Here is a 144,179-nt window from a genome sequence, read left to right on the forward strand (position 1 = left end):
TGGGGTCTGATTCTGGGGTCTGTATTATGGTGGAGTCTGATTCTGGGGTCTGTATTATGGTGGAGTATGATTCTTTGGTCTATATTGTGGTGGGGTCTGATTCTGGGGTCTCTATTATGGTCGGTGATGATTCTGGGGTCTGTATTATGGTGGGTGATGATTCTGGGGTCTGTATTATGGTGGGTGGTGATTCTGGGGTCTGTATTATGGTGGGGATTGATTCTGGGGTCTGTATTATGGTGGGGACTGATTCTGGGGTCTGTATTGTTTTGGGGTCTGATTCTGGGGTCTGTATTATGGTGGGTGATGATTCTGGGGTCTGTATTATGGTGGGGTCTGATTCTGGGGTCTGTATTATGGTGGAGACTGATTCTGGGGGTCTGTATTATGGTGAGTCTGATTCGAGGGTCTGTATTATGGTGAATGGTGATTCTGGGGTCTGTATTATGGTGGGGTCTGACTCTGGGGTCTTTATTATAGGGAGACTGATTCTGGGGTCTGTATTATGGTGGGGTCTGATTCTGGGTTCTGTATTATGGTGGGGACGGACTCAGGGGTCTGTGTTATGGTGGGTGGTGATTCTGGGGTCTGTATTATGGTGGGTGGGGATTCAGGAGTCTGTATTGTGGTGGGGACTGATTCTGGGGTCTGTATTATGGTGGGTGATAATTATGGGGTATGTATTATGGTGGGTGATGATTCTGGGGTCTGTATTATGGTGGGTGGGGATTCTGGGGTCTGTATTATGGTGGGTGATGATTCTGGGGTCTGTATTATGGTGGGTGATGATTATGTGGTCTGTATTATTGTGGGTGGTGATTCTGGGGTCTGTATTATGGTGGGGATTGATTCTGGGGTCTGTATTATGGTGGGGACTGATTCTGGGGTCTGTATTGTGGTGGGGTCTGATTCTGGTGTCTGTATTATGGTAGGTGATGATTTTGGGGTCTGTATTATGGTGGGGTCTGATTCTGGGGTCTGTATTATGGTGGAGACTGATTCTGGGGTCTGTATTATGGTGGGTGATAATTATGGGGTATGTATTATGGTGGGTGATGATTCTGGGGTCTGTATTATGGTGGGTGGGGATTCTGGGGTCTGTATTATGGTGGTGATGATTCTGGGGTCTGTATTATGGTGGGTGATGATTCTGGGGTCTGTATTATTGTGGGTGGTGATTCTGGGGTCTGCATTATGGTGGGGATTGATTCTGGGGTCTGTATTATGGTGGGGACTGATTCTGGGGTCTGTATTGTGGTGGGGTCTGATTCTGGGGTCTGTATTATGGTGGGTGATGATTCTGGGGTCTGTATTATGGTGGGGTCTGATTCTGGGGTCTGTATTATGGTGGAGACTGATTCTGGGGTCTGTATTATGGTGAATGGTGATTCTGGGGTCTGTATTATGGTGGGGTCTGACTCTGGAGTCTGTATTATGGGGAGACTGATTCTGGGGTCTGTATTATGGTGGGGTCGAATTCTGGGGTCTGTATTATGGTGGGGACTGACTCAGGGGTCTGTGTTATGGTGGCTGGTGATTCTGGGGTCTGTATTATGGTGGGTGGTGATTCAGGAGTCTGTATTGTGGTGGGTGGTGATTCAGGAGCCTGTATTGTGGTGGGGACTGATTCTGGGGTCTGTATTATGGTGGGTGATAATTATGGGGTCTGTATTATGGTGGGTGATGATTCTGGGGTCTGCATTATGGTGGGTGGTGATTCTGGGGTCTCTATTATAGTGGGCGGTGATTCTGGGGTCTGTTTTATAGTGGGGTGTGATTCTGGGGTCTGTATTATGGTGGAGTCTGAATCTGGAGTCTGTATTATGGCAGAGTCTGATTCTGGGGTCTGTATTGTGGTGGGGTCTGATTCTGGGGTCTGTATTATAGTGGGTGATGATTCTGGGGTCTGTATTGTGGTGGGGTCTGATTCTGGGGTCTGTATTATTGTGGGGTCTAATCCTGGGGTCTGTATTATGGCGCTGACTGATTTTGGGGTCTGTATTATGGTGGGTGGTAATTCTGGGGTCGGTATTATGGTGGGGACTGATTCTGGGGTCTGTGTTATGGTGGGTGGTTATTCTCGGGTCGGTATTATGGTGAGGACTGATTCTGGGGTCTGTATTATGGTGGGTGGTGATTCTGGGGTCTGTATTATGGTAGGGACTGATTCTGGGGTCTGTATTATGGTGGGGTCTTATTCTGGGGTCTGTACTATGGTGGGGTCTGATTCTGGGGTCTGTATTATGGTGGAGTCTGATTCTGGGGTCTGTATTGTGGTGGTGTCTGATTCTGGGGTCTGTATTATGGTGGTTGATGATTCTGGGGTTGGTATTATGGTGTGGACTGATTCTGGGGTATGTATTATGGTGGGTGGTGATTCTGGGGTCTGCATATGGTGGGGACTGTTTCTGGGGTCTGTATTATGGTGGGGACTGATTCTGGGGTCTGTATTATGGTGGGTGGTGATTCTGGGGTCTGCATCATGGCGGAGTCTGATTCTGGGGTCTGTATTGTGGTGGGGTCTTATTCTGGGGTCTGTATTATGGTGGGTGAGGATTTTGGGGCTCTGTATTATGGTGTGGACTGATTCTGGGGTCTGTATTATGGTGGGGACTGATTCTGGGGTCTGTATTATGGTGGGTGGTGATTCTGGGGTCTGTATTATGGTGGGGCCTGATTCTGGGGTCTGTATTATGGCGCGGACTGATTCTGGGGTCTGTATTATGGTGGGGGGTGGTGATTCTGGGGTCTGTATTATGGTGGGTGATTCTGGCATTTGTATTATGGTGGGGACTGATTCTGGGGTCTGTATTATGGTGGGTGGTGATTCTGGGGTAGGCATTATGGTGGGTGGTGATTCTGGGGTCTGTATTGGGATGTGGACTGAATCTGAGGTCTGTATTATACAGGTCTGAGTTAAAATGGTTGTTCTCACTGTAAGGTCCTTACAGTGAGAACAATATATAGGGACAATTCTGTGAAAAACCCACCCTGTGACAAGCCACCCCCCCAAACCCCACCCACAACAAGCCACACCCACGTTGCCGACACACCAAGCGACTTCCAAAAAAATTTGGGCACAGCACTACCAAAAGATTGCCTACCCCTGGATCAGACACTTTTGCAAAATGTTTCATGTTGGTAGAACTAATGTTGGCTATTTCTAAACCAGGTGACAATGGATATCGGCTTAGTCGCTAGCTACTAACACCTTATTTAAATCCACAATCTAGAGCAGAAGAACACTTTAATCGGTCACATAAAAGAACAAGAGCGGACAATTGGGCTACTGAAAAGAAGATTTCGATGTCTGGACATCACAGGGGGTGCATTATTGTATAAACCGCAAAGAGTGTGCAAAATTATAACTGCATGCAGTATTCTCCATAATATTGCCCAAAACATAATCTGCCTGATGATGTTGCCGATGATTTAAGAGAAAAAATTGTTGCAACCACAGTAAACGAAGAGGTTGACCAAGCTTCTCAAGCTGTGCGACAACAAGTAACACAAACTTTTTTTTGAGATTAGAGACCATTTGAGAAAAATGTCCCCCCCCCCCCCCCATGTGAATGTACATTCACAAGGGCAGGGGTTTACAGTTAGTTTCTCGCTGCAAGTTTGAGATGCAGCAAATTTTCTGTGGCAGCTCAAACTCCCATCAGGAAACTTGCTGTAAACCCCTGCCCGTGTGAGTGTACCCTAAAAACACTACACTACATCTACACAAAATAAAGGGTAAAACAATACATATACACATACCTCCCTACACAGTTACCCGATATCTCAATCCCCCCCCCCCCCCCCCAATAAAAATGAAAAACTTCTCATACGGCAGTGTTTCCAAAACGGAGCCTCCAACTGTTGCAAAACAAGAACTCCCAGTATTGCCGGACAACCATTGACTGTCCAGGCATGCTGGCAGTTTTGCACGGCTGGGAACACTGGGAAACACTGCTGTAGGGTAATTTTGGTATCGGAGGCAAGTGTAACTCTTGCATCCAGGTCCGTCCCATGCAAATCCCTAATTTAGGCCTTTAATGCGCATGGCACTCTCTCACTTCAGAGCCCTGTCGTATTTCAAGGCAACAGTTTAGGGCCACATGTGGGGTATTTCCGTACTCGGGAGAAATTGCTTAACAAATTTTGGTATGCTTTTTCTCCTTTTACCCATATGAAAAGGTAAAGTTGGAGTCTACTCCAGCATGTTATTGTAAAAAAAATATTTTTTTTTACACTAACATGCTTTTAATTTTCACAAGAGGTAAAAAGACCCCCAAAATTTGTAATGCAATTTCTCCTGAGTACGGAAATACCTAATATGTGGATGTAAAATGCTCTGCGGGTGCACAACAAGGCTCAGGAGTGAGAGCACCATAAATTTGAGGGGATTTGCACGGTGGTGGCCGATCGTTACAGCGGTTCTGACATAAATGCAAAAAAAAACCACCCACATGTGACCCCATTTTGGAAAATACACCCCTCACAGCACGTAACAAGGGGTATAGTGAGCCTTAACACCCCACAGGTGTTTGAAGAATTTTTGTTAAAGTTGGACGTGAAAATGAAAAATTTGTATTTTTTCACAAAAATGCTTTGTTACCCCAAATTGTTCATTTTCACAAGGGGTTATAGGAAAAAAGCCCCTCAAAATTTGTATATTAATACCCCATATGTGGACCTAAAGTGCTCTGTTGGCGCACTACCTGCCTGAATGGCAAGCAAGGAAGCAAAAGCTTTTCACTTCCTGCTGTACTCTGAGGCAAGACCTACAGGGATGTCTGGAACTGTATCATAATGTCATGTTCCAGCTCTCGGCATCCCCACTGAACGAGTGAGGGAGAGAAGCAGGTAGTAAAAAGATGAAGAACTGTGAACTGTGCAGAGGTAGCACCAGGGCCCTAGTGCCTAAGGGGGCCCCAAAGCATATCTGTCTATAAGAGACCAGAATTAGGGTCTATTCACACAGGCGGAATTTCCGCACCAATTCTGCTTCCGCTTCCTTGGGTGGTTTCTGGCTTGTGCAGATTTTGTATGGAATTGGTGCGGAAATTCTGCATGCGGAAATTCAGAAGTGTGGAATCCAATAGAAGTCTATTGGACTTCCATTTGAGGCGGAATTCCGCAAGTTGAATTCCGCTAGCGGAAATTCCGCCCGTGTGAATAGACCCTTATAATTGGCATATGGGGACCTGTTGCAGATTTTGTATCAGGGCCCAAAAGCTACAAGTTACGCCTCTGTTTGTCAGTATAGGTTTGCCAGTGTGTTTTTTTTAATCTGTCTATGTGGCAAATGAAATGCCAGGCTTTTCTAGACCCCCCTTTTTTTTTTTTGGGGGGGGGGGGAGCACTTATACATGACACCTCGCCAGGGGAGCAGGGCGATAGGTAATCCTCTGCCTGTGCTTGAAATGTATTGCATAATGGGCACTGTGGCTGTAACTCTCATGGGGACTTACAACTGTGACTGAGGGGGGGGGGGGGGGGAGCAGTGTGGCACTCTGTAGGGGAATTGTGGCTGACACAAGAGGCACTTGGCTAAGATTTAGGAAGGGGTATTGTTGCTGTCTCTCATGAAGGTCAAATAGATTATACTCATGAGGCAGTGTTACTGGTTCTTATCATGGGTTACAGTGGATATATTTTTAGCTAATACAGTGAGTATTATTGAACATAACGCAAGTAAAGAACATTTATGTTGGAAAAGGTTCAGGCTTTTTCTCTCTCTGCTGCATTGCAAACCTGCTATTGGCTACTTACAGTAGAAGACACTGTACATGTATGGCATTCAAGTTAGTCATATATGGGTATTTTATGATACAGTTATATGTGTGTATATCTTCCTCTTTCCTGGCTGAATGTAAAGTTTGACCCTCTGATGGTGTCGGGGGGGACCACATTTGAAACTTCGATGGAACATGGACTACACATATGGATATGTCCTTTATCTCTCTCTCTGCTTCAACAAGTGCTCTCTCCTATGAATCCATATCCACTGCAGTTTACAATACCTGGGCTATATGGATGTACTTATATTAAATAGAATTGTTTTGAATTAATGTTGCATTTATCTATAATAAAATATCTCTATATTACAATGTAGATTGCCTATTCTGTACCTCAATAGCGCACATATTACTATCATCATACATTGGATTAAGTGGCATCTTAAGTTGATATCCTCTCCTGATCTTTGGAATAAAGCAGCTATGTTTCTATGGTAACATATTCTGCTATGTATAAATGTGTGTGTGTGTGCACACGTATTTGTATTTAAACTCTTTGCACAAGTCGGCACTTTGTATATATTCTATTATATTGGCTGCTATGTTTAGTTTAAGGATGTTAGTGCCCGGTTTTACACGGTACCCAATGTGCACCCTAAAAATAGGAGTGCATGTTCTTAGCAACAAATAAATGCACTTTATAGGTTCACATCCAAATGTCCAGGTTATTATTTAATAGCGAGAATGTGTGGGAACGCTTAGTACGTCAATACAACAAAGTGATACAAGGAAAGTGCAGAGGTGGCAGCTCTGGAGTAACACTGGGTTATTCTGACTCCAGGATATGGTTCTACAGCAAATGCATTGAAAGACTGAGAATATTAATGAGTGCTAATAGGATCATTAGGGTCCCCTGGGCCCCTCTATTAAATGTTCTTGGCTGTTTATATTATCTGTAAGATCTATTTAGAATTCATGCACATTAAAGGGGTACTCCGGTGAAAACCTTTTTTCTTTTAAATCAACTGGTCCCAGAAACTTAAACAGATTTGTAAATTACTTCTATTAAAAAAATCTTAATCCTTCCTGTACTTATTAGCTGCTGAATACTACAGAGGAAATACTTTTATTTTTGGAACACTGTTCTCTCTGCTGACATCACGACCACAGTGCTCTCTGCTGACATTATTATAATAATAACTCTTTATTTATATAGCGCTCACACCTATTTGTAGTTGAACCCACAACCCCAGTGCTGCAAGGTAACAGTGCTAACCACTGAGCCACTGTGCTGCCCTAACCATATATTTGCTAAAATGGACAGAGATGTCAGCAGAGAGCACTGTGGTCATGATGTCATCAGAATCTCCTCTGTAGTATTCAGCAGCTAATAAGTACAGGAAGGATTAACATTTTTAAATAGAAGTAATTTACAAATCTGTTTAACTTTATGGCACCAGTTGATTTAAAAGAAAAAAGGTTTTCACCGGAGTACCCCTTTAATGGTGGAAATTCTCAATCGGTGTCTAAGAGATAACACGAGGTCCAGAGATGGGATGATGGTGGCAGAGATTTACATATCACTGGTACAGTGAATTTTCTCTGTAATCTCACATCCTTTCTGACTGTGTAATGGAATAAAGATGTACTGAGTGCAGGTTGGGAAATAAGCAATAGAAATAAAATTTGTAGAGGTTATCCCCAGAATAAGCCATGGATAGTAGATCTGTAAGGGGTCTGACTTTTGACACCCCCTGCCAAATGAGACCCCCACTGATCTTATATTAATGGCATGTCCTTAGGATAGTCCATCCATATTAAAATCCTGGTTAACTCCTCTAAATGTTCAATGACAGTTAAGAAAGGAAAATATTTAAAAAGTGCACAGGCTGACACCTAGTGGAGAGAAAAACAATGATCTACTTCTCCATTTGCTAAGAGGCAGCAATAAAGTAATAGAAATCAGAATGGTCATTTTACCTGCGTAGCAGGGACAGAGCTCGGTGTTAGCTGGCGGAGCATGTGACCTGGGTGCTTAGTGCCAGGGAAATGCCAACAAGTTAGTAGGATATTCGGACACTTTACTTCAACTATTATTATTATTATTATTACTATCATTATGATTCTGTTGTATTGTTGTGAGCCAGGGGAGTTGTATGAGTGGGTTGGTATGATGAGGGTAGTAGTCTCTGATATGTAATGTGGATAAGTTGTGCCACACAGTGTCCCTTTGTGAACCCCACAATGTCCTATTCAAGTGAAGCTGTTCCCCTTACACAAAGCCCAGGAAAAAGAGCTATGACAGGCAGAGTATGGGTGAACAACTTTAAACTTTACTTAACTCCTGATGCCCTTCAGTACAATGCATATACTTTTAGCTTCATCCAGCTTGAATTTGTGAACACCTTGATAGTACAGCTTTAGTTTCAGGAAAATCAGAATTTGAGTCACTGTCTCTTTAAGATGGTGTGTTGACTATACTTTTAGCAGATATTGTACTCTGTTTCTGGTGCTTTCCTGCACTTGTACTTGAATATGTCCAATACAGATGTAGACTGATGTAGGAAACTCACTGATGCACTAGCATGGGGTCCCAATTTTTTAAGCTGCCTGTACAAGGATTGTCATGGGGGTTAACCATGGCAAAAAGGACTGCAAAACTTCACTCCACCTACTTCTATAGGGGAAACAAACTGTGTACAGACAACAGAATCCTTGTGCATCTTAAAGGGATATTCTGGTGGAAAACACATATGTTCAAATCAACTGGTGCCAGAAAGTTAAACAGAGAAAGTTATGTAGTTCTTTCCAGTCTGACCACAATGTTCTCTGCTGAAACCTCTGTCTGTGTCCGTAGGAGCAAATCCCCATAGTAAGCCTCTTCTGCTCTGAAAAGTTCCTGACACGGACAGAGCTGTCAGCAGAGAGCACTTTGGTCATACTGGAAAGAACTACTCAACTTCCTGTAGAGCATATGTGGTGAGGATGTTGGAAGGGCAGATGTTAACCCTTAGGGCAGATGTTATTAACCCTTCGTGTTCTTGACGCCAGGGCATGGTTATCCTCTACACCACCCGAAGTATGGCCGCTTGTTCCTGGGCCAGGCGCGGGGCAAATAATCACTCCAATGCTAGGTTATGGAACAACGGCACTTTACTGAGGGAGACAGATGTTAAAGTTTTTACAGCTCAGTTCAGGCCCAAGGAGATGCTCAGTGGACTTTAGGAGACTTGTTGGCTCCCTGGGACTTGTAGTGGATTTAGACTGAATGATGCAACCTACGCTGACTTTAGAGACTTGCCAGACTTGACTATGCTGACTATACTTCTCCCCTGTATTTGTGCTTACCAGGCTTTGACTTTCACCTGTAGGGGTTACGTGGCTGCGTGGTTAGGCCTTGGTCACCCTCAGGAACACAAGACACTTTCAGGTCTTCACTTGACTGTACCTCAGCCTACACTAAGACTGCTCTCTGAGCAGGCTAGCTCCTCCCAGCTATATTTGGGAACAATTTGGAGGGGTCCCATAGGTCACCAACAAGTCACCTGGTCACTTACACTTTCCTTGGTTACATAGGGCTTAACAACAGGATTTAAAGATACATTAACACATAAATGCAATACATTAACTCTGCATGGTCAATGAGAGTTCTGATGAGTGTGGGGGCAAGGGGGCTGGAACTGAGTCCACCTGATAGGACCAAGAGTGTACAGAAAGGCCACTTCTGTACTGGGCCACCACACATACAGCAGCCGATACGTACTGGAAGGATTAAGATTTTTCAATAGAAGTAATTCACAAATCTGAATAACTTTCTAGCACCAGTTGATTTAAAACATTTTTTATTACCAGAGTGCCCCTTTAACTCTGCTATACCCCATGAAAAGAACGCTAAAAAGTCTATTAATCTTTGCAGCGGGAATCACTAAGCAATAGGCTTGACTTTGATTGTAGACCGGACAAGTGAAAATGTTGCCAGTTTGTTGGAAGTAAGTCTGACTCTAGCTATTCTTTAGGCTCACTTCAATCAGTCTTCTCAGAAATATGGGATATGAGAGGAGCTAGCATGTTCCTGACCAAAGGCCAGGTTAGGACTAACTCACTACTGCAGTCTCCTCAGGTATGTGACAGGAGCTGCAGATCAACATGTGCTCCCATATCCAAAGATAGGACTAAACTAGCTAAAAAGAGAAAACTGGAACCATTTCTTCCCAGCAGGGCTGGTTTTAGGCTTAGCGTGGCCCTGGGCAAAATCAAAAGTGGGGCCCCAAAAGTCGTAATAGTGCACTAACCAGATTTCCCCATTTTTGGTCACATCAAATACCATAAAAAATATCTAAAAAGCAATTGAAAAGTCCCATCAAATCAAAAATGGTACCAATAAAAACTACAAATCACATCGCAAAAAACGACCCTCATACATCCCCATATACAGAAAAATAACAGAGTTATAGGGATCAGAATAGTACAATTTTAAGCATACTCATTTTTGTACAAAAACTAAAGTAGTAAAAAAAAGATAACATTTATAAATTGAGTATTGTTGTAACCGTATGGACCTACAAATTAGAGATAATGTCTCTCTCTCTCTCTCTCTCTCTATATCTATCTATCTATCTATCTATCTATCTATCTATCTATCTATCTCTCCAGCCATATACAGTGTATGGCTGAAGGCTGTATGTCTGTGTACTGCCCCACTTCAGTGCTCCGTCCACCGCTTCTCCGGTCAAGGGTCACAATCTAATGCAATGTCTTATAGGCCAAAGCAGTAGGTCCTGGGACTTGAGGAGCGGTGGTCTGATTGGTTGCTATGGGCAACTCAGCAACTTATCCTCTGGACAGGTTTTTATAAATCTCCCCCAGTATATGCATGTTGGGGGAGATTTATCAAAACCTGTCCAGAGGAAAACTTGCCCAGTTGCCCATAGCAACCAATCAGATTGTGTCTTTCATTTTTAGGAAGGCCTGTGAAAAATGAAAGAAGTGATCTGATTGGTTGCTATGGGCTACTGGACAACTTTTCCTCTGCACAGGTTTTGATAAATCACCCCTGTTATGACAGGAAAATACACCCTTTACTTAGAACTTAGTAGAGGAACCTTTGGCACAATCTGGTCTCCTCGAGTACGATGCAACAAGATCATGGGTGTGTGTGTGGTGACCCAGTACAGATTAAAATGTTCTTCTGTATTTCTGCCCATGTGGCAGATGATTCAATGTCCATCTTGGGCCCCCACTAATCAGGACTCTATATAATATAAAGCTATGCAATGGTTAAGTTATTGGTATTTTCTATGTACTTGTCTCTTTAAACCTTAAACCTGTTGTCATGGACCTTGTTGTTAGGGGAGTATGCAGAGGTGAACCATGTGACTTATCTCCCCAATGGGACCCTTCTAAATTGCTCCCATATACAGTGTAACCAGAGTTCAGAGTTCAGTTCTGTAGTTCTGCAGTGTTGTAACTGAGGTACAATTGTGAGTAGTCTGAGGAGTCTGTAAGGTGATTCTAAAGGAGGCCTAGTCCAGCATCCCCTGCACCTCAGTGAAAGTCAAAGTCTGGCGGTAAGCACTAAAGTCCGGGGATCAATTCAGATCAAGTTAGTCAAGTCCAAGTAACTAAAGTCTAGAGTGGGTTGCATACAAGTCAAGTCAGTCATATACAGTACAATCAACTATAAGTCCCAGCAAGCTGATAAGCTTCCCAAAGTTCACCCTGCATCTCCTTCATGCTAATCTGAGCTGTAACGGATTGTACCATCTTTCAAACCTCAAGAAAGCCAGTTATCTGTAACCTTGTGTCGGAGTAATTATTTTCCACATGCCTGGCACAGGAGAAGCTGGTCTACCTTGGGTGGTGCATAGGTCAACCATGCCCTGGCATCAAGAAAAGGTTAATTCACACATTACCCTCACCCGACACCACAACTTTTGGCATCACGAACAGGATACAGGTGTGTACCTTTTGCAAGAAAACCCCTCCAGTCTGAACTGTGTCCATATTGCAGAAAAACGCACGTCCGTGCGACAAAAAATTGTGCCAGTTTTGTACGGGACTTTGTCTGTGAAAGCATTTAGGCAAAGACATCAGAAATATATAGAAAAAGACAGAGGAGACACAATGCGCATCTAAGCGTAGTAAAAAAAAAATATATATATATAGATAATCTGAGTGTAAAAGAAAATAATTAAATTAAATTAAAAATGGATGTCGGCTCCAAGGAAGGGGGGGAGCAGCCGTTTCCAGATTCATGTTTTCAGTTGTTATGTTAGGTTTGCTCACCTTTCTGTGTTGTACCGTGGGCACAACACCAGTAGACGCTTGTTTCCCACTATTCTGGGGGACACAGATTGGAGGAGTGCAGCCGGCACTAGACCCGTTCTCACCGGCGGAGGACGGTCACTGGAATGGAAGAATATCGGTCCCGTGGTCCCGAGAAAAAAGAGAAGTGCTTCTGTGGGCGCTCACCTCCGTCACAGATGTAGTCCGTCACAGGTATGTGGAAGTTTCCGAGAACTTGGTAAAATAAAACCGCTTGGACACGGATGTATTTTGGAAAATAAAAAGAAGATTTATTCCTTCAGCATACAATACAGCAACGCGTTTCGAGAGGCGGGGACCCCCTCTTCATCAGGCTATCTGATTGGGCAGTGTGGATGTCCTTTATTTATACCTCATTTGCCCGCGAAAATCACATGTGTGTGTTACATAACATGAAAATAAAACAATAAAGAAAAAAAAAAATCAAAATAAATAAATAAAATCCATAGAAAAGAAGACATTTACATTAAAAATGGAAGTGAGCATTCTGTAAAATAACCCACAGATGGTCAGTTTGACTACCATTATATTATGCACCTTATCTTGTATTGCATATGTGATATGTAATAATTCTGCAGACGTCGGGCCATTTCAAACGCTCTCCCTTCGGAGATCTACAGTGGCTGGGTGAGAGGTCTGAGGCACCGACCGCCGGTCTGTCCAAACATCCGTCCTCCTGGCCGCTTATTGGATGGGGGACCGGCGTCAAACCCATTTCCCCACACAGGGATGATTACATTTATTTAATGCATATGTGTATGTGTATGTACATACACACACATCCATACGCATGGTGGATGGATGTGTACTTATCAGCTGTTTGTTTTGTTTTAATTCAGTTTGTTTGTTGTGGTTGTTGTGTCAGTTGTTAACTATCTCATCTTTTTAAGATATTAATTCCACCGCTTCATTCAGGCCATGTGGTTGTAATGTCTGGAGGCTGTAAATCCAGAACATTTCTTTGCGTGACAGGATTTCAATCCTATTTTTCTTTCCCGGTGGAATGTGCTCAATTGGGGTTATGGATATGGCTGTCATGTTTCCCTCATGCATCAGGCTCAGATGTCTAGATAGGCTATGGTGCATGAATCTCTTCATGTTGGAACAATGCTGATTCAATCTCAAATGTAATGGTTGTGTTGTTCTTCCAACATATTGTTTACCACATTGGCACTCTATGAGGTAGATGACATATTCCGTTTGGCATGTCATCAGATGTTTGATGGGGAAGGTTTCACCCGAATGGGTACTGGAAAAACATTTTTGGTTATGGCGTATGGTAAAGCAACATAGGCATCTAGGTTTTCTGCATTTGTATGTTCCCACGTTTCCAGTTTTGTTGTTTTTCTGGGAGGATTTGTTGTGGCATTTGAGATTGCTTGGGGCTATCATACCCTTTATGGTTGGTGCCCGCCTGAAAGTCAATCCCGGATTTTTTGGGAGAATTTTTCCTAGATGTGGATCACTTAGTAGTATTCCCCAATATTTCTTCATGATGTTTCTGATTTTTGTTTGACCCGCTGAATATGTGGTGATGAAATTGCATCTGGTTTTTTCCTCATTCTCCTTTTCTTTTTCTTTCTTTTGTAGGTGGAAGGCTCCCGGGTCCGTTGCCTCAAGACATTCCTCTTGGGTAAGTGCACAGGTTTTTTCATATGCATTTTCAATTAATTCTTTCGGATATCCTTTTGCTATGAATCTGTACTTTAAGATTTTGGACTGTTTGGAAAAGGTGGCAATATCTGTAGAATTTTTTCTTACTCTCTTGAATTGTCCAAAGGGGATGTTTTGTTTCCACTTCTTATAGTGGCCACTGGTAAAGGATATATAATTATTGGAATCAACTTTCTTGAAAAAGGTGGATGTGATGAATCTATCCCCTTTATGGGTGATGTGGAGGTCCAAAAACTCAATTGAAGTGGAGGAAAAAACGGGGGTGAATGTCAAACCCCAGTGGTTGGTATTAATATCCGTGACAAAAGATTTGATGTTCTCTGGGTGGCCACGCCATAATAAAAACAAATCATCTATATACCTTTTGTATATAGTAACATGTTTTTTATACAGGGGATGTTTTTTTATCACCTGTTCTTCAAAGCAACCCATAAAGAGGTTCGCATATGATGGTGCCACTCTGGTCCCCATGGCCGTCCCCCTTATTTGATGGTATAGGGTGCCATTGTATGAGAAAAAATTGTATTCCAGAATGAATTTCAGACAATTGGTAAGGAAAATTACCTGTTCGTTTGGGATGTTTTTGTCTTTTTCCAGAAAGGAAATGGTGGATCGAATTCCCAGATCATGTTGGATATTCGTGTATAAAGACGTTACATCCATGGTGAGTAAAACCATGTCATCTTCCCAGGGTGTATCATTTAAGATGGTGATCAGCTGATCTGAATTCTTCAGGTAACTTGGTAGATCTGCCACATATTCCTGCAATATCCTATCTAGATATTGGGACATGTTACATGTGGGGCTATGTATCCCAGAAATGATGGGTCTGCCCGGGGGGTTTTGAGTGTCCTTGTGTACTTTTGGTAGATGGTAATAATATGGTGTCCCAGGGTTAGGATTAAAAAGAAATTTCTTTTCATTCTTTGATATGATTTTATCCTCCAGAGCTTTGTTTAAAAGACTTAGAATGTCTTTCTGTAATTTTGGAAAAGGATCTGTGCTGATCGTTTTATAGTAGTTATTGTCTCCAAGAATCCGGTTGGCTTCTTTGTTGTAATCTGTGTAATTTTGGATTACTATGCTTCCTCCTTTGTCGGCCGCATGAATGACAATGTCTTCATTCTTTTTCAGATTTCTCAGGGCATTTTGCTCACCTTTGCTCAATCTTCCTTCGCTTTGTTTTCTTGGGAAAGCTTCTGGTAGGCTTTTGAATTCATCTGCCACCATTTCATGGAATGTTTTTATAAAATTGCCCTGACTCTCAGTGGGATAAAATTTAGTTTTTTTTTTTTTTTTTTCTTTATTGTTTTATTTTCATGTTATGCAACACACACATGTGATATGAGGTATGAGGTATAAATAAAGGACATCCACACTGCCCAATCAGATAGCCTGATGAAGAGGGGGTCCCCGCCCCTCGAAACGCGTTGCTGTATTGCATGCTGAAGGAATAAACCTTCTTTTTATTTTCCAAAATACATCCGTGTCCAAGCGATTTTATTTTACCAAGTTCTCGGAAACTTCCACATACCTGTGACGGACTACATCTGTGACGGAGGTGAGCGCCCACAGAAGCACTTCTCTTTTTTTCTCGGGACCACGGGACCGATATTCTTCCATTTAGGCAAAGAGGCGCTTGTGAAATAGAGGGGAGGAGAACAGTTTATTGTCTGCCATTGTGAAAGTCCAAAGTCTGTGCCCGTCATGTGCAAAGTGCGAACAGAAGCCATGTTGTGTTATACAAAATGTCCAGTACCTGCAAGGGTTAATGGAGTCAGAGAAAAGCGTGCAAAGAATGCCTGTGAAAGTCTACATCCCAGAGTCTTCTATAAAAGGCAGTGCACAGACCCTTCAGACCACCGGAAGTGAGTGAGCGAAGCAGCATGGCGGAACCACGAGTACCTACGAGACCCAAGATGGCGTGCAGCACAGTTTTCCAAGCACTAGCGAATCGCCTTGAGAAGCTGTCGCTGGACAAGTGGTGTCTCCAAGTTCCGCTCCCCGAGGACGACAGCAGCTAGCCAGTAACCCCAGTTGGTAGAGGGAGCAGAGGAGGCGAGAGTACGGTCTGAAAGATCTTCCATATGAGGTGCGACAGGCCCAGCAAGGAGATACAAAGCACCTGGAGCACCAGTATATCTGGATGTGAGAGAAACTCAGAGCAGGAGAGCCACCCCTAGTTTGTTGAAGAGCCACGGTGATCAAATTTTACAGAGTCAGGGGGTTTGGCATGTTGATAGACTGCCATCATGGTGGCACTATCCTGGTCTGTAGAAGAGCAGTTAAGGCTGCTTTCACACAAATTCATCCGTTGTAAAGATCCGTTTGATGTTCCGTTAAGAAAACCCTGAAAATCGGCCATTAAACGTCCGTTAGAAAATCCCATTATAGTCCATGGGATTTTTACATTTTCCGTTTTAATCCGTTATAGTCCGTTATTAATAACGGACGTTATTTTGTGACGGGAGAATGAATGGAAGAAATAGTGCATGCACTATTTCTTCCATTACTATCTTCCATCACAAAATAACGCGTCTGTTATTATCACCAATATCACCAAATAATACTGCGATACTATGACCACCTTCATTACCACCATATAATGATGGGATAATATTACCATACTGATGCTAAATAAAATCACTATACAGAGACCATTATCACCATTATACAAGGGACAAATAATTGCACCACACCATGACCACTATCATTACCACCATATAGAGACGAGATAATACTACCATACTGATATTAAATATAACCACTGTACACAGACCAGAATCACCAATAAACCCACTATACACAGACCAATAACACCACTATACAAGGGACAAATAATACCACTAGAGATGAGCGAATTTACAGTAAATTCGATTTGTCACGAACTTCTCGGCTCGGCAGTTGATGACTTATCCTGCATAAATGAGTTCAGCTTTCAGGTGCTCCCGTGGCTGGAAAAGGTGGATACAGTCCTAGGAGACTCTTTCCTAGGAATTTATCCACCTTTTCCAGTCCACCGTAGCACCTGAAAGCTGAACTAATTTATGCAGGATAAGTCAACAACTGCCGAGCCGAGAAGTTCGTGACAAATTGAATTTACTGTAAATTCGCTCATCTCTAAATACCACAACAATATGACCACTACACTGCTAATCTGAGCTGTAACGGATTGTACCACCTTTCCAACCTCTGTATAGCCATTTATACGTAACCTTGCGTCAGAGTAATTATTTGCCCCGTGCCTGGCACAGGAGAAGCTGGTAACCTCGGGTGGTGTATACTAGGTCAACCCAACACCACATGTGTGCATGGGGTCATTGGAGGGGATTTATCATTAGTTTTACCTTGTTTTTGTGTTTAGTCTGCTGTTAAAAGACTTTATTGCGATTTTTGCTTGTGAAACTTTTTCTCAAGTTGTGTTGTTTTGCCATAGTCTGGTTAACTTTTTCCAGTGGTATAGTAATTTTTTGCACAGTTTGTCGCAAAGCCCCTACCTGGATTACTAAACTGGCTGTGAATAGCATTTTTTTAAAGTTGCACATTTTGGTGCATGGCTTAAAAAGTTGCTGAAAAGGTGCAGAGGAGGCACCATACAAAGCTGTACAAAGAGTACTGATGTAAAAATGTGTACCAGCACCATATTTATCACATGCAATGCACCATATAATAAATTTGGCGCACGTACAGAGTTTCTACACCACTACACCTACACCACTCTTGATAACTTCACCCATTGTTTTGTTGGAAGGTGAAACTTTGACTCAGTCTGGTTTTCTTTAAATGGGTTTTCCAGTAATAGAAAAAAAGGCATTTTCTTCCAAAAACAGCGCCACCCCTGTCCTCAGGTTATGTGGGGTATTACAACTTGGCTCCATTCACTTCTATTGAATGGCGCAGAAATACCATAGACAACCTGAGGATAGTTGTGGTGGACAAATGTTGCAGTTTTTGGAAGGAATTAGCTTTGTTTTTCCATCCCTGGATAACCCCTTTTAAGAAAATCTCAGCACTTTGCTCCATTCAACTTTTTTCAACCCTCTGTCCCAGCCACTGAAAACCCTCCCACAGCATGATGCTGCCGCCATGTTTCACTGTAGGGATGGTATTTGGCAGGTGATTAGCAGTGCCTGGTTTTCTTCAGATGGGATGCTAAAATTTAGGCCAAAAAGTTCAATCTTTGGAGAAAAACTTGATTTGTTTCTTTATTTTTATTTTAGCACAATGATTTAAAGGGCGAAAAAAGTGAAAGGATTTGAAGACTTTTTGAATGCATTGTACCTACGGGGAGGGGAGGGTGGGTATTTAGGTGCAAGATTCACATACTGTACGTTCTGCTTCAAAATACACGTGAAACACTGACTCTAGCAGTAATGCATTATTCCACTAATACTAAGAATAATTATCACTTGCATGTAATTAAAGTGTTCTTCAGTCTTAAGATGAATTGTCTCTAAAGTAACATTGATTTTAGATTGATTTCCCATTTCTTCCAATTATTACGGAGGCAGTATTGGTTAGGAAGGAAATTAAATCATATAGGAGGGTCAGAAAATAAAATTAGATTTATATGCCTTATATCACATGATATCAGCAGGAAGAGAAACAAAAACAACCCGAACATGTGCTGCAGATGCTGCAGAGAGTGTAAGGCTATGTTTACATGACAGAATGTCTGCACGGAGAATCTCCGTGCGGACATTCTGCAAACTGCGGGGTGCACCATCTCATAGACAGCTATGCATTCCTCAGACTCCGCACAAAGAATGAACGTGTTCATTCTTTTTTCAAGCACAGAAAATGGAATTTCCGTGCTGGAAACATCTGGCACGGAAATTCCGCTGTGTGCACAAAGCAACAGAATCGTGTTGAATTCAACGGGACTCTGCTGCAGCAGAATAACCATGCTAGATTCCAATGTGGAATCCAGCATGGAAACTCTGCCGTGTGAACATGGCCTTACAGGCAGGGCCACATTTTAAACCTACTCTGCCCTAGGTATTAGCTGAAATATGTACATTATGCACAAGATTTGAAGCTGTAGATTGTATGCTGCAGATGTCAATGTAAGCGAAATGACTGCCTAAATTCTGCACATCAAATATGCACTGGATACTGTATGTGTGAATAGACCCTAAAGAAACATTTATACTCCCCAATTATAGTTATGAGTCACTCATTTATGACTATGGTAATGACAATGGGTGACATTTATCAAAACCTGTGGAGAGGCAAAGTTGGCCTGGTCCTTCAGGCCAAAATGGGCCATGTCTTAACTCCTTGGGGACGGAGCCCATTATAACCCTAAGGACGGGAGCATTTTTTGCAATTCTGACCACTGTCACTTTAAGCATTAATAACTCTGGAATGCTCTTACTTTTCATTCTGATTCCGAGATTGTTTTTTTGTGACATATTCTACTTTATGTTAGTGGTAAATTTGTGTCGATACTTGCATCCTTTCTTGGTGAAAAATTCCAAAATTTGATGAAAAAATTTAAAATTTTGCATTTTTCTAACTTTGAAGCTCTCTGCTTGTACGGAAAATAGACATTCCAAATAAACTATATATTGATTCACATATACAATATGTCTACTTTATGTTTGCATCATAAAGTTGACATGTTTTTACTTTTGGAAGACATCAGAGGGCTTTAAAGTTCAGAAGCAATTTTCAAATTTTTCACAAAATGGTTTTGAAGGGTCTTCATATTAGAAATACCCGATAAATTACCCCATTATAAAAACTGCACCCCTCAAAGTATTCAAAATGACACTCAGTAAGTTTGTTAATCCTTTAGGTGTTTCACAGGAATAGCAGCAAAGTGAAGGAGAAAGCATGTTCTTGTAGACCCAGCTTTTGAAATTTTACAAGGGGTAATAGGAAAAAAATAAAGTGTTCGGCGGGCGCAGTAGAGGGCTCAGAAGGGAAGGAGCGACAATGGGATTTTGGAGAGTGAATTTTGCTGAAATGGTTTTTGGGGACATGTCACATTTAGGAAGCCCCTATGGTGCCAGAACAGCAAAAAAAAAAAAAAACACATGGCATACTATTTTGTAAACTACACCCCTCAAGGCACGTAACAATGGGTTCGGTAAGCCTTAACACCCTACAGGTGTTTGACGACTTTTCGTTAAATTCAGATGTGTAAATGAAAAAAAAAAATTCACAAATTTTTCATTTTGCAGTTTTTTGCCCAAATTTACCATTTCTACTGTTACGCCGAGCGCTCCGGGTCCCTGCTACTCCCCGGAGCGCTCACGGCGTCTCTCTCCCTGCAGCGCCCCGGTCGGTCCCGCTGACCGGGAGCGCTGCACTGACATGGCCGTCGGGGATGCGATTCGCACAGCGGGACGCGCCCGCTCGCGAATCGCATCCCAAGTCACTTACCCGTCCCCTGCTGTCATGTGCTGGCGCGCGCGGCTCCGCTCTCTAGGGCGCGCGCGCGCCAGCTCTCTGAGACTTAAAGGGCCAGTGCACCAATGATTGGTGCCTGGCCCAATTAGCTTAATTGGCTTCCACCTGCTCCCTGGCTATATCTGCTCACTGCCCCTCCACTCCCTTGCCGGATCTTGTTGCCTTGTGCCAGTGAAAGCGTTTAGTGTTGTCCAAGCCTGTGTTACCTGAACTCTTGCTATCCATCTTGACTACGAACCTTGCCGCCTGCCCCGACCTTCTGCTACGTCTGACCTTGCCTCTGCCTAGTCCTTCTGTCCCACGCCTTCTCAGCAGTCAGCGAGGTTGAGCCGTTGCTAGTGGATACGACCTGGTTGCTACTGCCGCAGCAAGACCATCCCGCTTTGCGGCGGGCTCTGGTGAACACCAGTAGCCTCTTAGAACCGGTCCACCAGCACGGTCCACGCCAATCCCTCGCTGACACAGTGGATCCACAACCTGTAAGCCGAATCGTGACAGTAGATCCGGCCATGGATCCCGCTGAGGTGCCGCTGCCAAGTCTCGCTGACCTTCCCACGGTGGTCGCTCAGCAATCGCAGCAGATTGCCCAACAAGGACAGCAGCTGTCGCAGTTGACCGCCATGTTACAGCAACTTCTGCCTCTGCTACAGCAGCAACCATCTCCTCTGCCAGCTCCTGCACCTCCTCCGCAGCGAGTGGCCGCTCCTAGCCTCCGCTTGTCCCTGCCGGACAAATTTGATGGGGACTCTAGACTCTGCCGTGGATTTCTGTCTCAGTGTTCCCTGCATATGGAGATGTTGTCGGACTTGTTTCCTACAGAACAGTCTAAGGTGGCGTTCGTAGTGAGCCTTCTTTCAGGAAAGGCCTTGTCTTGGGCCACACCGCTCTGGGACCGCAATGATCCTGCCACAGCCACAGTCCAGTCCTTCTTCGCTGAGGTCCGTAGTGTCTTCGAGGAGCCAGCCTGAGCTTCTTCTGCCGAGACTGCCCTGTTGAACCTGGTCCAGGGTAATTCTTCAGTGGGCGAGTACGCCATCCAATTTCGTACTCTTGCTTCCGAATTATCATGGAATAACGAGGCTCTCTGCACGACCTTTAAAAAAGGCCTATCCAGTAGCATCAAGGATGTGCTGGCCGCACGAGAGATTCCTGCCAACCTGCAAGAACTTATCCATTTGGCCACCCGCATTGACATGCGTTTTTCTGAGAGACATCAAGAGCTCCGCCAGGAAAAAGACTTAGATCTCTGGGCACCTCTCCCACAGTATCCGTTGCAATCTACGCCTGGGCCTCCCACCGAGGAGGCCATGCAAGTGGATCGGTCTCGCCTGACCCAGGAAGAGAGGAATCGCCGTAGGGAAGAAAATCTTTGTCTGTACTGTGCCAGTACCGAGCATTTCTTGGTGGATTGCCCTATTCGTCCTCCACGTCTGGGAAACGCACGCACCCAGCTCACGTGGGTGTGGCGTCTCTTGGTTCAAAGTCTGCTTCTCCACGTCTCACGGTGCCCGTGCGGATTTCTCCTTCAGCCAACTCCTCCCTCTCAGCCGTGGCCTGCTTGGACTCTGGTGCCTCTGGGAATTTTATTCTGGATTCTTTTGTGAATAAGTTCTGCATCCCGGTGACCCGTCTCGTCAAGCCGCTCTACATTTCCGCGGTCAACGGAGTCAGATTGGATTGCACCGTGCGTTACCGCACAGAACCCCTCTTGATGTGTATTGGACCCCATCACGAAGTGATTGAGTTCTTCGTCCTTCCCAACTGTACCTCTGAGGTCCTCCTCGGTCTGCCATGGCTCCGGCTTCATTCTCCCACCCTTGACTGGACCACCGGGGAGATCAAGAACTGGGACTCTGCTTGCCATAGGAAGTGCCTCTCCCCTCCTCCCAGTCCCGTCAGGCAAGCCTCAGTGCCTCCTCATGGCCCCCGTCCTGGTGACACACTGCCCCGTGCCAGGCTTCGCCCTCTGCCCTCCCTCCCCATTCCCATTCCTGCTGTACTGCCTGCCGTTGAGGAAACCCTCCATTCTTTCCCGGTGTCCTCGTCCCAGGTAAAGCAGTTGTCGGACAAAAAAAGGGGGAGACCTAAGGGGGGGGGTACTGTTACGCCGAGCGCTCCGGGTCCCTGCTACTCCCCGGAGCGCTCACGGCGTCTCTCTCCCTGCAGCGCCCCGGTCGGTCCCGCTGACCGGGAGCGCTGCACTGACATGGCCGTCGGGGATGCGATTCGCACAGCGGGACGCGCCCGCTCGCGAATCGCATCCCAAGTCACTTACCCGTCCCCTGCTGTCATGTGCTGGCGCGCGCGGCTCCGCTCTCTAGGGCGCGCGCGCGCCAGCTCTCTGAGACTTAAAGGGCCAGTGCACCAATGATTGGTGCCTGGCCCAATTAGCTTAATTGGCTTCCACCTGCTCCCTGGCTATATCTGCTCACTGCCCCTGCACTCCCTTGCCGGATCTTGTTGCCTTGTGCCAGTGAAAGCGTTTAGTGTTGTCCAAGCCTGTGTTACCTGAACTCTTGCTATCCATCTTGACTACGAACCTTGCCGCCTGCCCCGACCTTCTGCTACGTCTGACCTTGCCTCTGCCTAGTCCTTCTGTCCCACGCCTTCTCAGCAGTCAGCGAGGTTGAGCCGTTGCTAGTGGATACGACCTGGTTGCTACTGCCGCAGCAAGACCATCCCGCTTTGCGGCGGGCTCTGGTGAACACCAGTAGCCTCTTAGAACCGGTCCACCAGCACGGTCCACGCCAATCCCTCGCTGACACAGTGGATCCACAACCTGTAAGCCGAATCGTGACATCTACTATGGGTAATGGGAGAAAAATCCCCGCAAAATTTGTAACGCAATTTCTCTTGAGTACGGAGATACCCCATATGTGGCCCTAAACTGTTGCCTTGAAATACGACAGGGCTCTGAAGTGAGAGCGCCATGTGCATTTGAGGCCTGAATAAGGAATTTGCAATAGGGGCGGACCCGGATACAAGATGGGGCCTGTCTCCACCAAAACCCTACAGCAGTGTTTCCCAAACAGGGTGTCTCCAGTTGCTGCAAGACTCCCAGCCTGCGAGGACAGTCTATGGCTGTCCGGCAACACTGGGAGTTGTGGTTTTGCAACAGCTGGAGGTGCTGTTTAGGAAACACTGCAACGTGTAAGGGGGTGTACGTGTAGTGTTTAACTTTTTATTATTTATTAGTGTAGTGTAGTGTTTTTAGGGTACATTCACACATGCAGGGGTTCGCAGTAAGTTTCCTTGAAGGAAACCCACTGTAAACCCACCCGTGTGAATGTGGGGGGGGGGGGGGGCGCCCCAAACCTTCAGCTGTGGCAAATCGACAACTCCCAGAATGCACTGACAGACAGTACACGCTGGGAGTTGTAGTTGTACAACTATTGTAGGCACACTGGTGGGGAACCACTGAGTTAGAAAACAGACTCTAGCTCAGTGATTCCAATCCATGTGCCTCCAGCTGTTGCAAGACTACAACTCCCAGAATGTATGGTCTGTCAGTGCACTCTGGGAGTTGTAGTTTTGCAACAGCTGGATGCACACGGGTTGGAATCACTAAGTTAGGAAACAGACTCTAGCTCAGTGTTTCCCAACCAGTGTGCCTACAGCTGTTGCAAAACTACAATTCCCAGCATGGCCAGACAGTCAGGGATGCTGGGCGTGTAGTTCTGCCATATCTGGCCCTTCAGATGTTGCAGAACTACAACTCCCAGCATGCCTGGACACTCTGGGCATGCTAGGAGTTGTAGTTATGCAACAACTGGGGAAGAACAGTTTGGAGACCGCTAAGTAGTGGCCTCCAAACTGTAGCCCTCCAGATGTTGCAAAACAACAACTCCATGCATGCCCAGACTGTCCAGGCATGCTGGGAGTTGTAGTTATGCTACATCTGAAGGGCCAGATATTGCAGAACTACACGCCCAGCATCCCTGACTGTCTGGGCATGCTGGGAAATGTAGTTTTGCAACATCTGGAGGGCTACAGTTTGGAGACCACCATATAGTGGTCGCCAAACTGTGCCACTTCAGATGTTGCAAAACTACAACTCCCAGCATGCCCAGACAGTCAGTGCATGCTAAAAGTTGTAGTTTTGCAACATCTGGAGGACCACAGTTTAGAGACCACTACACAGTGGTCTCCAAACTGTGACCCTCCAGATGTTGCAAAACTACAACTCCCAGCATGCCCAGACAGCCTTTGGCTGTGTGGGCATGCTGGGAGTTGTAGTTTTGCAGCTTTTAGAAGGCCACAGTGAAGATCACTTATCGCGATCTTCACTGCAGCCTTCTCCGCCGCACTTTCCGGCCGCCGCTCTTCCTGCTGCAGCCGCTGCTCCTTGGATGTCGCCGATGCCGCCTCCGAAGGTCCGGGCAAGCCGGGCCATGCTCCCCCCTCTCCGCCCGTGTTCCTCCGCTCTGTACCGACTTCCGATCGGTGGCCAGAGTGGGGGAAATTAACTCTAACCCCCCACCCCCACCCCCCTCCCACCATTGGTAGTCAGCCTGACCGACCAATGGCAGGGGATAGGAGGGGATGGCAACACTGCCACCTCGCTCCTATTCTTTAGGCTGGTCTGAGCTGGCTTATTTTCCAGGCGATCAGGTTACCAGTGACCCGATTTGCCCGGATCGACCTGAATTGACCTGTGATTTGCTGCAATCGCCGACATGGGGGGGGGGGGGGGGGTCTCAGGACCCCCCTAGGCATTGCCACGGGATGCCTGCTGATAGATATCAGCAGTCATCCCGGTCTGATCACCGCCCGGCGAGCGGCAGTGATCGGAAATGCCGAGGGCGTATGGATACGCCCTCCGTCCTTAAGTGACGGGACGCGAGGGCGTATGCATACGCCCTTCGTCCCCAAGGAGTTAAAGGGGTTCTCCGGTGGAACACATTTTTTTTTAATTAACTAATGCGAGAAAGTCAAACAGATTTGTAAATTACTTCTTTTAAAAAAAATATTAATCCTTCCAGTACTTATCAGCTGCTGTATGCTCCAGAGAAAATTGTGTAGTTCATTTCTGTCTGATCACAACAGTGCTCTCTGCGGACACCTCTGTCCATGTCAGGAACTGTCTAGAGTAGAAGCAAACCTCTCCTGCTCTGGACAGTTCCTTACACAGACCGGGGTGGCAGCAGAGAGCACTTTGGTCAGACAGAAAATAACTATACAATTTCCTCTGGAGTATACAGCAGCTGATAAGTACTGGAAGGATTAAAATTTTTAAATAGAAGCAATTTACAAATCTGTTTAACTTTTTGGCACCAGTTAATGAAAAAAAAAAATCTCAACCAGAGTAACCCTTTAAGATCAGCCCCAGTGATCCAGTGCAGCAGCTTGGGATCCACAACCATGGAGGTGATCAGGAAGCTGAGGGAAGAAACCAGGCGGCTACATCCTTCCACCAGCAACATTCATTCTCAGGATTGTAAGTATTGAGTTATCAATTGAGCCAGTATGGCTGCGGAAATGACTAGATCTACAGAAAATGTCTGTGACTTAGGGCGGGTTGCCTGCCTGTTTATTGCTGCAAGTTGTAGCCGTTAGGGATTTTCCGCAGTGAAAAATTTGCAGCAGACACTATTGAGGTCAATATGAAATTCTGTGGAGGAAAATCTGCTGTGGAACACCCGCTGTGGCTCTAACCCGCAGCAGGAAACTCGCGGGTAACCTGCCCGTGTGAACATACCCTTAGGGCTTGTTCACACAAGCAGATTTCTTTTCAAACTCGAGGAAAGAAGGAAGGAAGCGCTGTTTTACTTTTTGCCATTCGTAGCAGAAATGGTAATTGCTCCCCTTATATGATGGTAAAATGTATGGTGATAATATTTGTTCCTTGTATAGTAACATTTTTTGGTAACTGTATGACAATTATACAGATGCTTACAGGTATGCAGTCTACTTTGCTAGTACTGTTTTATAATTTAGATTTCTGGCATGCAATCCTTTCTTTTGAATTCAATAGGAGTGTGGGGGCGCAATTATAAAATTCTATATACCAATGGTCTTCAACCTGCGGACCTCCAGATGTTTCAAAACTACAACTCCCAGCATGCCCGGACAGCCAAAGGCTGTAGTTTTGCAACATCTGGAGGTCCGCAGGTTGAAGACCACTGCTATATACAGTAGATATTTTCAGAAGAAATAGAGCTCTAACAACGGTAAAGATACAACAATCTAAAGTAGTCACCACAGTATGTAGAACAACCAATCAAATTCAAGATTTCATTTTTTAAAAAGCCTCTAAAAAATTTAAGCTGGAATCTGGTTGGTTGCTATGGCAACTGCGCCATTGCTACGTTTTGATAAATCTCCGACTTAATTGTTTTCTAGTGTGTAAAATGCGGACATTCACCTTACATTGCACATTGCCAGCTACATGAAGAAACTTTTTTTTTGTTAACATTCCTTTATTTGGTAAATCGCATACAGTTTTCCATCACTTATTATCTGGGATTTTTAATAAGCATTCGTTGAAGAAAAGAATTCAATACTGAAATAGATAATATTATTAATATTAGACTTAGTGTGCTTTACAATGCCATAAAAACTGAAAGCTGGAGAATAACAAAAGAAAAAAGGAATTAAATGTTATTCAATATTTATATTCAAACCCTGAACTTTATGACTAATGTGAAGGGTTAAAGGGCCGGAGCATTGTGACGTCACGGCCCCTCCCCCGTGTGATGCCACGCTCCGCCCCCTCAATGCAAGCCTAAGGGGGCATGATAGCTGTCACGCCCCCTCCCATAGGCCTTTATTGAGGGGGTGGAGCGTGACATCACATGGGGGCGGGGCCATGATGTCACAATGCTCTGGCCCCCGTGATCGCCAGTAATCAGACCCGGAGTGAACGTGCTCCGGGGACTGATTGCAACGGGATGCTGCGTGCAAGATCACGGGGGTCCCCAGCGGCGGGACCCCCGCGATCAGGCATCTTATCCCCTATCCTTTGGATAGGGGATAAGATGTCTTAGCGCCGGAGTACCCCTTTAAAACGGAATAAAATACATCAGTAGGTATACTGTAACTGCTTCTGTAAAAATATATCTAGTAGTGCCGCTGAGCAGACACCTATATCCATTTATCTGCATGAGAGCAGCAATATAACCCCATATGTCACCATATCTATAAAATGTAACCAATTCTAACACTCTACAAATGCCACTCTTCTCTATAAAAACTCTATATAAAATAAAAGCAAAGGACTTGATGAATCCAAGGGAAAACAAAGGGCTTAAAGTATGGCATAGGGATAGATCTGGGAGAAAACACCGTTGATCCTGGGATATTTACAGAGCAGGAAGATCATTCATTGTTGTCATTGGGTGCCAAAGATCAACAGAACTGTAAAGACAAAGGCGTACAAGTTATTTATTTAATACATATCAATACATCCCCCCCATTAAACAAGAAGAGGTGTATAAACATCACATTCTGACGTCAGAGCCTGACAATTATACAGAGATGAGGGACGAGATGACACACATAGGCTCTGCTCTAACTTCCCACAGAATCCATCTGTCACAGATGACTTTTGAAGGCAGTCCCTCATACTGTACTAACCACTAACTGACTGGCATATTTTGCTCTATAATATAAAAATCTGATACTACATGATATCATCTTTAAGAAAAGGATGTGGATATTTCATATTAATCAATGGAAAACAGGTACCTTCCCTATACTCTTAAAAAAGAGCAGCTGAGTAAAAAAAATAATAATGTACCATCTACTTTAATTAAAAAAATAATATTAAAACGTACCCCTCAGATCCAACAAAATTTTTTTAATATATCATTCTGTACCTAATCCTGACCATGTACATCAATGTGTACATCACATTTATGTGTCTAGCACCTTTATTTATTTTTTTATTCCACTTTTAATTTAGCTCACTAGTCTGAATTCCTCTCAAAGGGAGGGGGCGTGACCTCACTGTGCAGGTCTCCGCCCCCTCCCTCAGTATGCTGTCTGCTCACATCTCCCCTAGCCTTAGCAAAACTACAACTCCCAGCTTGTCCTCACTGACAGTAGCGGGACACAAGCTGACAGTGGGAGGATTTTTCCTCCAGCTGTGAGCCCTGTGCTCACAGCTGTCAATCAAGGAAGTGTGTCCATGACATAGGTAATGATGCATGGACACAGCAGGACAAGTATGTGTCCAAGCAGGCAGGGGGGCAGTTGTTTGACTGTCTTTTTCAGTATGAAATACTGAAAGTTTTCTAATGAAAGCAATTGCAAAACCTATTGGTTATACAGGCTTTACAACATATCAAAAGTTTTTGTATCTTTCAGTGCCCATTTAAAAGTCACTTTGGACTCTGGTGGCCTATATAAATGCAGTCTTTTGTTTTTTTATGGTCAGTAAAAAACTAGCTTGTTGACTTCTAACAGTCTAAATATCTTTAGTATACATATCCACCTTATAGTAAGGTATGCATCTATTTCTGTTTGAAGTTATTTATCCACTTGTTACATTACACCAACAGGTTACCAGACAGAAGTAAGATTTGTGGGAGTGATATGATGTTTTTGTCTATTTTGTCTTATTTTTAACCTGAAGGGTTCTTGTAAGGGTTAATGGGACTACAGTATTGAGGATACTTAGGATCAGCTATCAATATCTGATTGGTTGGCGACTAACCCTGTCCACTTTACCTTCCAGCTGATCGCATTGCAGCTCAGTACTAAGCTTCATTACCAGGCGCAGGCACTATCATTGCCTGTTTAGTTAGCTAAAAAGGTACACGTAAGACCCCCAGCAAGCTGATATTGATGACTTAATTCCTCTTAGTAGGGCAGTCACATGTAAATATACCCTAAATTATGAAATAGACTAGATAAACTATAAGGGACACAGACACATTTCAAAAGTATTGATCGGCCAGGGTCTGAGATTGCTATGATCAACAGAATGATTGGGGTGAAGCCTGCGGCTGGCGCTTCTTCCCTGGCTATCAGCAATCTCTGTCCAGCTTCACTATACAGCCCTATAGATTTGTAATGTAGAGAAATGTACTTCTTCCCCTCTTATGGTAGGTAGGGGTCTCAGCACTGAACACCAACACAAATGATAAAAACTTTAACATGTCTCTATGAAATGTCAAAGATAACTAAAAAATGAGTGGACTTTAAGGTAACATATGGGTACACCACTCACCTTCCAACGATGACCACATTCATTGCATAACACAAAAGTTGTCATTGGCTCATCAGCACTGCGGGTCTGCACCTATAGATGGTAAAGAGGGAAGAATTTCCTGAGAATGCTTTGCTTTTCTTTTTTATCAAGAGCTCCTCTTTATGAGAGGCAGTCTCTAACTTTGACCCAATCTCTTCCTCCTGGCTTTTTTGGAACAATAATTATTAGTATGTGTACATATGTTTGTATGGTTTATAAGAAGAGGCAGATGGGATCAAAAATAATAAAGAATAAAATAAAAACTGTACTCACCTAACTGATTTCTTACCACTGCCATTCTAAGACTTGCTGGCTCCCTGCTGATGTCCATTACCTGATCCCATCTTAAACAAATAGGAAATGGCTTGAAATGCCTATGTAACCAATCACTGGCTGTGGCCAGCTGTGTACCTACACTGGGGGCACACACCCAGGAAGGGGGCATACATGCAGGACACTAAACAAATATGTCTGCCAAACCCAGTGGTGTCACTACAGGGGGAAATTGCCTCCTCCTAAATTGTGCTTTGCTGCCCCAATTGAAATGGCCCAAACCTCTGGGCAGCCGCTATCAGCTCCATGTATCTCCAGACTGCAGGCCTAAGCCTATGAGCCACAGAACAAGATCCCTGTAGGAACCGGCACGATGATATTACATCGGATACTGTCTTGGGGTTCCTAGACTGCAGGCATGAAGACATAGAAGCTCCATACATCGTAGGAACCAAGGATGGGCCATTATTGTTATTATTTTATTGTAGCCTATACAGGAGCCATTTTAACTTGAATAAGTGGAGGGAAATTCCCAGGGATGACACTATGGGGGACAAAATATATTTAAGAACAAGGACAATATGGTTGACATCTATACTAATAGGGCATTATTACATCCAGGGCAATATGGGGAGCATCTATGCTAAGGGGAAATTATTACATCCAGGGCAATATGGGGAGCATCTATACTAAGAGGCATTATGACATACAGGGCAATATGGAGGGGACATCTATACTAAGAGGCATTATGACATACAGGGCAATATGGAGGGGATATCTATACTAAGAAGGCATTATTACATACAGGGCAATATGGGGAGCATCTATGCTAAGGGAAAATGATGACATACAGGGAAATATGGAGGGGACATCTATACTAAGATGCATTATTACATACAGGGCAATATGGAGAGGATATCTATACTAATAGGGCATTATTACATCCAGGGCAATATGGGGAGCATAAATGCTAAGGGGAAATTATTACATCCAGGGCAATATGGGGAGCATCTATGCTAAGGGGAGATTATTACTTCCAGGGCAATATGGGGAGCATCTATACTAAGAGGCATTATGACATACAGGGCAATATGGAGGGGATATCTATACTAAGAGGCATTATTACATACAGGGCAATATGGAGGGGATATCTATACTAAGAGGCATTATGACATGCAGGGCAAGGCGGAGGGGATATCTATACTAAGAGGGCATTATTACATACAGGGCAATATGGAGGGGATATCTATACTAAGAGACATTATGACATACAGGGCAATATGGAGAGGACATCTATACTAAGAGGCATTATGACATACAGGGCAACATAGAGGGGGCATCTATACTAAGAGGCATTGTGACATACAGGGCAAGGCGGAGGGGATATCTATACTAAGAGGCATTATTACATACAGGGCAATATGGAGGGGACATCTATACTAAGAGACATTATGACATACAGGGCTATATGGAGGGGACATCTATACTAAGAGGCATTATTACATACAGGGCTATATGGGGGGATATCTATACTAAGAGGCATTATTACATACAGGGCTATATGGAGGGGTATCTATACTAAGAGGCATTATGACATACAGGGCTATATGGAGGGGACATCTATACTAAGAGGCATTATGACATACAGGGCTATATGGAGGGGATATCTATACTAAGAGGCATTATTACATACAGGGCTATATGGAGGGGACATCTATACTAAGAGGCATTATTACATACAGGGCAATATGGAGGGGATATCTATACTAAGAGGCATTATGACATACAGGGCAATATGGAGGGGATATCTATACTAAGAGGCATTATTACAAACAGGGCAACATGGAGGGGACATCAATACTAAGAGGCATTATGACATACAGGGCAATATGGGGGGATATCTATACTAAGAGGCATTATTACATACAGGGCAATATGGAGGGGATATCTATACTAAGAGGCATTATGACATACAGGGCAATATGGAGGGGACATCTATACTAAGAGGCATTATGACATACTGGGCAATATGGAGGGGATATCTATACTAAGAGGCATTATGACATACTTTGCAATATGGAGGGGATATCTATACTAAGATGCATTATGACATACAGGGCTATATGGAGGGGATATCTATACTAAGAGGCATTATTACAAACAGGGCAACATGGAGGGGACATCTATACTAAGAGGCATTATGACATACAGGGAAATATGGAGGGGACATCTATACTAAGAGGCATTATTACATACAGGGCAATATGGAGGGGACATCTATACTAAGAGGCATTATGACATACAGGGCAATATGGAGGGGACATCTATACTAAGAGGCATTATGACATACAGGGCTATATGGAGGGGACATCTATACTAAGAGGCATTATGACATAGAAGGCAACATGGAGGGGACATCTATACTAAGAGGCATTATGACATACAGGGCTATATGGAGGGGACATCTATACTAAGAGGCATTATGACATACAGGGAAATATGGAGGGGACATCTATACTAAGAGGCATTATGACATACAGGGCAATATGGAGGGGACATCAATACTATGAGGCATTATGACATACTGGGCAATATTGAGGGATATCTATACTAAGAAGGCATTATTACATACAGGGCAATATGGGGGGATATCTATACTAAGAGGCATTATTACATACAGGGCAATATGGAGGGGACATCTATACTAAGAGGCATTATGACATACAGGGCAATATGGAGGGGACATCTATACTTAGAGGCATTATGACATACAGGGCAATATGGAGGGGGCATCAATACTAAGAGGCATTATGACATACAGGGAAATATGGAGGGGATATCTATACTAAGATGCATTATGACATACAGGGCTATATGGGGGGATATCTATACTAAGAGGCATTATTACATACAGGGCAATATGGGGGGGATATCTATACTAAGAGGCATTATGACATACTGGGCTATATGGGGGGATATCTATACTAAGAGGTATTATGACATACAGGGCAATATGGAGGGGTATCTATACTAAGAGGCATTATTACAAACAGGGCAACATGGAGGGGACATCTATACTAAGAGGCATTATGACATCCAGGGCAATATGGGGGGATATCTATACTAAGAGGCATTATGACATGCAGGGCAATATGGAGGGGACATCAATACTAAGAGGCATTATGACATACAGGGCAATATGGAGGGGATATCTATACTAAGAGGCATTATGACATACAGGGCAATATGGAGGGGACATCAATACTAAGAGGCATTATGACATACTGGGCAATATGGAGGGGATATCTATACTAAGATGCATTATTACATACAGGGCAATATGGGGGGATATCTATACTAAGAGGCATTATTACATACCGGGCAATATGGAGGGGATATCTATACTAAGAGGCATTATGACATACAGGGCTATATGGGGGGATATCTATACTAAGAGGCATTATGACATACAGGGCAATATGGAGGGGACATCAATACTAAGAGGCATTATGACATACTGGGCAATATGGAGGGGATATCTATACTAAGATGCATTATTACATACAGGGCAATATGGAGGGGATATCTATACTAAGATGCATTATGACATACAGGGCTATATGGGGGATATCTATACTAAGAGGCATTATTACATACAGGGCAATATGGGGGGATATCTATACTAAGAGGCATTATGACATACAGGGCTATATGGGGGGATATCTATACTAAGAGGTATTGTCACGATGCCGGCTGGCAGGAGGTGGATCCTCTGTGCCAGAGAGGGATTGGCGTGGACCGTGCTAGTGGACCGGTTCTAAGTCACTACTGGTGTTCACCAGAGCCCGCCGCAAAGCGGGATGGTCTTGCTGCGGCGGTAGTGACCAGGTCGTATCCACTAGCAACAGCTCAACCTCTCTGACTGCTGAAGATAGGCGCGGTACAAGGGAGTAGACAGAAGCAAGGTCGGACGTAGCAGAAGGTCGGGGCAGGCAGCAAGGATCGTAGTCAGGGGCAACGGCAGGAGGTCTGGAACACAGGCTAGGAACACACAAGGAACGCTTTCACTGGCACAATGGCAACAAGATCCGGCGAGGGAGTGCAGGGGAAGTGAGGTATACATAGGGAGTGCACAGGTGAACACACTGATTAGAACCACTGCGCCAATCAGCGGCGCAGTGGCCCTTTAAATCGCAGAGACCTGGCGCGCGTGCGCCCTAGGGAGCGGGGCCGCGCGCGCCGGGACAGGACCGACGGAGAGCGAGTCAGGTACGGGAGCCGGGGTGCGCATCGCGAGCGGGCGCCACCCGCATCGCGAATCGCATCCCGGCTGGAGGCGGTATCGCAGCGCACCCGGTCAGTGGATCTGACCGGGGCGCTGTGAGAGTGTAGCGAGCGCTCCGGGGAGGAGCGGGGACCCGGAGCGCTCGGCGTAACAGTACCCCCCCCCCTTGGGTCTCCCCCTCTTCTTGGAGCCTGAGAACCTGAGGACCAGACTTTTATCTAGGATATTGTCCTCAGGTTCCCAGGATCTCTCTTCAGGGCCACAGCCCTCCCAGTCAACCAAAAAAAGGTTTTTCCTCTGACCTTTTTGGAGGCCAGTATCTCCTTTACAGGAAAGATGTCCGAAGAACCGGAGACAGGAGTGGGAGAGATAAGTTTAGGAGAGAAACGGTTGATGATGAGTGGTTTAAGAAGAAAAACGTGAAAGGCATTAGGAATACGAAGAGAAGGAGGAAGAAGAAGTTTATAAGAGACAGGATTAATCTGGCACAAAATTTTGAAAGGACCAAGATAGCGTGGTCCCAATTTGTAGCTGGGAACACGGAAGCGGAAATATTTAGCGGAGAGCCATACCTTGTCTCCGGGAGAAAAAATGGGGGGAGCTCTTCTTTTCTTATCAGCAAACTTCTTCATGCGTGATGAAGCCTGTAAGAGAGAATTTTGGGTCTCTTTCCATATGGTGGAAAGATCACGAGTTATTTCATCCACAGCGGGCAAACCAGAGGGCAAGGGAGTAGGGAGGGGGGGAAGAGGGTGACGGCCGTACACCACGAAAAATGGGGATTTGGAAGAAGATTCAGAGACTCTGAAGTTGTACGAGAATTCGGCCCATGGTAGAAGATCTGCCCAGTCATCCTGGCGGGAAGAAACAAAATGTCTTAAATAATCACCCAGGACTTGGTTAATTCTTTCTACTTGCCCATTGGATTGAGGATGATAAGCAGAAGAAAAGTTCAATTTAATCTTGAGTTGTTTACAGAGAGCCCTCCAGAATTTTGACACGAATTGGACGCCTCTATCCGAGACGATCTGCGTGGGCAACCCGTGAAGACGAAAAATGTGTACAAAAAATTGTTTTGCCAACTGAGGCGCAGAAGGAAGACCAGGAAGGGGAATAAAATGTGCCATCTTGGAAAATCGATCAACGACCACCCAAACAACAGTGTTGCCACGGGATGGGGGTAAGTCTGTAATAAAGTCCATACCAATCAGAGACCAAGGCTGTTCGGGGACAGGCAGAGGATGAAGAAGACCAGCAGGCTTCTGGCGAGGAGTCTTATCCCGGGCACAGACAGTGCAGGCCCGCACAAAATCAACAACATCCGTCTCCAGAGTCGGCCACCAATAGAAACGAGAGATGAGTTGCACGGATTTCTTGATGCCCGCATGGCCTGCGAGATGGGAGGAGTGACCCCATTTGAGGATTCCGAGGCGTTGGCGTGGAGAGACGAAGGTCTTCCCTGGAGGAGTTTGCCTGATGGAGGCTGGAGAAGTGGAGATCAGGCAATCCGGAGGAATAATGTGTTGCGGAGAGAGCTCTACTTCCGAGGCCTCCGAGGAACGAGAGAGAGCATCGGCCCTAATGTTCTTATCGGCAGGGCGAAAGTGAATTTCAAAATTAAACCGGGCAAAGAACAGAGACCACCTGGCCTGGCGAGGATTCAGCCGTTGGGCAGACTGGAGATAGGAGAGATTCTTGTGATCGGTGTAAATAATAATTGGAAATTTTGATCCCTCCAGCAGATGCCTCCATTCCTCAAGTGCTAATTTAATGGCCAGAAGCTCTCGATCCCCGATGGAGTAGTTCCTCTCCGCCGGAGAGAAGGTCCTAGAAAAAAAACCACAAGTAACAGCATGCCCGGAAGAATTTTTTTGTAGAAGGACCGCTCCAGCTCCTACTGAGGAGGCATCAACCTCCAATAGGAAGGGTTTAGATGGGTCAGGTCTGGAGAGCACGGGAGCAGAAGAAAAGGCAGACTTGAGCCGTTTAAAGGCGTCTTCCGCTTGAGGAGGCCATGACTTAGGATTGGCATTCTTCTTGGTTAAAGCCACGATAGGAGCCACAATGGTGGAAAAATGTGGAATAAATTGTCTGTAATAATTGGCGAACCCCAAAAAACGTTGGATAGCACGGAGTCCGGAGGGGCGTGGCCAATCTAAGACGGCAGAGAGTTTGTCTGGATCCATTTGTAGTCCCTGGCCAGAGACCAAGTATCCTAGGAAAGGAAGAGATTGACATTCAAACAGACATTTCTCCATTTTGGCATAAAGTTGATTGTCACGAAGTCTCTGAAGAACCATGCGGACATGCTGGCAGTGTTCTTCTAGGTTGGCAGAAAAAATCAGAATATCGTCCAGATACACAACAACACAGGAATATAAGAGATCACGAAAAATTTCATTAACAAAGTCTTGGAAGACGGCAGGGGCGTTGCACAGGCCAAAGGGCATGACCAGATACTCAAAGTGTCCATCTCTAGTGTTAAATGCCGTTTTCCATTCATCCCCCTCCCTGATGCGGATGAGATTATAAGCACCTCTTAAGTCCAGTTTGGTAAAGATGTGGGCACCTTGGAGGCGATCAAAGAGTTCAGAGATAAGAGGTAGAGGGTAGCGGTTCTTTACCGTGATTTTATTAAGACCGCGGTAGTCAATGCAAGGACGTAGGGAGCCATCTTTTTTGGACACAAAGAAAAATCCAGCTCCGGCAGGAGAGGAGGATTTGCGGATAAAGCCTTTTTTTAAATTTTCCTGGATGTACTCAGACATAGCAAGAGTCTCTGGGGCGGACAGAGGATAAATTCTGCCCCGGGGTGGAGTAGTGCCTGGGAGGAGGTCAATAGGACAGTCATAAGGCCTGTGAGGAGGAAGAGTCTCAGCTTGTTTTTTGCAAAACACATCAGCAAAGTCCATATAGGCCTTAGGGAGACCGGTTACAGGGGGAACCACAGGGTCATGGCAGGGAGTACTGGTAACCGGTTTAAGGCAGTCCTTGAAACAAGAGGTACCCCAACTCTTGATCTCCCCTGTGGACCAATCCAGGGTTGGGGAATGGTGTTGAAGCCAGGGTAGTCCAAGGAGAATTTCGGAAGTGCAATTGGAGAGGACCAAAAACTAAATTTTTTCGTGATGAGGTCCGATGCACATTAGGAGGGGTTCCGTGCGGTAACGCACGGCACAGTCCAATCTTTCATTGTTAACGCAATTAATGTAGAGAGGTCTGGCGAGACTGGTCACTGGGATGTTGAACCTGTTGATGAGAGAGGCCAAAATAAAGTTTCCTGCAGATCCGGAATCCAAGAAGGCCTTAGTGGAGAAGGAGAAGGTAGAGGCAGATATCCGCACAGGCACAGTAAGACGTGGAGAAGCAGAGTTGACATCAAGGACTGTTTCACCTTTGTGCGGAGTCAGCGTACGTCTTTCCAGGCGGGGAGGACGGATAGGACAATCCTTCAGGAAGTGTTCGGTACCGGCACAGTACAGGCAGAGATTCTCCATGCGGCGTCGTGTCCTCTCTTGAGGTGTCAGGCGAGACCGGTCAACTTGCATAGCCTCCACGGCGGGAGGCACAGGAACGGATTGCAGAGGACCAGAGGAGAGAGGAGCCGGGGAGAAAAAACGCCTCGTGCGAACAAAGTCCATATCCTGGCGGAGCTCCTGACGCCTTTCGGAAAAACGCATGTCAATGCGAGTGGCTAGATGAATGAGTTCATGTAGGTTAGCAGGAATTTCTCGTGCGGCCAGAACATCTTTAATGTTGCTGGATAGGCCTTTTTTAAAGGTCGCGCAGAGGGCCTCATTATTCCAGGATAGTTCTGAAGCAAGAGTACGGAATTGCACGGCGTACTCGCCAACGGAAGAATTACCCTGGACCAGGTTCAGCAGGGCAGTCTCAGCAGAAGAGGCTCGGGCAGGTTCCTCAAAGACACTTCGCATTTCCGAGAAGAAGGAGTTTACAGAGGCAGTGACGGGGTCATTGCGGTCCCAGAGCGGTGTGGCCCATGACAGAGCTTTTCCAGACAGAAGGCTGACTACGAAAGCCACCTTAGACCTTTCAGTAGGAAACTGGTCCGACATCATCTCCAAGTGCAGGGAACATTGTGAAAGAAAGCCACGGCAAAACTTAGAGTCCCCATCAAATTTATCCGGCAAGGATAGTCGTAGGCCTGAGGCGGCCACTCGCTGTGGAGGAGGTGCAGGAGCTGGCGGAGGAGATGATTGCTGAAGCTGTGGTAGTAGCTGCTGTAGCATCACGGTCAGTTGAGACAGCTGGTGGCCTTGTTGCGCTATCTGTTGTGACTGCTGGGCGACCACCGTGGTGAGGTCGGCGACAACTGGCAGAGGAACTTCAGCGGGATCCATGGCCGGATCTACTGTCACGATGCCGGCTGGCAGGAGGTGGATCCTCTGTGCCAGAGAGGGATTGGCGTGGACCGTGCTAGTGGACCGGTTCTAAGTCACTACTGGTGTTCACCAGAGCCCGCCGCAAAGCGGGATGCCGGCTTGCAGGAGGAGGATCCTCTGTGCCAGAGAGGGATTGGCGTGGACCGTGCTAGTGGACCGGTTCTAAGTCACTACTGGTGTTCACCAGAGCCCGCCGCAAATCGGGATGGTCTTGCTGCGGCGGTAGTGACCAGGTCGTATCCACTAGCAACGGCTCAACCTCTCTGACTGCTGAAGATAGGCGCGGTACAAGGGAGTAGACAGAAGCAAGGTCGGGGCAGGCAGCAAGGATCGTAGTCAGGGGCAACGGCAGGAGGTCTGGAACACAGGCTAGGAACACACAAGGAACGCTTTCACTGGCACAATGGCAACAAGATCCGGCGAGGGAGTGCAGGGGAAGTGAGGTATACATAGGGAGTGCACAGGTGAACACACTGATTAGAACCACTGCGCCAATCAGCGGCGCAGTGGCCCTTTAAATCGCAGAGACCCGGCGCGCGCGCACCTTAGGGAGCGGGGCCGCGCGCGCCGGGACAGGACCGACGGAGAGCGAGTCAGGTACGGGAGCCGGGGTGCGCATCGCGAGCGGGCGCCACCCGCATCGCGAATTGCATCCCGGCTGGAGGCGGTATCGCAGCGCACCCGGTCAGTGGATCTGACCGGGGCGCTGTGAGAGTGTAGCGAGCGCTCCGGGGAGGAGCGGGGACCCGGAGCGCTCGGCGTAACAGGTATTATGACATACAGGGCAATATGGAGGGGTATCTATACTAAGAGGCATTATTACAAACAGGGCAACATGGAGGGGACATCTATACTAAGAGGCATTATGACATCCAGGGCAATATGGGGGGATATCTATACTAAGAAGGCATTATGACATACAGGGCTATATGGGGGGATATCTATACTAAGAGGCATTATGACATACAGGGCTATATGGGGGGATATCTATACTAAGAGGCATTATGACATACAGGGCTATATGGGGGGATATCTATACTAAGAGGCATTATGACATACTGGGCAATATGGAGGGGATATCTATACTAAGAGGCATTATGACATACAGGGCAATATGGAGGGGACATCAATACTAAGAGGCATTATGACATACAGGGCAATATGGAGGGGACATCTATACTAAGAGGCATTATGACATACAGGGCAATATGGAGGGGATATCTATACTAAGAGGCATTATGACATACAGGGCAATATGGAGGGGACATCAATACTAAGAGGCATTATGACATACTGGGCAATATGGAGGGAATATCTATACTAAGATGCATTATTACATACAGGGCAATATGGGGGATATCTATACTAAGAGGCATTATTACATACAGGGCAATATGGAGGGGATATCTATACTAAGAGGCATTATGACATACAGGGCAATATGGAGGGGATATCTATACTATGAGGCATTATGCATACAAAATGCCAACATCTATGTGTATGTTCCCATACCATGCAAAATTATAAACATCAAAGAAAAACCAAGGTATTCTGGGACACAAAATTCAATCTTTATTGTTTAGCAAAAAAGACATACATTTAAAAACATTTAAAAAAAAGGTCACAAATTTCCAAGATGGTCCTACAAATACACAACCGGAGTTCCATAGAACAAGGGGTTAATCCCCAAGAATACCCGTATATACAAATAGCTAAAAGAGCCTACTTTATAATAACAACAAAGTGTCCCAAATAGTGGCTGCACCCAGTAAGGTAGCAGCCCTATACATTTATACACATAGCAAGAGGTTGTTAACTTCACCTTCTAAGGACACACCAGGACCTCTGTCACCCAACGTTTCGCAATTAAATGCTTCTTCCGGGGCGTGGAATAAATGTATAGGGCTGCTACCTTACTGGGTGCAGCCACTATTTGGGACACTTTGTTGTTATTATAAAGTAGGCTCTTTTAGCTATTTGTATATACGGGTATTCTTGGGGATTAACCCTTTGTTCTATGGACCTCCGGTTGTGTATTTGTAGGACCATCTTGGTAATTTGTGACCTTTTTTTAAATGTTTTTAAATGTATGTCTTTTTTGCTAAACAATAAAGATTGAATTTTGTGTCCCAGAATACCTTGGTTTTTCTTTGATGTTTATAAACATGAGGCATCATGACATATAGAGCAATATGGAGGGGATATCTATACTAAGAGGCATTATGACATACAGGGCAATATGGAGGGGACATCTATACTAAGAGGCATTATGACATACAGGGCTATATGGGGGGACATCTATACTAAGAGGCATTATTACATACAGGGCAATATGGAGGGGACATCTATACTAAGAGGCATTATTACATACAGGGCAATATGGAAGGGATATCTATACTAAGAGACATTATGACATACAGGGCTATATGGGGGGATATCTATACTAAGAGGCATTATTACATACAGGGCAATATGGAGGGGACATCTATACTAAGAGGCATTATGACATACAGGGCAATATGGAGGGGATATCTATACTAAGAGGCATTATGACATACAGGGCAATATGGAGGGGATATCTATACTAAGAGGCATTATGACATACAGGGCTATATGGGGGGACATCTATACTAAGAGGCATTATTACATACAGGGCAATATGGAGGGGACATCTATACTAAGAGGCATTATTACATACAGGGCAATATGGAAGGGATATCTATACTAAGAGGCATTATGACATACAGGGCTATATGGGGGGATATCTATACTAAGAGGCATTATGACATACAGGGCAATATGGAGGGGACATCTATTCTAAGAGACATTATGACATACAGGGCTATATGGAGGGGACATCTATACTAAGAGGCATTATTACATACAGGGCAATATGGAGGGGATATCTATACTAAGAGACATTATGACATACAGGGCTATATGGGGGGATATCTATACTAAGAGGCATTATTACATACAGGGCAATATGGAGGGGACATCTATACTAAGAGGCATTATGACATACAGGGCAATATGGAGGGGATATCTATACTAAGAGGCATTATGACATACAGGGCTATATGGGGGATATCTATACTAAGATGCATTATGACATACAGGGCAATATGGAAGGGACATCTATACTAAGAGGCATTATGACATACAGGGCAATATGAAGGGGACATCTATACTAAGAGGCATTATGACATACAGGGCTATATGGGGGGACATCTATACTAAGAGGCATTATGACATACAGGGCAATATGGAGGGGACATCTATACTAAGAGACATTATGACATACAGGGCTATATGGAGGGGACATCTATACTAAGAGGCATTATGACATACAGGGCAATATGGAAGGGATATCTATACTAAGAGGCATTATTACATACAGGGCAATATGGGGGGATATCTATACTAAGAGGCATTATTACATACAGGGCAATATGGAGGGAATATCTATACTAAGATGCATTATTACATACAGGGCAATATGGGGGATATCTATACTAAGAGGCATTATTACATACAGGGCAATATGGAGGGGATATCTATACTAAGAGGCATTATGACATACAGGGCAATATGGAGGGGATATCTATACTATGAGGCATTATGCATACAAAATGCCAACATCTATGTGTATGTTCCCATACCATGCAAAATTATAAACATCAAAGAAAAACCAAGGTATTCTGGGACACAAAATTCAATCTTTATTGTTTAGCAAAAAAGACATACATTTAAAAACATTTAAAAAAAAGGTCACAAATTTCCAAGATGGTCCTACAAATACACAACCGGAGTTCCATAGAACAAGGGGTTAATCCCCAAGAATACCCGTATATACAAATAGCTAAAAGAGCCTACTTTATAATAACAACAAAGTGTCCCAAATAGTGGCTGCACCCAGTAAGGTAGCAGCCCTATACATTTATACACATAGCAAGAGGTTGTTAACTTCACCTTCTAAGGACACACCAGGACCTCCGTCACCCAACGTTTCGCAATTAAATGCTTCTTCCGGGGCGTGGAATAAATGTATAGGGCTGCTACCTTACTGGGTGCAGCCACTATTTGGGACACTTTGTTGTTATTATAAAGTAGGCTCTTTTAGCTATTTGTATATACGGGTATTCTTGGGGATTAACCCTTTGTTCTATGGACCTCCGGTTGTGTATTTGTAGGACCATCTTGGTAATTTGTGACCTTTTTTTAAATGTTTTTAAATGTATGTCTTTTTTGCTAAACAATAAAGATTGAATTTTGTGTCCCAGAATACCTTGGTTTTTCTTTGATGTTTATAAACATGAGGCATCATGACATATAGAGCAATATGGAGGGGATATCTATACTAAGAGGCATCATGACATATAGAGCAATATGGAGGGGATATCTATACTAAGAGGCATTATGACATACAGGGCAATATGGAGGGGATATCTATACTAAGAGGCATTATGACATACAGGGCTATATGGGGGGACATCTATACTAAGAGGCATTATTACATACAGGGCAATATGGAGGGGACATCTATACTAAGAGGCATTATTACATACAGGGCAATATGGAAGGGATATCTATACTAAGAGGCATTATGACATACAGGGCTATATGGGGGGATATCTATACTAAGAGGCATTATGACATACAGGGCAATATGGAGGGGACATCTATACTAAGAGACATTATGACATACAGGGCTATATGGAGGGGACATCTATACTAAGAGGCATTATTACATACAGGGCAATATGGAGGGGATATCTATACTAAGAGACATTATGACATACAGGGCTATATGGGGGGATATCTATACTAAGAGGCATTATTACATACAGGGCAATATGGAGGGGATATCTATACTAAGAGGCATTATGACATACAGGGCAATATGGAGGGGATATCTATACTAAGAGGCATTATGACATACAGGGCTATATGGGGGATATCTATACTAAGATGCATTATGACATACAGGGCAATATGGAAGGGACATCTATACTAAGAGGCATTATGACATACAGGGCAATATGGAGGGGATATCTATACTAAGAGGCATTATGACATACAGGGCAATATGGGGGGATATCTATACTAAGAGGCATTATTACATACAGGGCAATATGGGGGGATATCTATACTAAGAGGCATTATTACATACAGGGCAATATGGAGGGGATATCTATACTAAGAGGCATTATGACATACAGGGCAATATGGAGGGGACATCAATACTAAGAGGCATTATGACATACTGGGCAATATGGAGGGAATATCTATACTAAGATGCATTATTACATACAGGGCAATATGGGGGATATCTATACTAAGAGGCATTATTACATACAGGGCAATATGGAGGGGATATCTATACTAAGAGGCATTATGACATACAGGGCAATATGGAGGGGATATCTATACTATGAGGCATTATGCATACAAAATGCCAACATCTATGTGTATGTTCCCATACCATGCAAAATTATAAACATCAAAGAAAAACCAAGGTATTCTGGGACACAAAATTCAATCTTTATTGTTTAGCAAAAAAGACATACATTTAAAAACATTTAAAAAAAAGGTCACAAATTTCCAAGATGGTCCTACAAATACACAACCGGAGTTCCATAGAACAAGGGGTTAATCCCCAAGAATACCCGTATATACAAATAGCTAAAAGAGCCTACTTTATAATAACAACAAAGTGTCCCAAATAGTGGCTGCACCCAGTAAGGTAGCAGCCCTATACATTTATACACATAGCAAGAGGTTGTTAACTTCACCTTCTAAGGACACACCAGGACCTCCGTCACCCAACGTTTCGCAATTAAATGCTTCTTCCGGGGCGTGGAATAAATGTATAGGGCTGCTACCTTACTGGGTGCAGCCACTATTTGGGACACTTTGTTGTTATTATAAAGTAGGCTCTTTTAGCTATTTGTATATACGGGTATTCTTGGGGATTAACCCTTTGTTCTATGGACCTCCGGTTGTGTATTTGTAGGACCATCTTGGTAATTTGTGACCTTTTTTTAAATGTTTTTAAATGTATGTCTTTTTTGCTAAACAATAAAGATTGAATTTTGTGTCCCAGAATACCTTGGTTTTTCTTTGATGTTTATAAACATGAGGCATCATGACATATAGAGCAATATGGAGGGGATATCTATACTAAGAGGCATTATGACATACAGGGCAATATGGAGGGGATATCTATACTAAGAGGCATTATGACATACAGGGCTATATGGGGGGACATCTATACTAAGAGGCATTATTACATACAGGGCAATATGGAGGGGACATCTATACTAAGAGGCATTATGACATACAGGGCTATATGGAGGGGACATCTATACTAAGAGGCATTATGACATACAGGGCAATATGGAGGGGACATCTATACTAAGAGGCATTATGACATACAGGGCAATATGGAGGGGATATCTATACTAAGAGGCATTATGACATACAGGGCTATATGGGGGGACATCTATACTAAGAGGCATTATTACATACAGGGCAATATGGAGGGGACATCTATACTAAGAGGCATTATTACATACAGGGCAATATGGAAGGGATATCTATACTAAGAGACATTATGACATACAGGGCTATATGGGGGGATATCTATACTAAGAGGCATTATTACATACAGGGCAATATGGAGGGGACATCTATACTAAGAGGCATTATGACATACAGGGCAATATGGAGGGGATATCTATACTAAGAGGCATTATGACATACAGGGCAATATGGAGGGGACATCAATACTATGAGGCATTATGACATACAGGGCAATATGGAGGGGATATCTATACTAAGAGGCATTATGACATACAGGGCTATATGGGGGGATATCTATACTAAGAGGCATTATGACATACAGGGCAATATGGAGGGGATATCTATACTAAGAGGCATTATGACATACAGGGCTATATGGGGGGATATCTATACTAAGAGGCATTATGACATACAGGGCAATATGGAGGGGATATCTATACTAAGAGGCATTATGACATACAGGGCAATATGGAGGGGATATCTATACTAAGAGGCATTATGACATACAGGGCTATATGGGGGGACATCTATACTAAGAAGCATTATTACATACAGGGCAATATGGAGGGGACATCTATACTAAGAGGCATTATTACATACAGGGCAATATGGAGGGGATATCTATACTAAGAGGCATTATTACATACAGGGCAATATGGAGGGGACATCTATACTAAGAGGCATTATGACATACAGGGCTATATGGAGGGGATATCTATACTAAGAGGCATTATGACATACAGGGCTATATGGGGGGATATCTATACTAAGAGGCATTATGACATACAGGGCAATATGGAGGGGATATCTATACTAAGAGGCATTATGACATACAGGGCAATATGGAGGGGATATCTATACTAAGAGGCATTATGACATACAGGGCTATATGGGGGGACATCTATACTAAGAAGCATTATTACATACAGGGCAATATGGAGGGGACATCTATACTAAGAGGCATTATTACATACAGGGCAATATGGAGGGGACATCTATACTAAGAGGCATTATGACATACAGGGCTATATGGAGGGGATATCTATACTAAGAGGCATTATGACATACAGGGCTATATGGGGGGATATCTATACTAAGAGGCATTATGACATACAGGGCAATATGGAGGGGATATCTATACTAAGAGACATTATGACATACAGGGCTATATGGGGGGATATCTATACTAAGAGGCATTATTACATACAGGGCAATATGGAGGGGACATCTATACTAAGAGGCATTATGACATACAGGGCAATATGGAGGGGATGTCTATACTAAGAGGCATTATGACATACAGGGCTATATGGGGGATATCTATACTAAGATGCATTATGACATACAGGGCAATATGGAAGGGACATCTATACTAAGAGGCATTATGACATACAGGGCAATATGAAGGGGACATCTATACTAAGAGGCATTATGACATACAGGGCAATATGGAAGGGATATCTATACTAAGAGGCATTATGACATACAGGGCTATATGAGGGGATATCTATACTAAGAGGCATTATGACATACAGGGCTATATGAGGGGATATCTATACTAAGAGGCATTATGACATACAGGGCTATATGGGGGGATATCTATACTAAGAGGGCAAAAATTTGAATAAATAGTGGCACACCAAGTGTCAAAAAAAGAAAGGTGATTTATTCAAAAAAACGTGTTAGGCAAAGTTTCAGCTGGCTCACCCAGCCATTTTCAAGTGGCTTGAAAATGGCTGGGTGAGCCAGCTGAAACGTTGCCTAACACTTTTTTTTTTTTTTTTTTAAATAAATCACCTTTCTTTTTTTGACACTTGGTGTGCCACTATTTATTCAAATTGTTGTATCTTGGAGGGGTCCCCAACCTGGACCTGGCACAGTAGGCACCCGTGCACCTTTTTACCCTGGAGTGCTGCTTTCCTGCTTTCTCTATACTAAGAGGGCAATATTTCATACAGGGCAACATAGGGGAACCTCTATACAGCACCACTGATAATACAGTACATGTCGACAGCTAGCTATCCCATCGTGCCTCATCACAGAAGGCAAGTGCTTATCAGACAATTGCTTGTAGTGTTCAGAAGGCATAGTTACACAGTCCAGTACAGTATCTAGTTCATTTTTTATGGGCACAGTGTGGGGGCTTAATACTACATGGGGGAACAGAGGGGCTTAAGCAGGGGCGGACAAATCACATGTGCAGCATGTTCAGCTGCACAGGGGCCCACCACTACACATGGGCCCTCAGGAGGAGGGAAAGTGACCCCACTGGGGCCACAACATGTGGACACACTGCTTGTTTATTTATCATTAATCCATTAAGGCAGTGTTTCCCAACCAGGGAGCCTCCAGCTGTTGCAAAACTACAACTTCCGGACAGCTAAAGACTGTCCAGGCATGCTGGGAGTTGTAGTTTTGCAACAGCTGGAGGCAAACTGGTTGGTAAACACTGAGATAGATAGAATGACTGGGCATAGATAGTGTTTTCCTACCATGGTTCCTCCAGCTGTTGCAAAACTACAGTCCAGGCATGCTGGGAGCTGGAGTTTTGCAACAGCTGGAGACACCCTGGTTGGAAAACACTATCTATCTACCTATCGATCTATCCATACCACAGGGTGCCTCCAGCTGTTCCAAAACTACAACTCCCAGCATACCTCAACAGCCAAAGGCCCAGGAGTTGTAGTTTTTTAGTTTTGCAACATCTGGAGGCACCCTGGTTGGTAAAAAGATATCCATGTACTATCTATCATCTATCTATCTACTGTATCTGTCTTATATCTATCTCTATCTATCATCTATCTATCCATCTAATATCTATCTATCTATCTATCTATCTCACATCTATCTATCTCATATCCATCTCATATCTATCTGTCCATCTATCTCATATCTATCTATCTTTCTATCTATCTATATCCATCTCATATCTATCTTTCTATCTATTTATCTATCTATCTAATATCTATCTATCTATCTATTTCATATCTTTCTATCTCATATCTATCTATCTCATACCTATCTAATATCTATATCATATCTATCTAATATCTATCTATCTCATATCTATCTAATATCTATCTCATATCTATCTAATATTTATCTATCTCTCTCTCTCTCATATCTATCTCATATCTATCTATCATCTATCTATCTCATATCTGTCTATCATCTATCTATCTATCTCATATCTATATATCATCTATCTATCTATCTATCTATCTCATATCTATCTATCTCATATCTATCTATCATCTATCTATCTCATATCTATCTATCTAATATCTATCTCATATCTATCTCATATCTATCTATCTATCTCATATCTATCTATCTATCTATCTCATATCTTTCTATCTATCTATCTATCTCATATCTATCTATCTCATATCTATCTATCTATCTATCTCATATGTCATATTTATCACCTACCTGAACAATTGATGTATGGGGGGGGGGGGGGCACGTTCTTTGCACAGGGGCCCTATGCTGTCTGTGTCCGCCCCTGGGCTTAAGTACTATATAAGGGCATAAATATAGACCTAGCTACTATATGGGGACACAGAAGGGAGGGGCACCATTACTGTGTGGGGCAATACAGAAGAGAAGTTTGTATAGAGGTAGTAAAGGTGTTGGAATGAATAGCCTAACATGATTGTCTGGCAGATTCTGTGGAGAAGAGTGGTGGGCAGGAGAAGTTTTTATAATTCAGAGCTGGATGGAGAAGAAAAGAGAATGTGAATAACTCCAATCAGAGAAAAGATCTATTGTGAGTCACTTGATTTAACTGTATATTACCGTATGATGTTACGTTTTTGGACTGTTTGGGGGGGGGGGGGCACTGATACAGCACCTCGTCAGGGGCGCAAGGAGCACTAGGTATGCCTCTAGCTGTGGCAAATCACTGCTGCGGCCTGTGCTTAGCTGATCTTGCATTTCCTTTTATGTTAAGATGAAGAGCGTTTTTCATAGTGTTTTAACAAGTGTTTTGATGTGTTTTTGTTTTGTTACCTTTGTAACATGCATTTGTTCACTACAGAGAGTCTATAGGGGAAAAAAAAAAACATGCCAAACCATACTGCTATTGTAAAAAAAATTCCACTAAACAAGAAAACCCACAATAGAGGCACAAATCAAAGCAGTGGGACAACCACTTACATACACATTGTTTATGCATTTACATTTTACATTGCTTTCACTATTGTGCTGGTGTAATGCTATTTCCATATTGACCTTATAAGTTTTAATAGAGAATAACTAAGTGCACTGATGAGCATAGGTTCCAGGTTGTGGCTGCAAATACCATTATTACAAGGCAGGAATGGGTCAGGAAGATCATCATCTCGTATACAGAGATTGCAACAATTATATGATTTTTATCTCTTGAGAAGTACCAGTCATGAGAAGAAAAACATGAGGCATTATGGGACTATAAGCCCTTTCACACGGACTGATTATTGGATGAATGAGCGTTCCTGAGAATGCCCAATAACAGTGTCAGCAAACAAGCGAACAAACACTTGTACGTCGTCTGAGTGGAATCTTTGGTGTAGACAATCAAATCATGGTTATCGGCTGTTCATAGCCTTGTGTAAACAGGGGATGTATGATCAACGATGATGTGTAAGGTTGCACAAACAATCTAGCAACCTGGTCGCACAATGATGTAAGATAGGTAAAGGCTTATACTGGTTAGTCGATCTAAAAGGGGATTGTGTTTGGGCATAAAAGTACTACAAATAGATATACCAGATTTCATTCCTTTCAACCATTTGCACTTTACTTGTTTGAACCTTATATTTGATAAGACGATGAAGGAAAATGCAGTTTGAGTGAATATTTCTTTACTATATAGTAAGTGACTTGCCTGGTTATATGTGCAGTTCTTCTTCTTACACTTATCACATTGTAACAAGTCTGTCTGCGTGCCTCCTGTCTTTGCCATCTGATGCTCTCTTATAGCTTCTTGTGTCAGTGTGTTCCTAAGTTCTTTCAGTTCATCACTTGCCATTTCCTGTAATAGAGGAACAGAATCAGACACTACAGCACAATTATGACGGGAAACGATGCAGAAAATATTATCATTCAAAACCACCAGATGCCAAGTGTTAGGTGACTTAGGTTCGGTTTGTAATAATGTTGTACGGTACTTTAGTTGTTACAGGGGCCATGGTGGACATAATAGATCTTTTGTGTCAGGGATCCTAATAGATACTGACAGATCCCACTGATATATAATAACGTCTAACGGACCATCTTTTGTTATATAGAAAAGAATAGCACAGCAGTCTGATAGAAACCCGATAGAAAGGACCGTAGCACCATAATGAAAATAGTTCTACACATACACCATGTTATTAGAACCATGCAACTGAAAAATATATGTGTTACTGTCTAGTCTTCTAAATTTATATATGCGATTTTATTATTCAAGTTCATTGGGTTTTAGGTAATATCAATTGAATAAAATATATTGTTGTGTTCTTTTCTTTTTTCAATTATTGGTAATGATACCAGATTGGCCACTCAAAAAGACATTCATAAATTTTAACCACTATTTCCAAGGCATTATGCATTTTTAGGCTTTTTAAAGGGGTACTCCGGGGAAAACCTTTTTTCTTTTAAATCAACTGGTGGCAGAAAGTTAAACATATTTGTAAATTACTTCTATTAAAAAATCTTAATCCTTCCTGTACTTATTAGCTGCTGAATACTACAGAGGAAATTTTTTTTTTTTTTTTGGAATGCTCTCTGATGACATCACGAGCACAGTTCTCTCTGCTGACGTTATTATAATAATACTTTAATTGTTGTTGTCCTTAGTGGGATTTGAACCCAAGTCCCCAGCACTGCTAACCACTGAGCCACCATGCTGCCCTTATCATACATCTGCTATGCATCTGCTATGCATGGTTGCTAAAATGGACAGAGATGTCAGCAGAGAGCACTGTGCTCGTGATGTCATCAGTGTTCCAAAAAGAAAGGAATTTCCTCTGTAGCATTCAGCAGCTAATAAGTACTGGAAGGATTAAGATTTTTTAATAGAAGTAATTTACAAATATGTTTAACTTTCTGCCACCAGTTGATTTAAAAGAAAAAAGGTTTTCACCTGAGTACCCTTTAATGTTACATCTATGCAAAATGTATGTGAGCTAAAGCTACTACAGCTACAGTATATCTTTATGGCCTTATTCCTATGAAGGGGTTACCTCCGCTGTCATTGTGGCAATGTTCTGCGGTGATACCATTCCACAGAGTACATTACGTCTAAGATTCGGATTCTTTGGATCTTTCAGGTTGCTAATTCGACTTCTGATCCTGTTTCTGTACTTCATATCCGTGGCTTTCATTTCCTTGTATATGCGTGGGAATGTTAAGGACCATAGCAGATGATTATATGACCAGTGGAGTGCAAAATCACACACAGCAGCAAATACAAAATAAATAGGCTGCATTGTTTTGAGACATTATGATATAGAAAGATTTAGGATCTATACATACTATCATGTCACATCCCTCATTACTATAGGGCACCCATAAAATAGAAAAGGAATGGTCCAGTGATGGCTTACTTGCCAACTTTAGACTTTATTAAAGTGTCATAAAAACTTCAAACAGAAAAAAACAAGTTGACATATTTTAAGCTGTGTATAATTCTTAGTCCCAAGTATAACACATATTATATTCCAGGTAAGCCTAAATAAAGCAAGGGTCATGTGAGAAGGTGTGGAGGCACCAGGCCAAAACACCATCCCTCCATGGTTCAGGTTGAGCAAGTAGACATTAATCAAACAACAAGTTACAATAATAAAAATGATACATAGAAATATCCACATTAAATAGACCTAAACTGCAACATTATTGAGTAGTATAAAAACTTACACAATCATAAATGTCATCCATCCATCTGTATTCAAAGGAAAAGCAAGAGACACTAATAAATAATAGTCAATAGGGGTAGATTAAATCTATTCTGCCTTTTGTTCATACCCTTTGGGACTTTGGTTCCCAATTGAAAAATCCAATATGTTTCCCTATTGGATAACTTACAGTAGTAAGCCCCATGAATGGATGGGGATGGTTACCTAGGCATGGTGCCCTGTGTTTTTACCTGTGTCTCTCCACCTACTTCTTTACACATAATATTACATTACATTACATGTTACATATAAAAGAAGCAAATAAACATAGAATGTGTCAGCAGATCAGAACCATTTGGCCCATCTAGTCTGCCCTATAATCTGAATACTATGAATAGTCCCTGGTCCTATCTTATATGAAGGATAGCCTTATGCTTATCCCATGCATGCTTAAACTCCTTCACTGTATTTGTAGCGACCACTTCTGCAGGAAGGCTATTCCATGCATCCACTACTCTCTCAGTAAAGTAATACTTCCTCATATTACTGCAGAAACCTTTGCCCCTCTAATTTAAAACTGTCTTCTTTTAAATATGCTCTCCTCCTTTACCGAGTTGATTCCCTTAATGTATTTAAAAGTCTCTATCTTTTTAGAGTCTCTATCTCTAAAAGTCTCTGTCACGCCCCCTCCCATTGGCTTGCATTGAGGGGGCGGAGCGTGACGTCACACGGGAGAGAGGCAGTGATGTCACAATGCTCCGGCCCCGTGATCGCCAGTAATCAGACCCGGAGCGAACATGCTCCGGGGACTGATTGTTACGGGGTGCTGCATGCAAGATCACAGGGGTCCCCAGCGGCGGGACCCCCACGATCAGGCATCTTATCCTCTATCCTTTGGGTAGGAGATAAGATGTCTTAGTGCCAGAGTACGCCTTTAAGTTTCTGGCATATGCTGATCATCCTCAATACTATGTTGGTTTTATTCTACCTTCAGGACACAACAAGAAATTTCAATTGTGTGAAATAACCATAAATGCAGATTTGACTTGAGCATTGGGCACGCATCAAGTCCAAATAACTTGTAGAAGATTGAGGTCATTGGAATATCTAATGCAGCAGTTACCAGTAAATAGAAATAATTATGTTTAGGACCATGTATTATAAATAATGACCAATTAAATTTCTTTGAAATGTAACTGTATTTTGTTTTATTTTGTATTCTAGAAAATTCTATTCGTGATTCTTGATCTTGAAAGGAAAGAGTATTCAGCAAAGACATAGTTAATGCAATTCTAATACTAATAAGTTTTAGAAGAAAGTACAGGAACAAGCCTTTATACAATTATACCTGTACATCACCATGAGAACATGTTGCTCCCGCAGTATCTGCAGATGCATATTTGATATTAATCAAGGGCAAGCAATTTTTAATGTCAGAGAGGAAGTTAATTGCTCAATTTGCTTTAACATGACTTCTTAAGACACTAAAGTAATCTTAATGCACTCAGGGTTCTTCACATTCTCTCTGATGTATGGAGGTTTAGTAACACAGGTATGCTGTAGCTAAGCACATTTTGTTGATTTGATTAGGAACAATAGCCAACTGGTGGTAAACACAATTACCTTATGATCCAGTGTATGGTAGCTTGTAGCAATGAGCGAATCGAACCTGACAAATCCGAATTCGTTACAAATTTCAGGAAAAATTCAATTTACAACGAATGCGAATTTTGCCGCAATTCGATCATGCGAATCGCTTCATTAAACTCTGTTTAGTGTAGTCCAGGCTCCAGGGCATCTAAAATGGCGGATCCACATGTGAGGACATGGGGCAAGGAACCCTGGGAAGGCGGTAACAAGGGTAAGCAGGATGACCCTGAATCACATGCAGCATGCAGCCTATCAGCAGCCAGCCACCCTTGTGATGTCACAGCCCTATATAACCAGCAGCCATCTTGCAGCCAGTCACTTCAGCCTTTTATTGCAGAGAGATAGAGAAGGACAGACAGCGCTGTGTGTTGCACAGAAAAACATTTTTCCAGCAGCGATTCACCTCCAAGTCACATCAGCGTTCTGTTGCACAGAGAGAGGGACAGAGAGCAATGTGTGTTCCACAGAAAAGCCTTTTCTGTGTTCTATTACAGTGAGGGACAGAGAGCAGTGTGTTGCACAGTTTGTTGCACAGAACAGCAGCGATTCACCTCAAGCCCAAATCCTGCCTAGAAGCGGTGATAGGGAAGGGAGAGAGATTGAGAGAAAAAGTGCAATTTTGGGTGTAGTACACAGCGACTGTGTGCTGCAGCACTGGTGTGTACTGCTGGTGTTCTGCACAAATACTTTTTTAAGCGTACTGGAGCGCATTGTCCTCCCCTCATAAGTGCATACGACATACGTACATCAAAGTGGTGTACTCATACGTGACACCTGCCATTTGCTCTGGCCCTTTAAGGAAGCCACATTATTAGTCGCTAGGATTACGCAATGAACAACGTCATTCCACTGCTTCATCTACTACAACACGTGTTGGAAACAATGGGCAGTCAGGGCACTGGACACATGGTGCCTACATCTCACGGCCACCTGAGCCCTCTGGGGGCTGAATTGGAGGAGGAGGAGGGGGGAGGGGCACAGTGGAGCACAGTTTAGGTTTCGTGAGATGGGTGGTTTTTCTAGTCATCTGAGGAGAGGAGAAGCAGGAGCAACTAGAAGAGCTAGAGGGTTATGAGGAAGGTGAGACAGAGGATCCAGACACACCGTGGAAGTATGCAGTGGAGATGGAGGCAGGGAGTCCCTCTGAGTCACTTGCACAAATGGCACTTGCTTGCGTAGTGACCGCCGAATTGTCACCATTCGGTAGCGGGATGACTTCTGGCTCTCCACCTTATTGGACCCTTTTTTACACCCACTGAGAGGGAGGACAAACTGACCTACTACAGAGACATCCTACATAGTCAGTTGGCCAATGCCTATCTGCTCCATCGTCCATCCTCTCGCAGGTCTGACTCAGGGGGCCCTCTGCACTCACCTTCCACTGCCGTGGCTGCTTGCGAGAGGTGGGGTAGCAGGAGCAGTACCAGCTCCATCAGCAGCAGCCTACAGAGTCTACAGTCGCTGATGAGTAGCTAGCTGATCCCTATTTGTGGAGGTGTGAAGCATAGGTAAGGTTATGTGTGAGGTGGGCATGGCAGCAAGGCCTTTACAGAACGGAGGACCTATAAATGACCACCAGTGACTCTGAGGTTAAAAGTGTTTTGCTGTGGATTGGGTAGCTCTATTGGTGTATTGTGAAGATTGCCACTGATGCAAGATAAGAAAGTGTAACATCATCTACTACATTTTCCTCCAGTAGTCCACTACAATGCTCAAATCCAGTCCATTCAGAGCTCTTATACATGTCAGTTCAGTAGGAGAGAAACGATGTAGTAGAATGCTAATAATTAAAAAGTTGGGAGAGCAATTTGGGAAATTGGACACTGATAGCATGGCTTGGTATAAGTCCATTTCGGATTGTAGAGGGTAACCAGGAAGTGAAGTAGCAGAGTGTAAGGCTGGTTTCACACGGCAGAATGTCCATGAGGAAACTCACCGTACGGACATTCTGCTGACTGCAGGCACCAACACTAGGTCTGTATGGGAATGCACTGTCTTATAGACGGCAATGCATTCTGTGTGGAGTCCGCAGAAAGAATGGACATGTTCATTCTTTCTACGGACAGCGGAATCAGAATTTCAGGAAATTCCGCAGTGTGCACAGCAGAATCCCTTTGAATTCAATGGGACTCTGCTGCTGCAGAATTACCATGCAGAATTCAAATGCAGAATTCTGCAGGTAAATTCTGCTGTGTGAACATAGCCTAAAAGAAGAAAGAGTCCGAACCATGTCATACAATAAAGTAAATAAAAATACATTAAAGGTTACTAAAATACTTTAAATAACTGTAGTTATAATCACATAAAAAGGATATTTTCTTCTATTTCCCATGCAATTTTCTCACAATTTACTCCAAAAGTTTTATAGTCATCTAAAAAAGACAGACATTTTGTAACATAATGTTAACAACATATGTATTTTGAATAGTAGTTTAAAGGATGGTATCTTATCTCAATTGTCTTATTGTCAGCCTAAAAGCTTTTAGTATATCTTTCTCTTCATTCTGATTATGTCATTTGACAGTGTGCACAGACATGAATATCAGTCACAAAGATCTCTATAAAGTCTCCGAAATCTACATTGTAAAGTAGCTACAAAGTGCATAAAAATGAAGAAAACACCACAATAAACCGGTCACATATTGACTTTGTGATCTGGGAGCAGCAGACCTCGTTGACCTCCCTGTAGACCTTCTGTTGAGGAAGTTATGATTTAATAAAACTGTAAACATTGTATTTTCATTACAAGAATATACACACTTTTCGATGTCAATATCTACAACCTACTATCTAATATATGTGTGTTGCTTTCAAGCTTAGTTTCTAGTTGGTCACCTGTCAAGGTGCTAGATAGAGATATAAGGACAGATGGAGAAGTTTAAATTATTAAAGGGGTTGTTTACTTTGGACAACTCTTGTGTTTGAACAGTCCCCTTATGATAAGATCATGATAGCATGACCCACTTTCAGGACCATACATGAGCTGTAATATTTGGGGAACAAAACAACGACTCTACAATTTCCGTGCAGCCCCACTCAATAAGAAATGAAGAACACCAGTTACTACAGAAGGAGAGATATCCTTTGTAGCTGTTCTCTGCTACGACACTATGTCCAGAACACAAGATGCCTTAGCTAAGAATTTACTAACAGGGTATTCGTTAAGCAAAGAAGTGGACTTGAAGTATATAAAAAAAATCGATTTTTTTTTATACCATATTGTAGCCCTGGGTGTCCCAATTCCAACACTGTTGTTTGTTACGCCGAGCGCTCCGGGTCCCCGCTCCTCCCCGGAGCGCTCGCTTCACTCCCTCCGCTGCAGCGCTCCGGTCACGTCCTCTGACCCGGGGCGCTGCGATCCTGCTGCCAGCCGGGATGCGATTCGCGATGCGGGTAGCGCCCGCTCGCGATGCGCACCCCGGCTCCCCTACCTGACTCGCTCCCCGTCTGTTCTGTCCCGGCGCGCGCGGCCCCGCTCCCTAGGGCGCGCGCGCGCCGGGTCTCTGCGATTTAAAGGGCCACTGCGCCGCTGATTGGCGCAGTGGTTCCAATTAGGGTTTTCACCTGTGCACTTCCCTATATTACCTCACTTCCCTTGCACTCCCTTGCCGGATCTTGTTGCCTTAGTGCCAGTGAAAGCGTTCCTTGTGTGTTCCTTGCCTGTGTTTCCAGACCTTCTGCCGTTGCCCCTGACTACGATCCTTGCTGCCTGCCCCGACCTTCTGCTACGTCCGACCTTGCTTCTGCCTACTCCCTTGTACCGCGCCTATCTTCAGCAGCCAGAGAGGTGAGCCGTTGCTAGTGGATACGACCTGGTCACTACCGCCGCAGCAAGACCATCCCGCTTTGCGGCGGGCTCTGGTGAAAACCAGTAGTGGCTTAGAACCGGTCCACTAGCACGGTCCACGCCAATCCCTCTCTGGCACAGAGGGTCCACTACCTGCCAGCCGGCATCGTGACAGTAGATCCGGCCATGGATCCCGCTGAAGTTCCTCTGCCAGTTGTCGCTGACCTCACCACGGTGGTCGCCCAGCAGTCACAACAGATAGCGCAACAAGGCCAACAGCTGTCTCAACTGACCGTTATGCTACAACAGTTGCTACCACAGCTTCAGCAGTCATCTCCTCCGCCAGCTCCTGCACCTCCTCCGCAGCGAGTGGCCGCTCCTGGGATACGCTTATCCTTGCCGGATAAATTTGATGGGGACTCTAAGTTTTGCCGTGGCTTTCTTTCCCAATGTTCCCTGCATCTGGAGATGATGTCGGACCTGTTTCCCACTGAAAGGTCTAAGGTGGCTTTCGTAGTCAGTCTTCTGTCCGGAAAAGCCCTGTCATGGGCCACACCGCTCTGGGACCGCAATGACCCCGTCACTGCCTCTGTACACTCCTTCTTCTCGGAAATCCGAAGTGTCTTTGAGGAACCTGCCCGAGCCTCTTCTGCTGAGACTGCCCTGTTGAACCTGGTCCAGGGTAATTCTTCCGTTGGCGAGTATGCCGTACAATTCCGTACACTTGCTTCAGAATTGTCCTGGAATAATGAGGCCCTCTGCGCGACCTTCAAAAAAGGCCTATCCAGCAACATTAAAGATGTTCTGGCCGCACGAGAAATTCCTGCTAATCTACATGAACTTATTCACCTAGCCACTCGCATTGACATGCGTTTTTCTGAAAGGCGTCAGGAACTCCGCCAAGATATGGACTCTGTTCGCACGAGGCGTTTCGTCTCCTCGGCTCCTCTCTCCTCTGGTCCCCTGCAATCTGTTCCTGTGCCTCCCGCCGTGGAGGCTATGCAGGTCGACCGGTCTCGCCTGACACCTCAAGAGAGGACACGACGCCGTATGGAGAACCTCTGCCTGTACTGTGCTAGTACCGAACACTTCCTGAGGGATTGTCCTATCCGTCCTCCCCGCCTGGAAAGACGTACGCTGACTCCGCACAAAGGTGAGACAGTCCTTGATGTCTACTCTGCTTCTCCACGTCTTACTGTGCCTGTGCGGATGTCTGCCTCTGCCTTCTCCTTCTCTACAGTGGCCTTCTTGGACTCTGGATCTGCAGGAAATTTTATTTTGGCCTCTCTCGTCAACAGGTTCAACATCCCAGTGACCAGTCTCGCCAGACCCCTCTACATCAATTGTGTAAATAATGAAAGATTGGACTGTACCATACGTTTCCGCACGGAGCCCCTTCTTATGAGCATCGGATCTCATCATGAGAGGATTGAACTTTTGGTCCTCCCCAATTGCACCTCGGAGATTCTCCTTGGACTTCCCTGGCTTCAACTTCATTCCCCAACCCTGGATTGGTCCACTGGGGAGATCAAGAGTTGGGGGTCCTCTTGTTCCAAGAACTGTCTAAAACCGGTTCCCAGTAACCCTTGCCGTAACTCTGTGGTTCCTCCAGTAACCGGTCTCCCTAAGGCCTATATGGACTTCGCGGATGTTTTCTGCAAAAAACAAGCTGAGACTCTACCTCCTCACAGGCCTTATGATTGCCCTATCGACCTCCTCCCGGGTACTACTCCACCCCGGGGCAGAATTTATCCTCTCTCTGCCCCAGAGACTCTTGCCATGTCCGAATACGTCCAGGAGAATCTAAAAAAGGGCTTTATCCGTAAATCCTCCTCTCCTGCCGGAGCCGGATTTTTCTTTGTGTCCAAAAAAGATGGCTCCCTACGTCCTTGCATTGACTACCGCGGTCTTAATAAAATCACGGTTAAGAACCGCTACCCCTTACCCCTCATCTCTGAACTCTTTGATCGCCTCCAAGGTGCCCACATCTTCACTAAATTGGACTTAAGAGGCGCCTATAACCTCATCCGCATCAGAGAGGGGGACGAGTGGAAAACGGCATTTAACACCAGAGATGGACACTTTGAGTATCTGGTCATGCCCTTTGGACTGTGCAATGCCCCTGCCGTCTTCCAAGACTTTGTCAATGAAATTTTTCGTGATCTGTTATACTCCTGTGTTGTGGTATATCTGGACGATATCCTAATTTTTTCTGCCAATCTAGAAGAACACCGCCAGCATGTCCGTATGGTTCTTCAGAGACTTCGTGACAACCAACTCTATGCCAAAATTGAGAAATGTCTGTTTGAATGCCAATCTCTTCCTTTTCTAGGATATTTGGTCTCTGGCCAGGGACTACAGATGGATCCAGACAAACTCTCTGCCGTCTTAAATTGGCCACGCCCCTCCGGACTCCGTGCTATCCAACGCTTTTTGGGGTTCGCCAATTATTACAGGCAATTTATTCCACATTTTTCTACCATTGTGGCTCCTATCGTGGCTTTAACCAAAAAAAATGCTGATCCCAAGTCCTGGCCTCCTCAAGCAGAAGACTCCTTTAAACGACTCAAGTCTGCCTTTTCTTCGGCTCCCGTGCTCTCCAGACCTGACCCTTCCAAACCCTTCCTATTGGAGGTTGATGCCTCCTCAGTAGGAGCTGGAGCTGTTCTTCTACAAAAAAATTCTTCCGGGCATGCTGTCACTTGTGGTTTTTTCTCTAGGACCTTCTCTCCAGCGGAGAGGAACTACTCCATCGGGGATCGAGAGCTTCTAGCCATTAAATTAGCACTTGAGGAATGGAGGCATCTGCTGGAGGGATCAAGATTTCCTGTTATTATCTACACCGACCACAAGAACCTCTCCTACCTCCAGTCGGCCCAACGGCTGAATCCTCGCCAGGCCCGGTGGTCTCTGTTCTTTGCCCGATTTAATTTTGAGATTCACTTTCGTCCTGCCGATAAGAACATTAGGGCCGATGCTCTCTCTCGTTCCTCGGATGCCTCAGAAGTTGATCTCCCTCCGCAACACATCATTCCACCTGACTGCCTGATCTCCACTTCTCCTGCCTCCATCAGGCAGACTCCTCCAGGAAAGACCTTTGTTTCTCCACGCCAACGCCTCGGAATCCTCAAATGGGGTCACTCCTCCCATCTCGCAGGTCATGCGGGCATCAAGAAATCTGTGCAACTCATCTCCCGCTTCTATTGGTGGCCGACTCTGGAGACGGATGTTGGGGACTTTGTGCGAGCCTGCACTATCTGTGCCCGGGATAAGACTCCTCGCCAGAAGCCCGCTGGTTTTCTTCATCCTCTGCCTGTCCCCGAACAGCCTTGGTCTCTGATTGGTATGGATTTTATTACTGATTTACCCCCTTCCCGTGGCAACACCGTTATTTGGGTGGTCGTTGATCGATTCTCCAAAATGGCACATTTCATCCCTCTTCCTGGTCTTCCTTCTGCGCCTCAGTTGGCTAAACAATTTTTTGTACACATTTTTCGTCTTCACGGGTTGCCTACGCAGATTGTCTCGGATAGAGGGGTCCAATTCGTGTCTAAATTCTGGAGAGCTCTCTGTAAACAACTCAAGATTAAATTAAATTTTTCCTCTGCATATCATCCCCAGTCCAATGGACAAGTAGAAAGAATTAACCAGATCCTGGGTGATTATTTGCGACATTTTGTTTCCTCCCGCCAGGATGACTGGGCAGATCTCCTTCCATGGGCCGAATTCTCGTATAACTTCAGGGTCTCTGAATCTTCCTCCAAATCCCCATTTTTCGTGGTGTACGGCCGTCACCCTCTTCCCCCCCTCCCTACCCCCTTGCCCTCTGGTCTGCCCGCTGTGGATGAAATTTCTCGTGACCTTTCCATTATATGGAGAGAGACCCAAAATTCTCTCTTACAGGCTTCTTCACGCATGAAGAGGTTCGCGGATAAGAAAAGAAGAGCTCCCCCCGTTTTTTCCCCTGGAGACAAGGTATGGCTCTCCGCTAAATATGTCCGCTTCCGTGTCCCTAGCTACAAGTTGGGACCACGCTATCTTGGTCCTTTCAAAATTTTGTGTCAAATTAATCCTGTCTCTTATAAACTTCTTCTTCCTCCTTCTCTTCGTATCCCTAATGCCTTTCACGTCTCTCTTCTCAAACCACTCATCCTCAACCGTTTTTCTCCCAAATCTGTTCCTCCCACTCCTGTTTCCGGCTCCTCGGACGTCTTCTCGGTCAAGGAAATTTTGGCTGCCAAAAAGGTCAGAGGGAAAAATTTTTTTTTAGTAGACTGGGAGGGTTGTGGTCCTGAAGAGAGATCCTGGGAACCTGAGGACAACATCCTTGACAAAAGTCTGCTCCTCAGGTTCTCAGGCTCCAAGAAGAGGGGGAGACCCAAGGGGGGGGTACTGTTACGCCGAGCGCTCCGGGTCCCCGCTCCTCCCCGGAGCGCTCGCTTCACTCCCTCCGCTGCAGCGCTCCGGTCACGTCCTCTGACCCGGGGCGCTGCGATCCTGCTGCCAGCCGGGATGCGATTCGCGATGCGGGTAGCGCCCGCTCGCGATGCGCACCCCGGCTCCCCTACCTGACTCGCTCCCCGTCTGTTCTGTCCCGGCGCGCGCGGCCCCGCTCCCTACGGCGCGCGCGCGCCGGGTCTCTGCGATTTAAAGGGCCACTGCGCCGCTGATTGGCGCAGTGGTTCCAATTAGGGTTTTCACCTGTGCACTTCCCTATATTACCTCACTTCCCTTGCACTCCCTTGCCGGATCTTGTTGCCTTAGTGCCAGTGAAAGCGTTCCTTGTGTGTTCCTTGCCTGTGTTTCCAGACCTTCTGCCGTTGCCCCTGACTACGATCCTTGCTGCCTGCCCCGACCTTCTGCTACGTCCGACCTTGCTTCTGCCTACTCCCTTGTACCGCGCCTATCTTCAGCAGCCAGAGAGGTGAGCCGTTGCTAGTGGATACGACCTGGTCACTACCGCCGCAGCAAGACCATCCCGCTTTGCGGCGGGCTCTGGTGAAAACCAGTAGTGGCTTAGAACCGGTCCACTAGCACGGTCCACGCCAATCCCTCTCTGGCACAGAGGGTCCACTACCTGCCAGCCGGCATCGTGACATTGTTATTGTGTTGCTATGCCCCCTGCTTCAATTCTGAAATCTATATTTTTTACCATCTGCACTTTTCCCTGAACAATTAAAGGGGTATTCCAGGCAAAAACCTTTTTATATATATCAATTGGCTCCAGAAAGTTAAACAGATTTGTAAATTACTTCTATTAAAAAATCTTAATCCTTTCAGTACTTATGAGCTTCTGAAGTTAAGGTTGTTCTTTTCTGTCTAAGTGCTCTCTGATGACACCTGTCTCGGGAAACGCCCAGTTTCAAAGAGGTTTGCTATGGGGATTTGCTTCTAAACTGGGCGTTTCCCGAGACAGGTGTCATCAGAGAGGACTTAGACAGAAAAGAACAACCTTAAATTCAGAAGCTCATAAGTACTGAAAGGATTAAGATTTTTTTAATAGAAGTAATTTACAAATCTGTTTAACTTTCTGGAGCCAGTTGATATATAAAAAAAAAGAAAGTTTTTTCCTGGATAACCCCTTTAATAAATAAAAAATAATAATAAAATGTATATAGCACTAACAAATTATGCAATGCCCAACAAATTACGTTTATAGTCAAGTGTATTTTTACTTTGTTTCAAAAGGGGTGTAAATATTAAGCTTGCAGGGGTGGAACCACAGACTCTCCTCACTCGTAATGATGATTGTCAAGGGTCTCAGTGCTGAGTCCCCAACCCATAAAAACCTTTGACATGTCTCTGTGACATGTCAAATGTTTTTTTAACCCCTTAAGGACCAAGGACGTACCGGTACGTCCTTGGTCCTGCTCTTCTGATATAACGCGGGGTTACACAGTAACCCCGCGTCATATCACGGCGGGCCCGGCGTCATAGTGAAGCCGGGACCCGCCTCCAATAGCCCGCAGTGCCGATCACGGCGCCGCGCGCTATTAACCCTTTAGCCGCGCGCTCAGAGCTGAGCAGCGCGGCTAAAAAGTGAAAGGGAAAGTTCCCGGCTAGCTCAGTTGGGCTGTTCGGGATAGCTGCGGCTAATCGCGGCGTCCCGAACAGCTGACAGGACAGCGGGGGGGCTCCTCGCTGTCCGATCGCCGAATGACTGCTCAGTGCCTGAGATCCAGGCATGAGCAGTCATGCGGCAGAATCGTTGATCACTGGTTTCTTATGAGAAACCATGATCAGCATAGGAGATCAGTGTGTGCAGTGTTATAGGTCCCTCTGGGACCTATAACACTGCAAAAAAAAAGTGGAAAAAAAAAGTGAATAAAGATCATTTAACTCCTCCCCTATTAAAAGTTTTAATCACCCCCCTTTTCCAATAAAAAAAAACACAGTGTAAATAAAAATAAACATATATGGTATCACCGCGTGTGGAAATGTCCGAATTATAAAAATATATCATTAATTTAACCGCTTGGTCAATGGCGTGCGCGCAAAAAAATTCCAAAGTCCAAAATAGTGCATTTTTGGTCACTTTTTATATCATTTAAAAATGAATAAAAATCACGGCATCCCGAACAGCTGACAGGACAGCGGGAGGGCCCCTTCCTGCCTCCTCGCTGTCCGATCGCCGAATGACTGCTCAGTGCCTGAGATCCAGGCATGAGCAGTCATGCGGCAGAATCATTGATCACTGGTTTCTTATGAGAAACCAGTGATCAGCATAGGAGATCAGTGTGTGCAGTGTTATAGAAAAAAAAAATACAGTGTAAATAAAAATAAACATATATGGTATCACCGCGTGCGGAAATGTCCGAATTATAAAAATATATCATTAATTTAACCGCTCGGTCAATGGCGTGCGCGCAAAAAAATTCCAAAGTCCAAAATAGTGCATTTTTGGTCACTTTTTCGATCAATAAGTCCTATCAATGCAAAAATGGTACCGTTAAAAACTTCAGATCACGGCGCAAAAAATGAGCCCTCATACCGCCCCATACATGGAAAAATAAAAAAGTTATAGGGGTCAGAAAATGACAATTTTAAACGTATTAATTTTCCTGCATGTAGTTATGATTTTTTCCAGAAGTCCAACAAAATCAAACCTATATAAGTAGGGTATAATTTTAATCGTATGGACCTACAGAATAAATATCAGGTGTCATTTTTACCGAAAAATGTACTACGTAGAAACGGAAGCCCCCAAAATTTACAAAACAGCGTTTTTTTTCAATTTTGTCGCACAATGATTTTTTTCCCGTTTCACCGTAGATTTGACTGACGTCATTACAAAGTAGAATTGGTGGCGCAAAAAATAAGCCATCATATGGATTTTTAGGTGCAAAATTTTAAGAGTTATGATTTTTTAAAAGCAAGGAGCAAAAAACGAAAATGCAAAAACGGAAAACCCCCCGGTCCTTAAGGGGTTAAATGACAGTTAAAAAGTTCTTTTTTTGTAATTGATGTAATGCTTTGTTTATTCAAATAGATTTTTTTTTACTAGAATCTATTTAGAAGGGTAATTGTCAAAACTACAAACATGCAAAGCTAAACTCAAGTCTTACCATCAGTCTTCAGAGCAGATGCTATCATCTCTACACACTTGTCTCTCACAGAATCGCCTGTCACATAACAGGGTGCTAGCAGAGCCAAAGAAGGAGGACTACTACAAGTGGGGGAAGATGCCAACGGAGCACCAGGTCTAGGAGAATACCAAAACTTTATTTTAAATGGAAACACATAGAATGCTAAATTCATATTTTGTTAGTACTTTAAAGTACTTTTCACCTTTCCTCTTTGGTGTTTGTAGAAGGTTTGTTGGATCCATTGCAACTTGAAGAAGTTGGTGAAGACATGGAGTGTTTCCTGGGAAGATGGAGATGTAGAATACAGCTAGATATCTATGGCACAGGAATATTAAAGACTATGTATAAATGTATTAGTTTATTTAACAGTTTTACCTTTCTTCTTTGGTGTTTGTAGAAGGTTTGTTCGATCCATTTCGACTTGATGATGTTGGTGAAGACATGGAGTGTCTCCTGGTGAGATAGAGAGGTAGAACATAGCAAGATTACTAAGAGATATAAATGTTAAACACTCTGGCCCTGATTTGGTGTTGTGTAGGTTTCTTTGTGGGTTTTAATTCCCTAATTTTTTTTCCATGGTATTTACTAAAGTTTCCCTACATTTTGCACTTTTCCCTACATTTTCCTTTTTTTTTTTTTACACATGCTCTGATCTGTCGGATTTTCCTCAACTCAAATCCACCACATTAACTGTGGAAACCTTAGTAAATATGTTGGGTTTATGTGAAAATGTCAGGAACACGCCCCCTTTTCTGTGGACCCCCCCCCCCCCCCTTTTCCCAAACAGCCAACCCTTTTCAGTAAAAAGGAGGGTTAGTCGGGTTTTTCTAAATTTTGGAGCAAATTCTTGCGCACATTCCTTTCACAGACAGAATTTCTGGCGCAATGCACCAGACTCTGGCGCACAACCTGACAAAACATGGGCCTCTGTATTACTTAATGAGTTAATTGAAAAGTTTTACCTTTCCTCTTTGGTGCTTGTAGGTTTGTTGGATCCATTTCGACTTGATGAAGTTGGTGAAGACATGGAGTGTCTCCTGGAGAAATGAGAATGAACAATAAGACTGAACTACTAAAAGATAGGGGGGAAGATTTATTAAAACCTGTGCAAAGGAAAAGTTGCCCAGTTGCCCATAGCAACCAATCAGATTGCTTCTTTCATTTTGCAGAGGCCTTGTTAAATATGAAAGAAGCGAGCTGATTGGTTTGCAACTGGGCAACTTTTCCTCTGGAAAGTTTTTGATAAATCTCCCCCCGGAACTTTAAACAAATCTGTATGACTTTCTTATGTAAAATGGCAGTTTTACCTTTCCTCTTTAGTGCTTGTAGAAGGTTTGTTGGATCCATTGCAGCTTGATGAAGTTGGTGAAGGCATTGTGTATTTCCTGGAGAGAGGAGGGTGTAGAATTTAACTAGATTATTGAAAGACAAGAATGTTAAACACGCTGTATTACTTTATTAGTTAATTTAACAGTTTTACCTTTCCTCTTTGGTGTTTGTAGGTTTGTTGGATCCATTTCGACTTGATGAAGTTGGTGAAGAAATGGAGTGTCTCCTAGAGAGATGAGGATGTTGAATTTGTCTAAATTACTAAAAAACATAATGACTATAAAAAATTTTTATATGTTAGAGCATTTTATGTAATACAAAAGGTTTACCTTTCCTCTTTGGTATTTGAAGAAGGTTTGTTGGCTCCATTTCGACTTGATGAAGTTGGTGAGTAACTCCTGGAGAGATGATGGAGAGATGAGAATGCAGAATATGACTGGATTATTAAGACAATGCAACATTAAACACTCTGTATGACTTTATTAGTTAATATAGCACTTGTACCTTTCCTCTTTGTTGTTACTAGCAATGTTAGAACCAGGAGATGATGGTAATTTAGTGTTTAAAGAGAGGCGCCTAGTGGAAACATAGAGAAAACAGTAGAAAAGATAGATTACTTTTTTTTTTTTTATCACAGTTTTGCAGCAAATACAAATATAATTTCATGACAACAAAACTTTAACACTTTACCCCTTTATCCTCCTCCCCTTCCCCCGTCCCCCTGGAAAGTAGAGGGGGGGGGGAATAAGGCGAAGAAGCCTTTCATCTATCCTTATAAGAGCCCTTGTTCTAATTTAGCCCAAGATTTATTGTATTTTGCCAACTTTCCTAATGAGCCCTGGCCACTCCAAAGTTGATACTTCCTTGTTTTTAAACACCAAATGTTGCCAGACTCTAAAATCAGGAGTTTTATCAGACAGACAAATTCTTAGGATAACAATTTTAGTGCATGTAAACAAATTGAGAATTAACCCTTCAAAGATATCTCTTCTTAATCGCTCCTAAGATGTCTTTTCTCCAAACTAAATACCCTCAAGCTTGAGAACATTTCTTGGTACATGAAGCACCAATACTAGAGCTGTAGGCACTCTTTGTATTATCATATGATGCTTTCATAGGGTTAAAATGCACATTCTAATATCCATAGCTTCTCCTGCATAACCCGCTCGCTACTTATTATTGCCAAACATTATGGCTAGCAGCCAGCTCTATAAGAAATGCAATGCAAGTATATACAGTGGCACGGGAGCCCAAACAATCATGGCACCACACTTCCAAAGCCATGGCCTTACCTTCTCCTGTTCCAATATGCGAATTGACTGAGCCTGTAAGCCTGTCCATTGATCCCCCCGGATTTGACCGAATCTGCCAGCCAATCCACTGATCTATCTCTGAGCATACCCCGTTCTAGGAATGCCCAGGCCAAAACCTTGGCTTGGGAGCCTGCTGTACAGCTTGTGCTCCCCTACTAACAAATGGACCCGGTTACAAAGCTCATGATGTACTTGCTGTAGCCTGTGAAAATCATCCTTTTTCTGTGGTAGTGGAGGGAAGTATCACAGTCTGATTTACAAAATAAACAAGGAACTATGTGCACATGCCTTATTTGAGATCAGGGGAGTTACTAGGTTAAAACATTACACTACAATTCCAATCCCCCTCTGATCCCTTTTTGAACCCCCCCCCCCCCCCTCCGATCCCCCTGTGCCATTTCAATTCCTCCCTCCCCTCTTATCCCCTATGCCATTTCATCCCCTCCCCCTATCGGAAGGGGAGGCAATTGAAATGGTACAGAAGGGGAGGGGGGTATTGGGAATTAAAATGGCAAAAGGGGGATCAGTAATGGAAAGATGCAGAGTCTAACATGTTTGTCCCGCAGATGCTGAAGAGATGAAGTTTTGGCTGGAAGAAGACATCATGGCAGTCAGAGCAGGATGGAGAAGCAAAGGAAAGAGGATGCCGCTGATCAGAAAAGATGTATTTGTGAGCCTCTAAATGTAATTGTAATCACTTACATGGTATACAGAACCTGTGTATAGCTAGTATATACCAATATATGGTCCTGTATATAATCACTTATATGATATACAGATCCTGTATACAGCTGGTATATACCTCTATATGGTCACTGTATTGGGGGGGGGGGGGAGTTGGGGAATCTTGGTTTGTATATAGTGGATTTTATGTAATAACAGTATAGCCGAATTATCCAGTCACCAGTCGCTTTGTGGTGTAATGGTCCTTGTGTGGCGGTATTGTGTGTCCCTTATATAGGTGAATAATTGGTAATATTTATCTTGGTATATTGGTATTATTGATATTGTGGGTCTCAGTATGCCCGATCTGGTCAGGTTACTATAATGTAAGGTAATACGTGTGTGTGCGCATGTGTGATGTGTGTTTGTGCTTTTTCTGGGGGGGGGTTTCATTCTTGGACACAGACAGCACAATGTCTAGGATCTGCCCTGGTACTGTCACTGGTCTCCCTGTGCAGCACTTACATAATTTTCTGGACTGTCTGTGTTCGTGTAGTTTCTCCTCCCCTGCGACCAGCACGTTATCATTTCTCTCCCTGGTATAGGCAATCAGACACTCGGTGCAATGTAGGAGATCTGTTACAAAGGCTGCATGTATGTAAGCCTTGCTGACTCCCGGCTTTAGGTGGAAACAGGGCTGGTTGTGTGATTGATTAGATGAGTTCAGAGTGCATAGTGCCTTCATGACACAGGACGGGCATTGCCATACATCCCTCTACTTTCAACTCTCAGCAGCATCCCCCCCCCCCTCCTGCTCTGGGGAGAGGTAAGAAGAAGTGATGCTTGAAGGTGAGTTAGTGGTATAAAAGGGATGGAATGTAACTAAAAAGTAAAAAATCTAAAATTCCCATGATTATGGAAAGTTTAGAGTTTAGTGGGTGTAATGTGTAAGTAGCACAATGACTAGTCAATAGTCACATCATAACCTCTTCATCAGTCTTAATCTGCATTTGCTGCCAATCCTTAGCAATTCACAGTAAACTGCTGAGAATCATTGCAACTACAGATTAAGTATTGATGACAAATAGATACCGCACAATGCCTCCACATGAAGCAACTGCATTGTACAGGAGCACTTGTCCCAATGAAGTGAGTGATGCACAAGCTGCAATATTAGATACTTGAAGTGACTGCTGCTGATTTTTGCTTTTTAAAGTGTCCCTTTATTTAAAAAAATATATTTGACATGTCACAGAGAAATGTCAAAAGTTCTAATTGGTCAGTGTCTCAGTTCTGAGACCCCGACCTACACAAACCAGAAGAGTACAAGCCGGAAGAAGTATGCAGTAGCACAGTTAACTCCCCGGCTCATAGCAATATCTGTCATATCATACTGGGAGCTGTAGTTCACATGGTTAAAACATATTTAGTGCTTTTCCCTTACTTGGCAATTGGTATATTTGATTATTATTAAATAATTTTCTGCAATGCTCTACACCACGAGCGTCTGTCAAGCCAAGAAGGGAACCTGTTAAAAATTTGAACCCCCTGAAACTGCTGCTGTCACCTGAGCCCCACCTCAGCCTAGAACATAGAGTGGTCTCACCTAATACATCTGTGCTGTAATGCTCCTCATTGTTCTTTGGCTTGAAGTAGCATCAGCTGACAGTCAACAAGACTAACCCCTCCCTCTGACCCCTGTGCTTGGAGCAAAATTTTGTATGGTCATGCAACATTGAGTGGCCCCCGCCACTTGGCTGCTCCTTTTGTGGCTCCACCCTCAGCCACACCTATGGCCCATGCCCCGCATCTTTTGGAGACCTATCAACACCCCTTTTTGAAACCCAGGTGTGGCCCATTTCTGCTACTTCTGTCCCCCTTCCTTTGTTTCAGAGCATGTTACTACGATGCAGTTGCACCCATTTTGGAAACTATCCCCACACCATATTCTAGAAGCAGCTAAGGGATCAGCTGGCATCCCTTATGGCTTCTCAACTTAACTGCATTTTTTTTCTCTTTAAAAGCAATGGTTGAGCAGCATTTTTCTGTATAATGCGAGAAGCATATGTTAATATAGAGTTATTCCTCTATTATTCCTCCATCCCTTATACAGAGGAGTACTATACCTATGCACATAAGGCCTTTACCCTAAGAGCCTTGTGTACAATAGCAGTCACTTGTACATGTAGGTAAAAAATTATGGGGAAATACATTTCACTTTATTTATTAAAGAAACTTTTGATATATTTTAGATTAATGAATGTTGAATAACTTTCCAATAGCATGTTAATGAAAAATATGCTTCTTTCTATTGTATTTTTCCCGATCAGTCCTGTCAGCAAGCATTTCTGACTCATGCTGGAGTCCTAAACACTCAGAGCTGCCAGCCTGCTTTGTTCACAGCCAAACAGGCTGTGAACAAAGCAGGCTGGCAGCTCTGAGTGTTCTCCTTTGTGAACAAAGCAGACTGGCAGCTCGTAGTGTTTAGGACTCCAGCATGAGTCTGAAATGCTTGCTGCCAGGACTGATAGGGAGACCCCTAGTGGTCATTTCTTCAAAGTGGAAAATTTAATAGAAAGAAACATATTTTTTTTTTATAACATGCAATTATAAAGTTATTCTGCATACATTAATCTATAATATATCAAAAGTTTTTTTGATGAGAGGTACACTTTAATGTCTTTCCTGTAATTCCCTGTTTTTTACCCTGTTCACCTTTTCCAGCAAATCTTTCCCAAAGTGGGCATGAATTAAAAAAAAATTCACAATCTAAATGGTTTATGAAATTGTTCACCTTGTTTTTGCCATCTTTTCAGGCTGTGATTTTTTTCACTTTTCACAGAGAGGGTAAATAAATGAAAACCACTAAAGTTACATGACATGTATAAACACATTCATAAATATGAGGGGAAAATGAAAAAATATTCACTAAAAAGGAAAACACAAAAAGGGTAAACATAGAAAATAAAGCCCTAAGTCTCACCTTTCTAGCTTCTTGGAAATCTGAGATGAAGATTGAACATCAGTTGAATGGCTTCTGTAAAGAAAATATCATTATGTCTTATGTATTAAGTAATGACAGTTACAGGCAAGTTTGTAATAATTATGGGGGAGATTTATCAAACCCTATGCACATGAAAAGTTGCCCATAGCAACCAATCAGATCGCTTCTTTCATTTTCCAGAGGCCTTGTTCAGAATGTGAGAAGCGATCTGATTGGTTGTTATGGGCAACTTTGCCTTTCCCCAAGTTTTGATAAATCTCCCCCAATGTCTGTATAATGGAATGAAAAATAAAATATGGCTATATACAGTGACCCCTCGACCTACGATGGCCCCGACATACGATAATTTCAACATGCGATGGCCTCTCAGAGGCCATCGCATGTTGAAGGCAGCATCAACATACGATGCATTTTTATGTCGGGGCCATCGCATAAACGGCTATCCGGCAGCGCAGACTGCTTCAGCTGCCACCGAATAGCCGTTTACGGTGCCCCGTGAGCTCCGGTGATGGTCACTCACCTGTCCTCGGGGCTCTGGCGCGTCCTCTTCGGGATCCCCTGCATCGGCGGCGCTCTCCATCAACGTCATCACGTCGCTGCGCATGCCGTCCCCATAGGAGCGACGTGCGCAGCGACGTGATGGCGGCGACGGAGAGCGCGGTTGCCGGGAAAGCAGAGGCCTTGCCGGAGCGTCGGAGACACCTCGGGGACGCGGCGACAGCAATGGACGGCGACATCCCGGGCAGCGGTGACGAGCGGTGACAGTCCGGAGCGGCAGGGACAGGTGAGTACAACTTTCTCTAACAGTGGTCTACAACCTGCAGACCTCCAGATGTTGCAAAACTACAACACCCAGCATGCCCGGACAGCCAACGGCTGTCCGGGCATGCTGGGTGTTGTAGTTTTGCAACATCTGGAGGTCCGCAGGTTGTAGACCACTCTCCTATACTTTACATTGCACGGATCCCTCAACATACAATGGTTTCAACAAACGATGGTCTGTTTGGAACGGATTACCATCGTATGTTGAGGGACCACTGTACAATGCATTCAGAAAGTCTTCCGACACTTTTATCTTACATAGGTTAACAGTGGATGACAGATTGTTTTTAATATATCATCAAGTTATTGCAATGGCTTAAAATACACACTTTTAAGAAGGTAAAACAAAAGTAAATGTGAAACAAAAAGGGCAGCCTGTATTTAGATGTTTACAGCAGCCCTGCAAGGATATTTAGACTGTTGTTTCTTGTAAGGTTAGAGATGCCAATGAATATAAATTTATATTTTATATGTTGTAAATATTGGAAAATCTGTAATAAATTCTATATATTTTGTAAAGTGGTCAGGTTCCTAGCTATAATAAGAGGTGTCTGTGGTGGCCGAGAGAGAAGCTGCTCAGGGAAAGGTTGTGTGTGCGGGAGATTTATCAAAACCTGTCCAGAGGAAAAGTTGCTGAGTTGCCCATAGCAACCAATCAGATGGCTTCTTTCATTTTTCAGAGGCCTTTTCAGAAATGAAAGAAGCAATCTGATTGGTTGCTATGGGCAACTCAGCAACTTTTCCTCTGGGCAGGTTTTGATAAATCCTGTGTCCTGTGTCAACACTGCCCCTTTATTCTGAGGATTGAAGGGGGTCTCAAAGATCAGACCCAGCTCATACAGCGAGGGCATGTCCAAGCAATATGCTATTTGTTTATGAGCTGGAAAAAACTATTTGATTTACTGCATTGGCATTGGTTGTATAGTATATAGAAGAATTGTTACATATATATTTAGGCATATAAATAAAAAAAGGAATAGAGAAATAAAGACATTTCGATTAACACAATTATTTACTGATATAGATATAGTGATATATAGAAAGTGTTACCGTTTCAGCTTTGAGTCTTTGAAAGTTTTTTGCTGGTTCTGAGATGGAGAATGACCTTCAGGGCAGTCACTGCATGAGAGAAAAGTCCTGTGATGAAAAGATATTTCTTATCGATGTGTCATATGCTCTATAACAGGTGTACTCAACTGGCAGACCGGAATCGTGGGTGCCAATTGTTTGGACCAGCAAGCAGCACCTCTTCTCACAGCTGCCTGCTTCCCCAGCCTGTTCGGGGAATCGGTGAGAGGTGGAATGCACTCTCAATGCATTCGACTGTAGTTGTGTCTTGAAAGGGGTACTCCACTGGCCAGCGTTCGGAAGTAAATGTGCCGTCATGCCCCCTCCCATAGACTTGCATTGAGGGGGCGTGGCCGTTAAGTCACGAGGGGTATGGCCAACCCCTGCAGCGCAAAAACAGTGTTCAGAACATTTACTTCCGAATGCTGGCCAGTGGAGTACCCCTTTAAGACAATGATACAAATGAATAGCCGAGGGCTGACCAGAGTGAGGGAACACTCCACTGCATAGCTATCCTGCACTACTCGTATGATGCAGATAGCAAGATTAGCACTGCCTGCATTATTCCACTCTGGCTAGGCCTGACTAGAAGACACCAGAGAAGTGGAGGGAGACGCTGTGCAGGTGAGTATTCTCAGGGGGACAGATTCTCTCCAGTTCAAGCAAATCTACAGCTCCCATCATGCCCTTCTGTCGATAAATGATTGGAATTGTAGTTTACAACAACTGCAGTGTCACAGGTTAGGAAACAATAATTTACAAGCACTTTGGCACAGTTCATTAGAGGGCAGTGGCCCTTATCATTAGCGGAACAGTGGCACGATTCACTAATGTACAGTGGCACAGTTCATTATGGAAGCAGTAGTACAGTTCATAAGTTTATTAGGAGCGATGGAGCAGTTCGTTAGATGGGGCAGGATTTTTTTTCTGCAGATTTCAATGTAAACTCAATGACAACTTCCAATCTGCAGGTACAAATCCTGCACATCAAATCTGCGCCAGATACTGTTCATGTAAATAAACCTTTATACTTAACCCCTCAAGGACGCAGGAAGTAAATGTACATCCTGGTGAGCTGGTACTTAACGCACCGGGACGTACATTTACATCCTAAGCATAACCGCGAGCATCGGAGCGATGCCCGGATCATGCGCGGCAGGTCTCGGCTACTGATCGCAGCCAGGGACTCGCCTGTAATGGCAGACATCCGCGATCCCCGGGATGTCCGCCATTAACCCCTCAGATGCCATGATCAATACAGATCACGTAAGTGACATTAATCTCACGATTAATGAAAATGGATGATCCCCTCACCTGCCTCCGCTGCCTTCCCAGCATCTTCTGCTCTGATTTGCCTTCCCGCAGACCAGAGCAGAAGATGACCGATAACGCTGATCAGTGCTATGTCCTATACATGGGGACTATAAAAGTGTAAGAATAAAAGTATAAAAAGTAAAAAAAATTAAGTAAGAAAAAATTCGAAAAAACCCCTCCCCCAATAAAAACGTAAATTGTCCCATTTTCCCTATTTTACCCCCAAAAAGTGTTAAAAAAATTTTTTATAACATATTTGGTATCACCGCGTGCATAAATATCTGAACTATTAAAATAAAATGTTAATGATACCGTACGGTGAACGGCGTGAACGTAAAAAAAAAAGGGCCAAAATAGCTGCTTTTTTATAACATTTTATTCCCCAAAAAATTTATAAAAAATGGATTCAAATTTTATATAAGCAAATATGGTATCATAAAAAGTACAGATCACGGCGCAAAAAATGAGCCCTCATACCACTGCTTATACAGCAAAATGAAAAAGTTATAGGTCTTCAAAATAGGGGGATCTTAAATGTACTAATTTGGTTAAAAAGTTTGCAATTTTTTTAAGCACAACAGTAATAGAAAAGTATGTTATCATGGCTATCATTTTAATCGTATTGACCCAAAGAATAAAGAACATGATATATACTTATTTGGGGACATGTATCATTATTTGTGTATGGTAGAAGCAGTTTACCCCTTTTCCCAAACTCTAAATTATGCGCAGAAGCACTAAATTTATCAATCAAGCGCAATGAGCTTCATAAATTGCGGGTAAATATAGTAATCTCCTAAATTTACTCTTTGGAAAATAGAATCGATGATTTAGAGCATCTTGCTACGTTAAGTCCAAGATGGCTTATATTTGCGCAAAAAAAAACAGCTCTTGCGGCAAAATTTTTGGTGTTAAAAAAAAGTACGCAGTTAATAAATCCATGTGTTCTATAGATGTCACTCCAAGGTGCCCTGATTCAGCCACATCTGGAGGATGTGCTCTACCAAAACGTGCGCAAAAAAAGGTCTTGCGCAAAATTTTGCGCAAAAAAATACACACAAAACAGGGGTAAAATCTTTGATACATGTCCCCCATTTTCACTAGATCTCTCATTGTTAAGTATTGGACTTCACCCCATATTCCATCCATTAAAGAAATCATTTCTAGGGTTAACCCTTATGGTTGGCACGAATATAAGGTGGCTTCGGCTTGTGACAGGGAGGCTGAATTTCTTACTAGGTGGGATGTTTGGTTACAGGGCCCACACAATACGATACAGCTATAACTGATAATTGAGATACTATGTTAAATCCCGGTGTGTCTGTACCTATACAGAAAACTAGGACCAAAAGAAAGATAGGTGTATTTTATAGACCTTTTGCTCGATGGACGGAACTTGTGCATTGTTCTGATTATTTTATTTTGTTATATGTTTGCACTTTACGAGAGGTGATTCACCTTCTTTTATGTTTTTAATATTCTTTCCTTTCTGTACTTGAAAATCTTTTCAATAAAAATATTGTTATAAAAAAAAAAAAAAAAAAAGAACATGTCATTTTTACCGTAAATTGTACGGCGTGAACACAAAACCTTCCAAAATTAGCAATATTGGGGTTTTCTTTTTAATTTCACCACACAAATAGTATTTTTTTTGGTTGCACCATACATTTTATGGTAGTTTTTTAGTGAGTGATGGCATTACAACGGACAACTGGTCGCGCAAAAAAACAAGCCCTCAAACTAGTCTGTGGATGAAAATATAAAAGAGTTATGATATTTTGAAGGCGAGGAGGAGAAAACGAAAACGTCAAAATAAAATTGTCTGAGTCCTTAAGGTCCAAATGGGATGAGTCCTTAAGGGGTTAAAGGGGTATTCCAGGGAAAAACTTTGAACAATTCCTTTCTATTCCAAGTAGAGCTATCATGAGACACAAAGCCAAATCCTTGTAACTTGAAATACAAGTTTATGTTCCTGTTTGAAGGTTTTTATGGACAGTAAAGTTTAAGGTTGGTACATAAGTCATTGCTGGACAATTATGTTTCTATTTTGCCTGTTTGATTCTGCCCTTTGCCGGTCCATGCAAGAAATTATTGGCAGGACAGCCAGGTGAGCTGCATTACATAATAGCACCTGTTAATAAGGTAGCTTAATGTCTTTTTGTATGCCTCTTATTTCATTTGGAGAACCCAGAGTTATATGTATGCTGTGTCTACAGCATAATGCTGTACAGAATCTGTGCTCATAGCTCTGCCATATAGCGCAATCAATTCTAATGCCAGAAATTGTACATATCAGATATTGTGGATAGTATTAAACATGAACAAAATGTTAATGAATGTTAAAGTGGTACTTTTTTTTTTTTAAATCAACTGGTGCCAGAAAGTTAAACAGATTTGTAAATTATAAACTGGAGGTGGGGGGCTCACACTAATAGGAAGAGAATGTGTATCGAGGTACTGTATGTTACACGTGAACCCTACGTGTCAAAATATAATATGGAGATAATACATGGAAATACAGACCTCTAGATAGACATGTGGTAGTGTACTGTATAAAATTAGAATGGAGTGAGATTAATGTCACTTACTATGTATAATCATATATATAAAATATGATAGAATAATAATTGGTACAGGCTAAGTGATAATGATAATAATGATATAAATTTTAAAATAAATTTTAATTATTATTGAGTGTGCGACTGTGCAGGGCCCTTGCACAGACCGCACCCTTATTATAATATTAAAAAGTAATTAAAATTAGAAACATAAAAATGAATATATGCAATTAATAACAAATGCTGATGTGAGATACGCCGTCCCAAATATTGGCAGCTTGAATGAATGAATGAATGAATGGATCAATGTTCAGTTCAATGTGTTAGAGTTCAATGAATGAAAAGATAGTTCAATGAATTATGTCCGAGGAAGTATCATTGAAGTTCAAGGTGCTACACAGTATATAATAGAAATCCTCCACTGAGTTAGTTGAAACTTTGATAACAGTAATTTGTAGAAGGCTATTGTAGCAGATATATCCAAATGAAAGCTATTGTAGCAGATGTATCAAAGTGAAAGTGTATCAAAGTAAGAGTTATTGGTGCAAAGCACCGCTCACCGCTTCTCCTGATGTGCTCTGATGTTCAGTGCGGTTCTTCTCCTTTCCGGGCTGGCACAGCTCGGCAGCTGGCCTGGTGGAAAAGCCTAGGATCTTCCTGCGCTGGCTCGGGATCCGGATACCAGGAGCTGGTAATTGCCGTAGAACCGGTGTACCGTGGAGCCGATGTAATGTATTTGTATACAAATATACAGCCACTGAAGAAGGGGACAACCCGAAACGCGTTTGACATTTTACCCACATCGGAGATACCCAGTCCAACCAGCAAACACCTATTTGCAACTGCTGGAACCCCCCAGTTTTGGGACTACTACACTACCTAGGAGCGCGCATTCTTACACGAGGACACGGCTCCGCTATCCTCCCAGTGCATTCACCGCTCACCTGCACTCGCCTTATCCACCGTCCAGATGCAGATCTGTGCCAGCTCCAGACCATCCAAGTGCAGCCTCCCCCCAGCTCATTACATCGGCTCCACGGTACATCGGTTCTACGGCAATTACCAGCTCTCGGTATCCAGATCCCGAGCCAGCACAGGAAGATCCTAGGCTTTTCCACAAGACCAGCTGCCGAGCTGTGCCAGCCCGGAAAGGAGAAGAACCGCACTGAACATCAGAGCACATCAGGAGAAGCGGTGAGCGGTGCTGTGCACCAATAACTCTTACTTTGATACACTTTCACTTTGATACATCTGCTACAATAGCTTTCATTTGGATATATCTGCTACAATAGCCTTCTACAAATAACTGTTATCAAAGTTTCAACTAACTCAGTGGAGGATTTCTATTATATACTGTGTAGCACCTTGAACTTCAATGATACTTCCTCGGACATAATTCATTGAACTATATTTTCATTCATTGAACTCTAACACATTGAACTGAACATTGATCCATTCATTCATTCAAGCTGCCAATATTTGGGATGGCATATCTCTCATGAGCATTTGTTATTAATTGCATATATTCATTTTTATGTTTCTATTTTTAATTACTTTTTAATATTATAATAAGGGTGCGGTCTGTGCAAAGGCCCTGCACAGCCGCACACTCAATAATTATAATTAAAATGTATATAAAAATGTATATCATTATTACCATTATCACTTAGCCTGTACCAATTATTATTCTATCATATTTTAAATATATGATTATACATAGTAAGTGACATTAATCTCACTCCATTCTAATACTTTAATTTTATACAGTACACTACCACATGTGTATCTAGAGGTCTGTATTTCCATATATTATCTCCAGATTTGTAAATGACTTCTATTAAAAAATCTTAATCCTTTCAATAATTATCAGCTGCTGAAGTTGAGTTGTTGTTTTCTGTCTTTTCTGTCTGGCAACAGTGCTCTGCTGACATCTCTGCTTGTCTCAGGAACTGCACAGTTTAGAAGAGGTTTGCTATGGGCATTTGCTTCTAAACTGGGCGGTTCCCGAGACACGTGATATCAGAGAGCACTTAGACAGAAAAGAAAAACCTTAACTTCAGAACTTTTTAATAGTAGTAATTTACAAATCTGTTTAACTTTCTGGAGCCAGTTGATGTATATATAAAACAATTTTTTTCCTGAAATACCCCTTTAAGTAGCTCATTTTACCCCATGACTTATTAGTAGGGTAATATATTCTGCAGCAGACAGCGCCTCTTTCTTGCAAGGCCATGCTCAACTAGGTGTGAACCAGACCTTAACATTCAGCTTGGACCTTCACCTGATGGCAGATGTGGATAAGTAGGCCCTTACTAAAAGTAGTTCAGTACCTCTGCTCCATATAAAAGATATGAAGGAAAGATAGGAAACTGTATACCATATAATGTTCTTTTTCTAATAGTTGCAGCATAGTATTTGATCCCAGATTTGCAGGTGTCATACATTTTAAATATATGGCTTAGAAACACTGACTCTTCTTGTAGTTTAAAATCCTATAGGATCAAGTTTAGGTGCATTTGCAATGCAAAGGCCCATAAGTTGGTTTATGGGCACACAAATGGGTGTCTGATAGGGGCTGTATATATTATCAATGCATTCCTGATGAATGAGAATGATATATATTATTATTATTATTATAATTTTTTTAGCAATTTAGATTAAAATAAATTATGGAATGGCTTGTCATTCTTTTAGTAGTGCACAACAACTTTGTTGTTTACCGTTTTACTTTTGGGTCCTTGATGGCAGGTTGTTGGCTCACAGACTGTGAGCTCTCAGGACATGGACTGCAAGATAAAGAAGAATCGGTGACGGCACCATAATGAAACATTTCTACAATCTTAAAGTATATTATCATAGGAAACAACTCTGGTAATATTAACTCAGCCTGTGTGACCAACACTGGACATGTGGGGTGTACAAAGATTGTGATTGGCTCCTGGCTCTGGATTCAAAAGCTTCTTTCACACCATGTTTTACAGTGTGCATCCAAAGCTTCCATTAGGCAAAAAAACTGACATGTATATGTCTAAATGGGTTGTCCGGTAATGTTATTTATATATATATATATATATATATATATATATATGTATATGTATATATATATATATATATATATATATATATATAATGTGTTCAGGCAGGTGGGCAAAAAAACTAAAAGGCTTTTAAATACCTCCCCCCTTAGTGGTGCGGTGTTCATGCAGCCCTGGTCTCTGTTGCAGCAGGCTTCTGTGTTCGTTTGTTTGTTGAGATCACAGGTCTGTTCAGTTAATGAGTAGCTAAGGCGGGACATTGCTGCATCTACTGATTGGCTGAGCAGGTCTTTGATGTCATATTAGTAAATCCAGAAGCCCGCTGCAACAAAGACCGGAGCTAAGTGAACCTGGTGATGGTGGGGAGTAAGGAAGGTAAGTGTGAGTTTTTTTATTTTATTTATTTTTTTATTTGCAATTTCTCTGGGCACATTGTTAATAAATAATATTGCCTGGACAACCCTTTTAACAAGCCTCAACTCTCACCCGTAGGCTCCAATGTTGAAACTACATATATAGTGTGGTATGTGTATTTTTCTGGATGATTCTGTATGGAACAGCAAAGTCTATGCTATTCCATACAGTAAAAAAACAACAACTCTGTAGTATACTCTTGTTTTACCTTCATCTGGTGAATGGAGTTTTTTTTTATTTTTATTATTTTTTTTTTTTAGTGCAGTGTGACTTTATTCAGCTTGTTAGTTACAACAGGGTACCATCAGTTTACCCATAGCTATACATCTTGCCATAACTTTGACTTTAACTTGTCTTAAAAAATGTCTCAGAAGTACGTAGATATACTCTCACATGACCTAACAGTGTTATACAAGGATTTAGGGTTTTTAGGGCTCTTAAACAGTGCTAAACACATATTTTTAAACTATTGGTAAAGTTGAGGTTTGGACAGAGCTAATATGGCCAAAACTAGAAATTTTTGCCAGAGCTCAGCAAAGTTTTATTATCTCTACTCCAGACAGACCAACTCAAATCTTTAAAAGTAGTTGTGAGAAGCATTATCATAATTACAAACTAAAATCACAAGCCTCACTTGAAAGAAGCAGTTCCAGCCATCACAATAGAGATGAGAGAGAAAACTAAATGTTTGACAAAATATTGCTAATCATTTTCAATTTAGGGGGCTATCCAGGAATAGAAAAACAAAGCCAATTTCCCTCAAGAACCGCTCCCCCTCTGTCTCCAGGTTGGATGCGGCTTGGCAGCTCAGTTTCATTTTAGTGAATAGAGCCAAGTTGTAATACCACACACAACCTGGGGACAGACGTGGAGCCGCCCCCGAAAGAACTTACCCCTGCCCCTCCACTCCTGGACAACCCCTATAAGCTTTTAATCATGTAAAGCCTACAAATGATCACATAAATATTCAAATGGCCCATGACAGAAAAAGGTTTTCCACCCCTTTGTTAAAGCAGGAGCTCAGTTTTCTAAGAATATATCAATACCAGCCTTACCGGTAAAAAAAAAAAAATATCTGTGTCGGGGACCTACGCCCTACTGAAATTGTTGAACTGGCATGGCTGGCGTGGTCCAACTGCGGGAACCCCGCTTATCATAAGAAAGGAGATCCCGTGTCCCCTGACTGAATGCCTTAACTGTACAATCCATTCTATTCCACTGTCACCAACCATAAATACAACATTAATCACATTAATCATCCCAAGAAAAAAGAGACAGATGCGAAAACAAATTTGAATAATAAACATTTACTATTCTACCCCATCCCTCCCCCCACCCAAATCCCTGGTCCAGGGAGGAGGAGGGAAATTTTTTTTAACCAAAATATCCAAATCTTATTCCATTCTTTTCTTCCTCTCTTGCTCCGAATCCATCTAAACTCCCTATTTTTCATGTTGCTTAGCCCATCTCTCCACTCTTCTAGCCTTGGCCCTTCAGAGGATATCCAATTTCTTAAGATTACCAATCTTGCAAAAAAGGGAACCCTATGTAATATATACTCATATTTACCCATATTTCCTATAGCGCCAAGTAAAATAAATTCAATTGTACGAGGCACCCCCACCGGTATTTTATTCTCAATCTCACAAATTACGGATTCCCAAAATCCAGATATTTTATTACATAGCCAGAGGCTGTATATATAGTCCGCCACTTCCGCCCCGCACTTCACACATTGTGCTGAGTCTTTCACCCCCATCTTATATAAATCGGATGCGGAATAATGAGCCATATGGACCAGCTTAAATTGTACAATTTTATGTTCCATACTACACGATACCTTCCCAATATTCTAAGTTATAATTTCCCAGCTTTCCTCTGGTATATGCCCCACCTTGTCAACCCACTTTTTCTTAATCCTATCAATTCCCGCATTTCCCAATGTGTTATTCAGACATTTATATAGGGTGGAAATCCCGTTTCTCTTAAAATATTCTATGTGTCTCATTACCTCTATTACCTTATGCCTTTGAGCAAAATACATTTCCTTATCTACTGTGTTGTGAACTGCATGCCTAATCTGCCAAAAGTATAACCAATCCCTATCTTCTATACCATTCGACATTTTAAAGTGATTGAATGAGAATAATTGACCTTTATCAAACATATGGTCAATCTGTGTTATACCCTTGCTATCCCAAAAACTTGATTTGCAATGTATCAATTCCTTAAATTTTTGGTTCCCCCATAGTGGCGTGAATCCCATACTGTGGTTTATGTGCAACATTTTTAACATATTCCACACTTTTTTAAATTTGATCATCAAAATACTATTATCCCATTGATCCTCAACGTAATCCTCTAATTCTAACACATCATATATATTGTCTTTTTTTTTATACAGCAAACAGCTTCATAAAATACAGAAAATAATATTTTAAATAGCCTAAGGGGGCCCCAAACTGTCCCATATAAGAATACCAATGCTGTAAAGAGTTGGTTCCCTAATACATATTTTGGCCCTCATTTACTATTCTAAACCCAACCTCTTTTGTCGAGTTTTTTTGTCGCATCTTTGTCTGCGCCATGTCGCAGACATCGTGCGCCAGTCTGCGACACTATGCGACATTTCTTCCCGACAGACCCGATGTGGATTCTCCCAAACCCGAAAAAGGGGCGTAACCTGACATTTCTGAGCTTTCCCACGTATTTATTAAGGTTTCCAACCCGAATTTGTTGAATTGTTGTGGATTTTTTCCCGACAGCTCAGAGGAGTTGGAAACCAAAACCTACAAAACCCACGTGCGACAAACAGGATGCGACATAATAATAAATACCAGGGGGAAAAAGCAGTCGGGTAAGAAAGCAAGATAGACTTACAACCAGATTTTCTTAGTAAATGAGGGCCTTTGTATATGGGCCTAGGGGCTTTAAGTTACCCCATTGGCCCTCATTTACTAAGAAAATCGGGTTGTAAGTCTATGTTGCTTTCTTACTGCTTTTTTCCCCTGGTATTTATTATTATGTCGCATCCTGTTTGTCGCACGTGGGTTTTGTAGGTTTTGGTTTCCAACTCCTCTGAGCTGTCGGGAAAAAATCCACAACAATTCAACAAATTCGGGTTGGAAACCTTAATAAATACGTGGGAAAGCTCAGAAATGTCGGGTAACGCCCCTTTTTCGGGTTTGGGAGAATCCACATCGGGTCCGTCGGGAAAAAATGTCGCATAGTGTCGCAGACTGGCGCACGATGTCTGCGACATGGCGCAGACAAAGATGCGCCAAAAAAAAACGACAAAAGAGGTCGGGTTTAGAATAGTAAATGAGGGCCATTGTGTTTGGATTTATCTGTTGAAATGTTTCCATTGAACAGCACCTCAATTGCTCATTGTAGCAAGTATCCCATATAGAAAGTTGTTATAGTTACCCGTGTTATAGTCTAGGAGTTGCTGGAACTAATCATCCCCTTTTAGACTGATTCTACAATATCCCAGAATATAGGCTCCATAAAGGATATATGACTCCTAACAAAGAACCGCATTCTGCTTCTAGAAGTATAGTGTAATATATATCCACCATTTTCTATCTGACCTGTCATATCTCCTGCCATTGCATGTCAATACTGCTGATCCGGTTTACCAGTGAGTAATTAATAAACTGCTGGTTTCATTTCATTACAAATTGCTTTAAGTGGTAACACCAGCTTCACACCTGTATCAGTTCTTAGTGTAATGAAATATGTGCTTAAAGGGGAACTCCGGTGAAAACAAGTAGAAAACAAATGTTTTCAAATCAACTAGTGCCTGAAAGTTAAACAGATCTGTAAATGACTTCTATTAAAAAATCTTAATCCTTCTAGTACTTATTAGCTGCTGTAAAAAACAGAGACATTTTAGAATTTATTTTCTGTCGGACAACAGTGCTCTCTGCTGACACCCCTGTCCGTGTCAGGAACTGTCCAGATTAGAATCATATCCCCATAGAAAACCTCTCCTGCTCTGGACAGTTCCTGACATGATGTCAGTAGGTGTCAGTAGAGAGCACTGCTGTAAAACAGAAAAGAACTTTTCTCTGTAGTATATCTGTAGTATACTTCAGTTGATAAGTACTAGAAGGGTTAAGATTTTTTTAATAGAAGGGATTTACAAATCTGTTTAACTTTCTTGCACCAGTTGATTTGAAAACATTTTTTTTCCACCGGAGTTCCCCTTTAAGCCATACTGCACAGAGATGTTGGTTTTGAAGAGTGACCTGTGCTTGATGATAATAATGTACTGTGTGGAGGACCTCTGCTCTCCTGACGACAATATTGTGATGTTATTTTTATGCTCAGATCACAGGCTATTTAGAATAATATTCTATTTTGCGCATTGATAATCCATACAGTGACCTCATACATATCCAACAATTGTACTTAATTATGGACTTTCCAGCACTTTAATAACCATAGTTATCAAGCACTCACCAACTAATAGCTGTTATGCATAAATATGTGAACATCATTATTAGGCCTATGCTATAGTACAGTTCCTGTGTTAATTGCTAACATTGGCTGATCAGACTGCAGTGGATTGGTATTGATTTCCCGGCCTGTACTGGTTGTCAATGAAGAATAATCATATTATATCCATTATAACAGCTTCTTCACTGTGTGCTAAGAATGGTGCACATCTTGAAGAATAACGAATCATGAATATATCATTAGAGGTATAGATGATGGTTCTGTTCCACATCTGTTTGGTGTTTGAAGCCTTACTAATAAGTTACTATTGAGCAATCCTGAGGACCGATAACATAACACTATGGGTATAATCAATCTACATGTTATTGTAGGTTTTCTAGCAGAAAAATCATCATATAAATATTTGACTAAATTGCCATTAAAGAGGTTCTCCAGTGCTTACACATCTTTTTCCCTATCCAAAGGATAGGGGATAAGATGCCTGATCGCGGGAGTCCCGCCGCTGGGGACCCCCGGGATCATGCACGCGGCACCCCGTTTGTAATCAGTCCCCGGAGCGTGTTGGCTCCGGGACTGATTACAGGCGACCACCGGGCTGGCGGCGTGTGACGTCACGCCTCCGCCCCATGTGTGACATCACGCTCCGCCCCTCAATGCAAGCATACGGGAGGGGGCGTGACAGCTATCATGCCCCCTCCCGTAGGCTTGCATTGAGGGGCGGAGCGTGATGTCACACGGGGGCGGAGACGGGACGTCACACGCCGCCGGCCTGTTGGTCGCCTGTAATCAGTCCCGGAGCGTACGCGCTTCGGGGACTGATTACAAACGGGGTGCCGCTGCATGATCCCGGGGGTCCCCAGTGGCGGGACTCCCGCGATCAGGCATCTTATCCCCTATCCTTTGGATGGGGAAAAAGATGTGTAAGCACCGGAGAACCCCTTTAAAGCATTGTTATCCTGAGAAGCATAAGGACTTCTCCGAATTTAATGTGTCTCGTTCCTCTCAAAATCAGTGCTTGCTCCAAAAGAGTTGACATACACTGCTCAAAAAAATTAAGGGAACACTTAAACAACACACTGTAACTCCAAGTCAATAACACTTCTGTGAAATCACACTGTCCACTCAGGAAGCAACACTGATTGACAATCAATTTCACATGCTGTTGTGCAAATGGAACAGACAACAGGTGGAAATTATAGGCAATTAGCAAGACACCCTCAATAAAGGTCACCTTTGAATGCTGGCGGTGCTTTCACTCTAGTGGTAGCATGAGACGGAGCCTACAACCCACACAAGTGGCTCAGATAGTGCAGCTCATCCGGCATGGCACATCAATGCGAGCTGTGGCAAGAAGGTTTGCTGTGTCTGTCATCGTAGTGTCCAGAGCATGGAGGCGCTACCAGGAGACAGGCCAGTACATCAGGAGACGTGGAAGAGGCTGTAGGAGGGCAACAACCCAGCAGCAGGACAGCTACCTCCGCCTTTGTGCAATGAGGAGCACTGCCAGAGCCCTGCAAAATTACCTCCAGCAGCCCACAGATGTGCATGTGTCCACTCAAACGGTCAGAAACAGACTCCATGAGGGAGGAATGAGAACCCGACAGCCCAACACCGTGCAGGACATTTGGCATTTGCCAGAGAACACCAAGATTGGCAAATTCGCCACTGGCGCCCTGTGCCCTTCACAGATGAAAGCAGGTTCACACTGAGCACATGTCACAGATGTGACAAAGTCTGGAGACACTGTGGAAAACGTTCTGCTGCCTGCAACATCCTTCAGCATGACGGGTTTGGCGGTGGGTTAGTAATGGTGTGGGGTGGCACTTCTTTGGGGGCCCTCGATGTGCTTGCCAGAGGTAGCCTGACTGCCATTAGGTACCGAGATAAGATACTCAGATCCCTTGTGACACCATATGCTTGTGCGGTTGGCCCTGGGTTCCTCCTAATGCAAGACAATGCTAGACATCATGTATCTGAAGTGTGTCAGCAGTTCCTGCAAGAGGAAGGCATTGATGCTATGGACTGGCCCACCCATTCCCCAGACCTAAATCCGACTGAGCACATCTGGGACATCAGGTCTCGCTCCATCCACCAACGCCATGTTGCACCACAGACTGTTCAGGGGTTGGCGGATGCTTTAGTCCAGGTCTGGGAGGACATCCATCAGGATCATGCCCAGGCATTGTAGGGAGGTCATACGGGCACGTGGAGGCCACACACACTACTGAGCCTCATTTTGACTTGTTTTAAGGACAGTTTGTTTTAAGGACAAGTTGAATCAGCCTGTAGTGGGGTTTTCCACTTTAGTTTTGAGTGTGACTCCATATCCAGACCTCCATCGGTTGATAAATTTGATTTCCATTGATAATTTTTGTGTGATTTTGTTGTCAGCACATTCAACTATGTAAAGACTAAAGTATTTCATATGATTAGTTCATTCATTCAGATCTAGGATGTGTTATCTTAGTGTTCCCTTTATTTTATTTTGAGCAGTATATATGTATAGATGGTCACCACTAGTGTTGAGCGGCATAGGCCATATTCGAATTTGCGAATATTCGCGAATATATGGACGAATATTCGTCATATATTCGCGAATATTCGCATATTCGTTATATTCTCGTTTTATTTTCGCATATGCGAAAATTCGCGTATGCGAAAATTAACATATGTGAATATTAACATATACAAAATTAGCATACGCGAAAATTCGCATATGCGCAAATTAGCAGATGCTACTTTTTACATATGCGAATTTTTGCACGCCAGTCTCACACAGTAGTATTACAGCCTTCTTTACACCACACAAGCTGGAAGCAGAGAGGGGTGATCACTGTGATGTGTACTGTGAAAAAAAACCCCCAAAAAAACCGAATATTTGTAATTACAAATATATAGCGCTATATTCGCGAAATTCGCGAATTCGCGAATATGCGATATTCGCAAATAATATTCGAATTGCGAATATTCGTGAGCAACACTAGTCACCACGCAATAAATATATAATTATAAAAACATATATGTTACGCCTAGCGCTCCGGGCCCCCGCTCCTCCCCGGAGCGCTCACGGCGTCTTTCTCCCTGCAGCTCCCCGGTCAGTCCCGCTGACCGGGAGCGCTGCTCTGTCATGGCCGTTGGGGATGCGATTCGCACAGCGGGACGCGCCCGCTCGCGAATCGCATCCCAGGTCACTTACCCGTTCCCGTCCCCTGCTGTCATGTGCTGGCGCGCGCGGCTCCGCTCTCTAGGGCACGCGCGCGCCAGCTCCCTGAGACTTAAAGGGCCAGTGCACCAATGATTGGTGCCTGGCCCAATTAGCTTAATTGGCTCCCACCTGTTCCCTGGCTATATCTGGTCTCCTCCCATGCACTCCCTTGCCGGATCTTGTTGCCCTTGTGCCTAGTGAAAGCGTTTTGTGTGTTTAAAGCCTGTGTACCAGAACTTCTGCTATCTCCCCTGACTACGAACCTTGCCGCCTGCCCCCGACCTTCTGCTACGTCCGACTTTGCTTCTGCCTACTCCCTTGTACCTCGCCTATCTTCAGCAGTCAGAGAGGTGAGCCGTTGCTAGTGGATACGACCTGGTCACTACCGCCGCAGCAAGACCATCCCGCTTTGCGGCGGGCTCTGGTGAAAACCTGTAGTGGCTTAGAACCGGTCCACTAGCGCGGTCCTCGCCATCCCTCTCTGGCACAGAGGATCCACTACCTGCCAGACGGCATCGTGACAATATATATGCTATGGTTATTATTGTGTAAGTTTCTTGGAAAGGATCAGTATATCATAAAACAATATTCTAATAGTATGTGCGGGAAGTATGTATAGAACCATATGGTTAGGTATAAAAACACATAAAATGACATCAATAAAAAATGGCTTATTGGTAATTTGACAGTAATAAAAAATGAATGGAGAGAAATATATGTATATATATATATATATATATATGTCTATGTTATAAATGTGATAACATTTAATAATTATTATAATTATTATCGATACAGTGGTCCCTCAACATACGATGGTAATTCGTTCCAAACGACCCATCGTTTGTCGAATCCATTGTATGTTGAGGGATCCGTGCAATGTAAAGTATAGGAAGATATACTCACCTGTCCCCGTCGCTCCGGACCAGGTCCTCACCGCTCCCGATGCTGTCCCGCTGCTCCGGTGTCTTCTTCGCGATCCTCCGGTGTCTTGCGCATCTTCTACAGGGTCCGGGCCTTGCTTTCTGGTGACGTTATTACGCTGCTGCGCCGGCGCGGCGTGCGTAGTGACGTAATAACGACGCCAGAAAGCGAGGCCAGGACCCTGGAGAAGATGCGCAAGACACCGGAGGATCGCGAAGTGGACCTGGAGCAGCGGAAATAGGTAAGCGAACCTGCCAGGGATGCTTAAACTGCTATCCGACAGCAGCTTAAGCATTTTGCGCTGTCGGATAGCAGTTAATGCGATGGCCCCGACATATAAAAGCATCGTATGTCGATGCTGACATCGACATGCGATGGCCTCTGAGAGGCCATCGTATGACGATTTTATCATATGTCGGGGCCATCGTAGGTTGGGGGGTTACTGTATTCTGATAGTATGTGTGAGAGGTATGTATAAAGCAACACAGTTATGTTTAAAAAAATACATATATTTACAGCAATACTGAAATTTTTTTTAGCATTGGCCAACCAGGTACATCTCACTCTTCATCCTCCTTTCTGTAGCACACCCTCACAGCACCAACTACTAGAAGTGGTGAGTTCATGACTGTGTCCCACTACTTATCAAAACATATCATCATAACTGAGCTCGCCCGAGATTGCTCAGAATATCGATAATAATTATAATAATTATATGTTATCACATTTATAACATAAATAACCTATCAAGACCACTCAAAAACGGACCATATATAAAAAAAAATAGGTAATCTTTATTATAAAAATGATACAAAAAATAGGTTAAAAGCAAGAGGCATGGACACAGAAAAAGGTGGAAACTAGGGAAAGGAAGGGTACAGAATCAAATATGATAAAAGCTGTGTAACACTAATAAGAAGTCATGGCCAGCTATACCTGACTCCTGGACAAAGCCCCCAGTTGGAAACGCGTCGGAGGTGTGATGGGTGACTGGGGAAAGGGGGGGGGGGAGAGGTCTCTGTATATCTGTTTATTAGCTGGTCTTGGACCGCTTTTTCTGTCTCCCAGCTATTTGCTGTCGCTCATTGTACTTGCCACTGGTTTGAGAGACCATTCTTATGCACTCATATGTATTTATTTGTCACAGCGCACTTCTCTTGCATTTTTTTAGCACAATTGCATTTATCTTTATTTCTACCTAGTCCTGCCATGTACATCTGCGTGGGACTACTGTATTATTGTTTATGTTTTGTATAGCTGACCATGACTTTTATTAGTGTTACACAGCCATTATCATATTTGATTCTGTACCCCTCCTTTCCCTAGTCCCCACCTTTTTTTGTGTCCGTGCCTCTCGCTTTTAACCTATTTTTTGTATCATTTTCATAATAAAGATTACCTATTTTGATATATTAATTCAGTGGTTTTAAGCACCACAAGACTTTATCATTTGGTTTACATTGGATCCCTTCTTTATGTTGGTGACATTTACAACATATATATATATATATATATATATATATATTTCGATCCATGTGTATTTTTAGTACTGTCAAATTACCAATAAGCCTTTCTTTTTGATGTAATTATATGTGTTTTTATACCTAACCGTATGGTTCTATACATACTTTCCGTGCATACTATTAGAATATTGTTTTATGATATGCTGATCCTTTCCAAGAAACGTACACAATAATAACCATAGTATATATATGTTTTTATAATTTGGAATCCACAAGAAAGGTCCGGCAGCACACCAGATATAATCATCAAGCTGTGTCTTTATTCAGCCCATGTGCAAAAAAAAAACAATGCAACGTTTCAATGGCCTCAGGCCATTTATAATTACATATTTATAATTATATATTTATTGTGTGGTGACCATATATACATATATATACATTTCCATTTGTGTGTGTTTTTTTAGTACTGTCAAATTTGACCTGAGGAAGGCACTTTGTATAGGTGCCAAAACGCATTGTCCGTACTGCTAAATAAAATATTTATTGTCCTGTGCCAGCCTGAGTCCATCTTACTGTAAACACCCCTGAACGGTGCCTCCAAGACTGCCTTTTTCCTACTATTTCTCGCATTTTTACGCTGGTCCCCCATTGAGAGTCAAGAATCGGTCCGAGTGCAGCTAGCCCTATTTCTACACATCTCATTGTACCCTGACAACCATGACCGCCAAAAATCCATGGATCAGAACATCATCACCCTATAGGTGAGTATATCACTTATAGGGTGTCCATTTTAGGACATCGTCAGCCATCAGCTGTAACTCCATCCTCCATCAGGTGAAACGGCATCCTGCATCCTCCCTCGGACCAATCGCCATCAGTCGTCAGCCGCAACTCCATCCTCCATTAGGTGAAACGGCGTCTTGCCTCCTCCATCGGACCAATCGCCGTCAGTCATCAGCCCCAACTCCGTCCTCCGTCAGGTGAAAGAGCATCCCGCCTCCTCCCTCACACCAATCACGTCATCCTTCAGCCACAACTCCCTCCTCCCTCATCCGAAACTCCCTCATCCAAAACGCCATCATGCCTCAGACGATTCTCCCTCAGACGCAACTTCTTGCTGCATAGCAGAGCCGACGCTGCACAGCATGTATAGCAGAGTTGAAACTGAAACTTGCACGTGTATACTACATGTGTTACAGAGTCTGTATAGCAGAGCCGACATTTAATAGCGTGTACAGCAGAACCCGTATAGCAGAGAGCCGACACTGACTCGGGTCTGCTACACGGCAGGAAAGTTTTTCGTCTGATGGATGAGGGAGCTTTGGATGAGAAACTTGAGGATGACAAAGGAGGCAGGAAAGAGTTGCGGCTGACGCCTGACTGAGATTGGCGAGGGAGGAGGCAGGATGCTGTTTCACCTGACGGAGGACAGAGTTATGCCTGACGAAGTATTAAAATGGACAATTACACTTAGGTGTGGTGGAGGGATCACACCGAGTCGATATACGCTATGAAGCTGATGGATGATAAAGGGCACATCCAGAAATCATATCTACAGCCCTGCTCACCCAATAACCAAGCTGTGTAATAGTCTTATTAATTGAGTGCCAATCTAGGAGATCAACGCTTGTATCAGGCTGTGTAATACAGCCCTTACCCAGATAAAAGCCTGATTTTTCTAAGTAAATTGATTTATGATTGCTATTATGCCTCCAGTATAATTGAAAGTCAAGGCAATAGCCTTAGAATGATAATAAAATACATGTATCCCATCTAACAAACTTACTTTTTCAAATGTGACTTCTTTTCTTCTTTCTGTTTTCTTATGTTGGAATGTGATTAGAGAAGAGATGGAAGGAGAAAATAATAAGAAAGAAAAAGTTTAGGGAAAAGGTTTAGTTGAAGATAATTCAAAGGATGTTAGATCTTTTTTATTTTAATGTATGTAAAATAACTAAGTAACTTTATCTGGTGTAGGATTCTATTGTGGCACTTGTAGTCCACTGCAGGCATCCTCCATTGTATGCATTTTTATGCTGGGGATCGCCCCTAGCAACAGACTACAAGGGCAGGATCTGCTCCCCCAGTATATATGCACAACTGCATTTGGGGTTGAGCACCACGGTCACCACCACCGTGGTCAACCACGGTTTTAGGTCCGGTTGTAAAAGCGCATACGGCGCAAAAATGAGCCGACCGGACCGAACGTTTCACTCCGGTCGGCTCATTGAAGTGAATGACATACGGGAGCGCATACGGTCACATACGGGAGCGCGAGGTTTTAGCTCCCTCCTGCCGTATGCGCTCCCGTATGGGACAAAACGTAGTGTGGACCCAGCCTAATGCTGCTGTAATTGCCCTCTGGCCCCTGGTTTTTGTTTATTACGCACAGGTAGGTTAGCGTTAGGTCCCGGTGCCATTTGAGAAACCTTGGCGTTGGTGTGCGGGCTCTGGTGTGTCCTTCATATAAGGATACACTGGCGAATGTCTCAATTTTAACATCAGTGTTGAGGGATAGCCAATGTCATTGTATACATCTACCACAGTAGTGCACCTAAATTTCTGTATTGTATTAAGCAACTTTAGCAATAGGTGTAAATAAACATTTTCTACAGTATTGTAGCATACCACATTTAACCCCTTAAGGACTCAGCCCATTTTGGCCTTAAGGACTCAGACAATTAAATTTTTACGTTTTTATTTTTTCCTCCTCGCCTTCTAAAAATCATAACTCTTTTATATTTTCATCCACAGACTAGTATGAGGGCTTGTTTTTTGCGTGACCAGTTGTCCTTTGTAATGACATCACTCATTATATCATAAAATGTATGGCGCAACCAAAAAACACTATTTTTGTGGGGAAATTAAAACGAAAAACGCAATTTTGCTAATTTTGGAAGGTTTTGTTTTCACGCCGTACAATTTCTGGTAAAAATGACATGTGTTCTTTATTCTGAGGGTCAATACGATTAAAATTATACCCATTATTATATACTTTTATATTATTGTTGCGCTTAAAAAAAATCACAAACTTTTTAACCAAATTAGTACGTTTACAATCCCTTTATTTTGATGACCTATAACTTTTTTATTTTTCCGTATAAGCGGCGGTATGGGGGCTCATTTTTTGCGCCATGATCTGTACTTTTTTTTTGATACCACATTTGCATATAAAAAACTTTTAATACATTTTTTATATATTTTTTTTAATAAAATGTATTAAAAAAGTAGGAATTTTGGACTTTTTTAAATTTTTTTTCGTTCACGCCGTTCACCGTACGGGATCATTAACATTTTATTTTAATAGTTCGGACATTTACGCACGCGGCGATACCAAATATGTCTATAAAAAATGTTTTTTACGCTTTTTGGGGGTAAAATAGGAAAAAACGGACGTTTTACTTTTTTATTGGGGGAGGGGATTTTTCACTTTTTTTTTACTTTTACTTTTACATTTTTTTACTTTTTTTTTTACACTTGAATAGTCCCCATAGGGGACTATTCATAGCAATACCATGATTGCTAATACTGATCTGTTCTATGTATAGGACATAGAACAGATCAGTATTATCGGTCATCTCCTGCTCTGGTCTGCTCGATCACAGACCAGAGCAGGAGACGCCGGGAGCCGCACGGAGGAAGGAGAGGGGACCTCCGTGCGGCGTTATGAATGATCGGATCCCCGCAGCAGCGCTGCGGGCGATCCGATCGTTCATTTTAATCGCGAACTGCCGCAGATGCCGGGATCTGTATTGATCCCGGCACCTGAGGGGTTAATGGCGGACGCCCGCGAGATCGCGGGCGTCGGCCATTGCCGGCAGGTCCCTGGCTGCGATCAGCAGCCGGGATCAGCCGCGCATGACACGGGCATCGCTCCGATGCCCGCGGTTATGCTTAGGACGTAAATGTACGTCCTGGTGCGTTAAGTACCACCTCACCAGGACGTACATTTACGTCCTGCGTCCTTAAGGGGTTAAGAAGACTATTCATCCCCATGGTAACAAACAACAATCTACCGTATTTATCGGCGTATAACACACATTTTTTAGGCTAACATTTTTTGACTAAAGTCTATCTGCGTGTTATACGCCGATAAGCCGCTGCAGTTCAATGATTTAAAGCGGGCGCTTTAAATCAATGAACTGCAGCGGCTTTTGCAGGTCCAGAGACCTGCCGTCGCTGCCGGCTTCTCTGCCCCTGCCTATCCTGGGGTCCAGAGACTGCCGGCGCCACTGCCCCATTACCTCCACCATCCCTCCCGGTCTATGCGTCGTTGCTATGCGATGTGAGGCGCAATGACGAGTGACGCGACGTCACTCGTCATTGCGTAGCGCAGCGCATAGCAACGACACATAGACGCCCCACCGGAGCCAGAAGCAGTGCGGACCGGAGCCAGAAGCAGCGTGGACCCGACCCCGGCAACAGGTAATCATAAAACCGGGGATGGGGGGAGACAATGGGGCAGTGGCGCCGGCAATGTGGCAGCGGTGCCGATAGCCAGGGGGAGAGAAGCGGCGGCAGCAGGGCTCTAGACCCCAGGAAAGGCAGGGGGAGAGAAACGGGCAGCGACGGCCTCTCTCCCCCTGCCTTTCCTGGGGGCTTCTGCAGGGTCAGAAACAGTGTATCAGGGTATACACATGCACACACACGCACCCTCATTTTACCAAGGATATTTGGGTAAAAAAACTTTTTTTTTTGAGGGTGCATGTTATAGGCCGGTGCGTGGTATACCCTGATAAATACGGTATATCATCTGATTCTGGAGTCATATTCCCATATTCTATTGCCTACTTCTGGCTTAAGGTATATTCAGAAAGGTATGCCAACCTATATAGAGGAGTACCCACACTGATCCTTTTAAAGGGGTGAGTGACATGTCTCTCCCTAGCAGTGTATGAACATTATACTTTAATAGTTTGGACATTTCCACATGCGGTGATACCAAATATTTATTCATTTTCTTTTTAACATTTTTTATTTATAAAATGGGACAAGGGGTGTGATTAAATTTTTGATTGGAGGAGGAGCTTATTAATATTTTTGAAATCATAGGGAAATATGATAAGCAATCTTTTGATTGCTAACAATGTTCAATGCTTTGCCATGGCATTGCATTGATCAGTTTCATGGCAATCTGCCTTAGGCAGACTGTACATGACTACCAATTAGCAGCATGGAAGTAATGACCATCTTTACTCATCGAACTCCGCAGACCAACGAGTGCCTTGAACTAGCCGACAACTGTTCCTTATACTTTTAGATGCCGCAATCAGCATTGATTGTGGCATCTAAATGGTTTATGCAGGACATTAGTGTGAGTGCTGATGTCCAGAATTAGCAGTAAGGCCTCAACTGCTGATAGCAGCCAATAATTACCAGGTATGAAGCGCACTCAGTTTGTGAGCGTGCTTCATACACCCTAAGTGTACAGAGGAAATAAATATACATCCTTTTTTGTGGAGTTAAAGGGTTCTCCGGAGGAAACAAAATGTTTTCAAATCAACTGGTGTCAGAAAGTTAAACATATTTGTAAATTACCTCTATTTAAAAAATCTTAATCCTTCCCGTACTTTTCCGCTGCTTTATGCTCCAGTGGAAGTTGTATAGTTATTTTCTGTCTGACCACTGTGCTCTCTGCTGCCACCTCTAATCATGTCAGGAACTGTCCAGAACATGAGCAAATGGCCACAGCAAACCTTTCCTGCTCCTGACAGTTTGTACACGGACAGAGGTGGCAGCAGAGAGCACTGTGGTCAGACTGGGAAGAACTACACAACTTTCTCTGGAGCATACATACACTGATAAGTACTGGAAAGATTACGTTTTTTTTAATAGAAGTAATTTACAAATCTGCTTAACTTTCTGGCACCAGTTGATTTGAAAACATTTTGTTTCCCCTGGAGAACCCCTTTAGAGAAAGAAAGAAATATTAAATTATTTTAATAATGATTTTGGATTTTTCAATGAAAACCTATTGCAGAGGTCAAACTTTTCCATTCAAACTTTTACTGTTAGCTTTATTAGGACAATAAAAAAGACACGGATGCAAAAGTGTGCATAGCTTTTAACAATTCTATTGTCTCTTATTCCTTACTTTTCTGGTTCAGCCTTGGTGGGAGAATGAATAACTGCATCAACGGAGGCTTCATTGTTCTTGTATGAGTTTTCTAAGAAAGAACGCACAGAAATGGGAAACAAATTGAAGTACTTTTATTGTTCTCATTTCTGCCATTCAATTGACACTTATTATTTCAAAATTTTACATAAATGTGAAACCAATTTACCCAGAAGTCTTTTCCAATCTCTGATAATGGCTTTGGAAAGCTCTCCAATCTCTGGATCCTTGCTTTGCTTCTTTAACTTATTGACAATTACTCCAATCTTAGTGCTCTGGAAGAGGAAGGTTAATGCACCTTAATTATGTTTGTTTTTTAAGAAAACTGCCCCTAAAAAGCTATATGCTACTCACTCACTTCTGAACTCTAACAACCCCTTACTCTCTAATGGTCTGGGCGGGCTTCTGAAGTAGAAGTAGGTACCACCCTTACCCTCAGGAGCGAGACCGTGACTTGAAATCTCTGCAGCTCCTTTAACAGATCCAGAATACGATCCTGTAATAATAAAAAAAAAGGAATTCTAAATGGCACGATGCAAATACAGCCAAACTGAAGAGGCCACAAACTTAACAAATGTGCTAATCTGTTCCTATAACTGCTTAATGCCTTGTGGATACTATATCAATATTAAAGTATAAAGAATCATTTGAGGTATCTCTTTGATTTTACATGGGTTTTAACTAATCACAATGAGGTGTTTGCAATCCGCTTACATCCATTCTAAAGGATAAAATTTTCCAAGCAAAATAGGCATGTTCTGTTAGTTGAAATACAAACTAAATAAGAAGATATAGCGAAACCTCTTTGAGCTGACATCCCAAAAAAGCATTGAAAAGGGATCTTCTGCGGGGATAGTCTTCTCTAAGAAAAAGGCCTGTATGCATAATATATAGTAAAAATGAAAATCTGTCTAGGAAAATGTGGTCTGTATGTGCGTGGGATAACTGCATCCCCAATAAAACCTTAGGATACCCAGGGATAGCTTAACCCCTTAAGGACTGAGCCCTTTTTCACCTTAAGGACTCGGGCATTTTTTGCAAATCTGACCACTGTCACTTTAAACATTAATAACTCTGGAATGCTTTTAGTTATCATTCTGAATCCGAGATTGTTTTTTCATGACATATTCTACTTTAACGTAGTGGTAAAATTTTTTGGTAACTTGCATCCTTTCTTGGTGAAAAATCCCAAAATTTGATGAAAAATTTGAAAATTTTGCATTTTTCTAACTTTGAAGCTCTCTGCTTGTAAGGAAAATGGATATTCCAAAATTTTTTTTTTTTTATTCACATATACAATATGTCTACTTTATATTTGCATCATAAAATTGATGAGTTTTTACTTTTGGAAGACACCAGAGGGCTTCAAAGTTCCGCAGCAATTTTCCAATTTTTCACAAAATTTTGAAACTCGCTTTTTTTCAGGGACCAGTTCAGGTTTGAAGTGGATTTGAAGGGTCTTCATATTAGAAATACCCCATAAATGACCCCATTATAAAAACTGCACCCCCCAAAGTATTCAAAATGACATTCAGTCAGCGTTTTAACCCTTTACGGGTTTCACAGGAATAGCAGCAAAGTGAAGGAGAAAATTCACAATCTTCATTTTTTACACTCGCATGTTCTTGTAGACCCAATTTTTGAATTTTTGCAAGGGGTAAAAAGGAGAAAATTTTTACTTGTATTTGAAACCCAATTTCTCTCGAGTAAGCACATACCTCATATGTCTATGTAAAGTGTTCGGCGGGCGCAGTAGAGGGCTCAGAAGGGAAGGAGCGTCAAATGGTTTTTGGGGGGCAAGTCACATTTAGGAAGCCCCTATGGTGCCAGAACAGCAAAAAAAACCACATGGCATACCATTTTGGAAACTAGACCCCTCGGGGAACGTAACAAGGGGTAATGTGAACCTTAATACCCCACAGGTGATTCACGACTTTTGCATATGTAAAAAAAAAAAAAAAATTTTTTCCTAAAATGCTTGGTTTCCCTAAAGTTTTACATTTTTAAAAAGGGTAATAGCAGAAAATACCCCCCAAAATTTGAAGCCCAATTTCTCCCGATTCAGAAAACACCCCCATATGGGGGTGAAAAGTGCTCTGCTGGCGCACTACAGGTCTCAGAAGAGAAGGAGTCACATTTGGCTTTTTTGAAGGAAATTTTGCTCTGAGGGCATGCCGCATTTAGGAAGCCCCTATGGTGCCAGGACAGCAAAAAAAAAAACACATGGCATACCATTTTGGAAACTAGACCCCTCAGGGAACGTAACAAGGGGTAAAGTGAACCTTAATACCCTACAGGTGTTTCACGACTTTTGCATATGTAAAAAAAATAAAAAAATGTACCTAAAATGCTTGGTTTCCCAAAAAATTTACATTTATACAAAGGGTTAAAGCAGAAAATACCCCCCAAAATTTGAAGCCCAATTTCTCCCGATTCAGAAAACACCCCATATGGGGGTGAAAAGTGCTCTGCTGGCGCACTACAGGTCTCAGAAGAGAAGGAGTCACATTTGGCTTTTTGAAAGCAAATTTTGCTCTGGGGGCATGCCGCATTTAGGAAGCCCCTATGGTGCCAGGACCGCAAAAAATGCCCATATGGCATGCCATTTTGGAAACTAGAGCCCTCGGGGAATGTAACAAGGGGTTAAGTGAACCTTAATACCCCACAGGCGTTTCACAACTATTGCATATGTAAAAAAAATAAAACATTTTTACCTAAAATGCTTCTTTTCCCAAAAACTTTAATTTTTAAAAAGGGTAAAAGCAGAAAATACCCCCCAAAATTTGAAGCCCAATTTCTCCCGAGTACGGCGATACCCCATATGTGACCCTTAACTGTTGCCTTGAAATACGACAGGGCTCCAAAGTGAGAGCGCCATGCGCATTTGAGGCCTAAATTAGGGATTGCATAGGGGTGGACATAGGGGTATTCTACGCCAGTGATTCCCAAACAGGATGCCTCCAGCTGTTGTAAAAGTCCCAGCATGCCTGGACAGTCAACGGCTGTCCGACAATACTGGGAGTTGTTGTTTTGCAACAGCTGGAGGCTCCGTTTTGGAAACCGTGGCGTACCAGACGTTTTTCATTTTTATTGGGGAGGGGAGGGGGGCTGTGTAGGGGTATGTGTATATGTAGTGTTTTTTTTACTTTTTATTTTATTTTTTGTGGTAGTGTAGTGTAGTGTTTTTAGGGTACAGTCGCACGGGCGGGGGTTCACAGTAGTTTCTCTCTGGCAGTTTGAGCTGTTGCAGAAAATTTGCTGCAGCTCAAACTTGCAGCCCGATACTTACTGTAAGCCTCCGCCCATGTGAGTGTACCCTGTACATTCACATTGGGGGGGACATCCAGCTGTTGCAAAACTACAACTCCCAGCATGCGCTGACAGACTGTACATGCTGAGAGTTTTAGTTTTGCAACAGCTGTAGGCACACTGGTTATGTATCACGGAATTTGTGACCTTACTCAGTGTTTCAAAACCAGTGTGCCTCCAGCTGTTGCAAAACTACAACTCCCAGCATGTACGGTGCATGGTGTAAGGTGACTGCTGGGAGTTGTAGTTTGCAACAGCAGGAGGCACACCGGTCGTGAAACACTGAGTTAGGTAAAAAAAAAAACTCTAAGTTTCACAACCAGTGTGCCTTCAGCTGTTGCAAAACTACAACTCTCAGCAGTCACCGACAGCCAACGGGCATGCTGGGAGTTGTAGTTATGCAACCAGCAGATGCACCACTACAACTCCCAGCATGCACTTTAGCTGTTTGTGCAAGCTGGGAGTTGTAGTTTATACAACAGCTGAAGGTACACTTTTCCATAGAAAAAATGTGCCTCCAGCTGTTGCAAAACCATAAGTCCCAGCATGCCCATAAGGGAATGCTGGGAGTTGTGGTGGTCTGCCTCCTGCTGTTGCATAACTACAGCTCCCAGCATGCCCTTTTTGCATGTTGGGAGCTGTTGCTAAGCAACAGCAGGAGGCTGTAACTCACCTCCTGCTGCTGCTTCATCACAGGATTGTCCCTCGCCGCCGCCGTCGCTCCTGGGGCCCCGATCCCAACATTGACGCCGGGGATCGGGGTCCCCAGCACCCGGGGTCGTCTTCCCGCTCACGCCCTCTGGAAGAGGGGCGGAGCGGGTGCGGGAGTGACACCCGCAGCAGGCGCCCTGATTGGTCGGCCGGTAATCCGGCCGACGAATCAGGGCGATCGTGAGGTGGCACCAGTGCCACCTCACCCCTGCACTCTCTGGCTGTTCGGGGCCGTCAGAGACGGCCCCGAACAGCCAGTAATTCCGGGTCACCGGGTCACTGGAGACCCGATTGACCCGGAATCGCCGCAGATCGCTGGACTGAATTGTCCAGCGATCTGCGGCGATCGCCGACATGGGGGGGCATAATGACCCCCCTGGGCGATATGCCGGGATGCCTGCTGAACGATTTCAGCAGGCATCCGGCTCCGGTCCCCAACCAGCTAGCGGTGGGGACCGGAATTCCCACGGGCGTATGGATACGCCCTGCGTTCTTAAGGACTCGGGATGCAGGGCGTATCCATACGCCCTGCGTCCTTAAGAGGTTAAAAACCTTGAAAATGTATGGGATAACTGTGTCCCCCAGGGCTTACTGGTCCTGTTCAAGTAGTTCTTACCTACATTTATTTATCAAGTCTAGTGGTCAAAATGATCAATTCAGTCAATCAGCAAGAACAAGTTTGCACAAGTGTCATTCTGCATTCCAGGAAGTGAGCACAAGCCAGAATGTGCATGTGCAGTAGGGATCGACCGATTATCGGTTTGGCCGATATTATCGTCCGATATTCACGATTTTGGACACTATCGGTATCGTTAATTACCTTGACGATATGCCGATAATGCCCGCCCCCCAGCCCTGCCTCCCCGGCCAGAGACCACCACCGCCGCTGCCCCATTGCCTCTCCCATCCCCTGTTTTATAATTACCTGTTCCCGGGGTCCGCGCTACTTCTGGCTCCTGCGACGGCCTGCGGCATCCTGCGCGCTGCACAGCGCAATGACGAGTGACGTCCTCAACGCGCCATCACCGTCAGTGTGCACAGTGACAGCTCAGGATGCCGCCGGACCCCGGGGCCTCGGGAAATGGTAATTATAAAACCGGAGATGGCGGAGGCAATGGGGCAGCGGCGGTGGTGGAGAAGCGGGCGGCAGCGGCGGTCTCTGGCCCTGCAAAAGCCGCTGCAGTTCATTGATTTAAAGCGCCCGCTTTACATCATTGATCTGCAGTGGCTTTTGCGGGGCCGGGTGTGTGTGTTATGGGAAATAGCCGATAACTTATACCGATATTCAGGTATAAGTTATCGGCTATCGGCCTGAAAGGTCACAGATTATTGGTATCGGCCCTAAAAAAAATCGATATCAGTCGATCCCTAATGTGCAGGCCTGAAATAAACCCTTCTGGCTGCTTATGGGCCCAGATCTGTAACATGTAGCTGACCAGAGAGCAACATGCACAGCCTAACCAGGAACAATTGTTACATTATGCCCATTCAGTAAGAGATACAAAAGTAAGTAAGAGATAAAAAAAAATATTAGTTGGCTGTCAGTAAAACACTTGCTCACTGAGTAAGTATTATTTCTGTGTCCCTTATCAAATATTCATGTTAAAGAATAACTATCATTTTTAAAAGCTATTAACATGTCATTTTTGATTGGTGGGGGTGCAAATACTAGGACCCAGCACAAATTGCTAAAAGAAGGGGGGCATAATTATCTAGCTAAGAACTTCTGCCCCTTTGTTATAGCAATTGGTGGGGGTCTTGACTTATGACATATCAAAGAATCCTTAAAGGGGTACTCCGGTGAAAAGCTATTTCTTTTTTTTAAATCAACTGGTGCCAGAAAGTTACACAGTAAATTGTAAATTACTCCTATTTAAAGCTTAACCTCTTAAGGAAGCAGGGAGTACCTGTACCGGTCCCGGTATCTAACGAGGGGTCACGGCCCGCGTCATATCGGGTCGATCCCGGTGGCTAATTATAGCCGGGACCCTGGGCTAATAGCGCATGGCACCGATCGTTGTGCTGCGCGCTATTAACCCTTTAGACACGGCGATCAAAGTTGATCGCCTTGTCTAAAATTAAAGTGAAAGCTTCCCGACAGCTCAGTCGGGCTGATTGGAACCATTGCGATAAAATCGTGATGTCCCGATCAGCTAGGACGCGAGCGGAGGTCCGCTTATCTGCCTCTGTCGAGTCCGATCGGCGATTGTAAAGCTATGTAAATCAATCAATGTAAAGCTATGGTTTTGCAGGGATCAGTGTAAAAGATCAGTGTGTGCAGTGTTATAGCCCCCTATGGGAGCTATAACACTGAAAAACAATAGTTAATAAAGGCCATTTAACCCCTTCCCTAATAAAAGTTTGAATTACCCACCTTTTACCATTTAAACAAAAAAAAAATAAACTGTATAATAAAAATAAATATATGTGGAAATGTCTGAATAATAAAAATATATAGTTAGTTAAACCGCACGGTCAATGGCGTACGCACAAAAAAAAATCCAAAGTCCAAAATAGCTAATTTTTTGTCACTTTCTATATCATGAAAAAAATGAATAAAAAGCGATCAAAAAGTCTGATCAATAAAAATGGTACCGATAAAAACTTCAGATCACAGCGCAAAAAATGAGCCCTCATATTGGCCCATATGCGGAAAAATTAAAAAGTTATAGGGGTCAGGAGATGACAATTTTTAACGTATAAATTTTCCTGCATGTAGTTATGATTTTTTTCAGAAGTATGACAAAATCAAACCTATATAAGTAGGGGATCATTTTAACCGTATGGACCTACAGAATAAAGATAAGGTGTCATTTTTACCGAAAAATTCACTGTGTAGAAATGGAAGCCCCCAAAATTTACAAAATGGCATTTTTTCTTAAATTTTGTCTCACTATGATTTTTTTTTCCTTTTGCCGTGGATTTTTTGGTAAAATGACTCATGTCATTACAAAGTAGAAATGGGTGGCACAAAAAATAAGCCATCATATGGAATTTTAGGTGCAAAATTTAAACTTTCGTTTTCCCCGTTCTGCCCACCCACAATAGGCGGGGCAGAATGGGGAAACGACAGAGGACCGGCGCAGAAGATCCACTTACCCATCGGCGACGGCTGCGGCCGACGATCGGTGTCGGAGATCGGCGCGGGCGGCATATCGTACAGCAGAAGAGGACGGTTCCCTGGATCCCCTCCAGATGTTGCAAAACTACAACTCCCAGCATGCCCAGACAGCTGTCATGCTGGGATTTGTAGTTTTGTAACAGCTGGAGGGTCACAGTTTGGAGATCACTGTGCTGTGAACTGTGGCCCTCTAGATCTTGCAAAACTACAACTCCCAGCATGCCCACATAGCTGTTTGCTGTCTGGGCATGCTGGCATTTGTAGTTTTGCAACATCTGGAGGTCCACAGTTTGGAAATCACTGTGCAGTGGTCTCTAAACTGTAGACCTCCGGATGTTGCAAAACTGCAAATCCCAGCATGCCCAAACGGCAAACAGCTGTCTCAGCATGCTGGGAGTTGTAGTTGTGTACCTCCAGCTGTTGCATAACTACATCTCCTAGCATGCACTTCGACGATCAGTACATGCTGGGAGTTGTAGTTTTGCAACAGCTGGAGGCACACTGGTTGGAAAATACTGAGTTAGGTAACAGAACCTAAATGAAGGTTTTCCAGCCAGTGTGCCTCCAGCTTTTTCAAAAGTACAACTCCCAGCATGCACGGTCTGTCAGTGCATGCTGGGAGTTGTAGTTTTGAAACAGCTGGAGATTTGCCCCCCATGTGAATGTACAGGGTACATTCACACAGACAGGTTTACAGTGAGTTTCCTGCTTCAAGTATGAGCTGCGGCAAATTTTTTGCCGCAGCGCAAACTCTTAGAGGTAAGCTCACTGTAACCCGCCAGTGCGTATGTAACCTAAAAACACTACACTACACAACACTAACACATAATAAAGAGTAAAACACTACATATACACCCCCTTACACTGTCCCCCTCAATAAAAATGAAAAACGTATTGTTCAGCAGTGTTTCCAAAACGGAGCCTCCAGCTGTTGCAAGACAACAACTCCCAGCATTTCCGGACAGCCACTGACTGTCCAGGCATGCTGGGAGTTTAGCAACAGCTGGAGGCATCCTGTTTGGCAATCACTAGCGTAGAATACCCCTATGTCCACCCCTATGCAATCCCTAACTTAGTCCTCAAATGCGCATGGCGCTCTCTCACTTCGGAGCCCTGTCGTATTTCAAAGAAACAGTTTAGGGCCACATATGGGGTATTTCCGTACTCGGGAGAAATTGCACTACAAATTTCAGGGGGGCTTTTTCTCCTTTTACCCCTTATGAAAAAGAAAAGCTGTTGTCTACACCAGCCTGTTAGTGTAAAAAAAAATTTTTTTTACACTAACATGCTGGTGTTGCCATTTACTTTTTATTTTCACAAGAGGTAAAAGGAAAAAAAGACCCCCAAAATTTGTAACGCAATTTCTCCTGAGTACGGAAATACCCCATATGTGGGCGTAAAATGCTCTACGGGCGCACAACAAGGCTCAGGAGTGAGAGCGCACCATAAACATTTGAGGCCTAAATTGGTGATTTGCACAGGGGTGGGTGATTTTACAGCGGTTCTGCCATAAACTCAAAAAAATAAATACCCACAAGTGACCCCATTTTGGAAACTACACCCCTCACAGAACGCAACAAGGGGTATAGGGAGCCTTAACACCCCACAGGTGTTTGACGAATTTTCATTAATGTTGGATGGGAAAATAAAAAAAAATTCACATGAAATTGCTGGTGTTACTCTAAATTTTTCATTTTCACAAGGGAAAATAGGAAAAAAGCCCCCCAAAATGTATAACCCCATTTATTTTGAGTATATAAATACCCCATATGTGGATGTAAAGTGCTCTAAGGGCGAACTACAAGGAGTGCCATTGGGATTTTGAAGAGAAAATTTGTCCGGAATTGAAGGCCCACGTGTGTTTACAAAGCCCCCATAGTGCCAGAACAATGGACCCCTCCCACATGTGACCCCATTTTGGAAACTACACCCCTCATGTAATGTAATAAGGGGTACAGTGAGCATTTACGCCCCACAGGTGTCTGACAGTTTTCTGGAACAGTGGTCCGTGAAAATGAAAAATGTAATTTTGCATTTGCTCAGCCCACTGTTCCAAAGATCTCTCAAACGCCAGTGGGGTGTAAATACTCACTGCACCCCTTATTAAATTCTGTGAGGGGTGTAGTTCCCAAAATGGGGTCACATGTGGGGGGATCCACTGTTCTGGCACCATGGGGGCTTTGTAAATGCACATGGCCCCTGACTTCCATTCCAAACAAATTCCCTTTCCAATGGCACTCCTCCTCTTCTGAGCATTGTATCGCGCCAGCAGAGCACTTGATGTCCACATATGGGGTATTTCCATACTCAGAAGAAATGGGGTTACAAATTTTGGGGGTCATTTTCCCCTAATACCCCTTGTAAAAATGTAAAATTTGGGGGAAAATCTGCATTTTAGCGATTTTTTTTTTTTCGTTTACACATCCAACTTTAACAAAAAGTCGTGAAATACCTGTGAAGTGTTAAGGCTCACTGTACCCCTTGTTACATTCCTTGAGGGGTGTAGTTTCCAAAATAGTATGCCATGTTGATATTTTTTGCCATCCTGGCACCATAGGGGCTTCCTAAATGCAACATGCCCCCAAAAACCATTTCAGCAAAATTTGCTTTCAAAAAGCCAAATGTGACTCCTTCTCTTCTGAGCATTGTGGTTTGCCCGCAGAGCATTTTACGTCCTAACATGGGGTGTTTCCATACTCAGAAGAGATGGGGTTACAAATTTTAGGGGGCATTTTCTCCCCCTTTATAAAAATGGTAAATTTGGGGAAAAAACTGCACTTTAGTGAAAATTTTTATTTTATTTTTTATTTACACATCTGACTTTAACAAAAAGTCATCAAACACCTGTGGGTGTTAAGGCTCACTGGACCCCTTGTTACATGCCTTGAGGGGTGTAGTTTCCAAAATAGTATACCATGTAGGGGGCTTTCTGCTGTCCTGGCACCATAGGAGCTTCCTAAATGTGACATGCCCCACCAAAAACCATTTCATAAAAACTCACTCTCCAAAATCCCATTGTCGCTCCTACCCTTCTGAGCCCTCTACAGCGCCCGCCGAACACTTGACATACACATATGAGGTATTTCCTTACTCGAAAGGATTTGTCTCCTTTTACCTCTTGTGAAAATTCAAAAACTGGGTCTACAAGAACATGCGAGTGTATAAAATGAAGATTTTGAATTCTCTCCTTTATTTTGCTGTTATTCCTGTGAAATACCTAAAGGGTTAACACACTTACTGAATGTCATTTTTAATACTTTGAGGGGTGCAGTTTTTATAATGGGGTAATTTGTGGAGTATTTCTAATAGGAAGACCCTTCAAATCCACTTCAAACCTGAACTGGTCCATGAAAAATTCCGATTTTGAAAATGTTGTGAAAAATTGGAAAATTGCTGCTATACTTTGAAGCCCTCTGATGTCTTCCAAAAGTAAAAACATGTCAACTTTATGATGCAAACATAAAGTAGACATATTGTATTTGTGAATCAAAATATAATTTATTTGGAATGTCTATTTCCTTACAAGCAGAGAGTTTCAAAGTTAGAAAAATGCAAAATTTTCAATTTTTTCATAACATTTTGGAATTTTTCACCAACAAATGATGCAAATATTGACAAAATGTTACCACTAACATAAAGTAGAATATGTCATGAAAAAACTGTCTTGGAATTAGAATGAAAAGTAAAAGCATCCCAGAGTTATTAATGCTTAAAGTGACAGTGGTCAGATGTGCAAAAAACGCTCTGGTCCTAAAGTGAAAATTGGCCTAGTCCTTAAGGGGTTAAAGGTAGGTTTCCACACAAGTTTTTTTTCTGGCATTTTTCGGAATGGTGCCACTGCAGTTTCTGAGCAAAAGCCTGAAGTTGATACAGTAGGAAGGATGCTTTGGCTCAAAAACTGCAGTAGCACCATTCCAAAAAACACCAGAAAAAAACCTGTGTGGAAACCTAGACTTAAAGGGGTACTCCTGTGGAAAACTTTTTTTTTAATCAACTGGTGCCAGAAAGTTAAACAGATTTGTAAATTACTTCTATTAACCCCTTAAGGACCAAGCCCATTTTGGCCTTAAGGACCAGAGCGTTTTTTGCACGTCTGACCACTGTCACTTTAAACATTAATAACTCTGGAATGCTTTTAGTTATCACTCTGATTCCGAGATTGTTTTTTCGTGACATATTCTACTTTAAAATAGTAGTAAATTCTTGTGGTAACTTGCATCCTTTCTTGGTGAAAAATCCCAAAATTTGATGAAAAATTAGAAAATTTAGCATTTTTCTAACTTTGAAGCTTTCTGCTTGTAAGGAAAATGTATATTACAAATAATTTTTTTTGATTCACATATACAATATGTCCACTTTATGTTTGCATCATAAAATTGATGAGTTTTTACTTTTGGAAGACACCAGATGGCTTCAAAGTTCAGCAGCAATTTTCCAATTTTTCACAAAATTTTCTAACTCGATATTTTTCAGTGACCAGTTCAGTTTTGAAGTGGATTTGAATGGTCTTCATATTAGAAATACCCCATAAATGACCCCATTATAAAAACTGCACCCCCCAAAGTATTCAAAATGACATTCAGTAAGCGTTTTAGCCCTTTAGGTGTTTCACAGGAATAGCAGCAAAGTGAAGGAGAAAATGTTTACTTGTGTTTGTAGCCCAATTTCTCTCGAGTAAGCACATACCTCATATGTCTATGTAAAGTGTTCGGCGGGTGCAGTAGAGGGCTCAGAAGCGAAGGAGCGACAAGGGGATTTTGGGTAGAACATTATTCTGAAATGGTTTTTGGGGGGCATGTCACCTTTAGGAAGCCCCTAGGGTGTCAAAACAGCAAAAAAAACAAAAACATGGCATACCATTTTGGAAACTAGACCCCTCGGGGAATGTATATTATGGGATAAAGTGAGCCTTAATACCCCACAGGTGTTTCATGACTTTTGCAAATGTAAAAAAAATAATAATAATTTACCTGAAATACTTGTTTTCCCAAAAGTTTTACATTTTTAAAAAGGGTAATAGCAGAAAATACCCCCCCAAAATGTGAAGCCCAATTTTTCCCGATTCAGAAAACACCCCATATGGGGGTGAAAAGTGCTCTGCTGGCGCACTACAGGTCTCAGAAGAGGAGTAGTCACATTTGGCTTCTTTGTAGTCAAATTTTGCTCTGGGGGCATGCCGCATTTAGGAAGCCCCTATGGTGCCAGGATGGCAAAAAAAAAAAAAAACATACTATTTTGGAAACTAGACCCCACGGGGAAATGTTTTTTTTTTTACCTAAAATGCTTGTTTTCCCAAAAATTTTAAATTTTTAAAAAGGGTAAAAGCAGAAAATACCCCCCAAAATTTGTAACACAATTTCTCCGGAGTACGGCGATACCCCATATGTGACCCTAAACTGTTGCCTTGAAATACGACAGGGCTCAAAAGTCTGAGCGCCATGCGCATTTGAGGCCTAAATTAGGGACTTGCATAGGGGTGAACATAGGGGTATTCTACGCCAGTGATTCCCAAACAGGGTGCCTCCAGCTGTTGTAAAACTCCCAGCATGCCTGTACAGTCAGTGGCTGTCTGGTAATACTGGGAGTAGTTGTTTTGCAACAGCTGGAGGCTCCGTTTTGGAAACAGTGGCGTACCAGACGTTTTTTAATTTTTATTGGGGAGGGGGGCTGTGTAGGGGTATGTGTATATGTAGTGTTTTTTACTTTTTATTTTGTGTTAGTGTAGTGTAGTGTTTTTAGGGTACAGTCACACAGGCGGGGGTTCACAGTAGTTCCTCTCTGGCAGTTTGAGCTGCAGAAAATTAGCTGCAGCTCAAACTTGCAGCCGGATACTTACTGTAAACCTCCGCCCATGTGAGTGTACCCTGTATGTTCACATTGGGGAGGGGGGAACATCCAGCTGTTGCAAAACTACAACTCCCAGCATGCCCTGACAGATTGTACATGCTGAGAGTTTTAGTTTTGCAACAGCTGTAAGCACACTGGTTATGTATCACTGAGTTTGTGACCTAACTCAGTGTTTCACTACCAGTGCACCTCCAGCTGTTGCAAAACTACAACTCCCAGCATGTACGGTGCATGCTGGGAGTTGTAGTTTGCAACAGCTGGAGGCACACCGGTCGTGAAACACTTAGGTAAAAAAAAAACTGAGTTTCACAACCAGTGTGCCTTCAGCTGTTTCAAAACTACAACTCTCAGCAGTCACTGACAGCCAACGGTCATGCTGGGAGTTGTAGTTATGCAACCAGCAGATGCACCACTACAATTCCCAGCATGAACTTTAGCTGTTTGTGCAAGCTGGGGATTGTAGTTATACAACAGCTGAAGGTACACTTTTCCATAGAAAAAATGTGCCTCCAGCTGTTGCAAAACTATAAGTCCCAGCATGCCCATAAGGGAATGCTGGGAGTTGTGGTGGTCTGCCTCCTGCTGTTGCATAACTACAGCTCCCAGCATGCCCTTTTTGCATGCTGGGAGCTGTTGCTAAGCAACAGCAGGAGGTTGTCACTCACCACCAAGTGCTGCTCCACGCCGCCGCACACAGGTCAGTCCCTCGCCGCCGCTCCTGGGGCCCCGATCCCAACAGGGACGCTGGGGATCGGGGTCCCCAGCTGCCGGGGTCAACTTCCCGCACCCGCTCACGTCCTCCGGAAGAGGGGCGGAGCAGGTTGCGGGAGTGACACCCGCAGCAGGTGCCCTGATTGGTCGGCCGGTAAACAAAGACAAAGATGTGGAGAAGAAGAGAACAGGGGTGTGTTATAAAAATAAAAAAAACTGCATCCTAAAATTTGAACGGCTCATAGAACACCCTTAAAGGGGTACTCCAGCCCTAAGACATCTTATGCCTTATCCAAAGGAGACCGCTGCTGGGGACCCCGCAATTTTTCATGCAGCACCCCGCTATCATCAGCCTCTGGAGCGAACATCGTGACAGCTGCCATGCCCCCTCCCATAGGCTTACATTGAGGGGGCGGAGCATGTTGTCACACGGAGGCGAGACGTGATGTCAAGACACTCTGGCCCCGTGATTGTGATTCATCAGACCAGGAGCGATGTTCGATAGCGGGGTGCTGCATGAAAGATCTCAGGGGTCCCCAGCGGCAGGACCCCCGTGATCAGGCATCTTATCCCCTATCCTTTGGATGGGGATAAGAGGTCTTAGGGCCGGAGTACCCCTTTAAATCCATTATAACAAAATAGAAAGCATACAACACAACTACACATCTGATACAAGAAGACTATCCACCAAAACTCATCAGACAAGAAGGACAGTAACCAGAGATTCAACGAAGACACCAACAATAACACTAAAAGCGCGCCAAAGATCCACAATAAAGATGGGAGTGTCTGTCCATAGGACCACTTTAAATTGTATACTTCACAGAGTGGGGCTTTATAGTAGAGTAGCCAGAAAGAAAGCCATTGCTTGAGACCTTAAAGGGGTGATCCAGTGGAAAACCATTTCTTTATAATCAACTGGAGCCAGAAAGTTAATCAGAGTTGAAAATTACTTCTATATAAAAATCTTAATCCTTCCAGTATTTATCAGCTGCTGTATGCTTCAGAGGAAGTTGTATAGTTCTTCTCTGTCTGACCACGGTTCTCTCTGCTAACACATCTGTCCGTGTCAGGAACTGTCCAGAGCAAGAGAGGTTTCCTATGGAGATTAGCTTCTACTCTGAACAGTTCCTGATATGTACAGAGGTGTCAGCAGAGAGCACTGTGGTCAGACTGAACAACAACTTCCTCTGGAACATACAGCAACTGATAAGTACTGGAAGGATTAAGATTTTTTTTTTATAGAAGTAATTTATAAATCTGTTTAACTGTCTGGCACCAGATAATCTGAAGAAAATTACAGAGCCGAAAAATTCTTTGAATCCTGCAGCAAAATTTTATGCAGCTGAAATTCTGCCATGTGTAGCAGAGTCCTATTAAAAACAATGGGAGTCTGTTGCACCAGAATTTTCAAGCATAATTTGTATGCTGGATTCCACTCGGAAATTTTGCAGTGTGAATGGGCCTTAACAGGTTTAGCCTGAGCTGTGCTCAGGGTACTGAGAAAAAAATACAGTTTACCAAAATCACAGCTGCCACTGTATCTGCATGAGCAGCAGCAGAACTGGTGTTGTAACACACATCTGGGATTATACCTCAACTGCGGGGAAGTTTAACCCCTTAGATGTCATGGTCAAAAGTCACTGCTTTACCTAAGTGATTTGACTGAGGGAGAGGGGCTTTCTTTATTACCCCTCAAAAAACAACACAAAATAAACGCAATATACACACAGATATAATATCATTACAATCATAATAACCTGAGAAAAATAATCACACCTAATTAAAATTGCCTAAATGAAAGCTGTAGTTGTATGTATCCTAAAGAAACTACAACTCATCCTGCAAAAAACAAGCCCTCATATAGCTACATTGAGAGAGAAACATAGTTTTTGCAACAAATATTAAAATATATATATATAAAAAAAAAATAGACATTTTGTATTGCTGCCATGGACATACAGAAACAAAGATTTTTTATTTTTACTGCTTGGTAAAAATCTGAATAAAACAGAACACAAGGCCCATATCTGTGTTCAGACACAGTTCTTTTTTGCAGTATTTTATGGCTTAAAATAAGGCTCCAAAACATTGTGTGAACACAGCCTCAGAGTGGGTCCACACATCCTAAAATAAAGCAAATATCCGTGTTTTTAATTTAATAATGTGCGCTATGAAAGTCTATGGAAAAACAAAAAGTTTATCATTTCAATATTGTTTTTTAATTGCCTTATTTTTCTTTTTACAATGTGTGAACCCAGTTCAAGGCCATGTTCCCACACTGTAAAAAATAAAAAAACGGATGTATTTTATTTTATTTTGGCATTCCATTATCGGCAGAAAAAAGGGGCTGTTTTTTTTATTTTATTTTTTTTACGATGTGTGAACATAGCATAAAACTAATTCAGCTGTTTCCATGTTTACCGGCTAGTTTAGGCTACCCGCCTACTATACAGCCCACCACTATTATTCTCTTGCATTTAGACTATTGTGTTTCTTTTCCTTTTATGAGATTTCACTCATAAAACAACTTTTTTCTGAACATTTCTTTTCATTGTTCTGCAGCATATTCAAACAATAAGTGCAATTTAGCAAGTGAGCGGAGAAGCACGCTGCAGTGGCTTCTGTATGTACAGTGCCAACGTTATTTGTTGCTTTTAATCCTTTTTATTTAGTGCTTTCTCACATCACACCCCCTCTTCTCACCCATCGTATTCACCTGTTCAGTTGCTCGCTATTCATAACTTACACCCCACCCCCTTTTACATCTCAAGTTTCCAAATCATGCACGGTCTTTCTTAGGGCTCAGCCCACTCACTGCTTTCTTACTAAACTCCAATTCTTATTTTATAGCCTTGTATATTCTAGTATTTCTAACCTGCTCATGTCACTGTGTTATACTGTGTGCTCTGCATATTTATCGGAAACTTGCAGCTTTCTACCCTTTTGGCCATTACCACTTGGCTCAGTTTCTAAACTAACCCAGGCTTCTGTCCACATGGCACATAATACGTGACTATTATCAAGTTTGCTGCTTATTCCCTGAGCTTACATTTCTTGTGCAGCCTTCTTTTCGCCATTGATTTTAGTGACCATAGCTGGGTTACGTTTACATAAGCACTCCTCAAGATCATTGTTCGGAATTTCATTTTAATGCCAAGTATATTAGGAAATCTAAGAACTGGTATTTGGTAACTTCATGGCTAGGTTCGCCTCTGTGTCTGTGATCTGTTTTGTATGGAACGGTGCATAAACATGTGCATACAGAGTTCAAACTGATGTAAACTGTCTCTTTTTTTACATTACCCATTTGTATTTATACATTAAATAAACAGAACATTTAAACTAACAACCTGTTAGTTTTTTTAACCCCTTAAGGACCGGGGTTTTTTCCGTTTTTGCATTTTCGTTTTTTCCTCCTTACCTTTAAAAAATCATAACTCTTTCAATTTTGCACCTAAAAATCCATATGATGGCTTATTTTTTGCGCCACCAATTCTACTTTGCAATGACGTCAGTCATTTTACCCAAAAATGTATGGCGAAACAGAAAAAAAAATCATTGTGAGACAAAATAGAAAAAAAACACCATTTTGTACATTTTGGGGGCTTCCGTTTCTACGCAGTACATTTTTCAGTAAAATTGACACCTTCTCTTTATTCTGTAGGTCCATACGGTTAAAATGATACCCTACTTATATAGATTTGATTTTGTCGTACTTCTGGAAAAAATCATAACTACATGCAGGAAAATTAATACATTTAAAATTGTCATCTTCTGACCCCTATAACTTTTTTATTTTTCCGTGTATGGGGCGGTATGAGGGCTCATTTTTTGCGTCGTGATCTGAAGTTTTTAGTGGTACCATTTTTACATTGATAGGACTTATTATTCATTTTTGATGATATAAAAATTGACCAAAAATGCACTATTTTGAATTTTTTTGCGCGTACACCATTGACCGTGTGGTTTAATTAATGATATATTTTTATAATTCGGATATTTCCGCACGCAGCGATACCACATATGTTTATTTTTATTTACACATTTTTTTTTTTTTTTATGGGAAAAGGGGGGTGATTCAAACTTTTATTTGGGAAGGTGTTAAATGATCTTTATTCACTTTTTTTTTTTTTTGCAATGTTATAGCTCCCATAGGGAACTATAACACTGCACACACCGATCTTTTACATTGATCAGTGGTTTCTCATAGGAAGCCACTGATCGATGATTCTGCCGCTTGACTGCTCATGCCTGGATCTCAAGCACTGAGCAGTCATTCGGCGATCGGACAGCATGGAGGCAGGTAGGGACCATCTGGCTGTCCTGTAAGCTGTTCGGGATGCCACGATTTCGCGGCAGCCATCCCGAACAGCTCCCTGAGCTAACCGGCATTCTTTTACTTTCACTTTAGATGCTGCGTTCAACTTTGAACGCTGCGTCTAAAGGGTTAATAGCGCATGGCACCGCGATCAGTGCTGCGCACTATTAGCCATGGGTCCCGACCCGCCGTGGCCCTGCATTATTGAACGGGAGTGGACTCATGACATACCAGTACGTCATGGGTCCTTAAGGGGTTAAATTATGCTGAGAAGCAAATAGATCAAAATAAAAATTGTGGATGTGCGGCTATGTTTCTGTTTCTCTATTTTTGTTTGACCATTTACATCAGTTTGCGTTTATTTGCACATCCGATTATATCCATTTCCAACATCCACTTCTCTTTCAAAAGCAGATTATGATGGATGTTAAATGGATGTAAACAAAACACTTATCTGTTTACATTTCTCATCATTACCTTAAATATAAAAAAGCGGATGTGCACATAAAAAAAAATTGTGCAGACCGCACAAATGGATGGGAACAGACGCAATTAAAAACACATTGAAGTCAAAGATCAGGTCCACGTGTCAGATCCAGTGTTCATGTTACCTCTAGTTGCTAGATACATGAGGGGCGATTTATCCAAACTTGTCCAGTTGTCCAGTTGCCCATAGCAACCAATCAGATTACATCTTTCATTTTGCAGAAGCCTTGTAAAAAAATGAAAGAAGCAAACTGATTATTTGCTATGGGCAACTGGCCATATTTTCCTCTGGAGAGGTTTTGATAAAGCTCCTTCATGGATTTTATACTACAATAATAAGGTTGAAGTTTTTCCTGGAACCCAAAGGGAGTTTGAATGGATCAGGATTTACATTTTCCCAAACGGAACAAAGAAACGAAAATCAGACAGAGTAGCAAATGCAGATACGTGAACCCAGTCTATATTGAATAATAAATTCCAAAAAAAACTTACCGTGCTCTGCTCGCTGATCCGCTTCTCCAGCCTCCGGCCAATTTTCATTAGATCCTCTTCTGTCTTCATATGGTTTCGTATGAAGGAAGTATCTTGGCTAGCTGTATATGTATAGGTGCACAAATCTGTCAAGAGTTTGTTTTGCTAACAGGTTGCGTAGTATGTACAGGTGAGGTGGGTGTGACTTTACACTGGCATGATTCTTTGTCTACTAGTTTTTGTATAGTGATGATTAGTGAAGAATGATTTCTATGTGACACTTTGTTGATTGCTTGCTCAGTGTTTTTGTATACACTTGTGTTATGTCTAGTGTGTCACTCTGTGAGTATATACTGTAGCCGTGCTAAGTGTATACAGGCTCGTCTTGCTATGTGCCAGTGCGAGGGTGTGGCCCAAATTATAAATAGTACCAAGGTCTTTGAGCCGGACACAAGGCGGAGGGGGTGAGCAGTGACAGCTGGTAACATGGGATACACACTTCCAAACAGTGCTGAACAGACCACATGTTGTGTTACTAGTGGCAAGCACGCCTGCATCTGAGGTTAAGAGCACTGATATTGTAAATATATGTAAAAGAACACTGTGAAGCTCACTTCATAACAGGTAAAGACATCAGAACTTTAGATTCAAGTTAATACAAGTATCTAAAAGTTTATCAAATATTTATTATAGATACCACCAATAGTTTCCAAGTAGCTGTATATTTGCAAATCACTTTTATATCAATATTTATCAAAACCTGTTTAGAGGAAAAGAAGTGTTGCCCATAGCAACCAATGTTGTGTTGCCCTTTGCTTCCTTAATTTTTACTTTCAATAGTTTTTTATTGAAAATTTTGACATATGATATATAGACATGAACAATTGGACCGAACTGGTCCATAAAAGGTAACATAAGGAACATGTCCAGTGGACAACAAAGTGTAAAGAAGCAAATAAAATACATTCCATCCTGGATATGTATACATTTAGTCATTAATAGAAACATCAATTAAAGGTTTCGTCTCATCCTAGCATGTGACAGTAGTCAAAAAACAGTCTTTACAGGAAAGCTGAGTATTTGGTATTATGCTGGGGAAGGGAGGAAAGATAGGTTAGAGGATCAGATGTGTTTGCAATGAGGGGATTGGAGCCATGGCTGCCATTTTCTACAAAAGGTAGGAAATGTACCTGAGCCTGCTGCTAAAATCTGTTCGTATGCTAGGGTGTTGTTGAGCTTTTGTATAACCTACCTAATGTGAGGTATTGTCGTAGACTTCCAGTGACATGTTATGAGGTTCTTGATAATTATGCAGATATTACAGAATACAGCTCGCAAGGATGGGGGTACAATTTGGAGATCTAAGAATAGGAGAGCTGATTGTGGAGACCATGCTATGCGTATATGAAGTACTTCGGTCAGTAGATGGAGACAATCTTTCAAAAAATTAGTTATGAGAGGACAGGATCAGAGCACATGCAACAGTGTACCTCTCATTCCCCATTGACGCCAACACCTATCTGATGAGCCTGGGTAGGCCTTAGCAATTCTGTCAGGTATGAAAAACCAGCGAAGGATGGTTTTGTACGCCGATTCTACATGAGTGGCACATAAGAGATATTTATTAATGCATCGAAAAGCCATTCCCCAATCCTGAGAATCTCTGGCAATACCAAGATCTCTTTCCCACAATCTTAAAGGATACGATTTGGAGTATATGTCTGAGTTGGAGTATAAGTTGTATGGGAATTTAAGACCTGGTGTAGTGCTCTTTAGTTATTTGAAGGTGAGAAAGTGGCGAATTTGGAGGTATTTAGAAAAGTCACCTTTTGGGATATGGAAAACAGAGATCAAGTGAGTGAAAGTTGCCAAAATATGAGCACTGAACAGGTGTTGAGTATTCGTGATGCCAGCAGCCATCCAGTTGGAAAGAGAGAGGTTTGGGATAGAGGCCTGAATAAGGGATAGAGGCACATTTTCTATGGTTACTGCGCTAGAAGAGGTTGTTTTGCTCAGGTAGGACCTCCAGATCTGCAGTGTATGTCTGAGTATCGGGTTGTCAATGGTGGGAAAGGGGAGATTCCACAATGACAGAAGCAGAAGGTCTTTGGTGGAGTAGGGGTGGGCTAAGTGATTCTCCATATTTACCCAGGGGGGAATCAAATGTATTTTGCCACCAGTGTCTAAGAAAGGAGACCATAGTCGCTATATAATAGGCCTTAATATCCGGGGAACCCAGCCCTCCTACGAGTCTAGATTTGGAGAGAATTGTGGAAGAAAGTCTGGCCTTCCTTAAAATGGTTTAATATAAGTTGTGCTTTAATAAAGAAAAAATTAGGTAGGGGATTGGGAAGTGATCGATAATGATATAATAGCTTGAGCAACAAGAACATTTTAAATGCAGCCACTCTGCCTACCCAGGAAGTTTCATTTTTGAGGTAAGTGTCAGCGTCAGAAGTTAGTGTTTGTAAGAGTGGCAAGTAATTTGAAGGATATAAAGTATGGTGTGGATAAGATAAGTGTATTCCAAGGTAGTCTAGTGAAGAGGCCCTCCAGTCAACTGGGAAGGACGTCCTAAGGGACTCAACTACAATAGGAGGGAGGTTGAGAGGTAATGCTTGGGTCTTAGATCTATTAAGCGAGTAATATGACAGATTGCCAAATTCAGCTATTGCTCCAAGGATCGACTGGAGTGACTGGGTTGGATTGGACAATGTTAGGATGACAGTTCACAATAGAAGTGGTGTGGCACTGCTGGTGGTGTCCTGGGGTTTAAGACGGCAGATGGATGCTAGTGTAGCTGTTGTTGCTGGAGGTGGTGCTCAGATATGGCAAGCAATGTACAGATCAGTCCGTAAGAAACAGAAAATATCGGCACTCACCAATTCAGCTTGCAGGACACCGGTCTCCTGCACGTGCGCAAACCTATTCCTAGGACAGTTTGAAAATATCTATGTGTACAGCGTCAATAATCCCTATCTCCCCTACATCAAAATGTACCATCGCTATGTAGATGATATTATAGTATTATGGACTGGCACAGAAATATTGTTTAAAGAATTCACAGCATGTCTTAATATCAATCTGGTGAATATGCATTTCACCCATAACTATGGTGGTAACACTTTGGAATTCTTAGACCTGAAGCTCATTATAGAAAAAGGACACATAGTAACAGAAAATTACAGAAAACCTGTTGCAAAAAATACAATGCTGCATTACCATAGTTCGCACAGATTTATAACTAAAAACAATATTCCATATGGACAGTTTGTCAGCTTTAACGAAATAATAGTAGCGACACCACTTATAAAATACAGGCAGACGAACTAGAGAAAAGGCTTATAGAACGTGGTTATCCAGATGCAATAATAAGACACTGCAGACTGAAAGCAGAAAACTTTAATAGAATAGATTTACTAAAAAACAAAACAGCTACTTTTGAAGTGGATAAACGAATAGATAGATTCACCTTTGTTTTCCAGAACTCCCCTATGAACCCTATAGTTGAGAGAGCAATAAGGAGGAATTGGTTCCTATTGGAAGACGATGAGGATTTGAATAAAAGAGCTATAATGAAACCTCGTATAACCTATAGAAAAAATGCCACCATAGGTGATAAACTTAACAATAGCAAGAGAAACAACATTGATAAAAGAAATGAAACTTGGCTAGATGATATTATACCTAAAGGCAATTTCAAGTGTAAAAACTGCAATCAATGTAAATACTGCTGGGAAACAAAACATATTAGACTGGGCTCGGTGTTCCACACTATAAAAGATTTGATCACCTGCCGTACCAAAAACGTAGTATATGCCATTATGTGTCCATGCGACTTCTTTTACATAGGGCAGACCAAATGCCAGCTCCAGATGCGAATTAGGGAACACTTATATACCATACTCACTGGAAGACCAGGAGCATCTCGTCTGCAAACCCACGTAAAAGAGGTCCATAATAATAATCCTGAAGTTCTACACTTTGTAGGCATTGAAAAAATCTTTAGTAACAAATATGAGCGGATAGAACATAAATTACTGTGCATAGAAACACAATGGATAGTAAAAACTAATGCCACAGGCAATATTGGGTTAAACGACAGGACGGAGCTCTAAGCGTGCTTCTAAAATCTTGTTTTTAGTGCACTCCCCCACCTTTCAAGTCACCTACACACGTGAGAGGTGTGCAGGTACGGGATAGGTGAATTACTTTGTTCACTCATATAAATAGCAGTCACAGGTACCTTCAGACATGGCCGGACGAAGCACGCCAAGCGTGCGAAACAAGAGCTCGGTCGCCATTCACTGTCTCCCCACTACCCTTCTCTTCTGTACCCTTTTTGTAAGTATGCTTCAATAAAGAAGACTTGCAAGCTGAATTGGTGAGTGCCGATGTTTTCTGTTTCTTACGGACTGGAATGTCAGGATGACGTCATTTGCGTACAACGATATGGTATGCCAGCTATCGCCTATTTGTATGCCCGATATCTGTGGGTCCTGGCGGATACATTGCGCCAGGGGTTCGATCGAGAGGATATATATAAGTGGTGAAAGGGGACAACCCTGACGGGAACTGTTGGTGACATCGAAGGGGTCGGAGAGGCAGCCATTAGCTAATACCCATGCCTAGGGACAGGAATATAAGGATAACATAGCTGAGAGAATGTTGCCAGAGAACCCCATGGCGCGGAGGACCGAGAAGGCGAAGGACCAGCGGAGCCAGTTGAACGCCTTCTCGGAGTCCAAAGCCAGCAGCAGGGCCGGAGTGGAGCGTTTCTCTATATGGTGAAGTATGTGTAGCAGCTTTCTGGTGTTGTCCGAGGTTTGTCTACCGGGGACGAAACCTGATTGGGATTAATCAGGGAGGACAGGAGGGGAGCCAATCTAGTAGGGAGGACCTTGGAATATATCTTCAAGTCTTGGTTAAGGAGCGATATAGGGCGAAAGTTTTGGGGTGAATCCATAGGTTTGCCGGGTTTTGGAAGGGTAGTGATCAGGGCCTCTACGTTTTCCTTGGGCAGGGAACCCAGGGAGGGAGGGCAGGGAGTCGCAGCATTGCAGAACGCTAAGAGGTGAGGATGGGAGAGAATATTTTGTAATACATGGAGATAATGCCGTCTGAGCCCAGGGCTTTGTTCTTGGGAAGGGAATGGATGATTTTTTGGATTTCCGGGAGGGTGATCTCCTGATTTAGTGTTGTCAGTTGGGAAGAGGATAGACTTGGAAGGTGTAGGGAAGAAAGGTAATCTTGTATTGAAGTGAGGTGGCATGGGGAATTAGAGGAAGACCGTTCCAGATTATAAAGATGGGAATAAAAAGTTTGGAAGCCATTGGCAATATCTGAGGGGGTGTATCATTTTGTAGTTGTCGTTGGGTGGATTAGATAGGGAATACAGGATTTTTGTTGTCTAGTTTTGAGTCTATGAGCAAGCAGTTTTCCAGATTTATTATCCTGGGAATAATATAGGGCCCCAAGTTTCCTATGAGATTTTTCATAATTGCTAAGGAGAAGACACCGGAAGGAATTCACCGACTTGGCTGTAGTAGGGGAAGGGTTACTCTTGTTTACCGCTTCTGCGTTTTTTAAGAGAGAGAGAGGACCTCTTCCATACGTTGGTCTCTTATCTTTTTTAACGTGGCCAAATATTTAATACACAGGCCCCTGGTAAGTGTGTATTAAAGTGTGATAGGATTTGGAGCAGAGGGAGTATTTAAAGAAAAGTATTCATTCAAATCGTCCTTAAGGCATTGAGAATATTCCTGGTGGGACAGGAGAAAAGTAATGCAGTGCCACATATGGGCCGAGGGAGAAGATATGTCATCTCTGACCAATAGTGTGATAGCGGAGTGGTCTGACCACTTAATTCCTTCTATGAAAGAGTGTGAGGATTTCGGTAGCAATGTCCTGTCCACCAGGAACATGTCAATGCGTGAGTAGGAGTTGTGAACTCCTGAGAGGAACGTATAGTCCTTCTCATCCGGGTGGTGCACCCTCCAGATGTCATAGAAGTCTTCAGATTGAAGCCAGGTGTCTAAGGTGCATATAGGTGCATATAGATAATGTGTGAGCCCCATGAAGATTTGCATAATACATTGATCTTAAAAATCTCAGTTGTCTTGTATTCGGGTCATAGAAAGAAGATATAGTGAGAGGTACATTAATGATTGTACATTTAAGGATAACGAACCTGCCAGCTGGATCAGTGATGCACTCGTGTAGGGAAAAAGCTACTGTATTGCGTATTGCGATAGAGACCCCTCGAGTCTTAGAGAAGTTGGTGGAGTGGAATATGTGAGGAAAAGATGTGTGCTTTATCCTATAAGTGTCACTAGAAAGGAGGTGAGCCTCCTCTATACATAAAACATCACAATGTAATACCTTGGCCTCTTTCCAAAGGAAAGACCATTTGTGGGGAGTGTTAAGACCATTTACATTTATATTTGCTAACTTCATAACCATTGGTAGAGAGCAAACGGAAGGATATAAGTAGAGTAAAAAGTAATAGTCGACTATGTGTGCCTCCCAGCCAGCACACACATAGTCTAGTGAGGGAGGGTGAGACATGGTTGGAGGATGGAGTATAAGGAGTAGCAGCAATAACAAATAGAACAGAGAAAACTAAATGAAAAACAACAGAGAGTAAAAATAATAAACAAATGGGACTCATCCAGTTAGAGACGGAAAAACAGAGTGGGGGTTCAGAGTCCATCCTGATGCCGAGGGACGACCAAACTGTGGGAGCCCGAAGTCACTAAGCAACAGTCAAGGAAGAACAGGCGTCACTCAATCAGGCTGTAGACCAATCCTTGCGTAGGTGTTGCGCCGGATTGTTGCGGCTGGAGGTGTCTGCAGAGACAATAGGGATGTTCCAGGAAGCAAGGAGAGAGTGCCCATCAGAAAGAGAGCTGACCACATGGATCTTCTCACCTTTTTTAATCAGTAGGCAGGTAGGAAATCCCCAGCGGTAAGCCATCTTGGCAGTGCAAAGAGCCTGAGTCACAGGTTGTAGAGCTTTTCTAGCTTGCATAGTTGCAGAGAGATCGGCATAGACTGAGATGCCATGAAAGGGGGCTGGGAGTCCGTTATTTTTGCGAGGGTATTCCATAAAGCATTCTGTTATAGTGTAAAAATGGACTCTCGCCAACACATCTCTTGGAACGCCATCAGACAGATGCTTCGGGAGAGGAATCCTGTGGGCCCTGTCGACCTCCAATTCAGCAGGGGAGCAGTCAGGCAGAGCCGCTTTGATCATGGAGCGGACATAGCATGGAATATCAGGAGGCAGGATAGATTCTGGTACACCACGAAATTTAACATTGTTGCGGCGGCTCCCGTCCTCCAGGTCTGCCACCTTTTCCCTTAATGCCGCTTCTTCATCCTCTAAGTCATTATGTGATCTACTCTCCCCCCCCCCTCGGTCATCAATAACAACTTGCATAGGGGTCACCATTTTGGACATATCCTTCAAAAAGGTTTTGTGTAGTACTACTAGCATTTCTTTCATTGCCGTGTCCGTTAAGGAGCTCCCAGAGACTGACAGGGCATTTAGGGCACAGTCCTCTTCCATATGAAGAAGATCATGTATGGGCCAGGGGCCCTCATCAGGGCCGACCCCAGGTGCGTATCTGGGCCTCTGCTTCATGGGGCTACATGATGGAGACTGACCTGGAGAGGCTGCATCCGAACGTCTGGATCCCGTGGGAGAGCTCTGGTCAGCTCTGGAGGAGGAGGCCACTGGTGCAGGGAGTAAGGTAGAGGCAGGAGAGTCACCCGAAGGCAGAGGGTGTAGAGAGGGGACCGATCTGGAGCACCGGGAAAGTGTTGGAGAGAGGTAGCTGCTCCTGGCTGCGAGTGGGGAGAAGAGACTGCAGCCGCGCGCTCAGCGCCATTTTGTGCCCTGGTCCCACCGCGGGTAAAGCTGAATTTTGCCAGCGTCTCCTGTCGGGCCGGCTTCCTTCTCCATCCGGGCATGATGAGGAGGATGTCCGGTAGCTGCTCAGGAAGATTCCGTGCTTCTGTGATGTCTGTGGTCGCTGTATGGAGTCGCTATTTCAGGTGTGAGTCAGGAGCTCCTTCACAGTGTGGCCATCCACTTCGGCTGCCAGGCCACGCCCCGCTTCCATCATTTTTAAAAAGGTCCAAATGTCCCTAAAAAACAAAAGCAATCTGACTGCACCTCTACACAGATTTTGATAAATTCTTCAAGGAACTTTGAAGCTCAGCAAGAGTTGTGAAGAGTCCTGGTTGTTCCAAATGCCTGCCACAGGAGATTCCACAGCAGTATTCAATGGGATACTGCTGCGCTGTGCATACAGCGGAATTTCACATAACACATTTCTGGAACGGAAATTCTGATTCCGGTGTTCGCAGAAAGAATGAACCTGACAATTCTTTCTGTGGATTCTGCACAAAATGCATTGCCATCGTTGAGAAGGCACATTCTCGTGCAGTCTTAGCGCTGGCATATCATGCAGTCTGCGGAATGTCCGCACGGAAAATCTCCAGGCGGACATCCTGCAGACTGCATGTTATCCTAGTGCTAAGACTGCACGGGAATACACCGTCTCAGATACATAGATACATTCCGACATGTGAACATAGCCTTAAGAAGAATACAATTATGGCCATTTTCATGAAAAAGTGACAACGTCTACTAAACTTCTAAGCCCCCTAATGTCCTATAAAAGTAAAAGGACATTCACCATATGATTCAAAACATACAGTAAACATATTGTAAAAGTGAATTATTAGCTAATTTATGTGGAATGATTATCTTTCTTAAAAGTAAAAAATTTAAAATTTTGTTTACACAAATGATAGCTGAAGGTATTGACCAAAATTTACCACTAACATAAAGTACAATGTGTCATGAAAAACTGTCTCAGAATAACCTGGACAAGTTATATAAAAGCACATAAAGTGGGACACGTCAGATTTCAAAAATGGGTTTTGGTCCTTAAATGGGTACTCCGCTACTAGACATGTTGTCCCCTATCCAAAGGATTGGGGATAAAAGGTATGATCTCAGGGGTCCCCAGCGGCCAAACCCCTGCTATCAGACATGTTGTCCCCGCGGCACCCCAGTCATCCGATGCACAGCCGCCATGCCCCTTCCATTCATGTCTATGGGAGTAGACATGACAGCTGTGTGGAGGGGGCGTGGCATGACATCACGATCACGGAAGCTCCAGGCTCAGCAACGCCGCAGCGCTGGCCATTTTGATAGGGGATAACATGTATAGGGGCAGAGTACTCCTTTAACTCCAAAATAGGCTGCATCATTAAGAGGGTAATAAATTAGAAAACATTTCTAAAATTCAGTTTTTTACTACTGTCATTATGGTGCATTGAGAGGAGAATAATGGAGGAAAACAGTTTTTGTTTTTTAGCACAAGGCCGCAACACAACAAAATGTAAAAAAGGTAAAGGGTCTACATGCATTGTATAACAGTCCTATCCATAATGCTAGCCATGGCAGAGCAACTGCTAGGTCCAGCCCCTTCCAGACCCCAGCTTCTCAATGCTTGTTCATACTTTTGCGATGACATGCAATATCAGCAGCACCTGGATGCTTAGCCAATTGGCTTTGGTGGGACACCACTGCTGTCACCGACATGTCAGATCTTTTGATTTGTGGTGGTCCAGATGCTGAGACCCCCAATGAACACTAAAAGAAAGGGCAGAAATGCTCAGTTGAGTTTACCGATCAAAACTGCTGACATGACATGTTAAGCATTTTTTTTTTAAATCACGTCTGAGGGACTTTCATACTTTCTTGATGTTTTAATTGTTCACATTGTCCTCCACCATGCCTTTTACCTGACAGTATACTTTTGAACTTGGAAAGTTTTCATTTGCAACAAGATATGGATGTTGAAAAAAAAATTGGAAAACCAACAAAACATATTCAAACTGATTTCATGATGTTCCTGCCAAATCTTGGACTCTTGGGTATTTTTTTCCTAATTTTTAGCCAGTTTATAGAGCTTTTGGATCTATAATATATAGCTTTCAAAGTTTAAAACGTGATTTATTACGGTTTCAGACTTTATATGACTGTTCACAGAGTAAGCAGTGTGTACTGATATTACTTCCAATGGAATAGGTCTAATACAGATATAATTCTTCATTTTAGGAGGATTTTGATGTTTAAATGAAAAATGTAATACAAAGAGTTATAGATACTCTGAGAGGAAATCTATTGTCAAAAAATATACCTGAATTTATCCACGTTGCATGTTTTTCTTTAACATACTTGATATGATTGTGATAATTATAATAAAGCTAAAGCAAACCAAAAAAACTAAAAGAAAAATTTTTTTTACAAAACTGTATCAAGCATGACAACTCGATCTCAGCACTGTATATATCACATTACTTTGGAAAATATCAGGCATTTTGAAATAATAATAAGAAACTTGTGGTTCAGCCACTGGGGGAGATTTACTAAGCAGAATTGTGCCAAAAAAGTGGTATACATGGCATGCACCAAATCTATTACACGTTACCTCTTTTCTCCTCGCTTGACAGTTTTGAAAAGAATCCAGAAAAAGTAACGTTGCTAAGAGAATGCCCTAGAATTATGAACTGCATGCTTCGCTTAGCATAAATTATTAGTGTAGAGGACACCAGTCAGAAGATGGCGATAGAAGAAAAAAATGGAAAAGAAAACCTGTCACATGAAAAAATGCATTGTAATCTGCGGGTATCATATCACAGAGTAAGAGGAGCTGAGCAGATTAATGTAAAGTTTAGTAGGGAAAGTTCCAGGATTCCTTGTCATTTAGTCATGTAAATATCTGCTCATTCTGAGCTAAGTAGTCATGTGGGTGGTGCTAATCAATGACTGACAGCTATATGTGTATAAATGTGGATATATAGAGAGCTCTCAATCACTGAGTAGGACTGCCTGTGTAGTTGTATGCAAAAGTTTAGACAACCATTTTCATTTATAAATAATTGGGTGTTTGGATGGGTAATTTCATTGTGAGCTATAAAACATATGATTCATTAGATGAACAGAAAATGTGCAATCTGCATAAATCTGCATATTTAGTTGAGCCTCCTTTAGCACAAATAACATCCTCTGGATGCTTTCTATAGCATGTAATGAGTGTCTGGATTCTGGATGAAGGGATCTTGGACCATTCCTACTTGCAGAACATCTTCAGTTCAGTTAGGTTTGATGGTTGCAGAGTATGGACAGCCCACTTTAAATCACATATACTGTATGAATTCATATCTGAAATTCCTGCCGATTAACCCCAATTGGGGCTAATGGGGATAATCTGTGTCTATGCAAGCTAGTAAAATATGTGACCAATCTGAGGCCAAAGTTAAAAGTTTTGTCATGTATTGCAGAGTGTATTTGTTCCATCTGGAAAAATATAGCATGTGAACTTAACCTTACAGAAACATAGAAAGATACAAGTAGATATATGTATATACAAGTAGTTATATGCACACACATTTACACAGACAAATGTAAATGCACACACACTCATTTGTACTCACACATGGACTTATACACACTGTGGCAGTGTGGCAAGGAAAGGGTATATTTCCCTTGCTAACTCTGGGGAATGCTCCACCTGTGGCCTGATCAATGAGGTATCAGGAAGGGGAAGTGTGTTTAAAAGTAAAGGAAACAGAATAGTTGGGGCTCTCCCTGGGAAACAGCATGTCGCTGTAGGGGGAGACACTCAGGCCCTGTTGAGGAAGCACACAGCTGGAATCTGTGAGTGGCCCCAAGTGACAGTGTGAACTGTGAGTAAATCAGGTTGCAGGGGCACATGTTTTATGCTGGCTGAGGGAAGCTCAGCAGTTAGTAGTCAGGACATGCTTACATGTGTAGTCAGTGACCAGACGGTCTAGGACTTTGGTTTGTTCCTGAGTTATGTTTCGTTTTACCTGCAACCTGTGTTAATAAAGCTGGCGAGGTGCCAAACTTGTATGCTGAACGGTTGTCTGGCGAGTTATTGTGAGGAAACGTGTCCCGTGGCAAGTAACCAGGATGATCCCAGAGCTAATCCCCAAGGAGGAATCCTTACAACACTTACACAATAGACTAAACTCTTTGTTAGCCAATCATTCTGATTTGGGGTGTCTTTATACTGGGATAGACAGCTGCAGAGGGATCAGGGGCACAGATAAGGATACAGCTGAGAGAAGGGTACAGATGACCCACAGAAAAGTCAGTATTGCAGACACAGCTTTCTGCTCAGGACTTGCTGTGTGTCTGGAGTCTGCCTGCTGTTAGTCCGCCCCTTCCCTTCCTCGCTGACCTGATGGCTGGGTAAGGATAAGTTTCTACTTGGTTTTTTTGTCCTGCGTTTTTTGGTTTTGTAAAAAAAAACGCAAGAAACAACGCCTGAAATAACGGAAGTACAATTTCCTGCATCTGGCATATTTTCTGCCATTTTTTTCTGCCGCTTTTTCATTTGTGTGGAAATTGCACTTTGGCAGTTTATATTTGTAATTTTTTTTAGTACCCAAAATTTGTCTCTTTTTCGCTATTTAAAAAGTATTTTTTTTAGGTAGTACTACTACTCCCAGCATGGAACAGACTGTTACATGATGGGAGTAGTAGTACCTGTACTAATAGACATATCACCCCGGGTGTCAGTCGTGACAACCGATGCGATCGTCCATAATATAGCAGAGATGTGGAGCGGCTCTATATAGCGCTCGCATCTCTGCACCATACTCCGGCCAGTGATGTGAATAGAACATCACTCATTCATATTTTCTGCCCAGAGTGGTGATTGGCCAGATGGTTGCAGCCAATCACAGCTCTGAGGGAAATATGAATGAGTGAGTGGCCGGCCGGAGTTTAGTGCAGAGATGCGAGCGCTGTATACAGCCACTCCATCTCTGCATTAGGCAGGACGATCGCAGCGGGTGTCAGTAGTGATAACCACTGTGATCTGTTCTTACCTGCAGGTACTACTACTCCCAACATGGAGCACACTTTGCTCCATGCTGGGAGCTGTAGTACCTGCATTAATAGACAGATCGCAGCGAGTGTAATTTCTGACACCTGTTGCGATCTGTCTATTAATGCAGGTACTACAGCTCCCAGCATGGAGCCGAGTGTGCCTCATGTTGGGAGTAGTAGTACTTGCAGTTAAGGAAAGATCACAGTGGATGTCACTCCTGACATCCGCTGTGATCCTCCTGCTTAATGTATAGACGAGGCCGGACGATCTTCTATGGTTCCCTGCACTGCCGTAAATATACACATATATCTATTTCCACAGAGAGCTGTGATTGGCTGGAACCATCTGGCCAATCACAGCTCTCTGCGGGAAATATGAATAGGTGTATATATACGGAAGTGCAGGGGACCATAGAAGAGCGGCCGGCCGCATCTATACATTATACAGTAGGATCGCAACGGCGATCTGTCAATTAGTACAGGTACTACTACTCCCACTTTTTTTCTTTATTTTTTTATTTTTTTTAGGTAGTACTACTACTCCCAGCATGGAACACACCGTTCCATGCTGGGAGTAGTAGTACTACCTAAAAAAATGGGTAAAAAATAAAGAAAAAAAGTGAAAAACATACACGCACTGTCACGATTCGGCTGACAGGAGGTGGATCCTCTGTGCCAGAGAGGGATTGGCGTGGACCGTGCTAGTGGACCGGTTCTAAGTTACTAATGGTTTTCACCAGAGCCCGCCGCAAAGCGGGATGGTCTTGCAGCGGCGGTAGTAACCAGGTCGTATCCACTAGCAACGGCTCAACCTCTCTGACTGCTGAAGATAGGCGCGGTACAAGGGAGTAGACAAGAGCAAGGTCGGATGTAGCAGAAGGTCGGGGCAGGCAGCAAGGATCGTAGTCAGGGGCAACGGCAGGAGGTCTGGAACACAGGCTAGGAACACACAAGGGAACGCTTTCACTGGCACGATGGCAACAAGATCCCGCAAGGAAGGGAAGGGGAAGTGAGGTTAAATAGGGAAGTGCACAGGTGAATGACTGATTAGACCCACTGCGCCAATCAGCGGCGCAGTGGCCCTTTAAATCGCAGAGACCCGGCGCGCGCGCGCCCTAGGGAGCGGGGCCGCGTGCGCCGGGACAGGACCGACGGAGAGCGAGTCAGGTACGGGAGTCGGGGTGCGCATCGCGAGCGGGCGCCACCCGCATCGCGAATCGCATCCCGGCTGGGGGCGGTATCGCAGCGCACCCGGTCAGTAGATCTGACCGGGGCGCTGCAGTAGCGAGGATGTTGCGAGCGCTCCGGGGAGGAGCGGGGACCCGGAGCGCTCGGCGTAACAGTACCCCCCCCCCCCTTGGGTCTCCCCCTCTTCTTGGAGCCTGGGAACCTGAGGAGCAGACTTTTGTCTAGGATGTTGTCCTCAGGTTCCCAGGATCTCTCTTCAGGTCCACAGCCCTCCCAATCAACCAAAAAGAACCTTTTTCCTCTGACCGTCTTGGAGGCCAGTATCTCCTTCACTGAGAAGACGTCAGAAGAACCGGAAACAGGTGTGGGAGAAACAAACTTGGGAGAGAAACGGTTGATGATGAGTGGTTTAAGAAGAGAGACATGAAAGGCATTAGGAATACGAAGAGAAGGAGGAAGAAGAAGTTTGTAAGAGACAGGATTAATTTGGCACAAGACTTTGAAAGGACCAAGATAGCGTGGTCCCAGTTTGTAACTGGGGACACGAAAGCGGACATATTTAGCGGAGAGCCATACCTTGTCTCCGGGAGCAAAAATGGGGGGAGCTCTTCTTTTCTTATCGGCAAACTTTTTCATGCGAGATGAAGCCTGTAAAAGAGAATTTTGGGTCTCTTTCCATATGGTGGAAAGATCACGAGTCACTTCATCTACAGCGGGCAAACCAGAGGACAAGGGAATAGGGAGGGGGGGAAGAGGGTGACGGCCGTACACCACGAAAAATGGGGATTTAGCAGAAGATTCAGAGACTCTAAAGTTGTACGAGAATTCGGCCCAAGGTAGAAGATCTGCCCAGTCATCCTGGCGGGAGGAAACAAAATGCCGTAAATAGTCACCCAGGACCTGGTTAATTCTTTCTACTTGCCCATTGGATTGAGGATGATAAGCAGAAGAGAAGTTTAATTTAATCTTGAGTTGTTTACAGAGAGCCCTCCAGAATTTAGACACGAATTGGACACCTCTATCCGAGACAATCTGCGTGGGCAAACCGTGAAGACGAAAAATGTGTACAAAAAATTGTTTTGCCAACTGAGGCGCTGAAGGAAGACCAGGAAGAGGAATAAAATGTGCCATCTTGGAAAATCGATCAACGACCACCCAAACAACAGTGTTGCCACGGGATGGGGGTAGGTCTGTAATAAAGTCCATACCAATCAGATACCAAGGCTGTTCGGGGACAGGCAGAGGGTGAAGGAGACCAGCAGGCTTCTGGCGAGGAGTCTTATCCCGGGCACAGACAGTACAGGCCCGCACAAAATCCACAACATCTGTTTCCAGAGTCGGCCACCAATAGAAACGAGAGATGAGTTGCAAGGACTTTTTGATGCCCGCATGGCCTGCGAGGTGGGAGGAGTGACCCCATTTGAGAATCCCGAGACGCTGGCGTGGAGAAACAAAGGTCTTCCCTGGAGGAGTTTGCCTGATGGAGGCTGGAGAAGAGGAGATCAGACAGTCAGGAGGAATGATGTGTTGCGGAGAGACCTCTACTTCCGAGGCATCCGAGGAACGAGAGAGAGCATCGGCCCTAATGTTCTTGTCGGCAGGGCGAAAATGAATTTCAAAGTTAAAACGGGCAAAGAACAACGACCACCTGGCCTGGCGAGGATTCAGCCGTTGGGCAGACTGGAGATAGGAGAGATTCTTGTGATCGGTGAAAATGATAACTGGAAATTTTGATCCCTCCAGCAGATGCCTCCATTCCTCAAGTGCCAATTTAATGGCCAGTAGTTCTCGATCCCCGATGGAGTAGTTCCTCTCCGCCGGAGAGAAGGTCCTAGAAAAAAAACCACAAGTAACAGCATGCCCGGAAGAATTTTTTTGTAGAAGGACCGCTCCAGCTCCCACTGAGGAGGCATCAACCTCCAATAGGAAGGGTTTAGATGGGTCAGGTCTGGAGAGCACGGAAGCAGAAGAAAAGGCAGACTTGAGCCGTTTAAATGCGTCTTCCGCTTGAGGAGACCAGGACTTAGGATTGGCATTCTTCTTGGTTAAAGCCACGATAGGAGCCACAATAGTGGAAAAATGTGGAATAAATTGTCTGTAATAATTGGCGAACCCCAAAAAACGTTGGATAGCACGGAGTCCGGAGGGGCGTGGCCAATCTAAGACGGCAGAGAGTTTATCTGGGTCCATTTGTAGTCCCTGGCCAGAGACCAAGTATCCTAGGAAAGGAAGAGATTGACATTCAAACAGACATTTCTCCATTTTGGCATAAAGTTGATTGTCTCGAAGTCTCTGAAGAACCATGCGGACATGCTGGCGATGTTCTTCTAAGTTGGCAGAAAAAATCAGAATATCGTCCAGATACACAACAACACAGGAATATAAGAGATCACGAAAAATTTCATTAACAAAGTCTTGGAAGACGGCAGGGGCGTTGCACAGGCCAAAGGGCATGACCAGATACTCAAAGTGTCCATCTCTGGTGTTAAATGCAGTTTTCCATTCGTCCCCCTCCCTGATGCGGATGAGATTATATGCACCTCTTAAGTCCAGTTTGGTAAAGATGTGGGCACCTTGAAGGCGATCAAAGAGTTCAGAGATAAGAGGTAGGGGGTAGCGGTTCTTTACCGTGATTTTATTAAGTCCGCGGTAATCAATGCAAGGACGTAGGGAGCCATCTTTTTTGGACACAAAGAAAAATCCAGCTCCAGCAGGAGAGGAGGATTTGCGGATAAACCCCTTTTTTAAATTTTCCTGGATGTATTCAGACATAGCAAGAGTCTCTGGGGCGGACAGAGGGTAAATTCTGCCCCGGGGTGGAGTAGTGCCCGGGAGGAGGTCAATAGGACAGTCAAAAGGCCTGTGAGGGGGTAAAGTCTCAGCTTGCTTTTTGCAAAATACGTCAGCATAGTCCATATAAGCCTTAGGGAGACCGGTTACAGGAGGAACCACAGGGTCACGGCAGGGAGTACTGGGAACCGGTTTAAGACAGTCCTTGAAACAAGAAGTACCCCAGCTCTTGATCTCTCCTGTGGACCAATCAAGGGTTGGGGAATGGCGTTGAAGCCACGGTAGTCCAAGGAGAATTTCGGAAGTGCAATTGGAGAGGACCAAAAACTCAATTTTTTCGTGATGAGGTCCGATGCACATTAGGAGGGGTTCCGTGCGGTAACGCACGGCACAGTCCAATCTTTCATTGTTAACACAATTGATGTAGAGGGGTCTGGCGAGACTGGTCACAGGGATGTTGAACCTGTTGATGAGAGAGGCCAAAATAAAATTTCCTGCAGATCCGGAATCCAAGAAGGCCTTAGTAGAGAAGGAGAAGGTAGAGGCAGATATCCGCACAGGCACAGTAAGGCGTGGAGAAGCAGAGTTGACATCAAGAACTGTCTCACCTTTGTGCGGAGTCAGCGTACGTCTTTCCAGGCGGGGAGGACGGATAGGACAATCCTTCAGGAAGTGTTCGGTACCGGCACAGTACAGGCAAAGATTCTCCATGCGGCGTCGTGTCCTCTCTTGAGGTGTCAAGCGAGACCGGTCAACTTGCATAGCCTCCACGGCGGGAGGCACAGGAACGGATTGCAGAGGACCAGAGGAGAGAGGAGCCGGGGAGAAAAAACGCCTCGTGCGAACAAAGTCCATATCCTGGCGGAGCTCCTGACGCCTTTCGGAAAAACGCATGTCAATGCGAGTGGCAAGATGAATGAGTTCATGTAGGTTAGCAGGAATTTCTCGTGCGGCCAGAACATCTTTAATGTTGCTGGATAGGCCTTTTTTAAAGGTCGCGCAGAGGGCCTCATTATTCCAGGATAATTCGGAAGCAAGAGTACGGAATTGGATGGCGTACTCGCCAACAGAAGAATTACCCTGGTCCAGGTTCAGCAGGGCAGTCTCAGCAGAAGAGGCTCGGGCAGGTTCCTCAAAGACAGTTCGAATTTCCGAGAAGAAGGAGTGTACAGAGGCAGTGACGGGGTCATTGCGGTCCCAGAGCGGTGTGGCCCATGACAGAGCCTTCCCAGACAGAAGGCTGACTACGAAAGCCACCTTAGACCTTTCAGTAGGAAACTGGTCCGACATCATCTCCAAGTGCAGGGAACATTGTGAAAGAAAGCCACGGCAAAACTTAGAGTCCCCATCAAATTTATCCGGCAAAGATAGTCGTAGGCCGGAAGCGGCCACTCGCTGCGGAGGAGGTGCAGGAGCTGGCGGAGGAGATGATTGCTGAAGCTGTGGTAGTAACTGCTGTAGCATCACGGTCAGTTGAGACAGCTGGTGGCCTTGTTGCGCTATCTGTTGCGACTGCTGGGCGACCACCGTGGTGAGGTCGGCGACAACTGGCAGTGGAACTTCAGCGGGATCCATGGCCGGATCTACTGTCACGATTCGGCTGGCAGGAGGTGGATCCTCTGTGCCAGAGAGGGATTGGCGTGGACCGTGCTAGTGGACCGGTTCTAAGTTACTACTGGTTTTCACCAGAGCCCGCCGCAAAGCGGGATGGTCTTGCAGCGGCGGTAGTAACCAGGTCGTATCCACTAGCAACGGCTCAACCTCTCTGACTGCTGAAGATAGGCGCGGTACAAGGGAGTAGACAAGAGCAAGGTCGGACGTAGCAGAAGGTCGGGGCAGGCAGCAAGGATCGTAGTCAGGGGCAACGGCAGGAGGTCTGGAACACAGGCTAGGAACACACAAGGGAACGCTTTCACTGGCACGATGGCAACAAGATCCGGCAAGGAAGGGAAGGGGAAGTGAGGTTAAATAGGGAAGTGCACAGGTGAATGACTGATTAGACCCACTGCGCCAATCAGCAGCGCAGTGGCCCTTTAAATCGCAGAGACCCGGCGCGCGCGCGCCCTAGGGAGCGGGGCCGCGCGCGCCGGGACAGGACCGACGGAGAGCGAGTCAGGTACGGGAGCCGGGGTGCGCATCGCGAGCGGGCGCCACCCGCATCGCGAATCGCATCCCGGCTGGGGGCGGTATCGCAGCGCACCCGGTCAGTAGATCTGACCGGGGCGCTGCAGTAGCGAGGATGTTGCGAGCGCTCCGGGGAGGAGTGGGGACCCGGAGCGCTCGGCGTAACACGCACTACTTTTTTTTATTATTGTCGGCTACATTTTTAGGTCCCCGCCCACATAAATTGATCCCTGTTTTAAAAATTAAAAATTTTGTTATAAAAAAGATACATTTCGTTAGATACAATTTTTTCTTTCACTACTGTATCTTTTATATTTATTTTTTTCTACTGGTACCCTACAAAATTTTATTTAAAAAGGTATCTCCATCACTTTTTTGGATCGCTAAAGTCCAAAAAAGAATAAAAAACGCCTGCAAAAATGCCAAAGTTAAAACCCACATATCGTTTTTCATGGCGTTTTTTCACTCCCATAGACTTCTATGGGAGAAAAACGCCACGATTTTGACAAAAAAATTGCCAGTGGCTCAACAGGCTGCAATTTTGGAAAACCGCCAAGAAGCTGAAAAACGCTTAAATGAAAAAAAAAAAGCCAAGTGGAATAAGAATTTTGCGATTTCTCACTGATTTACAGCTAACATCTGGCCGCAGCGTTTTTTGGGCCGAAAAAACGCCATGCGGCAGAATTGGCGTTTTTCTTGATGTTTTTCCAACAACAAAAAAGACAAGTAGAAACTTAGCCTTAGACTAGACAAGGATTGTGAGCAATGCTGTCCATCTTCCATTCTTTTCCTCTGACACTGCAGGCCCCTCTGCTCCCACCTTGCTACACTACTCCTAGGCTGGGTCTTTTTATATCAGCTCCCGTGCTGCCCCTCTTCTGACTGTAGGTGGTGCTGCCTGAGGATGCTAATGTAAGTGGTCTAATGGCATAATGTTAAAATTGAATGCATGGTAACTGAAACACCCATCTTAGCACGGGAATTATAATTATTATGGCCATTGTACTCTCATTTTTCCTCTAATGTTTCTGTTGACATAGCTGTATGAGAACTTATTTTATGTTTAGGGTTTATTTTCTAATCCAGGCCATTGTTTATTTTTAATTCTCCAGGATACATCTTGGCAGCAGATGCATCCGAATGAGGTGTGTTTACAGCATGCTGCCTTGTGCTGAGCTATGTATGTATATATATATGTGTGTACATTGGTCCCTTTCATCTATTAGTATTAAGATGTCTATTAATTTATTCACTCATTCATTATGTATCACTTTACCTACCTATTCACGATGTATTCATAATGTGGGAACCAAATACTTAAGTTTCCTAACCACTAATTGTTGTTTCACTATTTTAACCATTATTCCTAAAAGAAATAGTGGTTTATTAAACCTAATGAAAACCTCCTGGTCATTGTTGTTTTACCTCTTGCCGGGCTGGGACAAATCAGTCCTTGGCAGGGATAGAGTTAATATCAGTAAAGCAGCTGCATCTAACAGTGCATGCGCCAAAGTGCCTGCATAGATCCACAGGAGCAAAGGGAAAAACATGGGATCGCGCAAGTGAGTCGCGCGAGGTCACGTGCGCGAGGCCGATCATGTGGCAAACAGGTCCGATGACCTAGTAATAGGGCGATATGTACATCAATAATGGACAGGGCGCTGAGAAGTGACGTGCATGTTTATTTACATAGGCAAAGACACGGATTGGAGGTGACTAGCAAGATTGGCCAGCTTAAAATGAGCGTGTGATGCAACCTATATCCCATCGAGTGATTTGTGTAACCCTGGACCTTATTGAGAAATGGGTAAGTGATTGGTTAGTCACATTTGCAACAACTTTACTGATTGGTGTTTTGAGTTGTAGTTTTTTATTGGTTGGTTTCCCAATGAGGACACTCTGACAACATATAAAAGGGCTCATTTGCTATTGGCATTCAATGCTGTCAGTCCATCTCCTTGATAAAGCCACATTTGTGGCAAAACATGTCGGGGGGTGACAGTATATGGTTTTAACTCAATCCACTATGTCTCCAATGTACCTCTAATAGAAAGATTTACAAAATCAGATAGGGTCAGATCAGGCCAACGAGCCTTCTAGCCGCACCTGCGGTGCACAGCAGGTTGCGGCGATTGAGTGCCACATAGCCACCAGGAGTAGCCTTATAGTGATCTCCATTTGATAGCCACATATATAAGTGGCATGAGTAATCCTATGTGAGAGCCGCTGTGATAGTGACATTTACATCCGGCTCCTCCTTGGTGTTATATCTATTGAAATAAATATAGCGCCTACACTATTAAGCATAGAAAAGAGGGTAATAAGACCCCTGGTCCAGCCATACAGCAACAGAAATGCACAGTGTGACACTATACTGTTCAAATACAATATCCTAACTGGTTACTATATTTGGTGGTTAGACCGGCTATGACCCATAGTGTTGATTTTCAGATACCTAATTGACATTAGTGGTACTGCAATTTTAATCGTATGTTTCTCAGCTTTTTGTTATTTATACATAAGAGTAATAAAAGTTATGTTTTAGCATTGTAGCACATGTAATTTAGAGGATATTTAACCACCCCTAGGGTTATTCGTTGTGTTGAGCTATGAGGAGACCCTCACGGGGGAACATCACGCTATTTCTACTCCCAGGATTATGATGTCGAGTGACATAAAGTAAAGTAGCCCAAGCCCTCTAGTCTTTATTCTAGATATGCTAACAGCTTGCCATTAAAATGATTTGGTTGTGAAACCAATGGCACGCCCATTTCTCCAAAGTGTCCAAGCAGCTGTTTTACACCACCACAATGCCAGGCCACATGTTGTTCATTCCACTGTGAGTAGCCTGAAAGTAGCCAAATCCTGCAACATCTCTTGTCTGGGACTTGTCTCCCATCTTGTAGTGATGAGCGGCATAGGCCATATTCGAATTTGCGATATTTTGTGAATATATGGACGAATATTCGTCATATATATTTGCGAAATTCGCATATTCATAATATTAGTATTTTTTTCTATGCGCATTCTATGCGAAAATTGAGCCCTCCCTTTTCCAGGAAAAGCTGCTGAGTTGCCCATAGCAACCAATCAGATCGCTTCTTTCATTTTTCACAAGGCCTCTGAAAAATGAAAGAAGTGATCTGATTGGTTGCTATGGGCAACTGGACAACTTTTCCTTTGCTCAGGGGGAGATTTATCAAAACCTGTCCATAGGAAAAAAGTTAAACCACAACACTGTATCTCATGCCAGGACTCGAACCACTGCACAGTCTCCCATCCACTGTACTGCTGAGACCCTCCTGCTTATTTTACAGATTTACATACCGTGAGATCACCATAGACCACAATGGGCCTATTGCTTTCAACAGGCAAAAAAAATCACAGAGTTAACGGCTGTCCGGGCACATCTGAGACATCATTAGTCAGTAACGGCAAAGGGATCTGCAACAGATCGGGATAATTTGTGTGCCCAAGTGATTCAGCGTGGCAGAACACTCCTGAACATTCTATAACTTTTGGGATAGCAAAGCAAGTTATTGCTTTTACTTGGCTGGAATTTAAACTTATTACAGATGCATGTAGTAAGTGGAGACCTTTTTTTTTTACAGTTGCCAAGTTTCTCAGATACAAGTAAATATGAATAATTGGATCTTAATGGAATTAATTGCATGCAAAATTAAAAGCAAAACACACATTTGCATAGTGTCACAAACAGTTACAGTATGTGGTTATGTAAGAAGCTCAAAGTTCTACATGGGAATGAATAGGATTGAAGAAAACAGATGTCAACTTTCTTTTTGTACACATGCAGGTACTGGCTTTCTGCCATTTGTCACATAATTATCAGTTCTGTAGAGAAAAAAAATAACTGAACATACTATTCAAGCACAACAAACAGGGACCATATGGGTATAGCTTGTTATTGCATACTGTTTTATAAAGCTCCAGTTGTGCCTAAAAGTTTTCATACCCTGGTAGAAATTGTGATATTCTGGCTTTGAACAAGCAAATATGACTGATCATGCAAAAATAATTTCTTTATTTAACCCCTTGGGAACCAAGCCCATTTTGACCTAGGCTTGCATTGAGGGGCAGAGCCGTGACATCACGATACTCCGGCCCTGTGATCATGCATCATCAGACCCGGAGCGATGTTCGCTCCAGAGGCCGATGATAGCGGAATGCTGCATGAAAGATTGCGGGGGTCCACGGCAATCAGGCATCTTATTCCCTATACTTTGGAAAGGGGAAAAGTTGACTTAGCGCTGGAGTACCCCTTTAAGGTCCAGGCAATTTTTTGCAAATCTGACCACTGTTATTTTAAGCATTAACGCCTTGAGGAACCAACCCATTTTCACTTTAAGGACCCAGGCATTTTTTGCACATATTCTACTTTATGTCATTGGTAAATTTTTGTCGATACTTGCATCATTTCTTGGTGAAAAATTCCAAAATTTGATGAAAAATGTTACAATTTTGCATTTTTTTTACTTTGAAACTCTCTGCTTATGAGGAAAATGGACATCCCAAATAGATTATATATTGATTCACATATACAATATGTCTACTTTATGTTTTCATCATAAAGGTGACATGTTTTTAATTTTGGAAGACATCAGAGGGCTTCAAAGTTCAGCAGCAATTTTTAAATTTTTCACAAAATTTTCAAAATTTGAATTTTTCAGGGACCAGTTCAGTTTTGAAGTGGATTTGAAGGGCCTTCATATTAGAAATACCCCATAAATGACCCCATTATAAAAACTGCACTCCTCAAAGTATTCAAAATGACATTCAGAAAGTGTGCTAACCCTTTAGGTGTTTCACAGAAATAGCAGAAAGGGAAGGGGAAAATTCAAAATCCTCATTTTTTATACTCGCAGGTTCTTGTAGACCCAGTCTTTGAATTTTTATAAGGGGTAATAGGAAAAAAATCCCCCAAAATTTATAACCCAATTTCTCTCGAGTAAGGAAATGCCTCATATGTGTATGTCAAGTGTTCGGCGGCCGCAGTAGAGGGCTCAGAAGGGAAGGAGCGACAATGGGACTTTGGAGAGTGAGTTTTTCTGAAATGTTTTTTTTGGGGGAAAGTCAAATTTAGGAAGCCCCTATGGTGCCAGAACAGCAAAAAAAATAAAAAATATTTTGCTCCTTATTTTCTGAGCATTGTAGTGTGCCCGCAGAGCACTTCCACATATGAGGCATTTCCTTACTCAGAAGAAATAGTGTTACAAATTTGGGGGGGGGGGGGCTTTTTCATCTATTACCCCTTGTGAAAATGAAAAATTTGGGGTAACACCAGCATTTTTGTGAAATTTTTTTTTATTTTACATTTTTTATGTCCAACACATTTGGACATCCAACAAAAATTTGTCAAACACCTTTGGGGTGGTAAGGCTTACTGCACCCCTTATTACCTTCCTTGAGGAGTGTAGTTTACAAAATAGGGTCCCATGTGTTTTTTTTTTTTTTTTTGCGTATGTCAGAACTGCTTTAACTCAGCTACCCCTGTTCAAATCACCAATTTAGTATGTACATAGTGCGCTCTCACTCATGAGCCTTATTGTGCACCTGCCGAGCACTTTGTGCCCACATATGGGGTATTTCCGTACTCAGGAGAAATGACGTTACAAATTTTGGGGGTCTTTTTCTCTTTTAACCTCTTTTGAAATTGAAAAGAATGGGGCAACACCAGCAGGTTTGTGTAAAGAATTTAATTATTTTACACTAACATACTGGTGTACACCCCAATTTTTCCTTTTCAAAAGGGGTAAAGGGAGAAAAAGCCCTCCAAAATTTGTAACACAATTTCTCCCGAGTACGAATATACCCCATATGTGGCCCTAGACAGTTGACTTGAAATACAACAGGGCTCCAAAGTGAGATCACCATGCGCATTTGAGGCCTGAATTAGGAATTTGAATAGGGGCGGACACGGATGCAAGGATGGCGTTTGCCTCTACCAAAAAATATCCTACAGCAGTGGCAGTGTTGCCTAAATAGGGTGTCTCCAGCTGTTGCTAAACCCCTGGCATGCCTGGACTGTCAACGTTGTTGTATTGAAACTGCTGGAGGCTCCATTTTGGAAACATTTCAGTACGAGATGTTTTTCATTTTTATTGGATGGGGGGACAGTGTAAGGGGATTTATATGTAGTGTTTTACCCTTCATATTGTGTTAGTGTAAGGAAATATAGGCCCTCATTTACTTAGACTTACAACCCGATTTTCTATCTTGCTTTCTTACTCGACTGCTTTTTTCCCCTGGTATTTATTATTATGTCGCATCCTGTTTGTCGCACGTGGGTTTTGTTGGTTTTGGTTTCCAACTCCTCTGAGTTGTCGGGAAAATATTCACAACAATTCAACAAATTCGGATTGGAAACCTTTATAAATAAGTGGTAAAGCTCAGAAATGTCGGGTTACGCCCCTTTTTCGGGTTTGGGAGAATTCACATCGGGTCCGTAGGGAAAAAATGTTGCATCCTGTCGCAGACTGGCGCACGATGTCTGCGACATGTCGCAGACAAAGATGCGCCAAAAAAACCCGACAAAACAAGTCGGGTTTAGAATAGTAAATGAGGGCCATAGTGTCTTTAGGGTACATTTACACGTTCGGGTTTACAGCGAGTTTCTCACTGGGTGTGTGAGCTGTAAACCCGACTGTAAACCCGACTGTGTGAATGTACCCTGTACATTCACATAGGGGGGACCTCCAGCTGTTGCAAAACTACAACTCCCAGCATGCCTGGACTGTCTGGGCATGCTGAGAGTTGTAGTTTTGCAACATCTGAAGGGTTACAGTTTGGAGAACACTGTACAGTAGTCTCCAAACTGTGGCCCTCTAGATGATGCAAAACTACAACTTCCAGCATGCTCAGACAGTCTTTGGCTGTCTGGGCATTCTGGGAGTTGTAGTTTTGCAACTTCTAGAGGGCCACAGGTGAAAATCACTCACTGATCTGTGGCCCTCCTGTGCTGATCGTCATGACCGCCGTCCTGCCGGTCGTGCACACTGCTGCTGCCACCCGTCCCGCCGCTGCCACCTGTCCTGCCGAAGCCCTCCACGGCCTTGGTAACCCTGCTCTGCCTGTACTTCCTTTGGTAGGCAGAATGGGGGATCTCAACTGTAAACTGTTTAAAAAAGCTGCCACTAGGTGTCTCCCTATTTGTCCAGAGCACACCCCCCCCCCCCCCCCCGGCCCCCATCTCTTGCACAGACTTTGGACTCCTGCTGGCCTGGCAGAAGTCTAAAAGCAGAAAATGCTGAGGAGAGGGGGGGGGGGGTTTAGCCTTAGCCAATCATAGCTCATCTCACACATTGAACCGCTCTGGGCTTCAGATGATGTCACACCTGCTGGGGAAAGCCCCTTCCCAGTCTGTGAACCTGAAACTGAGCAGAAAATACAGAGCAATATCAAGGTAGAGAACTAACAAATGATAAAAATAAAGGAAGGGGTGGTTTATCATGATATGGGGAGTAAACTGTGAGGGTTATAAAATTTTACAACATCATGAGAGGTACTCTTTAAGACCTTAATGACGTATGGCGTACCTGTACGCCCTACACCCGGTCCCAGTATTTAAGAGTCAAACAAAGATGCTTTATTGATAGACTTACAGATTACATGCAAGGAAAAGCATTGAAGTAATGAAAAGGAACCATTGGCCCAACTAGGCCATAACCAAAGTAACAATTGGTACAAGTGATGCATCAGATATTAACAACACATTAATAAGTGGCACAAAATCATAGTAGCAGAAAAAAGGTCATCCCCGACAATCGGTCCCAGTATTTAAAACGGGATCACGCCCAACCGATCGTTGTGCTGCGCGCTATTAACCCATTAGCTGCGGCGATCAAAGTTGATCGCCGCGTCTAAAATGAAAGTGAAAGCTTCCCGGCAGTTCAGTCGGGCTGATCGGGACTATCGCGATAAAATCGCGATGTCCCGATCAGCTAGGATACGAGCGGAGGTCCCCTTACCTTGCTCTGTCGCATCCAATTGGCGTTTGCCTGAGCTACAGGCTTGAGCAATGGAGGCCCTATAATGCTGATCCATGTAAAGCTATGGCTTTGCAAGGATCAGTGTAAAAGATCAGTGTGTGCAGTGTTATAGCCCCCTATGGGAGCTATAACACTGCAAAAGAAAAGTGAAAAAAAAGTTAATAAAGGTCATTTAACCCCTTCCCTAATAAAAGTTTGAATCACCCCCCCCCCTTTTCCCAATAAAAAAAAACCAGTGTAAATAAAAATAAACATATGTGGTATCGCCGCATGTGTAAATGTCCGAACTATAAAAATATGTCATAACTTAAACCGCACGGTCAATGGCGTATGCGCAAAAAAATTCCAAAGTCCAACATAGCGTATTTTTGGCCACTCTTGAAAAAATGTATAAAAAGTGATCAAAAAGTCTGATCAATACAAAAATAGTACCGATGAAAACTTTAGAACACAGCGCAAAAAATTAGCCCTCATACCGGCCCGTACGCAGAAAAATAAAAAGTTATAGGGGTTAGAAGATGTGAATTTTAACGTATAAAATTTCCTGCATGTAGTTATGATTTTTTTCAGAAGTGCGACAAAATCAAACCTATATAAGTATCATTTTAATCGTATGGACCTACAAAATAAAGATAAGGTGTCATTTTTACTGAAAAATGCACTGTGTAGAAATGGAAGCCCCCAAAAGTTACAAAATGAAATTTTTTCTTCAATTTTGTCGCACAATATTTTTTTCCATTTCGCCGTGGATTTTTTGGTAAAATGACTAATGTCACTGCAAAGTAGAATTGATGGCGCAAAAAATAAGCCATCATATGGATTTTTATATGCAAAATTGAAAGCGTTATGATTTTTAGAAGGTGATGAGGAAAAAATGAAAATGCAAAAACGGAAAAACCCAGGGGTTATAGATAGTGATCACAGGAAGCCATTTATTATCACTATAAGGGACAATTATCATTGTCTTTGGAAAGTGTGTTTTGAAGTCTTTATTTTTTTTTTTTTGCTTTGGTTTTGTTTACGGCTATGTTTCCACTTGTTTTTTATTTATTTATTTTTTTACAAAAATGCCAATAAAAACGCCCATTCTTCAGCATGGTTTTTTTTTTATTTTATTTTTTTTTATGAAAAAACGCTGTGGCCAGATGTTAGCTGCAAGTTAATAGTAAACTGCAAAATGCCAAATCCACTCAGTTTGGCGTTTTTTTAATCTCTTTGGCGTTTTTGGGCTCCTTGGCAGTTTTAAAAAAACGAGACTTTGGCATTTTTTGGGGAAAATCTTGGCGTTTCTCTCCCATAGAAGTCTATGGAAGTGAAAAAAACGCCAAGAAAAACGCCATGTGGGTTTTAACTTTGGCGTTTTTTCAGGCGGTTTTTATTCTCTTTTGGACTTTAGCGATCCAAAAAAAGTGATGGAGATACCTATTTTTATTAAAATTTAGTAGGGTACCATAAAAAAATAATAATAAAAAAGATACAGTTGTGATGGAAAAAATTGTATATAACGAAATGTATCTTTTTTATAACAAAACTTAAATTAATTTTTAAACAGGGATCAATTTATGTTGGCGGGTAGGGCACTAAAAATGTAGCCGACAATAATAAAAATGTAGTGTGTGTGCATGTTTTACTTTTTATTTTATTTTTAAATTTTTTAGGTAGTACTACTACTCCCAGCATGGAACACACTGTTCCATGATAGG

At 43.2% G+C, this 144,179-nt stretch overlaps 1 protein-coding gene across 5 annotated transcripts; it reads right to left on the reverse strand.

Moving 5' to 3' along the window:
* Positions 1-26,554: 26,554 nt before the first annotated feature.
* On the reverse strand, positions 26,555-115,954 carry LOC130356190 (transcription elongation factor A protein 3-like). Of its 5 annotated transcripts, XM_056557342.1 has the most exons (22): positions 115,450-115,954; positions 96,885-96,947; positions 96,621-96,726; positions 96,431-96,503; positions 92,123-92,158; positions 79,555-79,620; positions 72,945-73,031; positions 71,052-71,105; positions 66,597-66,668; positions 66,422-66,490; positions 66,244-66,318; positions 66,071-66,148; positions 65,726-65,800; positions 65,139-65,216; positions 64,966-65,043; positions 64,743-64,879; positions 55,706-55,762; positions 51,090-51,244; positions 49,748-49,894; positions 29,314-29,385; positions 27,447-27,497; positions 26,559-26,643 (listed from the first exon to the last, which is right to left on the reverse strand). In XM_056557342.1, the coding sequence occupies exons 1-21, from the start codon at positions 115,516-115,518 to the stop codon at positions 27,489-27,491; spliced, it is 1,656 nt and encodes a 551-aa protein (XP_056413317.1). In that variant the 5' UTR covers positions 115,519-115,954; the 3' UTR covers positions 26,559-26,643; positions 27,447-27,488. The 5 variants fall into 5 exon arrangements, with proteins under 5 accessions (XP_056413316.1, XP_056413319.1, XP_056413320.1 ...); XM_056557341.1 differs by having other exon boundaries at positions 26,555-27,497; positions 115,450-115,952; XM_056557344.1 differs by having other exon boundaries at positions 26,555-27,497; positions 72,945-73,013; positions 115,450-115,951.
* Between the last annotated feature and the right edge of the window lie 28,225 nt (positions 115,955-144,179).

The sequence above is a fragment of the Hyla sarda genome, chromosome 2 (assembly GCF_029499605.1).
Source record: "Hyla sarda isolate aHylSar1 chromosome 2, aHylSar1.hap1, whole genome shotgun sequence".
Taxonomy (NCBI): domain Eukaryota; kingdom Metazoa; phylum Chordata; class Amphibia; order Anura; family Hylidae; genus Hyla; species Hyla sarda.

Coding starts and splice junctions, on each gene's coding strand:
- LOC130356190 (XM_056557341.1), bottom strand. CDS start 115,518: ATGAAGACAGAAGAGGATCTAATGAAAATTGGCCGGAGGCTGGAGAAG. Junction 73,032..79,554: donor AAGGACCCAAAAGTAAAACG/GTAAACAACAAA, acceptor TTTTCATCACAG/GACTTTTCTCTCATGCAGTG. Junction 65,044..65,138: donor ACAAACACCAAAGAAGAAAG/GTAAAACTGTTA, acceptor CCATCTTCCCAG/GAAACACTCCATGTCTTCAC.